Source organism: Grosmannia clavigera, assembly GCF_000143105.1.
Source record: "Grosmannia clavigera kw1407 unplaced genomic scaffold GCSC_132, whole genome shotgun sequence".
Classification (NCBI taxonomy): Eukaryota; Fungi; Ascomycota; class Sordariomycetes; order Ophiostomatales; family Ophiostomataceae; genus Leptographium; species Leptographium clavigerum.
The window spans coordinates 469,761-604,207 of NW_014040810.1; the positions used below are offsets into that span (position 1 = coordinate 469,761).

The following is a 134,447-nucleotide window of genomic DNA, read 5'->3' on the forward strand; positions in this document are numbered from 1 at the left end:
CTTCCGCCCCACTTGGCCGTACGGGCCTGTGATTGGTTAGAAGGCACAAAAGCGGGAACTAGCACTAGTATCAATACGGATACCTAGAAGGGTCGCGATGTATCTATTTCTTCCTTAGTACTCTGTACACAACACTCTTTCACCCACACTAGACCCTATTATGACCGCCACGTAGCCACCTTTAACCTTCACACTATATGATGATAAAAGTCCTAGGGACGTATCTAGCCCTAATACGGAGTACGTATGTGCGATACTCCGTAGTGTAGCTTAACTCTAGTAGAGCGGGGTGCGACTATTAATCAATTCTTAGAAGATTACACCACCACCACTACGGAGTGCACCGTGGTTCTATGCGGGTATGTAGCACTTGCCAAGCTCCCTTATCGAGGGGATTTCCCCAGCAAGGTCGAAGACCTAATACAGGTACATGCGAGCACATTTCGGGGAACGGAATGTATGTCTCCTCATCCCCCAAACACGCGTGTTTCTCAGACAGTTGATCCTGGATACGGGTACCTGCACACAGTCAGCATTATTAGACCGTAGGCGGACATGCCTACCTGTACTCGTATAGATACTCCCCCGCCCCTTCCTTTTAAAGAAAGAATACAGTTCATCAATGGTTGCCATTTCTGTTCCTGTCCCCCGCTACAGCCTCAAATTGACCAAAGTCATCAATCATGAGCTGCCTCAGCGATGCCTCTATCGGGCCAGCGGTTCGTGGCTGTCGCAATGATTTTGATTTCACATTGACCTTTGAGGATGCATTCTTTACTCTTTCACCATCCTTGGTGTTCATCGGTCTCTGCTTCCATCGTCTTATCAAACTCTGGCGCTGCCACAGGATTGTTGGCGGCGTTCGATTCTTAGCGGTCAAACTGGTATTGCTCTGTAGCCCGTCTTATGTTTCACCTGCATCGAGCATGCGTCAATAGAGCCACCCGTTCATCTCTAACATTGACAAATAGTTGCTTGCCACAATCTACGCGGTACTTAGTCTTGCTCTCGTTGTCATCATATCCATACAGACATCGCACGCGCTTGTCCAAGGCCGCCTCTCTCTTGTTGCAGCGTCTCTCGGCTTCATTGCCGCCTTGACTCTGGTGTTGCTGTCGTACCAGGAACATGCGCGGTCACCCAGACCATCCATCCTCATCGTGACCTACCTCGCCATTACCTGCCTTTTCGACGTGGCCAAGACACGAACCTTGTGGCTGCTGTTCGACGGGCCATCACCTCTAGCAGCCATCTCAACAGTAATGGTGGCCCTGAAAGTGGTCATGATACTTGTCAAATCGCAGAATAAGACGAAATGGCTTACTTGGAGCGACTCGAAAGAGCATAGTCCCGAGGAGACGAGTGGAATTTTTGGCCTCGTTGTCTTTTACTGGCTCTACAGACTGTTCATGAATGGCCATCGAACCATTTTGTGTAGCGAAACACTCTTCCCGCTGGACCAGGCTGTCTCGGCATCCGTGCTCGCACCTAAGCTCGCCAAAAAACTTCGGACATCGTCGTGGAGGGGGCGCAAATGGGGATTGGCCAAAGTGCTGTTTTCCACGCTGGCCCCGCAGCTGTTGCCACCTATTATTCCTCGATTGGCTTTGCTCGCTGCCAGCATGTGTCAGTCGTTTCTTATCGAGGCTCTCCTTGACTTCCTGCAAGAAGACTCAGAAAAGAGCCACGGATACGGGCTCATCGGTGCTACGATTTTGACGTACGGTCTCCTTGCTTTGTCAACGGCTTTGTATGGATACTTCCAGGAGCGCTTCGTCATCATGACGCGCGGATGCCTGATCACCGCCATATATGATCAGACAGTCCAGCTCGAGCTCGCCTCGTCAGCCGAATCTGGAGTTCTCACTCTAATGAGCACCGATATCAGCCGTATAATGACGGGTTTTCTAGACATCCACGAGTATTGGGCCAGTTCCATCCAGGTTGGCCTGTCGTGTTGGCTGCTACAGAAGAAGCTGGGGACAGCCTTTGTCGCACCCCTCGTCGTGGTCGTGCTGAGTTTCCTGGCCATGTTCTTCTTAGGCAAGGTCGTCGGTCGTTGCCAGAGGGCTTGGATGGAAGCCGTTGGCATCCGCGTGGGCACCATGGCCACTGCAATCTCCCAGATGAAGCTGATCAAAATGTCGGGAATGGATGCCCCCATCAAGAAGAGAATCCAGCAGCTGCGCATTGCAGAGATCCGAGTCGGTGAGCGTTGGCGCATGCTGGCCGTCACGGGAGCCGCTATCTCGCAGGTCCCGTTGCTGATATCCCCTGTCTTGGCATTCGCCACTGCCATGAAGACGTTGAACACTACGTCTATCTTCGTTTCAATATCTTACCTTACTCTCCTTGCGGCCCCACTGTTGGTGCTCTTCCAGAAGGTGCCCCAGCTTCTCAGCGCATTCACATCCCTTCAGCGCATCCAGGAATTCTTGGAGCGCGACACCAGAAAGGACTATCGCATCTCGCATAGCCACAGCATGTTTGCAGACATGGGAATGGAGGCGCACAACGGTTTTGATATGAACTTATTGGAAGGAAGTGGAACCAGAGATTCCTGCATCAGTATTTGTGACGGGGAATTTGGATGGTCTCAAGACACCCCGGTTCTCAAAGACGTCAACATTTCCATCCCGGCCTCTTGCCTTACCGCTGTCCTTGGACCTGTTGGAAGTGGGAAAACGACTTTTTGCAGATACATCCTCGGCGAGTTACCTTTTGCCCGTGGCTTTGTCCATCTTTCGACTCGTAGAAATATCGGCTATTGCGACCAGCAACCATTCTTGACAAATGCCCCGGTCCGAGACAACATAGTGGCGTATGGCGTCTTTGATCAAGACCGATACGATGGCGTCGTTATTGCGACCATGCTTGACCGGGACATCGCTTCCTTTCCCCAAGGCGATCTTACGGTTATTGGAAGTGGCGGCATTGCTCTAAGCGGCGGACAGCGGCAGCGCGTGTCCATGGCAAGGGCACTCTACATGGCGGACACGGATTTGCTCGTATTTGACGACGTTCTAAGTGGTCTGGATGCCCTAACAGAGAGTCGCGTATTGCAACGCGTTTTTGGACCAGACGGCCTGCTGAGGAAACGTCGCGCGACGGCGATTCTATGCACACACAATCCAAGGCATATCGAATTCGTCGACCGTGTCATCAGACTTCATGAGGGCGGTCGTGTCACGGAGGAGGGCTTGCCGGCCTCGAAAAAGATGGCCACGATGCCTACGGCAGACTCGCAGTCCGACACTACCATCCCATCCGGAGCCGAGCTATTGGCGACAATTCCCACGCAAACGGAGACAGAGAGTCAAGACGTGGCTCGCAAGAGGCGCGATCTCAAGGTCTACGGCTACTACTTTAGCACCGCTGGGAAAATCACCCTGGTTTCTTTCGTCTTTACATCGGCGTGCTATAGTTTCTTCTTGAACTTTCCGCGCATATGGCTCACCTTCTGGTCAGATGATGCGGCTAGGAAGGATGGCGGGCTTCGTCAGATGCACTCTCGAGGATACTACATTGGCATTTATGGACTGCTGCAGCTCATGTGCCTCATGTCATTCTCCGCTGCTGCAGCGCTTGTTCTGGGACCGATGATCCGACAGAGCGGGTCGATACTCCATCGGCGAGCGCTCGATACAGTAGTGAATGCGTCGCTGCAACTCTTTGTAAAGACGGATCTCGGCGTCATCACCAATCTGTTCTCCCAGGACATCACTCTGATTGACGGAGAACTCCCTTTGGCATTTCTCAATCTTGTTTTGGATATATTCAGCGTCATCTTCATGGGCGCAGTTATCATAGCGTCGACCCCATGGCTGGGTTTGACGTACCCTGCCATAGTAGGCATTCTCTACGCCATCCAGCACTTCTACCTCTTCACTTCGCGGCAGCTGCGCCTGCTGGATCTCGAGGCTAAGAGCCCGCTATACTCTCACTTTGTTGACACGCTGAAGGGTATCTCAACGATACGCGCCTCCGGCTGGACGGACAAGAGTATCGAGAAAAACCTTGCCCTTCTCGACCGATCTCAGAAACCGGCATACCTGCTTGCTATGGTGCAGAGGTGGCTCTACCTAATGCTCAACACGGTCGTGATGCTCATTGCGATAGTCTTGGCCTCCATGATGACGCAGCTCCGCCCAAGCTCCACCTTGTCGGGTGCCTCTCTCGTCACGCTCATGAGTCTCAGTCAGTCCCTGGGTGACATCGTGCGCTTCTACGCCTCTCTGGAGACTTCCATTGGAGCCGTTACTCGTCTGAGGAACTTCTCTATGCAGACACCATTGGAAAAGTCTGACGGTTTTCAGCCAGACCACAACTGGCCATCCAACGGCAGCATAGAAGTTTCAAAGGCGTGGGCATCCTATGGGTGAGAAATAAGCCCATTGTCAATAATCGGTTAATAAAATACTAATAATCGAAATATTTGTAGCAACAACTTTGATTTTGCTCTCCGTGGAGTTGACATGACTATCCGCAAGGGCGAGAGGGTTGCGCTTTGCGGTCGCACAGGAAGGCAAGCATAAGGCTTTCTTACCGAGCTGAGTCTTGATACCTGCTAACCTAAGACATGAACATACAGTGGAAAATCTTCCCTGATTCTCCTCCTTTTGGGGTTCATCGACCCTGTGGAGCACGAGGGGGTACAGGGCAGCGTTAGTATAGATGGCGTATCTCTGTCCTCCATCGATCGCCAGCGACTCCGCGAACAGCTAATCACTCTCCCGCAGGATACGGTGTTCCTACCAACGGGAAGCACCGTGATGGAGAACCTCGATCCCGGGGGTGTAGCAACTCCGGAGCAGTGCCGTGAGGCCCTGGAGGACCTTGATCTGTGGCAGCCCGTTCAGCTCCGAGGAGGCCTTGGTAGCCTGTTCGACGAGAGTCTCTTCAGCCATGGACAGAGGCAGCTCTTCAGTCTCGCCCGTGTGGTCCTCAAGAGGAGATTGATGGTAGCGGGAGGAGGCGGTGCGGTGCTCCTCCTGGATGAGTTCTCTAGCTCGGTCGATGCCGTTAGCGAGCAGCGGATGATGGTGGCTGTCGATAAACATTTCTCAGGCTGCACAGTCGTCATGGTGGCCCATAGGCTGAAGACGGTGACCGAGTTTAGCGACCGGGTCTTCGTCATAGACCGGGGACAGGTAGTCGAGTCTGGTGACCCGCGGGTATTGGGAAGGATGGAGGGAACGTGGTTTGCTTCGCTGCTCAAAGCCTCGGAATAAGCGTAATTGGTATGTGAATAAACAAATCATGTATTGGGTGTGCTGCATATACCAGGTGTCGAGGTCCCTTGAAGCCTCTTCTTACAGTTCCAGAGCATTTCTTTCCAAGTATGTCCACCATTCCATTCTATTCTCATTAGAAATAATGATGATCTAGGTTTCGTCCAAGTGCAAGAGTCGGTACGCCGTATAACATCGACTACAAATCTTATGCTAAAAGCTGCTAGTACTAGCCTAAGGCTTGGTTTAGTCGTTTCGATCCAAGTTGGGATTGCAAGCGCTGTTTTGGGTATACTTCGCTGTTTAGAAATGTCGACAATTTAAACTACAATAGAAGAAATACGTTTGTTAATAGTGTCATTTGGAAGAGCTGATTTATGTCCTTATTAATATTGGATTATCAAACAATTTGGAGGATAGCAGCAACTCTACAATGCAATTGAGTAGGCATCAGCACCTTACTTCTCGCTATAAGAGATAATAAGAGCAGATCAAATTCTTGGTTTGGTCCCAAGCAACATCTCGCCTCAAGTCTATCTTAATCCGCTAATTCATATAAGACTAGTATTTCCATTGGCTTGATGCTGGAGGCCTAACATGTCATGAATGCCCGTTGTATGGCGTCGTATAGCCGATAACAGGAACAAAAAATAGGCACATACGGATTAGAAGGTTCTGTATATCTCCCTCGCTGGTCCCACTGTTCGGCATATCACCGAAGACTTTGGAATGTGCTTTTGCTGCCGAAAAAGTTTCGTTATACGAGAAACGCGGGAGGTTCATTTTTTTATTGACAATCCGGCTGTTATTGTTCATCTCTTCAAGACAGCCGTGGTTCGCGCAAGTCCTCTATTCGCGCTACCGTCCCGTTTTGTGTAGCTTTAGCAGATGGACACGCACCATTCTTCCTTGCATCAAAACGTCACAAGAAATCTCGCGCATCTCTGTAGGCCATGTCGCCTATGACATGCCTCCCGTTCTTTCACGACTGTTATAGTGTGTAAGACCGGAAAGACACCCGTTTAATTGCCAAGCTGAACGATATGTACACTGCGTCATTGCGGATATACGGCGGCCAGGACAGAGTAGCCTCCCGAGCTGTGCTTTAGGCTATTCTTAGCAGCCCGTCGCCACCTCTTTGGGCTAATAGAGCGACCCAACAAGGCGAGCTAACCAAGTGGATACTGCCGCAAAAACCACTATTGACCGGCCTAGGAAGACGGTTCCCGGCATCAGCTTCGTCTGTAATGAGACATTCTAGGTTCTCTCGGTGTCGCCCGCGTTTACAAATCAGCAGATAAGTCTCCCTCTGCAGCTGACAGTGGAATTAGCGGGCCCCATGTGCCAATCTACGTCTTGTGCCGTGATACCGAATTCGGTACGAAAATTGCATGGCCAATCATCTTGGACCCAATGTTTGGTCCCAAGCTCACGTCTCGAAGGGAGAGGCCAGTGTATATATAAAGGCCCAGGGAAGGAGGAATGAACAGCCAGATACTTTCAGAGACTCTCAGCACCGCAGCTTCACAGTACTGCAAATATGTCTCAAGTCCAGTATATCACCACGACTACCACGCACAAGGCCACCAGACTCTTAACTGGCGAGCCACACGTCTTTCGTCGCACTGCCGAGGAGAGCGGCGAAGATGTTGCATCCAAGCTCTACGCCCTTCATTCAAAGCTGCCCAGCAAGTTTGGTCAGTTCGGCGGCCAGTATGCACCAGAGTCTCTGATGGACGCCCTGACAGGGCTAGAGGCCGGCTTTCTTCAGGCCGTCATTGACGAAGGCTTCTGGAGGGAGTTCCGCTCGCAATACTCCTTCATGGGCCGCCCAGGACATTTGCAACTGGCAGGACGCCTGACAAGACACGTTGGTGGTGCCAACATCTGGTTAAAACGCGAAGATCTGAATCACACCGGCAGCCATACGATCAACAATGCCATGGGACAGGTGCTGTTGGCCAGACGTCTGGGGAAAACCAGGATAATCACGGATACCGGAGGTGGCCAGCATGGGATTGCCACAGCTTCCGTGTGTGCTAGGTTCGGCATGGACTGTACCGTGTACATGGGATCTGTTAGTCTGCCCCACTCTCCCAAGGAAAAAGAAAACAGTCGGGAAATTTAACACTCTTGAACCTGAACAGGACGACTACAATCGCCATCCCTCAGCCGTACGACAAATGACCCTGCTCGGCGCAAAAGTAGTTTCGGTTAATACCGGTTCAAAAACAGTGCGGGAGGCCGTAAACGAGGCCCTGCGTGCCTTTGTCTCAGATCTCGAGACAACACATTACATCATGGGCTCTGCCATTGGCCCTCATCCATTTCCAACAATAGCACGGACATTTCAGATGGTCATTGGCAACGAAACAAAAGAACAATTTTCGCGCCTACGAAACAAGCTGCCAGACGCTGTGGTCGCCAGCATTGGAGGCGGCTCGAATGCGGTGGGGATGTTCTCCCCGTTTGAGCAAAACACACGTGTGCGGCTACTGGGCGTCGAGGCCGCTGGCGACGGCATGGCAACGCCACGCCATGGGGCCACACTTGCAGCAGGGTCTGTGGGCGTGTACCACGGTGCACGGACATATGTGCTGCAGGACAGAAACGGCCAGATCCAGGATGCTCACTCGGCCTCATCTGGCCTTCGGTATCCTGGTGTCAATCCTGAGCTGGCAAATTGGAAAGAGAGCGGCCGTATGGATCTGGTCACAGCCACAGACAACCAGGCACTCGAAACATTCCGCCTGTTGAGCAGACTGGAGGGAATCATTCCAGCCATGGAGTCAGCCCATGCGGTTTACGGTGCTATGTGGCTAGCCAAAAAGCTGAAGCCAGGCAGGGATGTTGTCGTATGCCTGAGTGGACGTGGAGACGACAGATGCGAGCCATAATCCGGACGGAAGGCTAGCAGAAGGGTGGGGAAAAGAGGGATAATGGGCTATACAAGAGTGTCAGTAATCGGGAGGACGGTGGTGTTGCGGGCTCGTCTGGTACGAGGTTCTGGAGTATCTGGCGTAAAGGTTCGGTGCTGTTGGCAGTTTGCATTACCATTTTGGTCTACTGCCTCGTACATATACCTAACAAATTGAACACAAGCCTAGTATTTATTGGCCAATATCGGATCCTCGTGTATGGAACCCTCTTTCGTGGCTCATTCTGGTACGTAAAATACGTCCAAAATATATGCAGCCAATGCCCAAGCAAGCACTCGAAACTCTTGCACATGCCTCCTCATGGAATGACTCAAAAATCAGGGGCACAGTAACTGTTGGTTGTTCGGGTGTCTTAGGTAGCCATCCGTATTCTGTAAGTGACTCTTGTAGTAGAGGAGGTTGCAACTGGCTTGGCTTCTAGCACAGCCTGACACGTACAGTACGAGTACATTCCCCCCACTCGGTATCCATACCAGATAATCGTACGTAGTACTTAGCGAGAATGATGTCTCGGCTTTCTGGCGACTGGTGATCATGACCCAGATGGGCGGGACGAATATTTCTTTTAGTTGGCCACCGATCCACACTGTCTGGAGGACTGGCCTCGTAATCCTCTATGTCCCTGTGGGCCTAGACTTCTAATTGCCAAAGGCCCAGGCACTACTCCGTACTCCGTACATCGTTCGGAGTAATGAAACATTGTGTTAGTATAATGAACCATTCCAACAATTGAACACAGGGCTTGTTCGGAATATTTCGTCTTCGACTAGCCCCAACTAAGACAGGCCAGGACGGCCATCCTTTCGAGCCAAAAACCACAGGAGCTGAACTAATTATGGAGCCGGTCCGCTTTTCCCTCATCACAGACAGCCCAGCTGCCAGTTCATTCCAGTGGGAGAGCGCGCCACGATGGTGGACCAAGCCGAAAGAGAAACATTTGAAGCGCGGAGCAGCAAAAAGATCGCCCGGCAGACCAAGTATTTCACGACGCGAGAGGTTGCCCTGCCCATGTTGGTTCTCCGGCGAATATCAGACCCAGGTCCTTCTGTCGACCCACAGCGCTTCAGTAGGCATCAGCACCTTGACCTGTCGAGCTGGCTGCAAAACCCACAAAAAGCCCCACAAAAAGCACGATCAGAGTTCAAACCGGGCCCCTCGGCTCGGCTTACCACCGTCATTGTTCTCAGGCACCAATGTTTTTATTTTCTCATATTGTATCTTTCCTGGCAGCTTGCTTGATTTTCCCTTTTCGTCTGACAGGCTGCGCAATGACATATGTCCGAGGTGAAATATTGATGCTGTCGTCATCTCAGATTAGGGAAGAGCCTCGCATGCGTAGCCTATCCACAAATTGCCGAAGTCAAGTTACTATTGGCATTCGCAACAGCTTACGACGTAGCCTCGTGTTCTCGGTCAGATATTATAACGGCCGCTCCGCTTCGGAGTGACACGGCAGGCTTCCACTGACCATCGCTAAACTGTGTACAGAGTATTTCAGAAGCTAATCGGGTAGGAATTATAGCTGCAAACTGCCGATCTATACCGAGTCTAGTCTGTAGCCGCTAACGCGTGCGCGAACGTAGGACACATCCTATCGCACGGAGGGTCTACTTACAAAGGAGGCAGCCCGGTAGGAAGTATCGATTTATGCCTCTTCGAGAACAAAGCTGACGTGTTTTATTTTCGAAGTTGGCAGCGAGCCGCACGCTAAACAGGCCTGTGGGCCTTGGACAGAGAAAGACCTCTGAACTACCGAATTGTTCAGGGAGCCTTCAAGGCAGAAGTTTGCGTGAAATTGTAAGAAATTTTCCTTGCCTCGTACCATAAAAAATGTAAACATATTGGACGCGACCGTGTGTGAATGACATACAAAATATCCTAAAAAGCAGATGATCTTGAGTCATGATTGGAAATACCCAAGATCACTTTTGTCCGGCGAATAACGTGCGCAAACAATCAAGTAACGGCCACGACAGCTTCCTCAAACAGCTTTGGAAGCTTCCACTTCTCATCCCCTCTTCCTCCACAAGAACCGTTTGAAAACCCCAAGACATTTGAGAGATGGGGCGGCTGAGGATAGCTCAGGCAGAATGGGCTGAAAATCAGCTATCAGCTTTCATTGGGCGTCGAACAATCGCCAAAGCTGTAAATTACGAACAGGCTCATTGTTTTCGTGCCGAACAGATGCAAGCCCGCTCATGCCGCGTTGAGTGTTTGCAGGTGCCATCCCACTCAACATTCCGACTACATAGTACTCCGTAAGGATTCTAAAGAAGGGAACTACTCCAGCCAGGGCTTGGTGCTGCATACGTAGATGGTTGCTTTGGACAGTTTTTAGCAGATACGGAGTACTCTACATAAAATCCAGTCAGCGGGACTACGGAGTACTAAACCAGCCCTTAGCGGAAGCTAGCAAGGGCCCGCTCCCCGGATCCTTAGTGGGTCGCATAGTAGATGTTGCGGGTCTTGTCATCTTGCTATCATGAATTTCTTGCCAGCATTGTTTCCGATTTGCCGCACTCTTTCACTGTTATGATTTAGCCGTTCATACAGAGGTCGCTACCAAAAGTCCTTTCTGACCGCCTTAGACCCACAAATCTAAATAATGCCGGCAGAATTATTTGTTTACTTTTCCGTGCCGCTGCTGCCGTCGCGCCTTTTGTTTTTTCTTTACATCTAATTCATTATGCCTTCATACGATATTGCTACCCGGGCGCAGGCCCTTAGCTTAAAGCTATTCGGTGCTACGAATAATCAAATCGAAGCCTCTACTGGTATTTCTGCACGGCAGGTACATCTACTTCTTGATAAAGCTATTAGCCGTGGCTTTAATATTAATGCACGCCCGCCGGTTATACTCGATATCCATGTTGCAGACGGTAACCGAACCGGCCGCCCTCGAAAGCAAGAACTAGTTAAAGAAGAGGTTCTTACAAAGGTTCGCACCGACCGCTAGGGACGAGAAAAAACAACTGCTTATTTAGCACATGAAATTGGTAGCGTTTTAGCAATGACAGTTTGGCGCACTCTTTGAAACGCTAGGATAAAGAAGACAAAACTAACACGAAAGCCTAGATTAAGAGAGTTAATAAAACAAGAGCGGTTAGCTTAGTGCTTGCGCCATAAACACTAGACATTGGATGATTAGAAAAAAGTAATCTGGTCTGATAAAACGTCTGTTCTTCTTTGCTATCGACGAGGGAGCTACAAAGTTTAGAGAGCTCTAGACGAAAGGTTCTTACGATCTTATATCTAAGAAAGGTGGAAGGGATACTCTAAATTTATGTTCTAGGGATGCTTTGCATACGATAACAAAGGACCGTTCTATATTTGGCATCCTAAGACTGCAAAAGAGCGTGCAAAGTTAGAAAAAGAGTTAGCGTTATAGAATTAGCAAATAGAACCACAACTTCGTAAAGCATGGGAGCTTAAGACTAGTGTTCGTCGTGTTAGGCTACGAAATCTACTAGGACGAAAGCCGCAATGGAAGTTTACAAAGCAAACAGGCAAAGCTACTTGTAAGAGCGGTAATGGTATTAACTAGTACCGCTACCAAAAGCATATTATTATCCTAAAGCTAATACCTTTTGCCCGCAAGTGCGGTGCAGACTTCTTAGTTCAAGAAGACCGAGCTCCAGCCCATGCACATGCTTCGCAAGCAGTTGTATACAACCGTGCAGACGTTCAAAGGCTGATTTGGTGCCCGAATTCACCAGATTTGAATATGATCGAGCCATGCTGGATGCACTTAAAAAGGCAGACTACTAAGTTTGGCGCGCCTTTATCAAAGGCACAAGCAGAGGCAGACTGGCAGCGTGCGTGGGCAGACTTAAAACAAGACCGTATTCGGGAGTCGATTGAGAGGATACCGTGGCATATTCAGCAGGTAATCGCTTTAGGTGGTAGTAATGAATATAGGGAGGGACGAAAGGATGCACCAAAAAGGAGACGGAATGTAATTTGAAAATAGATTTCCTAATTAGGCTTAGTGCTAACAGTGGGCCCAAAGGCGGTCAGAAAGGACTTTTGGTAGCGACCTCTGTACTGCAGGGATGATTTCCTACTGGAAAAAAAAAAAGGTTTAAAAGCTTGGGCAATTATATAGTGCTACTGCAGTGTTACAAAAAAACGCGTAAGTTTTTAGCAGTCAATGTTTCAATTGATGTTCCTTTTACATATACGACCTAGCAAAAGTAGAGAACACAAGTAACATCAAGCAAATCATGGGTTGTCAAAGCTTCGAACTAAAGAGCATGACAAGGCTAAAAAAGTAGTAAGCTTTAAACCCCAGTTTCGTTATCTAGTGGCTTTCGCCCGTATACAACTCGGCCGGCCATGTAGCAGTGAATGTTTGGGTTGTGTAACAATTTGCGTAAGTAGGCTTCGTAAACCACAACCTCTTCTTTGGTCCAGCCAAGATTGCTCGTTACGAACATAAGGAAGCCACTAATGTCATTGAGAAGGGAGGTCATACATAGAAGACCGATTTCCCGTTGTTTAGGATCCTTGGGCCAAGGACCGAATGGATACTATAATGTCCAACGTGTCAGTAAGATATAAGGTAAGTATAGAATAACGAGATTAGGACGATACCTTAAATTCCTTCACGTGTAGATCAACAAAGCCAGCGGCTTTCAAACACTTCGCTTGTATGTCGTCTTCATATATGCGGAACGACCGGCCACTCTGCTCGCCACCCTTCCAAAAAATAGGGCCCCACTGGGCCATAGCTGAGTTTGGGGGAATAGAATCATCATCAGAGACAAAGTTTGCAGAGGCTTCAGAACTCTCAATCCATCCACCAGGCTTCAGAGACTTGTATGCCTCTTTAGCCACTCCAGTCCAGTCTTTGATAGTTCCTTCAAGGTAGCGCATATGCACATAGTCAAAGGTCCCGTCTGAATATGACCATGGGCTTGTGTAGTCTTCGATTTCACTGTATTATAGTTGTAAGCTGTGTAAAAGGTGATAACATGTGTTTTTCGTGTTGAGGGGTTGGAAAGAAGGTGCTTACAATTTTAGATTGGGCGGTACCCACGTCGACTGGATAGGCGATATGTCGGTGCCAATTACGGTGCAATCAGGATGTGCGTCGGCAAAGTCGCTATGGCAGTGTCAATATGTAGAAATAGCATTTTGCTTTCGTTAAACACATACATCGCCCAAAAGCCTAGACGGACAATTGTCAGCCCGAGTATCTTCAAATGCCTTAAAAAGTCTAAAACGCACCAGTTCCCGTTCCTATATCCAGGACATTCTATGAAACATTAGTGAATTTAGATAAGTGATAAAACGTCTTAGTAGGTACCTTAGGATCCTTAAGTGGTGCTAAAAAGAGTTTGTCGTCAAGTGAAAGTGTGAACGCGTGATGGCTACAACATTGTAAGAACATGTGACGACTAAGCTTGACATGGCTCTTACAAAAGGTCAAGCGAAATGCTCTGCTGTTCGTCATTTGCAGCCCAGTATTGTGCATTGCCGCGCTCACTATGGTAAGTGCGCCCGTGAAGAGTCCGGTATTGAATAATAGAGGATGCCAAAGACTCGGTAGACGACTGAATATTCGAGTTGTAAGCAGAGTCGGCATCATCGTCATCATCACTAAGACCGGGATCCTTGTAAGTTAGGTTTTTTGTATTTTTGGAGGTTTTATTTGGGTTGTGCGTATAAATTGAGTTAAAGAGAGGGCCATACCAGTCCTAGTGTATTGACCACCGCTTCGGACGCTCCTGTTGGCGACTCTGTCGCCAAGGTGGGAGGCGTGATCCCGGACATGGTAAAATAATCGTGGCAAGGCGCAATTAAACTATACTGGAAAAAAGGAAGAGAGGAACCCCGGCCTTCTACGGAGTATATAATGCGTCTCCCCACGGAAGGTGACAGGTTAAATATTAATGACGATAAGCCTACCAGTTCCATATTGATTAGGCGGCTGACGGATGCACGGAATAGGTAGCTGCCCATTCCGGTGCCCAAGTCCGTCGGATATTTGTGATCGTACGATGTAGTACTCCGTATAGGTAGTCCCATAGCGGCTTCGAGCACGCACCATCTAGCAGTGGGTACCCCCGACGTGCTTGTGCCAGGGGCGGATGGGTTTACTGCGGAGTAAGTGTATGTTTATGGGTCCTACGGAGTACTCCGTAGGCTAATATTCTGTACTCCGTACAAAGGGGGACTATCGTATCATTCGATGCTACTGGCTTCAAGCCACCCACGAAGCTTGTCGTTGGGATCACACACGGCGATCTAAACTCGAGATGCGCAAATGAACAGAGATTTAGACAGCGGGTATTGTTTTATAATTCGTTTATCTTAAACGTATACGGCCAGCTGTTCACGGGTAGTGGCTAGACCAGTTGCTTCTAGAGAAAGCTGCATTGTCTTGTCGGCCGAGTGGCCCACATAAGCTAGGCTACATACATACGACCTAGGTCCCGGGCTTCCACTTTAGTCTTAGATAGCGTTGTATTCTAAATACAACGATCCTCGCCCGCCCTCAGAGAGTCTTGCCGTAGCGTCTGCATAGGTCAGAGACTTTAGCGAGATAGCAGAGGCCCTCATACTGCATTTGCAAGTCAGCACTATCGTACCAACCGAGTGCACTGTCTTTTTTTTTCTTACTTCTCATTTCATTTTTTATCTATGGCTATATGGAACAGAACGGGTCTAAAGTCCGCAAAAGCCTCGTTCAAGGCAGGTGGCGGGGGACGGTACATAGTAAAGCCAGTACGCTAGCCAGCTGCACGCTGTTGGCCGTTGGCTGTGGGCAACAGCGTCACAGATATGGAGTACTATGTATAACGGGACGCTCTAGCGCCAACTACGGGTCCAATAGAGCAGCACAAAGTTGTAGACTCCAGACGAACAGGCGTACTCCGTACGGAGTACTGGTGCAGGAAAACCATATCGGGGCTCCAACAGCATACGGAGTATAACAGCGCAAATAGCCTTCTCAAAGTAATCCAAACCGATTCGCTTTTAATTCACCAAGCGACAAAGCCTAGGTCTGCAAACATTAGTAGGATAAATGTAGAACTACAGCGGTGTGCTGCCTGATACATACTTTAGACATATATGCACGTCTTTCATGCAACAGTATTCCATATAGCGATTTTATGTTGCAGAAGTGCGCAACCAACAGCCATTAATGACGAAAGAGCTTCGTATCTTGCACTCTTGCACAAAAGTACGTTTGTCCGAAACAGCGAACGAATAACCATCTAGCTATCTATCTTTCTAGCCGCTTCTTGGCAGCAGATGTGCAGCGTAGCCAACGAAATCATGGTCGGAAAAGGTGAAACAAGGGTCTAGAGCTGCAGAAAAACACCATTATGCATAAGCACATGACAAACGAAGGCCACCTGACCGCGCGATTGACACGTCACTAATTTCAAGCCCATCATGTGCATATTTACCATATAGCTAGACCAGGGTAGCATTTTGTATTGACTGTTTGTCGGAAGGCTAACTTTGCAAATATACCAATTGTTCGATACCGATACTTTGGCTTTATATTCAGCTTGAGCTTCATTTTTCATGTTTTGCATCTGCAACATCCCTCCACGGCAGCCAAAATGCTTCTCGACGGATCTCAGTCTGCTGCTTTGAATGGCCTCTGCTCGGGGGATCGTATTGATCTGATGGACACAATCGATAGTCTTCGGTCACAGGGGATCAACCACCTTGTATCGCTGCCACAGATCATTGTGTGTGGTGATCAGTCGTCTGGCAAGAGCTCGGTTCTGGAAGCAATCTCTGGTGTGCCTTTTCCTGTTAAGGGCAACTTGTGCACCCGCTTCCCCACAGAGCTTGTCTTGCGCAGAAGCCCTGACGTCGGCGCCACCATCTCCATCATCCCGGATCACTCTCGGAGCGCTTCGGAGAAGGCGGGCCTGGCCGGCTTCCACGAAGAGCTCAAGGACCTGGTCGGCTTTCCAGATCTGCTCGAAGACGCTAAATCTTCCATGGGAATCTCGACACATGGAAAGTCCTTCTCTAAAGACATCCTTCGAGTAGAGATATCGGGGCCTGATCGTCCTCACTTGACGATTGTAGACCTTCCCGGACTCATCCATTCGCAGACAAAGAACCAAAGCGCCTCTGATATAGAGCTGGTGCAGGATGTTGTCCAGTCGTACATGAAGCAGCCTCGGAGCATCATCCTCGCCGTCGTTTCAGCCAAAAACGACTTTGCCAATCAAATTGTTCTGAAACTGGCTCGTGCAGCCGACCCTCAAGGTGACCGTACCATGGGAGTCATCACAAAGCCTGACACCTTACACGCAGGATCGACAAGCGAAACTCTCTATGTGTCCTTGGCCCAAAATCAGGAGGTTGAGTTCCGGCTCGGATGGCACGTTTTGCGAAACATGGACTCGGACTCGGAAAAAGGAAAAGGCACACTAACTCAGCGTGACGCGTTGGAGAATGGGTTCTTCCGCGTTGGAGTCTGGGCGGAGCTTCCTAGCACCATTCTGGGGATCGAACAACTGCGCCGCCGTCTGAGTAAGGTTTTGCTGTCACACATCGGCTCAGAGCTACCCAGCCTGGTAAAGGAGATCGAAACCAAGCGCAGCGCCTCATACGAAAGTCTTGAAAAACTAGGCCAGCCCCGAATCACCCTGTCGGAGCAGCAGCTATATTTGCTGGGAGTCAGCGAATCGTTTCAAAAACTTGTTACAAGTGCCGTCAACGCAAATTGCAACGACCGCTTCTTCCAAAATGTGGACACGGACCACGGCTACCAGCAACGAATTCGCGCAGTCGTGCAGAATCTGAATACAACTTTCGCCAATGATCTCCTCGAGAAAGGCCGGCTTCATATCATCAACGATGGACTGGCCGAGACGCCTTCTTCCAAGGACGCTGCCCAGATCAGTCGAAGCGATTATGTAGATCGTATAGAGGCGAAGATGCGCAGGTCGAAGGGGCGAGAGCTGCCCGGCCTCTTTGATCCCATGATTGTTGCGGATCTCTTCCGTGAGGAGGCAGGCCCTTGGGAACAGCTCACGCGAGTTCATGTTCGCCGCGTTTGGAGGGCATGTAAAACGTTTCTCAAAACCGTTGTAGAACACGTTGCGGATACTGAGACATGCAATGCGCTCATGCAAAAGATTGTCGACCCTCAGATGGCTAATGTCATGGCTGTCCTCGAAGCCAAGACAGGCGAAATTCTGAAGTCGCATCAAACAATCCATCCTATCACTTACGACAACTGCTTTGCTGAAGCCGCTCGGATGATTCGAGAGGACAGGAAAAAGGCTGAATGTGCCTCGGCAGTAAAGAAGTACTTCGGCGTCTCGACTCTTGATCCGAGAAACGTGCATGTTGATCTTTCAAAGCTTGTTGATGCGATTGTGGAAGGTATTACCGAGCTGAATACGAACCGCCAGACGGCCTCGGAAGCTCTGGATTACATGGAGTCATACTACAAGGTGCGGAGGACTTGTTCCCAAACTGCAAGCTGAGCTGACGAGGGATCAAATTTAGGTTGCTTTGAACCGATTCATCGATGACGTTGCAGTTGAGGCCATCGAAGTCTGCCTGGTGTCATCCCTGGCTAATGTGCTGTCTCCAACTGGGGTGTACAAGATGAGCCCCGATCTTGTGGCTATGATTGCGGGCGAGTCAGAGGACATCCAGGCTCGAAGAGACCAACTTGTCCGGCAGCTTGATGTCCTGAGCAAAGGTGCTGAGATATGCAAGGGATATGTGGGTACGAATTTCAGTGGTAGGTTGGACAAGCACCTGAAGGATCAGCACGACAGCTGTTTGATGAAGAGTCCATCGCTAACGAGGACAATATCAAAGATGGCGGTTCATCCTCTTTCTCAGATTTCGAGTCCCATCCCGACGCCTCTGAATACGATACAGATCCAGGGCAAGTGCCAACACCGGAGCCTCTTTCCGAGGCCAAGCCGGCGTTTTTTTCCACTTGGGACCAGATTCGAAAAGAATCGAAAACATACAAAAGGGGCTGGTAATCTTGACCATTTGGCGTAGAATTTGGATGTTGATTGAAAGGAAACCTGCCAATCAAATGTCTTTAAACAGGAATTCGAAGAAAATTGCAAACTGTACGGAGTACATCTAACACAATCAAGGTGCAGATGTCAAATTATAGGTGCCCAGTGAGCGTGTTTGTATTGTTATAGTTAGGTATCTTACTTCCAAGGTATGCCGACGTGCGTCAAAACACGTACTAATTAGCCCTATGCGCCACATGACGAATTATGTGTGCCCCGTAAGCAGAGATGTATTGTTATGGTTAGGTACTTCTAGGATATGCAGACGTGCGTCAAAACACGTACTAAATAGCCCCCTGCGCCACACAGTACATGTATTCTTTCACCACACTGCATAATCGTGCACGCCCCTCCCATTCTGGTCTGGCTCATTCGACACCACACAGCACATGTATTCTTCCATCACACGGCATAATCGTGCATGCCCCTCCCATTTTGGTCTGGTCCATTCGACAGCACAGTCTGCATACAGTATATAGACAGTGCTGTGATGAAAATATCCACAACCTTTCTCCGTACACATCTTGGACGCCAGCAATTCCTAGACGTCGCCGCCCAGCATGCCGATCACATATGCTGCAGCACTCGCATATGAAGAGCCCCCCATCCGCGTGGTCCTCGTACAGACGTTCTTCCTGCTGCTGCTTAATGTCCTCAACTGGGCGCTTGATGCACTGCTCTACAGTGGCCTCGTTGGCCAGATCCTCATCGGTATGGCCTGGGGAACTCCGGGCGCCGGCATCCTCTCGCTCAACACAGAGCACGCCGTGGTGCAGATTGGCTACTTGGGATTGATCCTACTGGTCTACGAAGGTGGGCTCGTCTGGAAAGACTTAGCTGAAACCACCCCACTCCCCCAAGAAAATGCACAAGTTTGCCCTGCTGACTCCTATCTAGGCGGCCTATCGACAGCGTTCCCCTCTCTTCGTGCAAACATTGCCCTGTCGGCGAGCGTTGCGGCTACTGGTATCGCGGCCCCCATCGGGCTCTCGTTTGTGCTGCTGCGTCTCGTCACCAGCAATGGCACATCCTCTTCCTCGCTGGCGGCTTTTGCTGCAGGTGCGGCACTCTGTTCGACCAGCCTTGGCACCGCATTCACGGTCCTGCGCACGAGCGGTCTCGCAGCCACGCGGCTGGGCGTCGTGCTTGCCGGTGCGGCCATGCTGGATGACGTCGTCGGCCTCGTCATGGTGCAGGTAATTGCCAGTTTAGGTCCCCGTTCAGCGGGCGCAACCGACGTCTCAGCGGCCACTGTTGTCCGTCCTGTGCTGGTCTCGGTGGCCTTTGCTGTCGTTGCCGTACTTCTCTGCCGCTTCGTGGTGCAGCCAGCCACGGCAGCCCTTAACAGCTGGCGATCAGCACATGAGGACGCCCGCATCAGCTGGCTATTTCGACAGAGTGCAACGGCCCTCGTCTTGCACACAGCACTCCTCGTAGCCATGGTAGCCGGGGCCAGCTATGCCAGGACGTCGAATTTGTTTGCCGCATACGTTGCTGGCGCTATTATCAGTTGGTGGGACTCGGAAGTGCTGCACTGCAGCGACGATGCCGTGTCTGACGATCATGGATCGGTGCGTGATGGTGATGCTTCAGGCAACACCAGAGGCAATGCACCCTTGACTTCCGGCTGTGACATCTTCGACCACTACTACCGCCCTGCGGCCAAATGGGTGCTGCAGCCCTTCTTTTTTGCTTCCATTGGCTTCTCCATCCCTGTGACGAAGATGTTTGTGGGCGAGATCGTGTGGAAGGGCATCGTGTATGCCGTTCTGATGTGCATCGGCAAGCTCGTCTGTGGGCTGTGGCTCGTTCGATTCCCGGATGTCGGAATTTGGATACGCAGCATGGTGAAGAACCGGCAACTGAAAGCATCAGAGGCCAGACAAGACACAACCGAAGTGGAGCTGCACGAACGCAAGCCTCCAGCTTCATCGAGGGCCGACACAGGCACACTGCCGTCTCCCGAGGAGAAGTCCAAAGAGAGAAACACGCTGCTCAACCCCCCAAAGCCTCTGTCCCTTTATCCAGCAGCGATCTTAGGCGTGGCCATGGTGCCCCGGGGCGAGATCGGCTTTCTGATCGCGGCCGTTGCTCAGAGTCACGGCGTCTTTGGCCAGGAGATGGACTCGGGCACGTCGGACGTGTTTCTCCTTGTCACATGGGCCATTGTCCTCTGTACCCTTCTCGGGCCGCCTTGTGTGGGACTGCTCGTCCGTCGAGTGAGGAGGCTAGAGGGGCAGGCAGCAGGCCGAGACGTTCTGGGGGTCTGGGGGATTCGTTCAGATTCGCATTAGGAACGTGTCTTTAGCCATGGAGTAAGAGGTAAAGCACAGAACCCCACCATAACATCTGTACAGCGTACTTGTATGCCGGAACCGGACGCATATCACGTCATGTAAGCCGACTTTCAGCAGGCTACCGCACGTTGCACGAGTAGGAGGAATGTGTGGTTGTTTGGTGTCAGTGCCTGTCCCAGCTACCTCGCCTTTCATTTGCCATTACGGAGTACTCCATGTTGACTGGGCGCGATGGCTGCTGCTCTCTCTGCTACGCTCCACCTCTGTCTGCCAACGATGATGCCTGAGAACAGGTGGCACAGGTGTTGGTGTGTCACTGTCGCGTGGTCCTCAGAAGCTTCGTGGATCCAAAGCGACACTGGACGAGTTGGCGGGCCGCAAGCCGAGAGCTGCAACAAAGCTGCCCAATACTTGAGGGAGGTCCGGTAGTGGGTTCTGGCTTGTGGGACTTCTCTGTCTGGCTGTTGAGGCGGTCATGCTATTGTTGCGAGTGTTTCTCGTCGGTCTCCGGGGAACTGCGGCCGTGTCCAGCGTTGAGAGAGACGACTCCTTCAGCGGAATCTACTCTCGTTTCCGCTACAGAAGGATGGCATGTAGCTCCGCTTTCCGGCTATCCTATCGGTAACTTTGTGTTCTCGTAATGAATGTGTGTATGAGGTCGTGGACCTGCTTGACTGTCTCCAGCTTGGCCTGTGCTATCCATTTCTCGCCACGCCTGTATCTGGCATAGGTGTTGTACTCGTAGGTCAGGCATTCGAACTAGGTAGTCAGGCGGTCTTGTTGCTTAGAACGTCGTCGAACTCGATTTGGACTGGTGCCTCGTAGGAAAATAGGTTCGAAAGGAATCTCATGGCCCACTCAGTGTACTCGAACACGCTCCCGTCGAAGTCTTGTCTCCTGGCCTGCTACTCGCGATTGTGACCATCGTAGCAACTGCGCTTGAGCCCGTCCCAGTCGCCAGAATGGCCAGGGTACTCTCCAGGGTGTCTCGAAATCTTCTCAGGCAGGCCAGCTGCATACCACGGCTGCCCTCCATCGACAACGAGCTGGTGGTGACACGTTTCCTGCCTCAGCTTCGCCAGATATTACGTTGTAGAGGAAGGCAGAGGTCAGAGAGTAGCTTCGCTCTTGTCTGGCTATCGCATTTTCGTGGTCATCGTAGGTGTGGTTGGAGGAGTTTTGTATTCGAGCCGAAATTGTCGAGATGGGTGCGAATGCGGCAAACGGCTTGTGCCTACAGACCGATTTCTAATTGCAGATTAGATTAAATCATATAAAAGCAGACCGAAGGCTGGACTATGTACCCCAGTTGCTGTAGGAAGCCCGTGGGCAGAGTTTTAGGAGCAAGGACGTCGTCCAGCTTGCGTTTGGCGTTTAGCAACGGACACTCAATGCCCAGCATACGTGCAGGAGCTAACGGATAGGTGTCAATCTGGACTCTGCTGTCATAGGCGATAATGCGGAGTGTGTATAGCCCTGGTTCGGGCATTGCGTGAGGGTGTGCAACGTGCCGGGGCGAGAAGCTTACCGGAAGCTGACTGGTCGACTTGTGGACGCATGTTGTCTTGTTGTGCTCAGAATTGAGGCGCTGGACTGTTGTGCCCCATGGACGCTAAATACAGAAGGGCACGGGCCAACGGCCCCGCGCAGGCGTTGCAAGATATCTTCACGCTTATTTGTGGGTAATGGATTCGTTGCATCGTTTGCAACGGTTGTGGCTTAAGAGGGTTATGGCTAGCGAAAGTGTCATGCTGTCGTCGTGAAGGAAGTCTCTACGCCGTTCTCACTGTCTACGAACTTCAAATGTGTTTTGCAGCCTCTCAGTACGTTGTTTGACCTTGACGATACTGGCCCGAATTGGATTGCCCCTCTCAGGATGAAAAATTGCGATGCGAAGGTTTGAATGGGAGAAAGCGTGCCGCTGTGGAGGACTACGTTGGGAAAGATAAGGCTAACTCTGCAAGGGGCCACGCGAGGCTAACACGAGAAAGCGTGGACCGAGCGGTCGTCCAGCAGCTGCCTCATTTCTGATGAGCAAGGCGGCTGATCCTGAAGGACCTCAGGGCTCTGAGTTCTCGCCTCACGACCGTCGTGGCAGTTGGCGGAAAGAGCAAGGAGTACGCACCAGCCTTGTGCTCCAGCCTCATAATGTACAGAGCTTCATCCCTGGTGCTAGATCCTTGTCTGGTGCTTGAATATGTGCCCTTGGGCAGCCCAGTCACTGAGATGATATCGGTGCCCGGATGTTCTTTCCGAGGCCGTGTGATGCGGCTATGGAAAGCTGCCGGCTTGGACTGCTCATCCCATGCAAACGCATTACTCGGCGAGGCATCGCAGATGAAACAGCCCATCGATCAGATCACCTCAGTTCGACCACTCTTGTCGCTGGGTCGACGGCCGACGCAGCACAAGGCAGGCGTCCGACAAAGCGCAGCCCCATTTTCTGATCTGAATTGCCCATGGGGGGATTAGACGGACATGATGCACCTTTTCGGACCTGGCTCGCCTGCGAGCTGGAGTGCACAGACGCAGAAGAAGGCGCGACCTGAACGACACAATCGGGCAGGCCTCGAGGTCATGGGGCGTGCTAGAGAGCGCGGAATCGATGGAATGGGAGCGGAACAGCATAAATAACAGCACACCGGTGTCAGAACGAGACCTGGCTGCAGGCCGTGGCGTCGAGAGAGAGCCGTAGACGGCCAGCGGGGTGGAGCTGGCTGCAACGCTGCGGCAGTGGTGTGGCACACTTTTTGGCTGCCCCCCCGGGTCGACATCTCACAAGAATACAGACGTGATTCGCCCAGAGCTGGCTTTTGTCCCACGTTCGCCCATGGCGCGTTGCATGCAGGTCATTTAGGAGGGGAGGTTGACGTGTAAACTTTGGACTTACCATTGGATTATGTCACCCACCATATTGTTGTCCCCCGCCCGTGGCTTGAAATGGCAGGTATGGGCGGGCGTTCCTTCTTCTCAGCTGAACATTTGTTCTTTCCTCCCACTCCCCCTTCCGTTTTTGCTATTAATTCTCGTCTTGCTCCTTTCTTCTCCCTCTCTTTCGAGAATGTATTTCACCATCATCTTCATCCCCATGCCATCCCAATAACGTTCCCAATTGAAACGCCTCATCTGCCTATCACCTTATTGTCGTGTCTTTCACGCCCAACATCATGGAGTATTCTCTGACGGCAATTCCCAACGAGCTGCTGCACCAAGTGGTCAGCCATCTGGACACGAGCTCCCTCTACAGTTTGATGCTCTGCCGTCACCTGTACTACCACATGTTGCTGCGCGAACTCTACCGTGAGGGTATTTGGCAGGCGCAGCAGATGAGCGGCATCAATGAGTCGACGTTGGCAGCGGCTGGCGGTCCACGCAACCCCAACAACATGTACCCGCTGCATTGGATCTGCCGGAGAGGCTACACAGGCATGTTGGCCATGGTGCTGACGTCACCGTGGGCCAATCCCCGAGGCGGTCGTCGCATCAGCAGCAATAACGACCGGCACGGCACCGGCTGGCTGGATTTGGACGCGCGTGACCACATGTCTTGCTCGCCCGTGTGGCACGCCGTGGCTGAAGGCCACACAATCGTGGTGGCACAACTGCTGGCGGCCGGTGGTTTCCCGTTGACGCCTCAATACCACGGCCGCACGGTACTTTCGCTCGCTGCGGGCATGGGACATCTTGTGATCGTGCGGATGTTGATGGCGGCCTTTGAAAACGACGAGAAGCTGCAGCCGACGGCCGAGATGGTGGCAGAGCGCGACGTGCCCGACTGCGACGGATATGCGCCGCTGACGCACGCATGCCGTAGAGGACACTTTGATATTGTGCGGCTACTGTTAGCGGACGAAGACGAAGATGACGAGGATGACTTTGAGATAGAGACGGAAGACGACGAGCAAGAAAGACCGGAAGGAGCGGACGGGCGGGTGGACCGTTATGGCTACACGGTGGACGATGACCTTTGGGCGGATAATTCGTACGTCGGCTGCTCGCCGCTGATGCAGGCGGTGATCTACGGCCATGCGGACGTGGTGGCACTTCTGCTGCGCCACGGGGTTGCAGACGCAGACCTGCCGACGTATGAGCTGCGCACACCGCTTTCGATTGCAGCCGAGAACGGCGACGTGATCGTGGCCTCGCTGCTACTGTCGACCAACACTGCCAAGGCCGACGAGGAGGAGGATGGTGGATTTGGTGGCGACTTTGGTGAGGGTTCTTCCGGTGGTTCGTCAGGCCAAGCCGAGGGTGCAGTCGGTCAGTTGGGCAGCAATGGGCAGGAGGGCAGTGAAGATGACGAAATGGACGATTACGACAGCGACTATGCGGACAACGACGACAATATTGTAGTGGACGTCAACCGCACTGACAATCTGGGGCGCACGGCGCTGATGTACGCGATCCAGGCCGGATCGGAGGCGGTGGTGCAACTGCTGCTGGTGCAGCCGGATATTGACGTGATTCGCCATGACCGGACAGGCCGCACGGCCCTCATGTGGGCGGAGGCAGAGGAGAAGAAGCAGCTGGAGGAGGAGGCGGAGAGGGAGAGGAGAATGGGAAAGGGGAAGGGGCGAGAAGAGCCAATGTACGGGCAGATGCATGTGTATGCGCATATGCACTCGCATCTGCACTCGCACCTGCACTCGCAACTTCACATGCATCTGCATGCACATACGCGCTCAACGATCCGGGCGCTCGTCGAGGCGGCAGCAAAGCTACAGACCGAAACCAACCGACGACTTCACGACGAGATGACCGAGCGCGAATGGCCTCTTCGCGGGGCGAAGCCCGGAGAATTTGCAGGACTTTCACCTTTTTCTCCCCGAAACGCCGATACGAACACACACTAAAAAATCGTTTGGCCTTTGGTCTTACCATGGTGGTACAATAATACATTGATGTTCTGATGCTCTTGCCTCTTCTGCTCTGCTGTCCTCTGACTACCAGGCCAACTCTGACTTGGAGGCGGCGCAACCGCCGGCAGCCTCGAGGCCGGCGCAGAAGCGCTCCTCTTCGTCGAGCTTGTCCGTCTTCATCTCGCCGGCGATCTTGGGTGTGGCCGGCCAGATCGGGCGGCCGTCCTGCTTCTCCTCCTTGGCGCGATGGGCCATTACCTGTGTCCGGACGGTATCCTGGAAGTAGAGGGGCCCCTTTTCCTTTTGCGGGTGAAACTCGCCATTGACATAGACTCCGGCGTTGATGTTGGCCTGAGCATTGTCGCAGAGGGTCTTGTCCTCACCGAGGACCTGATGGTAGAAGTCGAGGATGGCCTGGAACTCGGCGTCCGTGGCCTTTTCATGGCGGAACACGTCGTTCTCTATGCGCGTGGTGGTGGCAGATGTGGGAACCATGCGCTGGATGTAGAAGAAGTTATCGCTGGGAGAGTTAGTGTGGGTGAGAGGGCATGAGAGTAAGCGAACGTGCGTATGTGTATATGCGTATATGCGTATGTGCAAGAACGCATATTCACATATATGCAGGCAAACACAAAGATGACTCACGTGACTGTGATAGAGGTCAATGGGTAGAGGTAGACGATGGAGCGGCGGAAGTTGCCATCGGACTCGGCCTTGTTGACGATGGTGTGCTGAAAAGCGCCAGCTTTGGGCTCGACGGTATACTTTGTAAGGTCGGAGACGCCGGCGATGAGCGGGTGGGATGTCGGACAGTGGTAGCACTCGTTGTAGTTCTCGACCACGCCCTTCCAGTTGGCGTCGAGGTCGATGTCCCAGCGATGATCGAAGTGGTAGCCGGAGAAGCCGTAGGTGTCTGCCATGGTGGAGTCGACGCCAGCAAAGTCGTCGGACCAGGGCACGGAGGGCGTGCCGGCCTCGAGGTTGACCCAGACGAAGCCGGCGCGGTCAACGTGGACGTGGACAGGCAGGAGGCCGTGCTGGGCGCGGTCGAAGCCATCGACAGTGTCGAAGCGAGGGGCCTTGGCGAGGCCACCCTGGTAGGAGTAGGACCAGCCGTGGTACTTGCAGCTGAGTACGGCGGCGTTGCCGCAGGCCTTTTCGACGATTGGGTAGGCGCGGTGGCGGCAGATGTTGTGGAAGCCGTTGATGCGGCCGGTGCGATCAAGCACAAGGAAGAAGGAGAAGCCGGCGACGGTAAAGGACTCGTAGTCGCCAGCCTTGGTGAAGCGCAGCGTGTGCGTCATGAGGAGCCAGCGCTGCGAGAAGACGGCGCGGCGCTCGAGCTCGTACATGGCCGGGCTGCGATACCAGGACGAGGCGAGGCCACGGCTGGGCAGTGGCTTGGCCGGAGAAGCATCCTGAGAGAGGCCTAGGAAGCGAAACATGATGGTTGTGGTTGGTAGCGTGAGGCTTTCTTTCCCTTTACTTCTCTTCTTCGCTTTCTCCGTCTTCCTCATCGTATGTCTGTCCCTCTTCAACTTACATCTGCCGTATCATCATCCTCACTATCTTCTGCCGAGCCTACCCGCTGACCTGTTCGGTAATACGATTTGCTGATGAAAAACCGACTAGACTCCCCACTTCTCGTCGCGCCCACGATAAGGCTTGTCTTTAGTGCTTTCGGCACAGCTTGCCGGCCTCCATCGTACGTTTTGCGCTGCCAAGCTCCCCCATTCTTCATGGATGGGCGGCTGCGATATAGGAGCTGCCTCGGACAGCTGGCCGGACTGTTGAGAAAGCGCTAGAGCGGCAGCCTTGTACAGATGCAGGTACTATAGAATACAAGCCGTTGCGTTCGAGTAGTGCATCATACGACAGAGTCGGGAATCACTGCACACATTCTAACAGCTGCCATCCACCATGGCCGCCCAGATCGCTCTGATCGACTTTTCTGGCTTCTACTCGGACGACGCCGCAAAGAAGAAGGCGGTAGTGGACCAGATCCGGACGAGCTGTCTGCACAATGGCTTCTTCCAGATCGTGGGCCACAGCGTGCCGCTGGACCAGCAAAAGGCAGTGATGGACGCGGTGAAGCGGTTCTTTGCGCTGCCGCAGGCCGACAAGGATGCGGTCAGCAAGAACAACAACACGTGGAACCGTGGCTACGAGATGCTGCGGTCGCAGATCTTGGAGGAGGGCACGGAGCCGGAGCTGAAGGAGGGCTTCTACATTGGCGACGAGATCGCTGAGACGCATCCGTACTTTGTGCAGCGACGGCTGAACAGCGGCCCGAACCAGTGGCCGGCAGCTCTGGGCGCCGATCTGGCCAGCTTTCAGTCGGCCTCGATGAACTACTACCAGTCGGCACTGGGGCTGGCGGCCGATCTGCTGCGTGCACTGGCGCTCTCGATGGACCTGCCGGAGGACTACTTTGGCCAGTTCATGCAGGGCGCCGTGGCCACGATGCGCTACCTGCACTATCCGTCGCAGCCGGCGGACGCGGACGAGAAGCTGGCGCGCGGCATCGGCGCCCACACCGACTTCGGCGCCATCACGCTGCTGCTCCAGGACACCGTGGATGGACTGCAGGTTCTAGACGCCGGTTCGCACACTTGGATTGACGTCGAGCCGACGCCGGGCGCGCTGGTCGTCAATCTGGGCAACCTGATGCAGCGCTGGACAAACGAGCGGTACCGCAGCAACATCCACCGCGTCATCAACAAGTCCGGAAAGGAGCGCTACAGCATCCCGGTCTTCATCTCGGGCAATCCCGACTACGTTGTCGACTGCATCCCGACCTGTCTGGCGCCCGGCGATGCCGTCAAGTTCCCGCCCATCACCGTCGAGGCCGCCGTCAGCGCGTCGTATGCCGAGTCCTACGGCCGGGCGCAGCTGTTCAAGGCCAAGCTGGCAGGGTCTGCGTGAGGGGGTAGTAGGGGGGCCGGAGGGGGGGAGAAGAGGATGCACCCCAGCACAGCTCATGTATTGTAGAACTGACAAGAAAAAGAAGTGCAACATTGCAATCAAATCCAGTGAAACCTGCAGCGATCGACATCCCCACTTCCACTTCTGCTTATCAACGCACCATCGGTGTAGAGACGCAGGATGAGAATAAAGCTGGCTGTCCCGCGTGAGAACGTGTGAAGAAGAGTAGCATCCATACCGCCATGGAGAAGCACGCCATCACTACGGACACGACTTTGGCTGCCGAAATCAGCCAAGTCATCCTTTCGCCCGCCCTCGAACGGGCATACGGTAGGAAAGCCAGCCGCACCCGCTGTGACGTTTGCTGATTATCCAGTCCGCAAGATGGATCTCTGGCTGCTTCCCTTTTTGAGTGCCATGTACTTTTTCAACTCCATCGACCGGGTATGTTGATGCACACACACGCACCCAAACACACCCGCTAACCGTCAGAGCAATCTGGCCAACGCCCAGACCGATGGCATGGGCAAGGACTTGCACCTTGTCGGCGAGCAGTACTCGCTGCTCGTGCTGCTGTTCTACATCCCCAACGGCCTGTTCGACCTGCCCCTGAACCTGCTGACTAAGCATTTTTCCGGCCGCACGGTGTTGCCGGTGCTGATGACCGGCTGGGGTGCCATGTCGCTGATCCAGGTGGGCTGTCGCAGCTTTGCGAGCATGCTGGTGGTGCGGTTGATTCTGAGGTAGGTGGTATCGGAACGAGCGTGGAAGAGAAACCGTGCTGATGTTCGACGGCAGCGTCTTTGAGGCCGGCTTTTTCGCCGGGACGGTCTTTTACCTCACGCTCTTCTGCACACGTGGCGAGCTGGGCTTCCGGATTGCGCTTTACTTTGGCAGTGCCTTGCTGGCAGGAGCTTTCTCTGGTGTGTTGGCCTTTGGCGTCTTCCAGATTGACGATCCTCACGTCAAGGGTTGGCAGTGGCTCTTTATTATTGAGGGTGAGTCTTGTCTCTGACCTATATCAGTTTTCATTGGTGTTTCTGCTTTTCCTCCATCCGTCACCTCCCTCCTCTGGTCTAACCTCACCAGGCGGAATGACTGTACTCTTTGGCCTCGCCGCCTTTCTGTGGCTGCCAGCAAGCCCGCAGACAGCCTGGTTTCTGAGTGCAGACGAGAGGGCAGTCGCATCGCAGCGCTCTCTCCGTGACGGCTCCTCGGCCGTGGGCGAGCGCCTGGACTTGCAGGCCTGTCTGGCGACGTGGCGCGAGTGGCAGTTTGCGCTCTGGTGCGTCATCAGCTTCACGTACCCGGTGGCCTTTGCGACGACAGCCAACTTCCTGCCGCTCGTTCTGCGCCGCCTCGGCTACAGCACGGTCAAGACGAACCTGCTGACAGTGCCGCCGAACGTGGCCGGCTTCGTCGTGTTGCTGGCCGTGACGTACAGCTCGGATCGTCGTCGTGAGCGCACGTTTCACATCATCGGCAGCCTGCTGCTCAGCCTGGCCGGGCTCATCATCCTGGTGGCCATCGACGCCGAGGCGCATCGAGCTGTGGCCTACTTTTCCTGCTTTCTTCTCTGCTCGGGGGCCTATATCCCCAGCTGCCTTGTGCACAGCTGGCACAACAACAACAACCTGCGGGAGTCGTCGCGGGCGGCGACGACGGGCCTCCTCGTCGGGCTTGGCAACATCGCCGGCATACTCTCGGCGGCCACGTTCCGCACCCAGTACGCGCCCCGGTATGCGCCGACACTCATCGCGACAGCCTGCTGCAATGTCGTTTGCATCGTCTTCACGCTTTGGCTAGGGCTCTGGATGAGGGCAGAGAACGGCCGGCGGGATCAGGCGCAGGGTGTGCGGCTATCGGCCGAGCAGGTGGACACGCAAGAGCTAGAGGGAGTGAAGGATGTGAGGTTTCGATACTTTGTGTAGGTGATTGTTATGGTCAGAATTGGCAGAATAGGCAGAATGGGCTCGATATAGACTTGTGCAGTGATAGAAAGATTTGTACTATTTAGGGCAAGCGTGTATGCATTCATTCATTTAGTTACTGTTTGTTGCAACAACACTTGTTGGACATTCGTATCATACTACTCGTTTGTCACGCCTCGTCCTCACTCCTAGTCACTCCACGGCACGTTGTCATTTGTCATTTATTACTAATCTACCACTTAGTTACGCCTCCGTCGACGCGAATGTCGGTTCCAGTACAGTACCTGTTTGTTAGCAGAGTTCGATTGGATACACACACACAGAGTACTCACATGCTCGCATCGCTCGCAAGGAAGACGGCGGCGCCCTTGATGTCATCTGGCTCGGCGACGCGATGGTTCATGATCTCATCCTTCCAGCTCTCGAGCAGGTCGGGAAACGGGGCGGTCATCTCGGTGCGGACGTAGCCGGGGCTGACGGAGTTGACACGGATGCCGTACTGGTGCAGCTCGGCGGCGATGGGCGGGACCATGGCGCGGACGCCGCCCTTGGTGGCGCAGTAGGCAGACGACCACTGGGAGCGGATGGCCATGTAGGAGGCGATGCTGGCGACGAGAACGATGCTGCCGCACTTGGTGCCGTTGGCGATCATCTGCTTAGCGGCCAGCTGGGCGGTGAAGTAGACGCCCTTGACGTTGACGCCGAGCAGGCGCTCGAAGTTGGCGGGCGTGGTGTCGAGGAACTGGACGTGCTGGTTGACGCCGGCACAGGCGACCAGGATGTCGAGACGGCCGTCGAAGTCGGCCTTGAGCTGGGCGAAGCCGGCCTCGAGAGCCTCGTACGAGGTAACGTCGACCTTGTAGGCCTTGGTCTGAACGCCATACTTGGTGGCGATCTCGGCAAAGCCGGCGACAGGGTCGAGCACGTCAAAGACGGCCACATCGGCGCCGGCTTCGGCGAGACCCTGGGCAAAGGCCAGACCACAGCCACGAGCACCACCGGTCACGAGGGCCATGCGGCCTTTGAGCGAGAACTGGGGTGTCAGCGGGCGTCGAGATGGAGGTGGGAGGCTAACTCACCTTGGACATGATGGTGGTGTTGGTTGTCTGCTGGGGGAATCTTCACAGTTCTCCCGACTTCTCGTCAGTAGTGTATTTGAGCTGCGTGCGGGTATAAGAACAGCGATGCGGCTTAGCGGCGGACTTGGCATCGCTCGGCCGTCGGGCGTCAAGGATGGAGAAGTGGGAGTGGTTATCGCTCCCACTTCAGCAGTAGGCCGGTGCCCAGCCCCAGCAATCCACAGTAGTCCACAGTAGCACAGTGGCCCGCACGTTATGCAGCTGTTCTGTCCGACAGCTCGTATGACATGGCCAATTAGCGGGAGAGGATCGGTGATATGTATCAGGCAGCTGCTGGGAGAGATGACCGGCTGAGACGACATCGGCAAGTCTGAGCAGCAAGATGGCAACCGAATATCGAGTGCAGGAGCAAGTGCAGCGTGATGCATCGAGCAAATTGAAGGTGTGTCGTCTCTTCTCTGCGCTCCTCTCGTCTAGTCTCGTCGCCCGCTAATTTCCAGGTCATCGTCGTCGGTGCCGGCCTTGGTGGCCTCGGCGCGGCCATTGCCGTGCTGCTGGCCGGCCACGATGTCACCGTGCTCGAGAGCACGTCACAAATTGGCGAGATTGGCGCCGGTATCCAGGTCCTGCCCAACTCAGCCCGCGTGCTGTTTGCCTGGGGCCTGCAGGACCGACTGGACCCGTTTGCCACCCGGCCGCAGACCTGCAACTTCTTCGGCTGGAAGGGCAACCGGTTGGCCTCCATGGACTACCATGCGTATGGCAAGGCCTCCCATGGTGTCTTCTGGGATTTTCATCGTGCCAACCTGCATCGCGTGCTGCTGGATCGGGCCGTCGAGCTGGGTGCCGTGGTCCAGACGAGCGCGCGAGCCGTCAACGTGACCGTCCTCGAGAGCGACGGCCAGTCGTCGGCGACCGTCCATCTGGCCAATGGCCGCACTGTCTCGGGCGACCTCGTCGTCGGCGCTGACGGAATCAACTCGCAGCTGCGTGAGGTCCTCGTCGGCCACGAAGACCCGCCCACGCCGACGGGCGATCTTGCCTACCGGCTGCTGCTCGACACGGCCGCCATGATGGATGACCCGGAACTGCGCGAGATGGTGCAGAACCCACAGGTCAACTACTGGGTCGGACCCGAGACCCACGCCGTCAACTACGTCCTCCGAGGTGGCAAGCAGCTCAACATGGTCCTCCTCGTGCCAGACAACCTGCCGCCCGGTCAGCTTGCCTCCACTGGCACTGGAACCGCTCAGGAGATGCGCGACCTCTACGCCGGCTGGGACCCACGCATCGAGAAGCTCCTCGGTCTCTGTGCCGAGGCCGAAGTGCTCAAATGGCGCCTCTGCATCCGTCCTGGCCTCGAGCCTACTTGGTCCCATCCGGCCGCCAGCTTCACCCTCACCGGCGACGCCGTTCACGCGACCCTGCCCTATCTAGCCAGCGGCGCAGGCATGGCCCTCGAGGACGCTGGCGTGCTCGGTCTCTGTCTCGCCCGCCTCACTGACAAGTCGGCCGCATCCAAGCGCCATGCCCTCGCCGTCTACGAGGCCTGTCGGCGTGCCCGCACCGAAAAGGTCGTCCAGCGCGGCACCTACAACCAGCACATGTACCATATGCCCGACGGCCCCGACCAGGTCGCCCGGGATGCCAAGATGGCCCACTACGATGAGGTCGACCGCCAGTGGCTTGCCCAGGAAAAGCCCGTCCTGCCCGTGTCCGACGAGACCGGCGACGATCCATTCCCGTGGCGCTACCACGGCGTTGCGCGCTGGCTGCTGACTTACGACATGTGGAAGGACGTCGAGGACCATTGGGATGCGGTGCCAAAGGACATCAAGGCAAACATATAGGGTAGCTTGTCCAATACATGATCAGAATGATTCCACTTTACGCGCCGGGGTTGTCTTATCGCCCAATTACAGCATCTCACGATGCGCTCGGGTGGGGTGTGGCTGAGCTGCTCGTTTCAAGAGGAGGACTTCGTCCAGAGAGGAAAACAATCTGCTCTTGAAAGATCGTGTACGATTGCATTACATAATTGATCACATTACTGCGAAACTAATAAGCTTCAATCATGAGACTGCTCAACGCCCGCACCCTGAAGATGGAATATTTTCTGTCCGAGGACGACTTCCCACCGTTCGCAATCTTGTCCCACACCTGGGGCAAAGAGGAGGTCAAATTCGCCGAGATACTCTTGCCTGGGACAGGAGAGGGATGGACGAAAATAAATTATACCTGCCAGCAGGCGATTCGGGATAAGATCGACTGGGTCTGGATTGACACGTGCTGCATCGACAAGAGCGACAGCGCCGAGCTCTCCGAGTCAATCAACTCCATGTTCCGCTGGTATCAGATATCTACCGTCTGCTATGCCTATTTAGCCGACGTGTCGGTCACAGCCCGCCAAAGAAATGAGCCTGTATTCGAATCAGACATTAGCAGGAGCCGCTGGTTCACTCGTGGCTGGACTCTTCAGGAGCTGGTTGCGCCTAAGATTGTTCGATTTTACTCTAAGAACTGGGAGTACATTGGTTCCAAGACAGACTTTTGCAGCCTGCTCTCGTCCATTACACGTATCGCCGAGAAGTACCTCACCGGACACGATATTTTCACAGCCAGCATCGCCCAGAGAATGTCCTGGGCTTCACGTCGCCAAACCACTCGCAAAGAAGATATCGCCTACTGTCTCTTCGGTATCTTCGACATCAACATGCCCTCGGTCTACGGAGAAGGTACCAAGGCCTTCCGGAGGCTCCAGCTTGCCATTATTCAGGCTTACCCCGAGGACCACACCATATACGCCTGGGGGGCCGTTGTTGAAAAGGTCTCTTGGCTGTATCCGGAGGACAAGGCCTGGGCTGACACGCCTCCGAAATGGGAAGATGCCGAAGAACGGGAGGAGCTCGGACTGTTGGCGAGCTCCCCCAAGGACTTTGTTGAGTCTGGTCTGTTTGTTCCAACCCCGTTTGGCTCCGATTTTTATATGTTAAATCAGTACGATGCCAAGCTTCCTGCTCAGATTGGCAACACGACCATCCGCCTGGACCTGCCAGTGTATCCTGGTGTTAGGCTGTGTCTCCGCAGACAGCATGCGCTACAGATGGCACAACTTCGCTATGTTTGGTATGCAGCACTGTTCTGCGGTCTCGAAGGTGACTTTATGAGCACCGTGGCCATTCCTCTGGAAGGCAATGATCTGGACTCAACAGTTCGCACTCGCGAGATAGTTCGCTGTACAGACCCCGCGACTAGAGAGATGTTGGATAAGTGGAAAACAACCATAAATATTGGAATATCACCGTCATCTCGGCTGCATTTTAACGACATTGTATTTCGCCGCGAAATATTTAACTTGCAAAGTGTCGAACGCTCGCCTGTTTACCGTTTTCCCAATAATAGAAGAGGACACATGTGGAAAATTCAGCACAGTATCAGCACTGACAACACCTCTCCGGACATATGCGAACTGCCGATAACCCTTAAAGGCCAAGATAAAGCCTTCTCTCTATTCCTGCGTCGCACTCAAAATGAAGTGGAATATGCTTCTTCACTCAGTGTTAGCGTTGTTCTCTTTAGGAATCGAAAAGATACAGAAGTGAGTGCGGTTGGTTGCAAGTGGCTGTTGGATGACAAATCTACGTTAAAGACTACATTCACCCATAAGTTCGCGTGTCCGGCAGACGAATGGGTTTTGGATGTGAAGCCTTTACCGCGGATATTCTTACGCGTTGAGAAAGTTCAGCACTACAGTGGTTTGGTTTATGTTTTGGATTTGACTGTAGCATAATAGGATCAACTCTATTTTCTTTTGTTAGTCTATGATGGGCAATATTCGGTATTACGTCTGATTTGGATGGGACTAGCATCGACGAGACTCGTAAACAGATTCAACAGAAAATATTGAATGTAACGTTGATTTTGTTTATTTGGCGTAACCAGCATACCGTGTCTATCAAGCCCATGATCGTCTGGTGCACTACTCCATGCTTTCTTCTACTTCTTCCCACACCTATGCCTTGTATTCCGGGTAGTCGTTGTAGCCCTTCTCCAGCGGGTCAGCGCCGTAGAAGGTGGAGCGGTCGTAGGCGTTAAGCGGCAGGCCCTCGCTCAGACGCTTGACCAGGTCGGGGTTAGAGATGAACTGGCGGCCAAAGCCGACCAGCTCGGCATCGCCGCCCTCGACGATGCTGGCGGCGGTGTCGCGGGTGACGGTACCGCAGGCGAGGAAGGGGATACCGGCAGCCTTAAGGATTGTGCGGAAGGGCGTCAAGGAGTTCTTCTCGGCAGCTGCGGCGGCCTTGCCGTCAGAAGAAGTGTAAGCAGCGAGGGCCTCGAGCTTCTGCTGCTCGCTGAGCACCTCGTCGAAGCGGGGTTCGATCCTGGGATATTAGACTTGAACAAGAGACGAAGAACAGAGCAGGCTGACTCACATGTGAACATAGGCTGGCCGCTGGTCGGCTGGCAGGGCGGCCAGAGCCTTGCAGAGGTAGGTCCAATGGGCGTTGGGGTCGCTGTCGTGGGTGTCCTGGAAGTAGTTGAAGGGCGAGAGGCGGATGCCAACGCGGTCGGCACCGATGGCTGCCGAGACAGCAGCGAGCACCTCAAGCAGGAAGCGGCAGCGGTTCTCGACGGAGCCGCCGTAGGCGTCGGTGCGCTTGTTGATGTTGTCGTGCAAGAACTGCTCAAGCAGGTAGCCGTTGGCGCCGTGGATCTCGATGCCGTCGAAGCCAGCTTGATCGACAGCCCGCTTGGCCGCAGCCGCCCACTCAGCCGTGAGTCCGTGGATCTCGTCGACGGTCATGGCACGCGGCGGGTCGTCTGCGCAGGAGGAACCGTCCAGATAGTTGCCAGCCATAGGCAGCTCGCCCGAGGACCAGCCGCGTTCGCCGCCACGGAGCACCGACCCGGAGGCCCGGCCAGTGTGCCACAGCTGGGCCACAATCAGGCCGCCCTTGGCGTGCACTGCATCGGTCACAGCGTGCCAGCCGGCCAGCTGGGCCGGTGCATAAACACCAGGCACGCGAGGGTAGGCGCTCGCATTGGTGCAGATGTCGGTGGCCTCGGAGATCTGCAGGCCGCCGTCGGATGCACGCTGGCCGTAGTATGTGACCATGCGCGGACCCGTCACATTGACGCCATCGACGACATCACAGCGCATGCGCGTGCAGGGCGCCTGCACGATGCGATGCTTCACGGCCAACCGGCCGACAGCGAGGGGTGTGAAGAGAGCCGACTTGCTCAGCGGCACGAGGGCGCCATTAGCGGAGGACATGGTGAGGAGAGGAGGGGTGGGGAAGAGAGTAGAAAGTGAAGAACAGGACGTAGATGGTAGAGGGTAAAGGTAGAACAGCTGGACAAAGGCAGAAGTGATTAGATATCACATAAGTAATTGCAAACGGCATCAAGCTGTCCAAAAGCGGAAACCAGCACACACAATATATACACTACCCCACGGCTGTGGTAGAATGGTTTCGGTACAATGTTGATGCGCGTTGCATTGGCAGTGGACGTGCTGCTCTGCTGCACTTTCGCCGCTGTGGATTCGTCTCATTTGCCGATTGTGCTTTATCTCTCCAGAGCTCTGCTGTGGGCCTGATGGCGAGCGGGCCTGTCCCATCCTTGCCGGAAGTGGGAGGGAGAGCTAATGGCAGGGGACAAGGGGAACAGAGTCGCAATCAGCGTGGAACGTGTTTGCCGTATTTTGTGGAGCACAGTGTGCCGAAAGAAATACAGACTAATATGCAGTAACGTACAGAGTATACACGGGCTACTGTACTCCGTACGGAGTACGGATAAGAAGAGACAGTGCAACCACAGTACAGCTACTGTCAGGTTCTATTTCCGCGGCACTTTGAATTACAACCGTGTTTCCTCCAGCGGCCACGATGACTAATCCAACACCACCCAATCCAGCCTCCTCAAATCGACGCATGGCCGTGCGTCTCGTACGGCAGCCCCAAGCAGAAGAAACCGGCAACAATCCAGAGGGCGGCGCTAACATAAATTGGCACGCTTGAATAGCCGTTGTACGTCGAGATGAGCGAGGCACAAAGACCGCCAAAACGCAGCAGTGTGGCCGCGATACCGGTGCCAGTGCCACGAACAGGTCCAGGGAACGACTCGGGAGCATAGGTGTACATGATTGCATATTCTGGTGGTGTTAGTGTTCGGTAACAAAGGTAGAAGAAGCATACGGGAACCCACCAAAGTTGCCCAGAATGCCAGTGGCACACTGGAAGCCAATGTCGGCAGCCTCGGTCTTGGCGACAGTGTAGACAAACAGGAAGACGCCGGTGAGGACAGCCGAGAAAGCCATCATCCAGCGGCGACCAAAGCGCGTCTCGACAGCGTAGCCAGCCGCGATGGGACCGACAATAGTGACGGCTGAGACGATGCAGTAGGTGCGGTATGTGTGGCTGATGGAGCCGTTGACGTGGTACGACTTCTTGGTCTCGAGGTAGGACGTGATAAAGGCAAAGTAAAGCGGGTAGGCGATGCCGATAGTGAGCCAGAGCAGAAAAGTAACAAACGAGTGTTGGGCCATCTTGCGACCGGCAAATAGGGACTTGTAGCTTTGGCTGTTGTAGTCCTTGAGGCTCTCCTTGAGGATCTGACGATAGGTGAGGGCCTTGGGGGCGATGGGGGCTACAGCCTCGGTCTTCTCGTCCGTGACCTGGGCGCCTCCGTGGATCTGGAGGTCGACGGCCTGCAGCATGTCGAGTGTGAGGGTCTCGGGCACGCCGTTGTAGCGGGCAATGTAGTTGACCGACTCCACAGCCTCAGCGTCGCGGCCCTTGGAGATGAGGTAGCGCGGTGACTCGGGGATCTTGAAGATGAAGATGCGGATGAGGCCGAAGCAGATGGCGATCCCGCCAAGCGTGATCATCATGTAGCGCCAGCCCATGTTGGTGTGGCGAGGACAAGGCGCGTCGGCCGAGTCGCAGGCGAAGTTGGCCAGGAAGACCCAAGCGAGCAGTGAGACGATCAGCTGGCCGAGGTTCCACCAGGCGGACAGGCTGACGAGCAGCCACTGGTACGTCTGGGGTACGAACTCGAGGAAGATGATGGAGTCGACGGGGACGTTGCCGCCGGCAGCCGTACCGATGACGGCCCAGAGCGAGCAGAAGGCGACAAAGTTCTGCGATCCTGCAACGGCGCAGGCAAAGATGCCGCCCAGCAGGGTGGTCAGGTTAAAGGCCGGCTTGCGGCCAATCATGTCGGCCGTTGTGCCCCAGAAGGACGCGCCCAGGATGAGGCCAAGGTAGTAGGCGACGGAGCTGAAACTGAGGTGAACGATGCCGGTGAACTCGTTGGCTACGGGCGGCCGGGCGGCACTGATGCCCTGCGACCAGAAGTTGTCGACCATCCAGCCGAAGCCATTGACAACAAAGAGGTACCACTGGAACTTGCCCATGCCGATAAGGGCCATGTGCTCGGCCACGAGCTCCGACTTGAGCCTGTATGACTGACTGACAGCGTCGTGGTAGAACGACTCGATGGCCGGGTCTTCAACCGGGTCGATAGTACCGCGGGTCAGCGACTGCGGCGTCGACGGCCGCTGGACGGCAGTCGACTTGGCCATGGACGGGTCAGACATTTTGGGGGAGGAGCAGGAAGGTGGATGGATGGTGAGCAACAGGAGCTAACGCGCACAAGAGGATGTGCTCGGGGAAGAATGGACGTGCAGAGCTGCAGGAACAAGAGTCAACAGACAAAAACACGAAACAGGATCGACAATATCCTAAGTAGTCAGACGTCCATACAAGCCAACTCCATGAGGACTAACCTCCTGACCGTCTGCCCATGACTGCCAGCAGTTCCATAGTACTGCGTGCATCCTCGCCAAGCCCGGAAGGCTGGGAACCGTCTTTGCTAGTCGTGATAATGGTAAGCTGATCACACCTTGCCACTGATTGCTGCCATAGCTCGTTGCACTAACATGCCTCTCATAGATACGAGCTCTTATCTCATCCCCATTGCTCTGCTATCAGACATGAGACCTCCCACTTGCGGCGATCCACAGATACGATACACGTTTCCGGGGATGATTAGTCATCACTTGTTTCCGGGATACTCGGTTCATCTCATTTGTTCACACCTGATGTACATGTACACAATCTCTTCAGTTACAAAGTATTCGTTTGGTTTTAGAGTTCTATGCCTGCAGGAAACCACCGTAGTATGCATCCAGCCAACGGGCAGCCTCCCCGCCGGTCTCTTCCGAGGCCTTCCAGCGGCGAATGGAGCCGACGTAGCCGTCAGGCCGGACGTTCATAACAGCGACCTCGTCGGCGGCCAGGCTGCCGAGCCACTTGCCAGTGCAGGACTTGCCCTGCGTGTCCATGGCGGCGACGTCGTCGAGGTAGACGGTCCAGGGCGACTGGGAAAACAGAGAGGGCAGCTGTGCAAGTTCGAACGAGCCCTTGTCGGCAGCCGTCATCAGAGCAAAGGTAAAGAGCTCACTGACAGCGGTATAACGCTCCGGACGGACGAACACGTCCTTCTTGCGGGCCGGTCGGGGCTGTTTGGCGTACGAGGCCTTGGCAGCGGCCGAGAGTCGGGCCAAGACGGAGCCATCGGCACAGACAGCACGACTGAGGGCGCCGACAAAAGCAGCCTGGGCAGGAGCAACGACGTCGGGCACAAAGACGTAGACGCGGAACTGGCCGAGGATGGGGATGTCAAGCTGGACATCGACGGGGTTTGCGTCGATGTAGCGGGTCGCCTTGGCGGGCGGAAGGGTGCAGCCAGGTTGGGCGAGGCCGCCATCGCCGGACTTGTGCACCGTCGTTGTTGGGGTCTCGCGCACCGGCTCGTTGATGGCGTTGAGCCCGTAGTCGACACCGACGCCGGCGATGAAGCGGATGTTGGTGCGGAAGTTATTCGCGAGCGCAGCAGCATCACCCGCAGCGATCTGGTTCGCGTGCTCGTAGTCAAACTCGATCAGATCCACGGCGATCTTCTTGCGCTCGGCCTCGTAGCTGGCCAGCAGCGCCGGCGTGGCTAGGCCGCGCACAGCCAGGTTGAGCTTCCAGGCCAGGTTCCAGCTGTCGTGCACGCTCGTGTTCATGCCTTGCGCTGCCTTGGGCGAGTGCGTGTGGCTGGCGTCGCCGCCGATGAAGACATGCAGCGCCGGGTCAGCAAAGCGTGCAGCCACGCGCTGGGCCACGGTGTAATGGCCGAACCACTCGACCGTGCGCCAGTCGAGCCGGAAGGGTGCCAGCACGCGACGGGCCTGTGCCATGACGCGGTCCTGGGCGGAGGCCTCGGTGGATTGGGCCGTCTTCTCTGTCGTGGCCTCGCCCTCATCCTTCATCTCGATGTAGAATCGCGTCATGTTGCGCTCGCGCGGGATCATCAGCACCGTTCCGTGGGCCTCGGAAAACACGACCGTCTTGCTCCAGATGTCGGGGAAGTCTGTGTCCAGCTCGCCGTCCAGCACGCCCCAGGTCGACCGGTGCGGCGTGCCTTGCGCATATGTGTCGGGGATCTGCGCCCGGACACGTGACCGCGCCCCGTCGCAGCCCACCACATAGTCGGCCGCCACGACTGGCAGCTCCGGTGCGTCGACTGTGTCTGATGGCCGGCTGTGCACCTTGAGCAGCCGCTCGCCTCCATCGCCACCACTGCCTCCCCCTTCGACCGCCTCAAACGACTCAAATACGTGTGACCGCTGCACTGCGCCACCGCAGTCCTCCAGATCGTCCAGCAGCAGCCCTTCGATCATGCCCTGGTGGCATAACAGAATGTACGGCTGCAGCACATCCAACACGTCTGCCGGGTAGTGTACCTCACGCGAGACCCGGTGCAATGCTGCCGCGTCGTCGCCCCGCCAGATGCAGATGTCGTGCACGCGCACGCCGTCGCGCAGCAGTTCGTCACCCAGTCCCATCATCTGGAACGTCTCGATCGTCTTGGGCTGGATCCCGTCCGCCCGTCCGACTGCCGTCCGGTCTGGCCGCTCGTCCAGCACCGTCGTCTTGATGCCCAGTCGCGAGAGGACAGCCCTTTTGCGTGTCAGCCTGTGTGTTCTCCAGAAAACGGGCGTCTTCATCTCACTCACGCCAGCATCAGCCCTGCCGGTCCCGCTCCCACCACACACACGTCGTAGTTCTCATCGCCAGTCTTCGTCTCGGTCGTCATGGTGGACTGTCGGGCTGTAGTATTGGGCTGCAGTGTCGAGGTGTCTTGGCCGGCTGTATCAGGTCCAGGTGTCGAGCTGTCGGGTAGCCAGTGCGGGCTGGAAGCTGTGTCGAGCCAAGCTATCGAAGCTATGTATCACGTCGAATCGCCGTCTCCGCAATCGTTCGCGCCGGCCTCACAGTCCTGTCCCACTCCAAGAAACGGGCGACATATGACAATCGTACGAACCGGCCGTCGCCCATATGGTACGTCTGCCCGGCAGCTCAAGTTGCGCGACCACGCCGTCACAGCTAGCCTGCCGCCGCGTTGTCCCACTACACCACTCCAGCTCTGCCAAGGCCTCTCCCACTCCTGCCATGACCCGCTGTTTGGGGCGCGGATTGCTAATCGCCCGCTTTGGCCCGCTTCGCCCGCTTTGACAGTCCCGCTTGAGTCCCCGCTTATGCACACCTCGTATAGATGCATATCGAACACCACAGATTCGCGATCCTCGCATGCGGAAGCGTAATATCAAACGGGAACAAACGGCATTATCACGGCGAAATAACGTCAGAATGAGCGAACAGCAGCCTTGGGAGGAGGTTGTCGCCCGCAAACAGAAGCAGCGGGCCGAAGCCCTGACCCCATTTGCTGCATTCCCTACTTGCGATGCCATCACAGACGAGGACGATGTGGCAACACTCGCCGCCAGCATTGTGTCTGGCAAGCTGACGTCCGAAGCCGTCACGAGGGCATACATTGCGAGAGCATATGCGGCACACGAGAAGACAAATTGGTATGTCGTTGGTGTATCTTCGCGCTCTATCGGCCGTGCTGACCAGCCAGTCTGACCGAGGTCTTCTTTGCAGACGCCCTCAAGCAAGCTGTCGAGCTGGACCGACATCTGACTGCTCATGGAAAGCCCGTAGGACCGCTGCACGGCGTCCCCGTCACACTCAAGGACCAGTTTGACGTCCAAGGCTACGATTCGACTATTGGCTACGTCGGCCGCGCGTTTGCCCCCGCCGAAGCAGACAGCGTCCTCGTTGCCATTCTGAAGTCACTGGGGGCTGTCATCCTGGCCAAAACTAACCTGCCACAGAGTATCATGGTTCGTCGGGGGCCGAGAAGACCAGACGACTGAGCAGACATCCTGCTGACAGCCGCAGTGGTGCGAGACCGAGAATGCCATGTTTGGCCTCACCGTCAACCCCGTCGACAAGACCTACACGCCCGGTGGCTCTACGGGTGGCGAGTCCGCCCTTCTGGCATCGCACGGATCTATTCTAGGCTGGGGCACCGACATTGGGGGCAGCATCCGCATTCCGTCCCACATGCTAGGTCTGTACGGCCTAAAGCCGAGTGTGCGTACTGTTTGCTCTTCTGACTTGCACAATTGGCCTTCTTCGTCATGCTAACGTCACAGAGTGCTCGTCTCCCATATCGTGGCGTGCCTGTTTCGACCGACGGCCAGGAACACGTGCCTTCGTCCGTTGGCCCGCTGGCCCGCAGCCTCGACAGCATCCGCCTGGCCATGGAGTTCGTCATCGGCCAGCGGCCGTGGGACAAGGACGCCCGCTGTGCGCCGCTTCCCTGGCGCACCTCCATGTATGACGACGTTCTGAACCGGCCGCTCGTCTTTGGCGTCCTACGCTACGACGGCGTCGTCCGTCCTCATCCGCCCATCGCCCGCGTGCTCGACGAGACGGTCGAAAAGCTCCGTGCAGCCGGCCATGTCATTGTCGAATGGGATGCCTCGTTGCATGCAGAACTGATTGCAGTTATGGTGAGTGGGGGGGGGGGGAAATGAGAGAAAGAGGGAAAAAAGGAGAGCAATGAAAAAAAGAAAGAAAGAAAGAAAGGAGAAAACAACATAACTAACCCCACAGGATGCATTTTACAGCGCTGACGGCGGCGAGGATGTCCGTCGCGACGTCGCCCTCGGCGGTGAGCCTTTTATCCCGCACGTCGCCCGCCTCGTCGACCGTGGGCCCGCCATCTCCGTCTACGCCTACTGGCAGCTCAACCGCCGCAAGATGGCCCTGCAGCAGGCGTACCTCGACCGCTGGGTGGCCACGGCCTGCGACGCCGTCCTGATGCCGCCTATGCCGCATACTGCTGTTCCGCACCGCTCCTGCGGCTGGGTAGGCTACACAAAGGTCTGGAACGTGCTCGACTACCCGGCCCTCGTCTTACCCGCCGGCACAGCTGCGCCCAAGGACCTCGATGCGCCCTGGGATGGCGATAGCCGGCCGCTGCTGTCCGGTCATCCCATGGATGCGGCTAACCGCGCCATCTGGGCCGAGCATGGCGCCCGCATGGCCGCCCTGCGCCTGCCCGTCGACGTGCAGGTTGTGTGCCGCAAGCTGGAGGAGGAAAAGGTATTGGGCATCGGCAGGGTGGTGGACGAGGTGTTACGGCGGATGTAGAAAGGAGATAGACAGGGTGCTGACATATTGCAATCATAGAAATTTAATTCAATGATAGATGTTGAAAATTATGCACGTTCTTGTAGAAAACTTATTGAAATAAGGACTTTGAAGTTAATTTCCTGTTTCTAACTGAATCTGATCGACACAGTACATAAACTAAATGTGTATCAAGATGCAGTCTTTTATTACATCGGTTGCATGAAGTATATTTTACTCGGTGTTATTTTCAGTCTGAATGTGAATTGTTGAGTTTGGTTACTTGCGAAGTGGTGTACCTACAATTAAAGAGAGCGTCATGTCACATACCGTAACACAACTACGCCCTCTATATCCTTCACCCACTTACCATCATCTCCCTATACTATACACTGCTCTCGTAGCACATACCTCTCATCACTTTTCAACAGACCTAACGCATCTATTACCATCGATCTGGGATGGCTTCTGTGGGTCCGCCTTTTATCAATTCTACCGGCGCAGCATCCGTCAAACCCGTCTTTGTGGATCTCGTGGGACTGCCAAATTACAGGAAGATTGACCCCATATTCCTTGGCGGCGCACCAACAATATAGTAAGTGCCTCCCCACCACAGTAAAGGAAATATCTGTGGGACAGCCTGTATCTTAATGTGACCTTCAAAAGGAGTAATATTACGGCAGAACCAAGATTTCCAACACATTTATTAACGTTAATGGACAAAGACATGCACGATCTATTTTATGACACTGCCATGACCAAAGAGACTTGCGTTCCCCCAGTCAGGATTCCTCTCTACAATACAAAGCCATGTCCAATGCTCTTTTGGAACACGGAACACACCGAAAACCCCTAACCCCAGACTGTGATTGTGGACTAGTTGTCCTCAGTAGCCTCAACAGCCGGCACGACGTACCGCTTGCCCCACCGCATGTTGCGCTTGGCATTGCCGAAGCCCCGGAAGCCGTTTCCGGCAGCAGCCTTGGCACCATTGGCGCCGTTAGCACCGAAGCCGTTGGCACCGTTGCCGCCGAAGCCACCAAAGCCCTTGAAGCCGTTGCCGTTGCCCTTCGCCGCGTTGGTTGCCTTTGCGCCAGAGCCCTTAGTCTTGGTCGCCTTGGCGGTGGAAGTGGCAGCAGCAGAATCAGCCGTAGCAGTGCTGTCGTCGGCCAGCGCCTTAACGGCAGCCAGGCCCTGCTCGGCCTCAGAGGCGCCGGCGTTGGCGTTAGCCGCAAGAGCGGACGCTAGGTCGGCCTTGTTCACCGCGACCTGAGCCGCGATGCCGGCAGCCGTCTGCTCTGTCTCGATGTTGTCTGGGGTGTTGGCCTTGGCAGTGGTGTCAGTCTGCTTGACTGCGAAGCAGCCGCCAAAGGGACCGGCAGCGGCGCTGTTGAAGCAGCGGACCGTGCACACGTTTCCGGTCGAGGCTGTTGTTGTATATTAGCATTGGGTGAATGGATGCGGCTGTGTGCCCTTTCTGAGTTCTGTGTCTGAGTCTTACCTCCGATGCAAGCCATGTCCGACGGCATGGTCACGGCGAGCGAGATAGAGCCGTTGCTGTCCGTCTCCGCGACAGTGAGGTTGGTCTGGCCCGTCGCACCATTGCCGTTGCTGGTCAGGTCGAGGTCGCAGGTGTAGGGGCCTGCACCGCTCGCACTGCCCTTGGCGATCTTGACCGTGACAGTGCTGCCTTTCGTCACGGACGTGACCGTGTTGTTTGCCAGCTGCTCCTCCGTGTTTTCGCCAATGTCAATGTTGCCGCCCAGAAGTGTCCGGCCACACTCGTTGACCACGTTGGAGACGATCTCTTTGCTGTTAATGATGTTCGCATCCGTTCCGCCCGTCTTGACTTGCAGGCCCAGACTGGCAGGGGAACCCTTGGCTCCCTGTGCACTCTGGATCACGCCCTGGCCGTAGGCCAAGGGGACTGCCGCCAGGACGGTGAAGGTGAAGATGGAGCGTGCGAAAACCATATTGTCCAAAAAGAGAAAAAAAGATTGTTGGAGAAAAACAGACGTGAAATGATAAAAGGATTTGAAGTGAACGTGTCCAGCACAAATGAAGGGAAGGATTATACAGAATGGAGGAATGCAAGAGGAATCGAATTTAGACCGGCTACAGAACAAGAACAAGAAAAGAGCAGACGGGGACAGGAAAGACGGCTTTATACCTCTTGATCGGATGGGACGGCCGCCCCTGAATCGGCATTGTCCAGACTCGGCGTTTCCTGAGATCATCTGCAACGGATCTTGTCGCGTCGGTGGATGCGCTGTGGATCTCCGGAGGTCTGACGCTGTCAAATACAGGAGCACCGAAGCTTTGGAGTGGGGCCTTTGGGATCGGTAGCTCGTTTCGAGCAACCCCGTCCAGGGGTCTTCTTCTGTTTTGGCTGAAGATTTGTAACCCTCCAGTGTATGCTTACGCTTGCCGGTCAATTTCATGCTTGAAACTATCCATGTTTAGGTTGACAACCTCTAGCCCGCGAATACGAAAATACGAAGCCAGACAAGGGAAGACCCCATTCTTCGCCGCGTCTGGTGGAGCTAGGGGTGGCCTGCAAGGATACGCAACACCCAAATAGTTAATCTATACGGAGTAAATACTATATGCACTAAGTAGAAAAACCAAGCTTGAAGCCTACTTGTACAAACATTACGGAGTACTCCGTACAGTACGGAGTACGGAAAAGGTAGGCGCATGAACCTATCACGGATGCAACACCAAAAATATAACATCGTCACGTGCCAGAGGCGGCTCATGCTGACTAACTTCCGATCCGACTGTCTGTTTTTAGCGCCCGTTAGTGGCCGAGTCAAGAAAATAAGCAAAAAAAACAGCCACCGGATCGCTGCCGCTTCACCAACTGTCCGCGGATAGGGAGTGTCCTGAGCTGAGTCGTACAAACGACGACATCAAATATGGATGGCAACCAGAAGGCAGATTCTGCCAGACCACCGACCATGTCGAAGCACGGTTGATCTATACCAGCCGGCACCGCCTTGTACAGCCGGCTTTTGTACGATTGTGCTTCGTCAAAAAACGCACGACATCTGCGCGTTTCTCTCGACGCTACAATGTATCGACTTAGTCACGATCATTTGGAAGTGCTTTAACTCTGAAAGATCGCAGGATGACCATCAGATTGCGCGGTGTCTGGCTAGGTTGTCTCTAATTCTGTTGCGCGATCACTCGCCCTTTCGACGTGTTCAAGTCGACACGGCGACCAAGTGCCTTTCACTGGCGGTAAGTCTTTACGTTGTACGCTAATTCTGTTGTCGATCGGCTTACCGAAACCCTTGCTGACGTTGTGTCTAGGGTGCCTGCTATCCTTAACATTGGACGACTCCATCGGCTCCAAGCCTTACCCACCGACGAAGAAACGCATCTGCTCGAATACCTGCTACATGCTTCCACCGTTGTCTTCGAACCTGTACCTGTCCATGGATTCTCTACGACGTACAAGTCCGACTTGAACACGATAAATCCCTAAACATATACCGTACCTCACTGGAATCCGTGGGTCCTCGACGTCTTACTGAAATGCACTTTGACGCTCGTTTATGACTTTCCAGTAGCAACACTTTGCAGAAAAGGACTTGTTGCACTAGATAGGAATGTCACTGGCATAACAGGGCCTACGGGCCCGAGGCGCCCTCGAACGCTCGGGTTGGGCGGGTGGCTGACTTGCTCTTTTTTGTCTAGACTATTGCGCTGAAACGTGTCGTAATGACCTCGTAATGACAAGGGACTACTCCGTAGGGGTAGGTTGAGTCTGGACCGTCTATGAATGAGATACACAAGGGGTTGACAATATCGCGTCGACCAATTGGTGCGCACCTCAACTGTAGCCAATGCGGTCATACAATGGACGAAGGCAGCTAATAGCCTTTTGTTTGTATTGACTGTTAGGCCGAGAGCACGGAAATTGTAAAGCGTCGTCGTTTTTGGAGTAGACATCGTCTGTTTCCTAGCTTCCAACACAACTGCCGACGATGCTCCATACTCCGTATGGAGTATGGAGCACTCCTTAAAACTTGAATCTGGTTTCAGTGTCAGTTCTATTATCCAGTAATCACTAAGAAGCAACCTGCCGGTCCACTCAAGCGACAGGGCGTATTATTCACTGCTTCCCACCGAAAGACAGAAACAGCAGGGCGCAAGTAAGGATTTACTAAATGCGAACTATCGTCTAATACAGAGCAGTGCCCAAACATTACCGACAAAACCCGTACATCTCTAGTTGAATTCAATTACAGACAGCAACAAACCCAACATGACTTCGGAAAGCAGACAGCCACTGGTGGCCTCAGCATTAGCCACTATGGCGTAGCGGAATAGCAATTGCGGAAAACAAACCCTGCGCCCCACCCTTTCCTTTGAACCTCTTCATTGGCAGCTTAAATGCACATCCGCCCGATCAGGCTTACTATGATTCTAAGCCCAAATGCGAACCTTTTCCCCGTCGAGTTTTGTGCTTACGTTGTTCATTCGACAATGTCTGCATTGGTATCTGTCAACATGGCTGGACACACCAGACTACGCGGTCTCTGTCTGTGTTAAATTCGAAGCAGCAGATGGCGCAGAGTCCGGGGCTGCCTTTGGAGCAGCTGGCGGATGCCTCAACGACAAGGCACGACATCACCGACAGACCGTTGCTTCCAACCGCCTTACCCATACACAAAATCATCCGTCAGTCCTCATCGCCCCGTTTGCATTCATCTACGCACGAAATATCTGCACCAGGTCGAGATCAAGCTACGACCACCCAAGGAACGCCTGTTGTGAAAGAATATAGCATTGCTGTCTCAAAGAACAGTGCAATGGGAATATCTGCTGCGGGGTCTTCATTTGTCCACGTGGGTGATAACAACATCTACGTGGTAGTTGAACATGACAGAGCTTCTGGCAAGTTGATGCGTGAAGCGCCGGTCGTTGTTCCGTTTGGCTGCAGCTCCAAAGAGTTTGTCGGGCGAGAAAATATCCTTGCAAAGCTTGTCGTGATGATTACCCCTCCAGAGAGAAACGGATACTCCCAGCGGACCGCCATCGTTGGCTTGGGAGGGATCGGGAAAACGCGGATCGCACTAGAAGCTGCCAATCGCGTTCATGCAAAGGTTTCAGACTGTGCTATCTTCTGGGTGCCGGCCATGGATATCAATAGCTTTGAGGACGCTTGCCACAGTATTTGCCGAAAGCTGGAGGTTCACCGACTTGAACATGACGGTGTTGACGTGAAGGAGCTGTTCAGGGCGGCCTTGGAAAGTCGAAGTGCCGGCAAGTGGCTTCTTGTCGTTGATGGTGCCGACGATATGGATTTGATGTTCGGAAAACAAGGCTCCTCCAACACAAACACGCACTTAAACAGCTACCTTCCTTCTAATAGCGGCTCTATTTTATTTACGTCACGAAACCATGGATTAGCGACAAGACTGGCTCGAAAGGTCATCCAAATCAATGCAATGGATGCACATGAGTCCCTCGAACTATTTACACAGTCCGTGAACAAAAACCTGGCTTCCGACCGAAAAGCAAATGAGCTGCTCGGCCTCCTCGAAAGATTGCCTCTCGCCATACAGCAAGCATCAGCGTATATGAATGAGCACCATATTACACTGAGAAATATCTGCACATGTTTAAGTCGAGTGACAAGAGCAGGATCCAGCTTCTGAGCAGCCACTTTGAAGACGATACCCGGTATGCCAAAACAAAATGGTCAGCCAACCCCGTTGCCACCACATACGGGAAGTCGTTTTTGGAAATTGAACGCCGCGACAATCTAGCTGCCGAGAATCTTCGATTTATGTCTTTTTTTCAACAAGGTTGCCCCCAGTGGCTGCTACCGCGCGACACCGAAGTACACATGGCCGAAGCAATAGGCATCTTGAAGGGCTACGGGTTCATAACTATAGACGAGCAACGCGGACTTTTTAACGTGCACAACCTTGTGCGAATCGCCGTTCATCAGTGGCAGGCCGACCAGACAGCTACGAAAACGAATTGGGCCTTGAGAGCCATAGAACAGCTCAACAAGGCTTTCCAAAATAAGGCCTACACGAGTAGAGCTGATCGGGATATGTATCCGCCGCATGCCTTGGTGATACTAGAATCTCTACCAGAGTTGGATGATCACCCCGCCATGGCGAACCTTCGGTATAATGTTGGGAAATGCTACTTTTGCCAAGGCGACTACAAGAAAGCGGAGCTCATGTATAGAGAGCTGTTAGTGCACAAACGTGGAACAAACAATCTTGACAAAAACAATGCTAGAATGGGCATCGCACATTCCCTATCTGGTCAGGGAGAGCACGCCGAGGCCGAGAAATGTTACAGGGATATACTCAAAGGCATAGAAAAGGAGCTACAACCGGATAACCCGAAAGTTATATCCTTACAAATCAACATTGCATCCGAGCTTACAAAGCGGAAAGAACTCGACCAAGCTGAAAAATTGTACCGGAAAATAATACAGGCAACCGAGATGCGTGCGTTCGATGCTAAGGATTCTACCAAGGTCTGCTTACAATTATGCCTGGCAAACTTGATGTACAGCCAGAACAGGCTCTCAGAAGCAGAGGAGGCGTATGATGAGTTCTGTCCCTTATTCGAGGAGACGGCAGGTCCTGAACATCCCCACGCGCTTAAATTCCGGTACAATCAGGCTAAGTCAAAGCAGAAAATGGGAAAGATTGAAGAGGCTGAACGTTTGTGCAAAAACACACTCGATCTACAAAACCTTATAATGGGCCCTACGCATCCCTCCACAGTCAAAACTCGAGTGCTCCATCGCAAAATTATTAGCGGTGGGATGCGGAGGCCGAGTAAGGGTACAGTGTAGTTTAGTGCAGGCTAAAAGCTACAAAATGCACCGCAAAATAAAATTCAGCGGCACTTGGAAAGCGTGCAGTGAAGATTGAAGCGGGGGTGGTGTATGTCGCTCCGTTTTTGTCTGTGCCTTTCTTTTTGCAGTTTGGGAAGTTATCGATCTGTTCGAAGTGTTTGCGCCTAAGTAGCAGAATTGATATGCAATATGATCTACTGGTCTGAAACGTGTTTAGCACAGCATAGTAATCACTTTGTATATTCCAAACTAGATAGTGTACTACAAAACATTGGCACGAGCACTTGGTTGATTGCGAGGCTTGTCGAAATTTTATCCTGACATGAGCCCGGTAATTATTGAAACAGAAAGCCAGACAATTGTGAGAATTTCAAGGGAAGGGGGGCAGAAACTGTGGCCAGTTAGCTCCTAGACTCGCTTGTATTGCTTTGTGTGAATACGTACTCCTCTGAACTTAGATCGATAAATCCACTCCAAAAAAGCCACTGTGCAGCGTAAAGCAGAAGCATGCCGATTGCCGTAGGTGCATACAAACTCAAGAATACACTATAGGAGCCTAGGTGGTTTCGCTTTTGGGCAGGCATAGTTCCATACGGAGGTCCACCCTGTAAGTTAGTGGTTTTTCCGCGGGAACTGTGCACAGTGAAAAACTTCACTTGGCTGCCAGACGACCCTGCGCAGACCCCATTCGGTGCCTGTACAGGGGGCATTTTCTTTCGCCTTCCAGTGTCGTACGTTGTGGTGGGGGCCGCATTCTTGAAGGTTGGCGTTTCTTCTTCAGTGAGCATACCTTCAGCTGCCAAGTTCAACCATGCGAAGCTTTCGCCCAATTGGACCGTCAGTTCCTCCACGATGTTAGACGGTTCTTGAGACCTTTCCTCCAATAGTGGTTTCAAAACCTTGCCGAATTTGATCATCCTGTTGATTTCAAGTGCCGCACTCATCAACTGGGCAAAAAGCACAAAACTGGCAATGAGCCACAACATTGCTCCAGCATACATGGATTGTACCGCACCCTCCATTCCAGTGCCTTTCAATCGTCCGTTGTAGAATTCATGTTCTAAGCCGTAGTTGATTGTCATGAGCATATAATATGCTGAAAAAACTTGGGTGATCGTTTCTCCTAGCAAAGCAGACATGACTGCAGAGACGCTTATCTCTTTGAAGGGTTGTATTCCGATCTGCAGAAGAGGTAGCCAACCAGGCCTAGGCATTGAGCACCAGAGGAGTATCAGATCACTTTTCGGGACGTGTTCGTAACCAGGCGTACTCAGCACCACATATGCATTGAGCCAATTCGCAAAAAGCTGAAGAGCAGCGATGAATATGCCCTTAAAGATCCAGCACGACGAGATTGGGCGCGAGATAAATCCACGTGCGGATTTATAGAATCCAGTTTTCCAGCCGACCAATGCGGAAACGGGAGCGGCCATGTTGACAAGAATGAGGCTTCTGAGCTTCCAAGTTTTCGAAGTGCATTGCCCCATCGGTTGACCCACCGGTTTGATCGTCCATTGCCATGGAATCATGTCCTGGCGCATTGGCGCAGCTAATTCGGGCCAATTGTCTGGGAGTCCGTTCCAGTCTCCGAAGTTACCACAAAGACCGTGTAGCCAGTTCACATAATCTATTCGAGTCTCGTAGTAATGGCATGAGCCTTTGCATGAATCGTAGGAGAGGCCACGACAGAAGCAGCTGCTGTCGATTGTGCTCTTGACGTCACAGAATCCATCTGAGTCTAGCTCACAGGCGTCGATAGCACATTCATGAATACGCTCTGTCACCTGCGTTGACATATCGGCGAGACAATTAGGCCAGCGCCACTGGGGCGTGGGAATGTATACTGTTCCCGTTATTCTGAGCAGGTTCGACCATTTATCGGGGACTGATGATGGTCCGCAGACGGCTTTCATCCACGTTCGTTCCACCGTAAAGTCTATGTGTCGTGGGTCTGAACAGGGCTCCTCTTCTAGATTCATTTTGAAGAAATTACAGAAGCATTCATTGTCGAAGCTGTATCCATAGATGATCGCATAATCGTCAGGGACATACGCCATAAGATCAAAGCCGGCAGTTTCGAAGCCTAGAGCAGTCATGGAATTCCGAGCTTCGTTATATTCCCACATACGAGCATCATTCCCAATAACTTCAGTCACCCTCGTGAAGACGCATGAATCTATGACATGCTGGAATGGTTCCGTGGAAGGCGTATTCGAATGAGAGCTCGTCAGACATATTGGCGCTCTGTGGATCGTGTTCAACGAGGTATAACCTCCAGCCAGGGCATCCGGGGATAGGCTGTCCAGCCCACTCGCATCGCCAACATCAACCAGCCAGGTTCGACCAGTAATGCGACGAGTCCAGAAATATAGCTGCGCTTTGGCGATTACCGATCTGCCACAGTATGGCAGATACTCTCTGATCAGATTGGTAGAGAACTCGGCGCTAAGACAACTAAGTTCGGTCAACCATTGGGAGTGAGTGCAAATGAACCAAAAATGCGAGGTACATCGCTTTTGGGTGCATTTGGTCATGGCATTAAACTAGTTGGTTTGATCCTGCTGGGCGATGCACTGTGGCATTGGATTCAGGTCTTCAGGATTGACCCAACCATTCCGATTTTCTTGCGGGATGATGGTAATGTCCCCATCAGCTTGCACGCTACGGTCGTGGAGGACGGTCGCTACAGTCCGGTCAACGTCAAAGCTAGCAGAATCGTGGGCGCACGAACAAGTACCTGCTGAAGCAGCTGGGCTAAGCCCAGCCGACAGTAATAGAACGATTCCACTGGCTACTTTCATTGCGTTATTGACGCCAGAGCTGTGGAGGTTGTGGTGCCGATTAGTTGGGAAGTGAATCGAATTGGTGATGAACGGCAGTCTAGGAAACTGACGTAGTCTCGGGATTTCGTTTTCGACAATCATTTTCGTGGGCTGTCAATCACCAGTCGGCGAACGGAATTTCCTACGTTCCTTGTATTGTGTTGATTGGAACAACATGAAAGGCACCACGTGACGTTCGACATGTCGACGAATGGGCGACTGCAAATGGCTGAAGTATGGAGGGGTTCACTATTATGTGCAAACGATTAGGACTGCATAATTTAGGTCTGGGGAGATTGCTAGTGTCCTCTAAGAAGTCTACTGTTGCAAACTGATTTCTCCACGAAAGTTGTAAAAAATAAGTATAAATAGAGTACTCCGTAGGACTGCGAATTACAAACGAATATGAGTAGAAGGTCTTTGGGCTGTGAGGCAGTCTAAGAACACGGAGTGGGACGCATACCTGCTGGATCGTAGCAGCATATACGGCTTATTCCATACGTCGTAAGCAATCCTATTCGTACTGCTATTTTTTCCTATCTATACGGAGTACTCCGGACTGTATTCTTCAAAAAAGGGTACATAGCTCTTTCACTGCCCTGCCCTGGGTTAAGCATCTTGGTATATTACAGACCAGATATACATCCCTACCACCGACAGCAGTAAGACGTACAATAGCGTTTTTTACACGTATATTGGTAATAGCACTTTCTCTTCATTTTATTACCTATAATATTCGCAAACGTTATGTTGGTAGTTAAAAAGCTGCAGACGTTTCTTCACGTTAATAAAGCTAACAATTGCTCTTAGTCTCTGCTTAGAATGCAAGCTTAAGGAGCAAGGTATTGCAGAAAGGTGCCTGGCAAAATCATAGCGGACTTCTTGAAAAAGTTTAGCGTAAACTCTGACTAATGCGTGCTCATGACTAATATGACGTAGACACTAGATTTACTCCGTACGGAGTACTCCGTATAAGTAGGAACAACAACAGTACGAATAAAAATTCCCTAGTTTATTTGTCCTCTGCGTGTTTGCACTTTGCCTTGCTGCCCGAACGGCATAAATAGGAGGACAGCTCATTAATTTGTAGGAAACGAAACTTTAGTACACTGTATCTCTCTATTTACCAACACATATTTTCTATGTCTTGTGTAGATCGAACTTATACAACCACATTCGCACACTTCTTCCTGGCTTCGAAATACATTTTGTTTCACTGGGTTTCAACCGCGGATTGACGGCCCGTCGATTCTACCTACGGGTAAGCACCTCTCCCAGGCTTGTTTTGAAAAAAGGTTTCGGGAAGCTTAAACTGAGAAACGAGCTTCTTGAGATGGTTGACCGTGTCTTGCACAATGTCGTAGCTGAAATTGTAATCGAAGAAGTCTTCTGGGCATGCTGTTTTTGTTAACAGGCGCTTAATGTGTGTCATGGGTAGATGCTTACTTGGGACCTTGTCTGCTGGCATGAAGGCAGATGCATCCTTGCGGATGAGCTCTGGCTCATCCTGGCCGGCATTACTGAAAATCTGGATGAGACTAGCTCTGTTCCGTCTGATCTTCTCGTACAGCTTCAGTCTCTCGGCCGTGTTCTCCTTGGTGGCACCAACGAGGACCATTCCGAGAACGACTCCGTCCTCGATGCCTTGGGCACCACCTTGTCCCTGATCTGCAAGGTGTTAGTTTGAGAAAGTACTCGGAGACATGTTGCACATACGAGGAAGCATAGGATGGGCAGCATCGCCAGCCAGTGCCAAGGTTCCATTTGTCCAGGTCGGAATGGGCGGTCGAAACAATAATGCCCACTGCTTCACTTCTGTTGCTTTGCTGCGGGTCGTTAGAAGCAGTTGACAGCCTGGCAGCAGAAAACCCCCGCTTTTATCTTACCTGATAACAGCAAAGAGATCTGGATGAACGTCGGAGTACTTCTCGAGAAGTTTTCCCTTGTCGACGGAAGCCTGCCAGTCTGCGTTATTGTCAGTACTGCAGCTGCAGACTAAGATTATCTAGCTTGCTTACCTTCTTTCTTCATCAGGTCGAGATTATTCTGATGAAATATGGCGACGAAGTTGTGCACCTCATTGCTAGCTACGTCAGGTCGTGGTCGCCTTGTCGGAAGGTAGGAACAAAACTTACTTCCGACAGGGATATGAGACAATCCTCTTCAGATCGCCAGTGAAGAATTTCATGCGACCATCATCGTCCTGGTTGTAGAACTGGGTCGCAGGATCGGCCTCGAGATCGGCAGCGGGGATGAGGAAGCGGTAGCAGAAGTTGTAGAGGTCCTTGGACGGCTCAGGCGGGTTTGCTCGTCCCAAGACCGCTTCGACGGCGCTGGTGTGAATTCCATCAGCAGCAACAACGACGTCGGCATCGATGGTCTTTCCATCCGCGAGCATCACTGAGGGTGCATCTGCGTTCTAGTTCCACCGCATTAGCTGCGAAACATGTGTGCTTGTAGAGTTGTGGAAGCATACATATTTCACCACCTCGGACTTGAGAAAGACGCAGGCAGGAGTGCCCTGGCCATCGGGCGAGGTGGCGAGCCGCTTGAGCTCTTCATGCAGATCGACACGATGGGCCAGGAACCAGGGAGCACCACACTGTAGCGGGATCTGGGCCTCGGTCGTTCCCACGTGGAATCTCTGCAGTGTCTTTGCGAAGGCGCGGAAGCTGGACTTTGTGGTGACGAACTTGGCACCGACAGGATCCAGTCCCCATGCTAAGAGGGCGCGGGAAGCGTTGGGCGGAACGTGGATGGCGGCACCGACTTCGTTATTGAGCGACGATCGCTCGTAGACCCGGACGACGTGGCCGGCACGACGCAGAGAGATGGCAGCCGAGAAGCCAGCAATGCCGCCGCCGATAATTGCAACATTCAGAGCCATAATTAGAGCAGCAAATAAATCAAGGCAGAGACTTGTCAGCTTATCATTGCACAATAGAGAGCTGTCAATCTGTCACTGCGGAGGAGCACGTCTGCAGCTACGTCGTATGTCTGGGGGGAGGGTTACGCAGACGGGATATGCAGATGGTATCCATGCAGGCAGAGCCCCAAATGGCCTAGCCCATCCTTCGAGGCGGTCCAGGGTGTTCCCGCTCAGTGTTGCAGTGCATAGGGGGGTGTACAGGGATTGTGTTCTTAAGGTGCCCATACGGGGTAGCGTCAGGGAGATTCCGAAAGTACTTCGTAAGATACTAGGATTTACGTCGTATGCAACGACACTAGAACGTGCCAATGACTAGCCGCAACCGCCTGTACGATACACGGCCATACGCAAGCACTCCGTAGCTGTACTTTGGTATGAAGCTGTCGTGCCGCCCCCTCTGAGCCGTTGCAGGCTAGCAATGTGACAATGTTGCAGATTCGGCCGGCGATACTTGCAGGGATTGCAGTGGTCCCTAATATCATGCCAGTGCAAGCAGTCTGGTTTTGATATCTTGCCGCTGTCTATTTTCTCCCTTTTCGTGGCGTCCGTATTCCTCGCCGTGTCCGTTTTACTTGCTTTCTGCTTTCCTGTGGTTGTGCCTGTGCCTTCTGCATCCATCAGTGTCTCTTTTCTGTTTTCCCTCTATTTTTTTCTGTCTTTCTCCCCCAAAACCGCCATCATGAAAGTCAAAGACACTCAGCCTGAATCGGTCGTGCCTGAGAAGGTGAAGGATGAGACTTCGGTGGCCAGCTCCCTCCCCCCGGCCGAGGACGAGCCGATCCCCCATTTGCACGCAAAAACGTTTTTGACCGTCTTTGCCGTTTGCACTGTCTATTTTGCCCAGCTTGTGAACGTGGTCGGAGCCGGAGCAGTAAGGCCCAGTACCAGAGCTGATCGACACGAAAGTAGCCAACTGCCAGCATTCACTAACCCCCCCAGCAAGCACAGAAGATCGTCGAGGTCGTCGGTGGCAACACCAACAGCGTCTGGCTGACATCGACAATTGCCATCCTGACGGCGGTGCTGTCGCCCATCGTCTCGCAGGCGGCAGACTACTGGGGCCGCCGCTGGTTCCTGATCGTGCTGACGCTCTGTGGTGTCGTTGGCTCCATCGTGGTCGCCCGGGCCGACAGCATCGGCATGGCCATTGCCGGTTTCACCGTCTCCGGCCTTTCTTATGGCGCCCAACCGCTGCTGCATGCCGTCGCGTCCGAGGTACTACAGCGTCGCCACCGGCCATGGGCCCAGGGCTTGACCAACCTGTCAGCAGCCCTCGGCGGTGTCGTTGCTCTGCTTGTCGGCGGCGCCATGACGCGCAACAGCAATGCCGCCGGCTTCCGGAACTTCTGGTACATGGCTACGGCTATCTTTTTTGTCGCCACCGTTCTTGTTGCCCTGCTCTACAACCCGCCCAGGACGGCCAACCAGACCGATCTTACGCTCGGCCAAAAGCTCGGCCGCCTCGACTGGGTCGGCTACAGCCTTCTCTGCAGCGGCCTCGTACTCTTCTGCATGGGCCTCTCCTGGTCACAGAACCCGTATCCGTGGTCCAATCCCCACACGTCTGCCACCTTTGCCGTCGGACTCGCCCTTTTCCTCGTCCTCGTCGCCTATGAGACCTGGTTCAAGACCGACGGCATGCTGCACCACGGCCTTTTTGGCCATCGCAACTTCGCCATCGCTCTACTTTGCGTCTTCGTCGAAGGCCTCGTCTTTTTCGCTGCTAACAATTATTTCGCCTACGAGGCCGGCGTCATCTACGAGACTGATACCCTACATGTCGGCCTCCGCTACACCGTCAACATGCTCGTCTACGGTGCCAGCGCCATTTTTGCCGGATTCTACTGCTCCTCCACCAAAAATGTCCGCTGGCCGGCTGCCTGTGCCTTCACCTCCATGGTCATTTTCTTCATCCTCATGGCTACCGCTACCCCCTCGGCTGCCAGCTCTCGCAACGTCTGGGGATACCCCGTCTTTCTCGGTATCGGCCTGGGCATCGCTCTCTGTGCCCTCGTCACCATTGCACAGCTGTCGACGCCGCGTGAACTCATCGCCATCACCAGTGGCCTCATGATTGGCACTCGCTCTCTGGGCGGCTCTGTTGGCCTTGCTATCTGTAAGCACGGCTTTCTTGTTTGGGCTTTTGACAGAACTAATACTGTTGCCAGATAACGCTATCCTTTCAGGGCACCTGAACTCTCGTCTGGGCCCGAATATCGCTGCAGCTGTGCTGCCTCTTGGCCTGCCCGAGTCATCGCTCGCCGCGTTCATTACCAATCTCTCTAACCAGAACACTGCTGGCCTGCTCACCGTTCCCGGTGTGTCAACTGAAATCATCCTGGCGGCCGTTAGTGCCCTAAAGGAAACCTACAGCGTCGCATTTCGTTGGGTCTGGACGGCTGCCGGTGCCTTTACTGTTATTGCCGCTATTGGTAAGGAACCCTGTGTTTCGATGATAAAACAAGACTAATCGTCACAGGCGCCACCTTTTTGATTGATCCCAAAAAGGAGTTCAATAATCACATCGACGCCCCGGCCGAAAACGCAGAGGAGCTCTACAACTGAGCCGAGGACCAGTCAAGATTGCCATAGCAGATCTGCGCTCGTACGGAATAGATTTGTGTTAGGTTCCCTTCCAACTCCCTACATTTTATGCAGTAATAATATACTTCAGATTTGTACTCTGCAGCACCCGTAATATTTTGGTTGTCACATTTACCCGTACATAGTATGTCATCTCGTACGAGTTCTCACTACAAGGTGGAGTTGCTGCGAGCCAAGAGTACAACCAAAATTAAATCAGCTTACAGAATGAGTTAGTTTCAGATTACGGCCCAGACCCTCGCTGGGGTTCAACGTAGCAACGGAGCTCATATTATGCTTACTCCAAGTGCGGGCACCTCAATGGTCAGCGCTGCAGCGAATTATTCCTCACCTTTGCAGGGGTTCTCTGCTGTATATAACTCCGGTTGTTTTGCCCCAAGGACACCGAGTTCCGACGACCCCTGTGCAATAATCTTACTATGTACGGTACTTTCTGAGAATGGCGACTTTCCCGCTTCTCCTAGGTTAGTCTTGCGTGGCTGATGCGCGGAAAACATGTACGGTAACTTCGTAGAGGCTAGACAGCGGGGCTACAGAAAGCAGGGGTTAGTGTCTTATATAGAATCAACTGATTGGAAACGGGCAGACACTTTTGGACGGAATGCGCACATGTACCTGTACATGTGCTCGGTAGAGACGGAGGCACGGAGTACTGCGACAGCTTGTGTCAAAAAGCAGGGACAGCTGTGACAAAACATGGCGCAGGTGATGAAGATGGAAAATCACGGACGAGGGGGCAGATCTCGGCTCTCGACTTTTCCATGGTTATTAAAGACTGGATGCATGGCGTGGTCTGTCTTGTCCAGAATCAAAATCTGTTTCCTCCCGAATAGCAGTTGGGCGTCGCGAGCGACCGCCCTAAATACTGTGTGCCATCATGTTCGGGCCCCCCAAAGTTCAGCCTGTGCTGGTCCTGAGCAACTTTTTCGTCGCGCTCAGCTTCGTTACTGTTTCCACACGAGTGTACACGAGGCATATTGTCGTCCATGCTGCAGGCATCGAAGATTATCTGATATGCATATCTCTGGTATGTTGCATCTCGTTCCTAGCGAGCACCTAAGGGTCCGGCTATGCTTGCAGATGTTTGATCCTACTTGGGAAGATCTTGACGCCTATCGTCACGCTTGTAAATTTGACAAATCACTGACCATACCTTAACGCAACAGCTCGCAGCCATTGGCTTTTTGATCGTGGAGATGTTTCGTAAGCTACCCTGCATTGTCCGATCGATTGCCTGCAGGAACAGTTCGTCTGGCTGACAGTGGCACTGGAACCAGAGATCAAGTATGGACTGGGGCAACACCTCGTCGACATCCCACCAGAAAACCGAGTCAAGTTCTTTAGGGTATGCGCTGCATCGGCAAATTAAAAAACGGCCGACTTCAGAATTACATATTACGAAACTGACAAAAATACCTCACAGTGTCTTTGGGCCACAATTCCGGTGTACAACTTCTCCCTGACGTTTTGCAAGCTGTCTATTATCTTCCAGTACAAACATGTGTTTGTTGAACCTACAGTCCAAAAAATTTGCCGATACTTTCTTTCTTTCCTGGTTGTCTACGGACTCTGGACTGTTCTGGGCTCCGTTTTCATGTGCGTGCCCGTCTCCTTCTTCTGGGGAGTGGGCCATGGCTCGTGTATGAACAGATTGGCGTTCTGGTTCTCCAATGCAGCCCTCAACATCACCACTGATATTGCTATTATCTCCATTCCAATGCCACTTATTAGGAAGCTCCAAATTCCCGCTCGCCAAAAACTCGTCCTCATGGTCGTCTTCGCATTCGGTGCCTTGTACGTGCACCCAAATCTTCGCTACCAACAAAAATGATTCCTGCTAACACCAAGCTTACCAGTGTCTGCATTACGTCCATTATTCGATTACGTTCCCTCCTCGCCATTTCGACTTCGACCGACACTCCCCGTACGTTCTACCCCTTCCCCGCGGGTTTTTTCTTTGAGCGTCGACCGATACTGATTTAATTGTGCAGATGATGGAGTCGCTATTGCTCTTTGGAGTGTAAGTAGTGTCTTGTAATATCGTTTTGGTTTTCAGTACTTGCTAACCCGCTTTGCAGAACATAGAAATCAACATGGCCATTATTTGCAGTTCAATGCCCGCCCTGAAGCCTTTAGTATCTTCCATTTTCCCGAAGCTGCTGGGAATGTCCTCCGCAAACAACCGTTCAAACGGGTATAGCGAACGTTTCGACAGTCACCCCATGCGATCTTTCGCTCAAAGTAAGAACGCTGGCATATCCTCCGCAAGCCGAAGTCGGGATATATACGTCGAACAAACATTTGAAGTTAGAGATGAAGGCGAAATGGGTGATGTGGGTGATGGGGTCGATGGCAAGACTAGCCGAGAGGGAAGTGAGCGAAATTTGGTTACTTCAACTGCGGTCCAGTCGAAAGGACTACCCTTCAACTGATGTTATCCAGCTTAGACAGTTATCCTCGTGATATACTGCATTGAAAGTGGAAGATAGTAGCCTTAGGGCCTAGAACTGTCCTTTTCAGTGACACTACACGCTTTGATGACCCAGTTTAGAAAGTAGTCTGGGGCTACATGAACAAGCTCAAATATAGTGCGAGCCATATTGCAAGGGAACGACCATGCCGTACACGCCCATTTAGATATTTCTTGTTTTTATCTCACCGGTGAGATATCTACAATGTGAAAACGATGGACCTTTGTCAAGCATGGGAATCCGCCACACTGTAGACCTTCCGCCCCACTTAGCCATACTGGCCTGTGATTGGCCAGAAGGCACAGAAGCGGGGCCTGGCACTAGTATCAATACGGACCTCCAGAAGGGTCGCGATGTATCTATTTCTTCCTCAGTACAACACACATATTTGCTCACACTACATCCCATTCAGCTTCCTGCTCATCCTAGTGCATATCGCCTTCTTAAACCCTGCGCATAAGCTCTGAGCCTGCACAACCTTACATCAAATTAGAAGAAAAAGGCAGTAACGGCCGACATACACACAACAACCAGTTTGACTTGATAATTGAGGTAACATTACGACAGCCATTATATACTTTAAACACCACCTATGATGCTGTAACCATTATGTAGCCGCTGTGCCATCTCATCCGCTATGGAAGCGGTTTCCAATTCTTCATTTTCTGATGACGTGGTTGTATACGTACGAGATAGACGATAAAAGGGAAGCCGGAGTAGAACGGCAACCCGAATGAATTGCCCGCGGATCCAGTCATGTTGCCCAGGCCGTAAACGCCGCATGATGAGAAAGCCATTAGGACTGGCTAGCATGTTTAAAAGTCGACTCAATGGTCCGAGGATGTGCCATGCTCCTTGTGCAATTACGTGGTGTATGTGATCATTCTGAGACACGATGGCCTCGTCCACATATCCATCCCAGTTGAGCAACCGGACATCACTCCAAGATAGCGAGTGCTGACTGGGAAAGTCAATGGCGGGATCAGAAAAGTCCCGGAGACTTGATGGCCTGGTTCGGTTGCCAAGGTAGAAAGGTACCGTATAGCATATGTCGTCGAAAATGACTTGCAAATCCTCTTGCAGTGTGGTTCGAATAGAGTTTAACCAGAATAGGGTGCCTTCTAAATCAACAGGATCTTCTCGGAGGCGGATTTCTTGTAGATTCAAAAGCACAAGGCATATCTGGGTACAGTTTAGGCGATAGTACCTCCATAGATTCCAGATCGACGCAACTTGACAACACGTGTATATATCGCATGTGTCTTCATAGCTGATACATGATGAGGGAAAGTCCCTCCCTCTCGTCAATCGAAGTGGAAGCCAGTGATTCGGCAGGCTTTGCATCCAATATGAAAGACGTTCGTGGATGTGCATCGCTTGCCGAATCCAATTTAACGGACCTGGCGGGTCAGCCGAAGATGACTGGTGATATTTTCTCAAAAATGACGAACAGTTGGCCTGCAAACGAATAATATCCAGCCCAATTTCGTCCAGCATGGAGCTCGGGTTAGGAGGCACCGCCGTTAAGTTGCTGAGTCGAATGTGTGATAATGCTTGATCAGAGAGAAGCTGGCCTTTGCGCAGAGCCAACGAGACCTCGACATGCAATAGGAACCGGGCTAAATAGGATTTGACAGTTGTGCCTAGTGAATTGGGATCATCAGATGGACCATGAGGCGAAAGCAACGAGATCGCTCCATGCAAATGGTGTCGCAATACCCTCTGCGCAGTATACACGCTGGCGACATTTTCGCGCCAGTGCAGTAGGAGAGTAGCAAGCATAGTCTGTGGCTTTGTGCGTTCCACGGGGTCTTCGATGGCTGTGCGAAGACGAACGAGGCATTGGCTGAGTTCTTTATGGGGAGCAAGGAAGGCAGCCGGCCCATCCGTCCACAGCGTCAAGTGATTGCAAGATATAACAGAGACGGCAGTGGCCAGTGGTGAATCTGCCGGCTCCGTGTTCAGTACCGGGATAATAGCTTCAAAAAATCCGCGAGTGGACTCGAGCCCTCGGCCAACGGTCACACATTCGCGTAAGAAAAACTTGATCGCCACGTCTTTGAATGCCGTCCTCAGGAGCGAGGAGTGCGTATTATCGGTAGGCGTAAGCACGAGCCGCGATCTCCGATCTATCATCGATATTCCAATCCCCCGTTCGTAATCTTGTTCAGGGTCGGTTTCCCGGGGTTGTGAGTGTGTGCTGATCAGTCTATGGCTCTGTTCTTTAAATCGAAGTTTTTTTCGGATTTTTTCATATCCCTCGCACTGTATTCCCATCTTCATGCAGCGTTGACATTGAGGTTTTGTCTCGTCGCACTTGACACGACGTTCTCGGCAATTGCTGCATCGTCCGGAGGGTCCATGATTGACCATGTTTTTAACTTGAAGCTGCGGTTTTAATGCCAACGCCTAGAAATATGCAATAAAATAAAGGCAGTTTTGGCTGCTGCCTTCGCCAATGACGTAAGTATAAGGCAAGATCGGGTTTCGCAAAAACATTGCCCATTTGAGCGTAGTCCAGTGTCTGATATGGCTGATTGTGGAGCACCTCTCCTAAAATAGGCGTTGAAATACTGCTGCCTTGAAGATTGTTTTGGCTTGCGGTGTAAATACTTTCGAGTTTCGGGGTCAATCTTTTTCACACCGTCATTACGTGTAACAGTGGCGGAGATGATCCTCGCAAAAAAAATACCTAAGTTAGAGGGCAACTGAACTTGAACAAGATAAGCTCCAAGGTAATGTTTGGGACAAACAAAGATATATAAGTAGCAACGAGTTTGGCAGAACGGACAGAAAGCATTTTGCACCAGATGTCAAATACAATAATTTAATTCCTATTTCGACAGCATTCTACTAGAATAACAGCAGTATTCCGATTGCTAGCAACCATGAAGATCGATATGTCCGCTTCTTTCCTCAATTCATCGGCGCCATTGCTTCTAATTGCACAGTTTGCGACCGCTTTTGATATTCCAACTCTACCACTGAGCACCGATGCCTCTTTCAACTTCGAATTACTCATTCCTCTGAGTTCCGCCACAACCGGCGGTGGTGACATTGCTGAAGTTCTTTCGGCTGCCAAGAATATCAAGGCTGGCGATTTTGAGTCCTTCAGTCTGACTTTTTGGGAACTTGCCGACCGGACCAAAACCCGTGCTCTGGAAGAGGAGATTGCCTACGATCCCATCAATGTTCGAGACTCCTGGTTCTCTGCCGCCAAATACTTTCGCCGGGCCGATTTTTATCTCCATGGAGACTGGGACGATCCACGTATGAATATTCTGTGGGCGGAACAGACGACGGCGTTTGACAAAGCCATCCACTCGCTACCTGTACCTGGCGAACGGGTGAAAATCCCAGCAGATGGCTTCACCATCGAGGGAATTTGGTATGCTGCCTCCTCTGACACCGCCCAGGCGCAGACTATGGTCCTCACAAATGGGTACGATGCCTCGCAAGAAGACATTTACCACCAATACGTCGCTGCTGCACTAGCTCGCGGATGGAACTGCTTCACGTTTGAAGGTCCAGGGCAGGGCTCCGTTCGTCGGGATCAGAATATTGGGTTTATTCCGGACTGGGAACGTGCTGTGTCGCCCGTCGTGGACTATCTCTTGGTCGAAAAGGCGGCACTAGTTGATCCTAAGCGTCTCGTCCTGCTAGGAAACTCAATGGGTGGATATCTAGCTGCCCGTGCCGCCGCGTTTGAGCACCGGTTCGCGGCCATCGTGCTTGACGGGGGCATATGAGATTACCATGCCGGTCTTATGGCCCAACTTCCTCAAAAACTACAATTGCTCTTCAGCACAGGAAACTAGTCAGCCTTTGACGACAGCATTTTCACGTTGACGACACGGACAAATACCAACACGAAGATCCGATGGGGCGTCGACCAGGGTTTGTGGTCATTCTACACACATTCTCCCTATGAATGGCGGGATATGACACGCGCCTATGTGATGGCAGATATCGTGGGCAACATCCAAGCTCCCGTTTTCATTGCTGATGGCGAATACGAGGCGTTCTTTCCCGGCCAGTCTGAAGCACTTAAGAATGCTCTAGGCAAAAAAGCAACGCTGCATATCTTTAATGGAACGGCAGGCTACCATTGCCAGATCGGTGCTGGGAAGGAGGCGAACAGTGTCATCTTTGGTTGGCTGAACAAGACCCTGGGGAAGAGGTGAAGTACGGGAGTTTGTGACCGGACGTGCTTGCCTATTATGATTGCGAGTTCGGGTAACAGCCTCAGGTGCCACTTGACCCATGTTCACGGCTAAATCGTGGACAGTGACTTTTTAAATTGGGTAATATTTGCGTGTGCAAACGGGTGTCACGGATTAATCGCTATGTTGGAAAAACGAAAGCCAAACCAGCGTCGTCAAATTACCTAGTCTAGACTATCCTTCCTTAAAAAAAAAAAAAAAAAAAAAAAAAGAGAACCGGTATTCTTTCTACAACCTCTCCTGATCGGTGAATTGTCCTTCTCACGCCAGGACCTGTGGTCACAGCAACCTCTATTATTACGTTGCCCACGTATTCTCTATGTTCGATCCGCCGGCAAAGTCCCCAGGTTCTGCCGTCGATCGCACGAGTTCACGTACGGGTCAACATTTGCGTCCTCGTTAAAGTACATTGGAGCCACCTCACTTCAATGCTTCTGTGAAGTGGCCTTGGAAGTTAGATCGAATTGACCTCATTTAGCTGACAGTCTATTGTAGTCTTTCGTTCAGTTCAAGCCCTCAAATGCTAGAGATCCCTCATCTTATTGCCAGTCCCGATACCCGTTTTCATGACAGCATTTTCAAAAAAAAAACCCCCCCAAAAAACCAGTTCCCAACACTACGACCAGAGACAAGTTACGACGAAAAACCCTATATACGCTACTTTGATCAAAGCTGAAACTTATATTAGTACTCTGTACCAGTCATCGACATTTCTTTAACGACATATAATGAACGTCTTGGAACTGGTATTGAAACTCGCTTTATTGTGATAACTAATAAGAACTGCCAAGTTATACAGCATCCACCCAACGTTTTTCCGTCATGCAGCTGGCTTGCCGTACTTCTTCATCACCTCCTCCGGCGTGGCCGGCATCAAAGCGCCCTCAGGCGGCTTGTTTTTACTCTTGAAATGGTCGGCCATCTACATTAGTTAGCACATAAACTTTCACTCTTTCACAGGGGGTGGTACAACTAACCTCGGCCATTGTGACCCACCGGACGCCCTCGTGCTTGTTTATGTGCTCGATGATGCGCTCGTGCATCAACAGGACATGGGGCCGACCAGAGACGTCGGGGTGGATAGTCATGGGGAAGATAAACTCGTCGTACTCGCGGTAGAAGTAGTCAAAGTGGTCCCGCCAGATATCCTCAATGTCACGTGGGTTGACCCAGCCATGGGAGTTGGCAGAATTCTTAATGAACATCATGGGTGGCAGGTCGTCAATGTACCAGGAGCCGGGGATCTCAACGAGGCCGGTCTCCTTGCCCTTAACGAGCGGCTTCATCCACTTTTCGGCCTTCTTTGTGTAGTCGATCTTGGTCCAAGTGTCGCCGGTACGCAGCCAGTAAGCCTGGCAATCGTGGTGGGACATAGAATGGTCATACTCGATACCGTAGCTCAGCAGCAGCTCAGTGCCCTCGGCGCTGGTCTCCCACCAGGGGGCGACGCTGCCGCGCGGCGGCTTGCCGCAGAAATCGGTTAGCATGGTCCAGGTCTTGGCCAGGACGTCGCGCTGTTGCTCAAAGGTCATGTCGGCAGGATTCTCGTGGCTGTAGCCGTGGAGGCCGATCTCGTGGCCGCTGTCGCGCACCATGGCACACTCCTCGGGAAAGGTCTCAAGCGTGTGTCCGGGGATGAACCATGAGGCCTTGATGTTGTATTTGTCAAACAGCTTCAGCAGCCGGCGGGTGCCCTCGGTTCCGGCCCAGATGCCTGCAGAAGGGGTATGTCAGCGTGTGGAAATAGGTCTGGCCAGAGCCCGGCATCGACAAGAACACCTACCTCTGCTAATGTCGCTGGTGCTGTCCTCGCCACCGTACGATCCCAGCCAGCCGGCAACTGCGTCAATGTCGACGCCATAGCTGGTCTGTCAGCCAGGGCGCTTGTTTCTGTTATCGGTAGAAGCCACCTACCAGACGAGTACCTCCTTCTTGGCCATGATGTGCGATGCTAGTGGACAGTATCTGAAAAGTGTTGGATAGCTGTGCACTTTTTTGGTAGTTTTGTTCAGGATGTCTTGTTTGGATGTCTCAACGCAGTTATCGTTTCGTTTCGGCGCAATTATCCGTTGGAGCTCTGGCATCCGCCGTGGTATAGCGGATCCGCCGTGGTATAGCGGATCCGCCGTGGTATAGCGGGGTCTACCGATCGGATTGCCGCCAAGCTGTAATTGCACGAGTCATTTTGTTAAGTCACCAAGCGCCAGGCCTCGGACGTATCAGAAGCCGGCACAGTAGGCCTATCTTGTTATCTGTGGAAGACAACGACCAAGAGTGGGTGAGGGCTAGGCGTACTATAGTACCGCCCGAATCTACTAGTCTACAAGCCAGTCGCTGGTCTGACCCCCACTTCTCGGAAGTCTCGTCAAGCAGCTGCGAAAAGCACAGCGGCCATCCTGTCCCGTAGCTGACAATAACCGCTACTGACGACTGAAAGTGGGCAAAAGCACCAGAAGAGAAGGGGCAGGGTTCGGAAAAAGAAATAATTGCAATCAGGGCAAGAAAAAAAAGGGGAGAAACAAGCAAAGGGGGGGGATCATCTTGAACGTGGTATCGCGACCAGGCCCAAGAATGGAGGGAACACGATCTGGACGACACCTTGGCCGTGCGGCCCCAGTTGAGGACAAGAAGTTTGCCTGCACCCATGCCGGCTGCACGAAGCGGTTCACACGGGCGGAGCATCTGCAGCGACACGCGCTGAATCACACCAGCGGCGACTCGACGTGTCCCCGGTGCAGCGCCCACTTCAAGCGGCCGGACCTGCTGGACCGCCACATGAAACGGCACCAGCAGAAGGACGAAGAGGCAGGTGGAGAAGGCTGCGGCTTCCTCGACACCCGCAAGCGCGCCTGGAAGGCCTCTGACGGATCCGTCGTTGAGCGGCGGCCACACCCGTCAGAGCGAGGCCGCAGCTGCTCGACTGAGCACTCGGACGAATCGTTCAACGGCTCGAGCGGCACGAACGGCACCATCAGAGTAGCTACCGGCGACGCCGGCGACAACCACGGCAGCACCGTCGAGAAAACGTCGTCGTACGGAACGTGCTTTGAGACCACGGTCCCGGCATCGTTGACACAGCCGTCGGCTCGGCAGTATCCCACGTCACCGATCTCGGATCGCGCGTCGGGCGACCTGTCGTTCCAGGATTATAGCGGTTCAGTCAGCCAGGGCCAAGGCTTCCAGCAGCAGCAGCAACAGCTCCAACAACCACAGGCACAACTGCTCCAGCAACTCCAACAACCCCAACCCCAGACCCAGCCGCAACCACTCCATCCAGACCCGGCCAACCTTGACCCCATCTTCTCGTCTCTGCTTCCAACGGCTGACGATCCTTGGCAGCTCCTGTACGAGCAGCCGTTCCAGCCAGACACGGCCAGCTCGTTTAACATGCCCTACACGACGGCGCTGGACTACAACTGGCTCTTTAACGTATCTTCGCCCGTTGACTTTCCCGCTCGGCCGCCGGTTCAGCCAGGCTTTCCCGACCCTATGGCGCTACAGCAGACAGCAGCGACACCAGCAGCACCTGCAGCCCCGTTTGCGCTCACGCCCCGCTCCAACAGCACGGTGACTAGCATGCACCACAACGGCCCCGGCGACAACCAGTCCTGGTCGGGCTCGATGGAGGCGGCTCCCAGCCATGACAGCACCGATGACCAGATGCGATTCGCATCGCCTGAGCTGGGCTTTGCAGACAATACATTGCACACACAGCCACAGCCACAGCCACAGCCACAGCCACAGCCACAGCCACAGCCACAGCCACAGACATCCGGGTCACGTGTTCCTGTCCGTCGAGGAGCCTTCACCCACGGCCAGGTCCAGAACCAGAAGCCGACATATGGACAACAGCAGCAGCAGTTGAGCTTTGATAGCTTTCTGACCCGGGCTCTGACCGACTCGGAACGGCCGCTGTCGATGCTGGAGCCGCGGACGCAGCTGCCGAGTATTGACCGAGTGACGCATGAGAGGCTGCTGGCGGTGATCAGCAGCGCCAAGCCGAACCTACCTGAGTGCAGCAGTGGCCACAGCGGCGCCAGCAGCATCTCAGCACTTCGAGACCACCCGTTACTGTCCCAAACGGCACTGCAGTCGTACCTAGATCTGTTTTTCACCCGCTTTAACGCGGCCTATCCTATCGTGCACCTGGCAACATTCGACCCAGCAACAGCCGAGCCGCTGCTGCTGTTGGCCATCGTGCTGCTGGGGGCCACGTACGCAGCCAAAGATGCCCACCAGGTGGCCGTGTGCATCCACGACGTTATCCGGCCGTGCGTCTTTGCACACGACGGCTTCTCGGCCCGGCCAGAGCTCTGGACGCTGCAGACGATCTTGCTCGTCGAGTGCTTCGGCAAGTCGCGAGCTGGCCAGAAACAGCACGACATGAGCCACCTCTTCCACGGACTGCTGATCAACCTGATTCGCCGCTCCGATTGCCAGTCGGTCCGGCCACCGGGTCCGCCGTCGTCCACACGCCCCGACCACTACCAACAGCAGCAGCAGCATCACGGCCACCACCACGGTCCATCCGAGGGCAGCATTGTCGGACTCGCCTTGGAGCGAGCGTGGCTGAAGTGGGCCGAGGCCGAACAGAAGAAGAGGTATGGCTTACTTTCCAGCCTGTCCTTTGATGTTTCCACCGCTTACCTGCAGGCTCGCGCTTTACTGTTTCATGTGGGACACCCAGCACGCCGTTCTGTTCTGCCAGAGCCTCTGCATGTCCGCCTTTGAGCTGCGCTTGCACTTTCCCTGCAGCCAGTCCGTGTGGGAGGCCCCTGACGCGGCCTCCTGGGCTGCGGCTTGGTGGAGCACTACGCCCGTACCTGCTCCGACGACACAGAACGTACGAAACGAGCAGCCGCAGCAGCCGTTCTACCTGCCGTCCCTACGAGCGTACCTCATCCCAGGAGGTCCGCCGCCACCGGCCGGCCTGAGTGCCCAGTCCCGTCTGCTCGTCCTGCATGGCCTCATGTCTATCTGCTGGGACATGCAGCGACGCGACCAGACCAGCCTCGGGTCCGCTGTGGCATCGTTGCCGGGCACGTCGAATTGGCGCGAGTTGATGGCGACGGCGTACGGCGCCTGGAAGGTCGACTTTGATGCCTACTGCACGGCAGTGGTACAGCAGCAGCCGCAGATGTCGGGGCAGCGCGCAGACGAGTTTGTGGCCGAGATAGGCACGTTTGCCGCGGCAGCCAACGCAGTTTACCACGCAGCCCAGTGTCTGTTACGGATGGACTTCTTGGACGTCCAGATCTACGCCGGCGCCCGTCACATCCTCGGCCGGCCCGTTCAGCAGCGAGACTACCGGCGGTCGGCCCAGGTGGTCAAGCGATGGGCCAGCGCGGCATCCTCGGAGGGGGAGAACGAGGGCAGCAGTGGCAGTAGGGGCAACAGCAACACCACAATTCAGGCACCGATTGGCGTTGCCGATGCGGCCGGAGCGGCCTGGCACGCGGCTCGGATGTTACGCGAGGTGGTTCCGGAGGCCGAGTCTGAGGCCATGGCTGGCATCTTCCACGTGCCGTGGTGCCTCTACCTGGCAACGCTCACCTGCTGGGCTTTTCACCACGCGGCACCACTCGGCAGCCGTGGCCAGTCGCAGCTGCTTCGGGACGGCGGCGCCGAAGAGGCAGTCCCGTCCGTCTTCCACGACGACGACGACGACGACGACGACGAGATCGTCTGGGACGCGCGCGCCGAGATGGAGGCGCTGATCACCAGCATGGCTGCCAGTCCCGACGGGCCCCTGCGGACCCGCCGTCTGCAGGGACGCCGGCGCACCAACGGGCTCGTGTGGGTGATGGCCGATGTGCTGACTAAGGTTCGCTGGGGCATCGTCCATGCGGGCGTATTGGTTTTGCGCGGGCTGGTGCCAACCCGGCTGATCAACCAGTACGAGGCGGAGGAGTAGACGGTGCCTTTTTGGAGGCAATTAACGCCGTAATGATAAAGCGGGCTTCCGGGCCATAATAATGTTTTAATGAAATTGCCTTGTTAACTCGCACCGAAGCAAAAGTAGGGACCACATACATTCTATCTTAGCCGTCACTGTAAAGTGAAAGTTTGGATTGCTGCACTGTAGTAGAATCTTTGAAGACTCTGTAATGTTTCTGTCGGTCCTAGTATCCGGTAAATAGCGACTTATACCATAATACGAACAGTACGCAATGGTATGTCAATTACCTCCAAACCAGACTCATTCGCTCCTTTTACAACTGAAAACGCATCACCCGCTTTCATGTTCATAAACAATTGATATTTAGGACCCAAGTCGACTTATGCTTTAGAGCTAGCTGGTTTGATCATCTTGCTTAAGTCGCCGACGGGAAGAGAGATTGGGAAGTCGATGCTGGCAAGCATCATGGCGAAAAATGTCCACCAGCCAAAAGCAGACGTGACGAATGCTGAAGCGCCAGCGGCCTGTGGACAAAATGTTAGCTGGGTCTCTAAGACAGCCATTTACATTACCGTTGTCATCGGTCATACCTTGAGAAGTTTCGCTGACAGAACCGCGTTGCCAGTGTAGTTCATTGCAAGTACAAAGTAGGCGCCCGTCAGGAAGGAAAATGTAAGAATAAGCGTAAAGAAGATCATAACGAAGCAGATGTTTACCCGCAAGGCACAAATAAGGTAGACGACGCAAAGGAGCCCCATAAACAACATGAAATATCCTGTTATGTCAGTCAGCAATGTTCGCGAGGAGCCGTCAAGCAGCAGACGTTCTCACCAAAGCTTGCATTGAATCCTTTAGTCTCAAGTCCAGTGCTTGTAGGGTCTCCAGCCACGGCATACGTAGAGAATGCGGCGAATGACGGGGTCAATGTCGCGCCAAATGTCAAGAAGAAGGCACCAAAGGAAGAGAAGACGACAGATGAGAATGTGTTGCCGAGAATCCATTCGAGCAGGCCGGTGATTACCTGCAGGAGGCCGCCGAAAAAGTAGTAGGCACCTCTGTGCATGGCGGTTAGTGACAAAGGAAATCCCAAAGCGGGGAGGATTTGCACGACGAAACAAAAGACAACAGAGATCGCTCACATTTCAGCTGCGCCGCTTCCACCAGCGCCTCGCCAGCCCATGAGATCGCAGGAGAGTGGTGTCAAGGCCATTATGAAGCCTACAAGAGCACTGTGGAGTGTTAGCCATAGCTAGATGGGATGATGCGAATATGCAGCATCGTACATTGGTGTCGGATTACCAAAGGTCTTGCGGAGATCGCCCTTGACCTTGGTTTGTGGTGAGACGTAGAGCTTCTCGAACAACTCGGCCGTCATGGCCACGCTGCCGACAGTCCGTATTTTTTGAAGGTGATTTTTCTGGTCGAGCTCATCATTGAGATAGTTGGAGTTGTTGTTGGAAAGCTCCTCAAGACTCGTCTTGTCGGCAGCCATTGTGACTGATTGTTGATAGACTGCTTTCTAGGGTTGTCTTATATTGCTAGATAGTGCTGTTCTCGTTTGATGCTGTGCAAAAAGCGCATCGTACTCCGTAGACAGGCGAGTGGAAAGAAAAGGGATATATCCTGTCAGAGTACAGGGTGGCACTGCTGACATCGTAGTCTGTGTGCAGAGACACCGGGACGAGGATCCTACCTTAATTTGGCAAAAAGCGCGCTCGCTACCCAACTAACACTGACTACGAATAGAGGAAAAACACTCTGTGGAGACTTCACTCTGGGCAGACTGACATCGCTTCCGTGCCCATGTGCCGGTCGACCGGCATGAGTCCGTGCAAGCGCATGACAGCATCATACAGCTCTCCCTCCCACTCCCTCATTTTACTAGTTCTCCTCCCCCTTCGATACAATGTGGACGAAAGATCTCCCTACTGACGGGTCGCACATTCTGTCAGCGCGGGAAGCCGGGCTGGGTACGATTCCGTGAGGTCACTTTGTGGATACGCACTGCATCGTCTCCACAAAGGGGGAGTGTCTCCATTGGCTCGGCCCATCTCCACAGACGTGTCCCTGCACAGACATTGCATAATACGAGCAAACATAGCACGAGAATCGTACTACGGTACGGAATAGAGCAGATGATTTTCTGGGCAAAGAGCTACCCCAGAAACAAGTGGGTCGATGATAGACTAAGTCGGTGTGGGGAAGCTGCGGAGGGTTCAAGTTTCCGTACTGGCGAAAAGGAAATACGGGGGTTACCACTACTCCGTACATACGTCGTAGTAGCACCATTTTTCGTGGTGGGCAATGAGAGAATAGGGGCCCGGCACATGATTTAGACACATGCCGATAGGGAGGATTAGGTCAGGGCGATGTGAGGAGATGTTGATCGGACACCAGCTGAGGCATGATGGCGCTGGCTTGCGTGAAATAGACGCCAAGGCAAACGTGTCTTGCGGCCCAAAGGAACTGATTGCGGGGCAACGGAGGGGGACATGGATGCGACGTCTTCGTCAGCACCTTGCTCCACGTCGTCGAACTAGCATTACGGAGTAGGCAATTGCCTTTTGCTCGTGCGGGGAAATTGAGTGCTCGTGCGGGAAATCGAGTGGCTACGATGTTGTGGACGACGAGAGGCGGTGACTAAGTGGGGAACCATTCCACTTGCGATTGAAGAGAATCGCTTGGAGAATTGAGTTCTGAATTGTACGACGTACGTCGTATGGCCGACGGCTTAGGTCAGGATAGTGCCTCTGTCAAGTGGAGCATCTGCAGACGGTTTATAGGCGAAAGGAACTAGGGTACGGAGTACGATCAGTACTGACCAGGGTCTGACCAGGGGCTTATGGCAGGCCAGTGACTCTTTGACAGTGCACGGTACAAAATCGTACCCTAGTAAGATAACTCACCCTTGTAACCTCCGTACATACGGAGTACTAGCCAGTGAATGAACTGATCCCGCTAGGAATGTATGTGTTGCATGTTCAAAATATGGAAAAATTTCAAATATCGCAACTTAATCACAGCCAGAATACCGTTTTTCTACGCAAATGGTTCGAGGAATTGAAGAAGTACGTTAGCTTAATGCTGAAATTTCATCGCATGCTTGTCTCGACAACACGTTTTCTGAACATCATGCCAGCGTATTTCTACTTTCATGTCTCGTTACTGAATCGGTCCCGACCTAGACTGCATCTCTCAGGGGCTTTTTCAGAGTATTGTCATCGCGCTGCCTGCGATGCGTCCTTCCTTCACGAAGGTAGTCATCTTTTCCACAAACAACTAGGACCTTTTACTAAGTAATGGGTGCCCAATCTGTATCGTTATTCAAGTACCCCCTGGGAGTGTTTTGGGCCTTTCGTATCACGTCCGTATTCTTCATCTCTGTGCCTTTTTCTAGAACGTCGAAGGTACCATACAGAGAAAATTATAGTGCGATCGAAGAGTGAAGGAAGAGGTAAATAGGCTAGTGCCTGAATGTAACTTACCTTGTTGTTTTTTTCGCGGAGCATCTCAGTGAGTAAGACTAGATTGGCGTGCCAACATGTAGGATATACAGTACCAGTACAGCCTGTACATTCTTATAAATGGCAATATTAAGCTGACGGGAATATAAGGCTGACGGGCCCTAGTCGCTAATTCCAAGTAAAGATTTTAGTTTTAGCAAACTGGACGTGTTTTGGCTGCATACTTCCGCTGAATGTTATAATCGCTCTCCTCGGAGATATGTTTTCTCACGTCAAAAGAATTGTGTGCCATATCTGCTGCTATCTAAAAACAATCCAGGACGTTGTGCTTACGAAACTTGTATTAGAGAAAAGAACTGCCGCGGTACTCCGTATTTAGTAAAATAAAGCTTTTACGCGCTATAGACCGCTCTCCATCTTGTGTGCGAGCACCGTTCCCAATATTATGCGCCAATGCGCTCATAGGGCTGCCGAAGGGTCGACTACCTGTTTCAGATCAAAGGGGCCATTGCGAGTTTCGTTCCTCTATCGCTAAAGAGCTGGAATCTTGGAGCATATCTTTAGAGGAAGCCACTATTACCACCAATCCCTAGAGAACGAATTACGTCGTGAAGAGCAGACGCACCGTTCCTTAATCTTGCTCGTATTGTTTTGCGATCAGGTGAGCAGACTTCTTACTAATCTTTTGCTTTTTCTACCATGCGCCATGACATCATGTGACGTTGCTTAGTAAGCACGGATAAACCTGTTTCCATATCCGATTCGAACCTAAAGCGCGTATGCCATCTCTACGTGATCGATGCTCATCACTAACAGCCAAGTCGAGTTCTGTCAGTTGTTTTGATGCAACAAAAAACCAGCCAATGCAGACCGTCACCATGACGGAGCGGAGTGCTCCTGTAAAGAAGTTATCGTACAGCTGGATCGGGGCGATGCTAATCTAACATCATAGTTCACTCCCCTCTTTCTTTTTGCACCGAAACCCTTCTCAAAGCTTACTGTTCCGACAAGCTCAGCCCATCGCTCTATTATGAGTTCGAAAATAGCATCAATATAAAATATTCTCTCCGCCTCGTTTGCTGCAGGTGTCCTTTCGTGCACAGGCAATGCCAAAGAGCATCAAAATAAGATTCCGTGGCCCAAACCACTGTATTTTGGCTACCAACGTACACTATTCTGTTTTTCACTTGTGACACCTCGGCGGACGAAGTAATATCTAAGCAGTCCTTGATTTTACAATAGAGAGATGCACAGAAAGTTGTCCGAATTATCTTCTCTCCAGTCAGAACTTTCAGCCAGTCTTCAAACGAAAAGACAAAGTTGGACCATACCTGCCGAGGGAACCACCTCCCACCCCTTTGGAAACGGAAGGCGTCGCCAGCCCGGTCCAAGCTATACCCTGACCAAAGGAGCCGCTTTATCGACGACAACTCCCAGGTGCTATTTTTTGTTAAAGAGTATATTACCATGCAACGTACATATTACGAGTACGTGCTGTTGGCAGACTGGGTACCGACTAAGCGCGCCTCCTTTGTATACTGTTTGAGCTAAACATGAATGGCACTGTGCCCTACATCACCTTTAAATGGCGAGAGCGGTCAAGGACTCAAATATCGTACGAGGGCTACTACAGATGTAGAATAAGGAACAGACAGCCACATCGTCACACCCATTAGTACTATGTCATAGGCAATCATAACAACTATGTATGATGTGATTGGAAATGACAAAATCACTGCATTCTGAAGCCTGCGCAATAGAAAGGAGAGACACACGAACACTAAAACCCCATTTTTATAGCATTTATGGTATGGTACCACACTGACCGGTCATGCAATACGCAAATATAGATCTCACAAGCCAACAGGCTGCAGGTACCCATTGTACATACATTTATTCCCCGCTTTAGCATTCTATCGTGTCAACCAGTCAATCGGCTCGCCAATTGTAGTATAGAAAAATAGAAGGAGGACTGCAGAAACCAAAACTTGATATCCAAGGTCGAGGGTGGTCTGTAAATGAAGTCAAGGCAGCAGGAGTCAGCTGCCGGGCATACATTTAACCAATCAACTCTTGATTTCATCTTTTTCTTTCTGGAAATTCGCACATTGAAGCTCAACGTTAAGATTGAGATGCCTCTGAAGGACAAAACGCTCTGGGTAGGAAGTTCAAAGACGAGTAGAGCTAGCGGTTGGTAACTATGAAGCTGCAGCTGCAGCTGTGGAACGCATGCCAGACGTCGTCGTCTTCTTTCAGGGAATTTCCTGGCTGTCCGTCATTCCGGAGACTAGCATGGAAGCACTGACTGACATAACAATCTCGTCCAGCCAGCACACACGTACACATACAGTCACATGCCAGTGTTATGAGGGATTATTCTTGCCAATAGTAGCTAACATTAGCCAGCTCTTCAAGCACTCCGTCACTGTGACGCCAAAAGTAAGCACTGCAGATGACAGTCGAATCGTGTACGTGGCACCGTTTAGCTTTCGGTTGCTGATAAGCGCCTCCTTCTCCGTCTGCTGCAGCAACAGCGTCAGCTGTCTGCTGCCACTTTCAATCTACTCTCACACCTCTAGACTACAGGCGCACGTTATTCACAGTGTGACAGCGTCGGTCCGGCGTATGAAGCAGAAATGTCGGAGTCTTTTGCTGCTGTTCTGGTGTAATCATCTACGTACGCAGCTGGTTCTAGTCTTTACATCCCCCTTTGTATTTCTCACTTTGTTCGCCCCCAAACAAAAAAAACGGCATATGCATTCGTCGATCGATGTTTAGTGTCTAAATCGGACCAGAGTACTGTGTCTAGCGCGCAGACCACCAAGATGAAGCATCATGAAGGCCTGCTGCTCTAAAAAGTGGAATGGGGCGGCCACCTGACTGTTCCATGGCATTGCTACGGGAGCACGCCCTAATATGGCCTTGTTTTCCTTCGCCGACAAAGTTGCCTTCCCGATACAGACTTTCCCTCTTATCCTCTCAGATACGTGCAAAACCGTCAATTTTTGCCAGAAACAACGACATGTGATTTTGTATCATTTTCGCTGCAGATTCCAGCTCAAATTCTGTCGGTGGCCCTCGCGAAACAAGTGGTATGACCCTTCCTTGATCATCATAGCCAGGGATCTCGTGCGGCACATCCATTCCTTGAAGACGGCGCAAAGTTTTATGAAAATAGGACATGTAACCATCGCGACGGCGCTGCTGTCGGACATCAATAAACATGTACCATACCCGGCGGTCCATTGTATCAACAGATGGGCATACAGGGATGGTGTCTATCCCACCCCCTGCCACGTCTCTAGAACTCTGCGCGGCCATGTAATAGCGCCGGACAAGACCTGTCATCCTGCTATCAAACATCTGCCTAACGCTGACGGCCGAGTTAAAGCTAGGCGGAAAGGGCCGCCCTGCGATGGCCCGCCTGAGTTCGTTGATCATACTATTAAACGTATGAATCCACAAACATAGCTCGTCTGCCATTCGCTTGTACTGGTTCGGGGTGATGATATCGTCCAGCTCCCAATGCATCGTGTATAAGTCATGGCTTGTTGTTTGAAGTGTGTTGTCGTCGAATTTATGTAATTCCCGCCGGGTGAGGTTGTTTCGGTAGGCGTCTTACTATTTGCAGGGAAAGGGTTGAGCCCAGGACAAGCGAAGTCCGGTCGCATTTATATTTGGATTTTGGCAACGGCTAAGGAAGAGGTCGTCACAATCTCTCCTAGTCATCATACCTCGATCATTCCAACTGCTCTCGTGACAGCCCATAGCTCGCAATGAGGATTATCGTAGACCTGCTTCACTAATATTTAACATGTTTTGTATATGCTTTCGGCCTGACTGTGGGACTGGGGCGCTAGAGACAGGTTTCTACGGCTATCACTCCATCCTTTATAGTGACAGCAGGGCCGCGCATGTACCTTGTCGCACAATGACCTTTGTAGTGTGAGCACAACTGGGAGGTCCCGCTTCGCTATGGCAAGATTTGTCAACACACAGATCAGCGAGGCCGTGGAAGTTTAACGACATGTGTGAGCTGTTTCTGTGAGTTTTCCCAGATTATGTTGCGCAGCTCTTTTTTGTGAAACGGGTGACATTGCGTATGTGTTGTATACATTGATACTACTCCGTACGGAGTACATAGCACTGACTGCAAAGCACAGGCCCCAGAAAATTGCCTCCCTGCACATATCAAAGGGTCTGTATGATTGGACGACTTGATGTCTGCATCTCGCAATACTTGCATCAACTGACTTCTAGGTGTGTGGACCGTTGCATGAAATAAGCTTAAAATTTGAAATGGCTTGCATGTAGTGCAACGCTGTGCGTAACCTTTTACTCATATTTGGATGCCGCTGGAGATGATTTTACGTAAGATACTATGACGCTATAAACGAGGCTGCTGCAGTCTGCCTTCGACTCTCCCCACATAATTGGCCAGATGCTCATAGTTACTGTAGCGACTAATGGCGCTTTGGTACACTTAGCACAGACGGTAAGTTCGTTTAGTCAGACGGCGCTAAGAATCTTACGACGGCTTATCCACGGGCTTATCTCTCCTTAATAATGCCCAGAATTTGCCAGACCATTTCAGCAGTCTCTCTACCTTTGTGCAGTCCGACAGCCGCGTGGCAGCGCTGCGCAGATACATAAGAATCTCCCGAGACGACGCCCGGCCTCTGGGTGCACTGAGCCGCCTAATGTCGGCCAAGAGAGTCCCGTCTTGCGAGCCCTGCCGGCTGGTGAAGCTGGCATGCGATCACCAGCATCCAGTGTGCTCACGCTGTATTAAACGGGGCATTGACAGCAAATGCGAATACCGGAAAAACGCATTCAAACGCATCCGGCCGCAGGAATCGCAACGACCGTCGCCAGAGGCCATGCAGTCCTCGCCCGCAGACCACTTCCAGAGCCGATGTACCGCGGCCCAGTCGACGTCCTCTTCGACGCCGCAGTCGCTGCATCAGTCAGATATCGGGCAGTCAGTCGTGCTGTCCCAGTTGAAGCTGTACCCCAGCCCAGGCTTCCAGGGACCGTCTTCGCTGGCCTCAATGCTCGACAACCTGGGCCGTCGCGGCCTGCCTCCTCCCCCAGGCTCGGAGCACGCCGGCCTCAGCAACGAGGAGGCCAGCCGGATGGACGCGCTCTCGATGAACCGCCTGTCGATGATCGAAGACGGCGTCAGCATCCTAGACATGCTTCTGGCCGTCATGGTCGATGACTTTCTCGACCGCGTCTTCACGGCTTGGAAGGGCTGCGGCCTCGAGTCGCACCTCGGCTCTTTCCTAGTCAGCTCCTTTGTCGACACTATGTCGCAGGAAATCAACCTGCTGCAGAGCTCCCATAGCTGGCGTGCCAATCTGTTTGCGCTGTCGCAGCGCATTTTCGACCGTGGAAGCCAGCCGGTGGAGCTGGACACGTCGACCACGCTCCGAGACTTTGTCAATCACTTCACCGGCCCCAGTCTGCGCTGGGAGACGGTTGGCGTGATCTTGACACTCATTGGGTATGGCACTGCCATCTGTCGACCGCCAGCGCACGTCTTGCTAACCAGCGATTTGACAAAATTACCAGCATCGCCGCCGCCGAAACCAGAGCCCCCAATGCCATCTGCAACAGCGAGCAAGAACGGCAGATCCTCCGCATGAACATGGTGAACTGCGCCAACAAGTGCGCCTCTTTTTGCGAGTCCTTTGACATGTCCAACGATGTTCAAATAATTTTTCTGTATCAGAACTTTCTACTGCAATCCGTCTTTTACGGCGACCAGAGTCCGTGTCCCCGTTTCGCTCCTCTTAAAAGCGTAACTGACCGTTATTTACTCGCTACTTGGCAGGTTTTAAAACCTGGCATGCATTCAACGATGCGGCAAACGCTCTGCTGGCGGCCGGACTCCACCAGAAACCCCAGGATGCACCTAACGTCCCCTTTTTCCTCTTGGAGATGCGCAAGCGCATTTTTGTCCGGTTTTACAGTACCGATATCACCATGGCCACATTTCTCGGCCGGCCACCCCGCATTAGCAAGCGCTTCTGCACGGTAGACCTGCCCTCAGACCTGAACGAAACAGTCTTGTCATTGCGTGGGCCAGCTCTCGAGACCGAGCTGCAAAAACTTAATGCAGACGGGTGGAACACGACGGGGCAAATCCACTCCGGGACGGTGCAGCGGTGGGCCATGACGACCTCCATGATCCGGGAAGATGTTTTGGAGCTACTGCTGGGCCACGGCAAGGCCGACGTGGTCCAAGTGACCAGGTGAGTATCGCTACGTAACTTGACGAGATGCGGAGACACTGACGACGGCAATTGCACAGCGCTTTGCGAGAAAGACTCATGGAAGCTTGGGCGTACTTGCCTAGTCGCATGGTCGTGTCGTCCTTGAATGTCTGGAAAGAAAGAACAGACCGCGAAGAGGCCGAGTGTCTACACTTGATCCGGCTGTACTACCTCCACACGGCCTTCCTGATTGAATGGGCTGCATGGAGCCAAGCCAGCCTGGAGCCAGACGATCTCTTCCGGTCTGCAACCGAGCTCCTGGCTTGGGTCAACCAGGCCCTCGTGCGGCGTGAGAGCCTGCCCAAGCTTGGCTTCATTTCATTGGCATGGAGGGTGAGTTTCTTTGTACTTCATTTCTCCCAGGTTGGCTCTGACTTGAATGCAGGTTGCAACATGTGCTCTGCCGGCAGCCGGCGCTATCAGCCTGTGTCTGGTGCAGCCATCTTCGAGGACCTGGGTTGAACGATTAGACCCTGCTTTACGACGCCACACGATAGAGAATCTCTGTGTTTTAATATCTCATATTGACATCTTGCACGGACCCAGCGACGGCAACTACTTGCTCTTTCACCAGGCCAAACAGGCACTCCAGTCTGTAGTGGACAGGACTCTACAACCATCGCGTCCCGAACTGATCCATTACCCACCCGAGGAGTCACCCTCAATTCATACGGCGCGTGGTTTCGATCATGACCGCTGTGCATTTGACAGTGAATTTTGGTGAGCTGTTCCGGACAGCAGCTAAAGAGGTGCTTGTGTCGTTTGCTAATGGTGTGCTAGGGACACATTGCCTGCAATGTTGAATATGTTTGAAACCCAGGATGGTATGGCACATTAACATGATGAAATTTATCTTGACCCTTTTTTTTTCTTTCCCCCTTTCCGCATCTACAATCACTATCCATTGGATGTTCTGGTTGCATAATGGAGTGACCTGACCGCTTTGCTTATCTTCGGAGTATTGCTAGATATGGAGAATTAACAGTCGGCGTGTTTTTTCGGAGTAAAAATTCATTGGTCAGTCGGCGAGTCGGAGTAATAAGATCAGCAGGTCAAATCCCATCGCCAAAAGCCGTTAGCACAATGTCACTGTGAAATCTATGAACAAAGATTGAGAGGCTAGAGTCGGCAACGCCGCTAACCCTGCTTATGTCAGCAGCCTGGCACTCTGCGGGCAGTTAAGTGGCAAAACTTGCCGTGTTAACAGATAGAGAGTTGAAGATTCAGTAGTGCTGGCCGGGGCTACTTTGCTTAGCAGACCGAGCAAGAACGTAAAAAGGCATGTCTAATAGTGTGGTTTTAATCTGGGCAACAATGCTGACCCCTCGAATGATGCTGACGGCTGCCTCCCCTCCCATACGGCCTCTACCGGTTTCATAGCCTTTTTCATGGTCTCGGAGACGATCTCATTCTGGCGCCACACGCGCAAGATGTTTTCACCCGCAAGCTTCTTCACTTGCTCGTCAGTCGCCCCCCGTCTCAGGAGAGCCTCGATCAGCCGTGGATATTTGGACACGTCCTCAAGACCGTGAACCACATATCCAGTGCCGTCAAAATCACCACCTGTTATAAGCCTGTCAGCCGAGTTGTGCAAACATCATCACAACTAGGATTCGTATGACGTACCAATACCAACATGATCCCAGCCCGCGACCTTGACGACGTGAAGAATGTGGTCCACCACGTCATCCACCGAGGCCTTGTCTGGGTCGTCCGGCTTGATAAACTTTCGGACGAAATAGATCATGGCCACGCCTCCGTTACTTGGGAGCCGTCGTAGAACACTGTCGGGCACGTTGCGGTTGCTTTTTGCAAGTGCGTGGCAACCCGTATGCGAAAGGATGACGGGCGCGCGGGTCACGTCCAGGGCCTCAAGCATGGTTCGGTGAGAGACATGGGCGAGGTCGACCATGATGCCAAGGCGGTTCATCTCCTTGATAGCCTCGACGCCAAACTCGCTCAGGCCGCTGTCCTTTCCCGTTTCCGTCACCGTGGTCGCGGCCGTGGCAAAAGCGTTGTCGCAGTTGTGTGTGAGGGTGATGTACCGAAGGCCGAGACTGTGGAACTGTCGGATTACTGCGAGGGCAGAGCCGACCTGGTGCAGACCCTCTGCGCCAAGCATGGAGGGAATCTTGCCCTGCTTAAATGCCCGCCGAGCACATTTGGAGTTGTCACAAAACTCCAAGTCTGGCACCTCGGCGATCAGCCGTTTTGCGACGTCGATCTGCTCAAGAGTATCTCTCACGGCATGCTGGAAGAACCGTCAGCTCGTTGTGAAGTAGTGGCGAGGGTGAAGACTGAAATACTCACATTTGGATCGTCCATATGAACAATGTCGGGGCACTATTCATGTATGAGCATTGATGCTGCCCAAGAGCAGCAGCAGGCTAGGTACGAATATACTGACGTCGATAAAGGTAGACCAGAACTGCCCCCCTACGCGGCCTTCCCGCATCCGCTTCAGGTCTGTATGTGACCCCAATCCTGTAGTAAAATACGTCAGCGCCAAGCTGCTATCACTTCGTTCTAAGACGGGCAAAGCAGTCCCTACCTGTCTGAAATGAGAACTCCTGGTCATATATTTTATTATCTAGCTGTAAGCGGAACAGGTAGGGCAAGTCGTTGTGTCCATCAATGAGTGGCGTGGTGCTGAGGATGTGTTCTGTCCGTGCCTTGAAGTCGGAAGGGTCAAATGTTTCCGGCGCGCCGTAGCTCCATTTTGCGGCTAAGGCAATGCTCGCTGACACGAAAAGCGCTGCTGTCCGCAGCGATAAGGCCCGCGTCGGCTTTTTTTGCTGCAATCGCACAATCTGTGTGTCCGGTGTGCTTTGTGGCGCATTTACCTGCTTGGCCAAATTCGCTGACGGGCGCTCATTTACGAGAGGCGCTGGCGGATCGTCACTCATCTTGATGCTGGTGGGCGAGCTGATCAAGGCGTGAGTGAAAAGGTAGGCGGGTTTGAGTGGACTAGTAATAGAGAAGGTTGACTCCATGCATGGCAAGACGCTGCGCACCCTCTCTTCCACTCTAGGCAATAAGCAGACAAATTGGGGCCGAGGAGGGGGTTTTTAAACCGAGCAGTCAGGGGATATATGGGCCTGAAAGAAAAATGTCCACTTCAGAGACGGGACCCACCAGCAAAAAAGCTTCCTGCCGTAATAACGTGGATCGTTTCTTCACATGCCGTCATGGCAGCCACGCCACACGAGCCGTTACATTCTCTCTCTTTTCTCTACTTTTTGTTCTTTTATACCTTGTTTGTTTCATCTCGTGACCCTGTCTCCCATTACAGCGGCTATTTTTGTACACTTACTGACCTGAAATCTACAGCTCTATTTGACAAACTTAGGGCATTATTACAACACCTTCAAGAGCAGCGGCCACAAGGTGTAGCCAGGGTCTACTTTGTCTGTCTGCAGGTGGTAGTGCCCCATCACCCCTTTGTACTCGGTTGGGTCCGGAATCAAGCCCTTGGGCACCTCGCCGCTGTCGTCTTGTGGCAGCGTGCGCGGGATCTCCAAAGCATCACATATGGCCGGCACAAGCTGCTTCATAACGGACTTCTGCACTTCCGTGTAGTCCAAGTGCCGCCAGTTCGGATCAGCTGTGTGCGGCTCCTGTGCTCGGACAATCTTCCTGTTTTGCACATTGTAGGTTTTACGAAGTGTGACTGGATTGTTGATCTCAATGCCAACAGAGGTTTCGTTTGTCCACCGAGCATGTCTGCCCAAATCGTTCACCAGATCCATACCCTGGTACAACGTGCCATCAGAGTCTAGGAAAAGCTGCACAGACAGCCCTCGCCACAAAAGGACATGGAAGCAGTCGTGTGATGATGTGCACTCGTCCCTGCAGCACACTGTTAGCCATCTGTCTGCCACCAGTCGACTTCTCTAGCAAGTGCAAGACGAACCAGTGAATGACGAAGCGTTCAATCCCACCAATCGTCGGATTGGCCCGCTTGCCAACTCCGTTGAAGTCTGGGATCGCCTCGATGACCCGCTCAAAGCTGAAGCCTTCTGGGTGAGTCCAATGCACGACCGGAAACGACGTCGGGACCTTTTCGCCCTTGACGATGAGGTAATTTTCGCCCTTGGGTGACTTCCATGTACGCCCTTGGAGGGCCGCGGCCGTCTTGGGACCCAGGATGCCGTCTATGTTGAGGGCATGGTCCCGCTGCCACCGCGCCACGGCCGCAGCAAAGATGGCCGACTCCGGATCCAAACTGGCGAACTGGGCCGGTGGAAAGGCGGCCGAGCTGCTGCGGTGGTAAAAACGATTGCAGGCAATAGCCTTCTCGAGTTGGTCGCCCGACATAATGGTAATGGCAGTTGTCATGGTCACGAGGCTGATGGGGTTTGGGGATAATTTGCCGGTATCTTCGGAGACTGATAGATAAGTAGTACCCATGAATAATAGGCGAGTATTTAAGTTCGCGATGATTGATTCCACTAAAATCTCAAGCTTTCTTGCATACCCCGCGGCCGGAGAGAAACGGACCCCCTGTTCTGTGGATCCACCGCGTGCGTCGTATGCCGGCCGGCCTGGTTCTGCTGATATGCTTGACAGAAATATCCACAGGCTTTCTCCGAAAGGCTCTGTAGTTTTCTCCGACTCGCCGAAATGGTCTCCACCGGGGCTCTAGTTCATGTGGGTATACTTGTGCATACTACTTAGACCCATGTTCATAACTTAAGTCGGTGTCTACTTTTTAGGAATTCTTTACTGCTCATCGTCCGTCCTCGAAAGGCGTTTGTTTCTCTCCAAGCAAGAAAAAACGTGGCAAACTCGTGGCGACACCCCAGATTGTTTCACGATGGATTCCAAGCTTGTCAACAAGTGGTGCCGTATGGTGTACGGAAAGGACCTGAAGGCTGGAAAGCTGGTCCTGAAGATCGACCTTCTTGTCATGACCTACGTGTGTTTGACGCAGTTTGTCAACCTGCTAGGCATGTGCAAATATGGAGTGCAGACAATTGGTCTTGTCTGAACTGTGGCTAACCTTGACCTGGTTACAGATCGGTCCAACTACTCCAATGCCTACGTGAGCGGAAGTAAGCAACCCCAATCCGTCTCACTGCTCGTGTCTTGTTTATCTAACACTCGACAGTGTACGTTCTATCATATACTATACCTCCAGTGGATCTGTGTTTAGTGCTCGGTGACCTAACCCCTTCAATAGGAAGAAGGATCTTCATTTCCATGGCAAGCAGTACAACATGGGAAACACAATTTTCCTAATTGGATACACCGTCGGCCAAATTCCCTCTAACATCGCACTCACGTACATCCGTCCCCGGTATTGGTTCACTGCCATGCAGACCTGCTGGGCCGTCATCTGCCTTGCACAGTACTCTGCCAAGAACGTCAAGACCGTTTTTGCTCTCCGCTTCCTGATGGGTCTTTTCGAGTCCAGCACTTTTGTCGGAACCCACGCTATCCTCGGTTCCTGGTACACGCCCAAGGAGATCGGCAAGCGCTCGGCTATGTTTGTCAGTGCTGCCCAGGTCGGCTCAATGTGAGTTCTAACCCTTCTGTCTATGTGCCTTTTTCACTATTGCTTTTCTAACGTATTAAAAACAGCCTGTCTGGTCTGATCCAAGGCGGTCTCTACAGGGTTGGTCTACATATGAAAAATATCATAGCGATGAACCTAATTAATTCTCTCTACAGCACATGAACGGCAGAAACGGTCTGAAGGGCTGGCAATGGCTTTTCATCATCGATTTCATTGTCAGCATGCCAAGCATCATCTATGGCTTCTTCTTCTTTCCTGATTTCCCGCACAACACGACCTGCTTCTGGTTCTCGGAGGAAGACAAGCAGCTTGCCAAGGCCCGCCTGCCAAATGCCCAGGTCCATGAAGTTCAGTGGCGCAGCACGGCTACATGGAAGCGTATCGCCACAAGTTGGCACACCTATATGTTCCCCGTGTGTCTTCCCAGGACGCAGTAAAAAAAAGCCAGTGCTGACGTTTCGCCAGATTCTCTTCACTCTCTATGGAACCGGTCTCCAAATTACCGGCAATAACGTCATGCCCTTCTTCATGGAGAAGCATGGCGATAAAAAGGTCGAGCATTTGAACTACTACCCAACCGGAATGACCGCAACGGGTATCCTCGCCTTCTGGGTGTACGCCATTATGTCGGATAAGCTTAGGACCCGTGTTCCTGCTTCGATTGCCATTGGATGCACCTTCATCCTTGGAGCCGCACTGCTGTACTCAAAACACATTTCCTATGGCGGAAAGCTGACTGCTTTCTGTGAGTTCCCCCGCAGGACCAAAAATAAATTAACAAGTCTAACCAGCTATTCAGATCTCCTGGGAACTTGCTTGTCTCCTCAGGCATTGTGGTACTCGTGGGCCAATGATCTGACACGTGATCACTTTGAGCTCCGTATATTCCTCAACGGTTCTATGAACACTATTATGGTAAGATGCCCCCCATCCGAAGCAGTTCTTGAGCTGGCTACTTACACAATGGTACTCTAGGAGGCATTCATTGCTTGGTGGCCGCTAGTATTTTACCCAGCCGACTCCAAGAATTTCAACCGCGGCTTTATCTCCACCATGGTCATCGGTGGGCTCATTATCATTGTCGTGCTGATCATCTGGATGCTAGAGCGGAGGCAGCTGTAAGTTTATCCCACTTCGGCTTATCGTGACATTTGGTGCTAATATCTTTCACAGTGCACAGGAAGCGCTCGCTGAAAGGAACGTGCTTGAAGGATTTGGCGGGAAATATGACGAGAAAGAGGCCGTCCGTGATGAGATCACACCTTCCAAGGAAGCGTAAACGTCATACGGATTTCAGAGTATCTGTCACATGCCTTCACCTTGAATACTTTACCAACCGCTGGGCTATCACGTCGATGCATTCATACAGCACTGCATGGAACGTACACGTGGAATGATAATTAGACTTTTCACATGTAGACTGTAACCTTTGTTTACTGGCCTCGCCTCGCATAGACAGTATTCCACACAGGAGCTCAAACGTGCGCGTTAATAATTAGTATTGCATATCATTCAAATTCTATAGACTTGCAACAACGGGCCGGTCCCAATTGTGGAAGATTTCTTCAGCTCTTGCATACCACTAAGTGGTGACTGCAGTAGCCAGCGTAACTTAAAAAGGAAAACCAAGGTTTCATCGATCTCTTCAGTTGTCGTCATTTCGACCAAATTCAATATACTAGATTGCAGGCAATATATTTTCACTGATCTCACTATAAATCTGTATAAATCTGAACTCGTCATTGATACTACACTGGCAGCCTGCAATCATGTTCTACCTTGATGGCCACCAGCCAATAATCCTAGACAATGTTCCGCCAAAGACAGTTTACAACGTCGTTACTTCTCATGGAATTTGTGTGAAATAACACCGTCAAATTTTGGCCCAGAGCCTTAGGCCATGCTTCCGGTAGACACACTGCCTTGCCGAAAAAAAGAAAATGCCACCCACGGCCACTACGGCGACATAGAGACCGGCAAGTGCCGTTGTCCCAAAGGTCGTGAGCAATTGCCCGCCCAAAGGGCTAGCTACAAACAGAGAGAAGCTGACGAAGAAATACATGGTCCCTACATTCAGTGCTAGTTAGCCGAGAAAGAGATGATACAAGGAAATGGCGGGAACAGACCAAAGTATCTCCCGTAGTCCTCCGTCTCGCATATCAACCCCATACAAACCGGTGCTAGTGAGATAAATGAGCCACTCCCAAAGCCCCAGAGTGCGGAGAAAGCGGTCAGAGCGCCTAACGAGCTTGAGCCAAAGGGAACAAAGATTGAAGCAGTAAAGATGGTGGTGACAAGAACCATGAAAACCATGGTATTGAATGGCCCAAAATGGTCGCTAGCCAGCCCTGAAAGGAAACGGCCGGCCGTAGAGGTTGCGTTGGCAACGGCAATTAAGGTGTAGCCGGTATCCGAGTTGAAGCCGGCTACCATTGCATAGGTTGGGAGGAGAGAAAAGATACCGAAGATGGAAAACTCCAGAGCCGAAAGCCCAACTGTCACAAATGCAAAGGTCCAGCTCTTGAGAGCCTTAAAGTTGAGAACGGCTCGCTTGCGGCGCACTGCCAACGGAATACCAGAAGGCGGACTAGGAAGCGGATGCTGCAGACATAGAGCACCTATAATCATGATGGCTGAAAGCAAAAAGGCAATCGACCTGATGGACCAGGCCCATCCAACAGTAGGCAGGAGTTTTCGGAGCATCAGCGGCATGACCACGCCACCAACGCTCGATCCGCAGAGTGCTAGGCCCATGGCCATGCCTCGACGGCGAGTGAACCACTTGCTGATGACGCCGATACCTACCATGGAAACAATGGCAGCCCCGATGCCGCCCCAGATGCCCATCACAAGCATGAATTGCCAATAGGTGTGGCACTCGGCCAGCACAAAGAACACAGGGATGTAGACCAGACAGCCCACGGGGCCAAGATACTGCGGGCCGTACGCATCAAAGAGAGGCCCAACCTGGATACCGAGAAGTAAGGTCAGAGCCGTGAAGGCACCGGTTATCCAGCCGACGTCCCGCGAGCTATACGCCGACAACTGGTGTATTTCCAAGTAGGCCTGGATGGTGCCGATGGTCTGCATGAAGCCTGTCCACCATCAGTCCTGCTGGTCCGGGCTCGATCTCGGTCCCTGAGAGACGCACCATAGCTTGTGAAGAGGAATAAGAAGGAGCCAGCAATGGAGAGCCAAGCCCTGGTGGTGATTTTGGCATTCACAGGGGCGTCCGATCCTGGCGCTAATGGTTCTCTAGCCACGTCGATCGGCTGGCTACTCATCGGAGTGCTGCGGATAGAGCCCGCCTTAGAATTAGGAAGCTCTTGCAGCTGGAATGAGGGCGAGATGTCTACGGCTTCCATTGTAAAAAGATGAAACGTATATGGTTTGCAGGAGTGGTGCAATTGTCTGGTCGGAGAAGAATGAATAGTCACTATTTGTGACACTACCTGTCTCCGTTATCGGTCCCCCTCGGTCTTCCTTCCGGCCTTCGGCTGAGCATCTCCAATTTTCTGTTCAACTTGATGCCCAATACTCCATCCCTTCTTTTAATTGCACAGTACGAACGGGGCTCGCATAAGGCATATCGGCGCGTGCTGAGATGCAACGGGCATTCGATGGATAGCCCGACTAGATTTAATGATCCCTTCAAAGGCTGAAAGAATGTGCTCCGTCACTCGGAGCTTTCATGACTAAAGCAAGCAGCCTAATGCACACCTTTTTCGAATCCGTCCAAACGTGGAACATTAGACAGATCTAGCAATAAGCGGGCTACTAAAGACGATTCTCATGTTAATGGCTTTTTGCATAAGCTTAGCATGGCACGTTTCTGCCACCCTGACTGCCGAAACTAGGCACTCTACTCTGGTCGCCGTATGTACGAAATGCACGAACCCGTGCCACCCCACATCGGCTTCTTCTGTTGAATGGCGGCCCCACCTTTCAGGCGAAGAGTTGCACGGCCTCCCCGATAAGAGGCCACACTGCCTGAGCACTGGCCGCAGAAAGTATCTTTAGACATGGGTACTCCGTACGGAGCAGACTGTGGCTTCTACTCCGTGCACCACTAGTCTGTACGCGCAGTTGTCTGCGCGAATACCAGTGTAAGACCCGTACGTTAATCCTTGTGGGATATTCGTCCGGACCAGTTGCACGTATCGTAGTAAGCTCTAAGGCCTTCAGAAGATCTAGTGATGATATTTCGTTGGGTGGTTGACTGAAGACCAGACTGTGCGCAATGTGCGCGCAGATCAGGGCTTCGTCTTATCTAGTGATTTCGGCGGCCGAGGTCAGGTGACCTCGGGAAATCCACAAGACGTCCTGCTATCTATCCAATGCAACATTGACACAGGTACACAGGGATCTGCTATCTCTCAGCTACGGTCCTGCGTCTTCATCGGCCGAGGCTTGGATGCTTACGGCAGGTGTTGGATACCGTCGTAATAAAACGCATTGACGGGCTGGTGTGCACTGCAACAGCGTGGGTTGCCTATGCGGAAATTGTTAACGATACGCGTGGCGGCCAGACCCAAGCTTGTCTAGCATGGTTGTGCATGTGAAGTAAAAGGAATCGATAGGGCACCAACCGATGAAAACAACGCCTTCTCCATACTTTGGAACACCAGACCCGTCCAGAACTTTCGCCCTCGGCTGTGAGTAGGACTGGGTCGTGGAAGCGAGCACGTTTTATTGTGCTCTGTCAATCTCGCCTGCCTTCGACATGAGTCGCCACCATAGATGAAGCTCTACTGGTTAATGCCTAGTGTATTATTGTCAATAGTGCATCTAGCGCTCTCTTCAGCTCAGGGGTCTCATATACTCCGTTTGCGCGAACTCGGAAATCGTACGACTTTCGCAGTCGTACCACACCTTAGGTCCTAACAGGAACTGGAACCCGAGGCGCAACAGGGGTTTTCCAGGGGTCCTGATTAAGAAGTAAGGTTCCAGTCTAACTGTATAACAACATAGCCCGCAGTGTAGGCGTGATCGATCGTGATAGCGTATCGATCTTCAAAGTCCTTTCGTCGACGGCGGCCCCTCTAGGAGGGGTTGACCGGAGAGTCTCAATGAGCGGCGTTCTCTTCCTATGGAGACCACCGTAGGAGTATGTACTCCTAGTACGTGTACCTACTGGTATTAATATGTAGTTCAAACCCCTCCTGTTACTGCTCACATGCAGACAGGAGGTGTAGGCACTTTGTCTGTTATCTCTCTGCACAACCTATCTCTCTCATCTCCCTGTACTCTCTTTCCCTGTCTTCGCCCATACCTAGGTATGGCCACCAAAGCCGAAAAGTCAAAATACACCCCCAGAGGACGGCCGGTCGACGAAGGTCGACCCGTTCGAATCACCATCATCGGCGCTGGCATCTCCGGCATCTGTCTGTACATCCGCCTCTTACAGCATGTCCCTGCTGCAAAGATTACTATCTATGAGAAGAATCCGTCACTAGGTGGGACTTGGTATGAGAACCGATACCCTGGTGTAGCCTGTGATGTACCGAGTCATGTGTACCAGTACTCGTTTGAGCCCAACAAGAAGTGGACCAAGCTCTTTGCACCAGGATCTGAGATCCTAGACTATATCAAAGGAGTGTCTAGCAAGTATGGGGTCGACCAGAAGGTCAAGTACAGCACCAGAGTCATAGGCACCAGGTGGGATGAAGACCAGGGTGCTTGGGACATAGACATAGAGCAGACGGACAAAGAAGGCCATGTCTCTCAGGACAAGAGAAAGGCAGAGATTATCATCAGCGCTGTCGGCATCCTGAACAACTGGAAATGGCCGGATATACAGGGCCTCAACGATTTCCAAGGGAAGCTCCTCCACTCTGCAGACTGGGACAAGTCGTGGTAAGCTATTTGCCATTTTTCTACGATCATTTTCCGACTTTGTGAGGGCATGAGTCTGATTGGAGAACGTTATCGTTGGAAGGGACTACACAGGGAAAAAGGTGGCACTGATTGGTAGCGGCTCATCGGCTGTCCAGATCCTGCCTCACCTCCAGGAGAAGTGCCCTCAGGTCAGCAATTTTGTTCGTGGTGGCGCATGGATCAGTCGGTCATTTGGCTCGACATTTATTGAGGACATCCTGAGCCTCAGCGACGAGCCGGGCAACTACACCTACACAGACGAGGAGGTGGCCAAATTCGAGCAGGACGACAAGTTCTACTATGCCCTGCGCCGGGAGATGGAGAGTTCCATCAACAAGGACTTTCCCCGGCTGTTCCCGGGTTCGATCGAGGAGACCGAGGCAACGGAGCGGATCAAGATCATAATGCGCTGGAAGCTGTTCCAGAAGATCGGCCTCTACGAGAAGCTTGAGCCGTCTTTCGTGCCTGGCTGCAGACGGCTGACTCCTGGCCCGGGCTATCTGGAAGCCCTGGTGCAGGACAACGTCGATGTGATCACGGCCGGCATCGACCATGTCACCGAGGAAGGCGTGATGGCCAAGGACGGTAAGGAGTACAAGGTCGACGCCATCATCTGTGCGACCGGCTTCGACTGCAGCCACATCCCGCGCTTTTCCATCCAGGGCCGTGACGGCCATCTGCTGGGCGACCGGTGGCGCGGCCGTGCGTCAGCTTACATGTCGCACTCCGTCCCCGGCTTTCCCAACTTCTTCGTGGTTGGCGGCCCGAACTCGGCTACAGGCACTGGCTCCCTGCTCCTGATCCTTGAGTCGGTCATTGGCTACGTCGTCCAAGCGGTCAGCAAGATTAGTCGCGAACACATCAAGTCCATGGAGGTTCGTGAGGACTCGCTGATGTCCTGGGAGGCCATCCTGGACAAGTTCTTCCTCAACACCGTCTACGTGGACAAGTGCCAGAGCTGGTACAAGTATGGCGAAAAGGTTGTCGGGCTATGGCCGGGAAGCAACGTGCATGCCATCCAGACGCTGAAGAGCCCGCGCTGGGAAGACTACACGTATGAGCCCGTGGAGGGAACTGACAAGTTGGACTGGCTCGGCAACGGCTGGACGACGGCGGACCTGAAGCGGGACGGCCTGGGCTACTATGTCGACGATACTGATGTGCCGCCAGTTCCTGCCGAGGAGGTGCTGAAACGCCAGCCATAAAGGCTGTTGACGCACCTCTTAGTAGGTAACAGTGGCTGTTCCCGTTGGTGTGTGCAATTTGGATGTTCGGCGTCCTCGGCTGAGCGCACGGTCTCGACGTATCTCTGTTGTCAGTGAGCGGCAGATGCGCTTGAGCGAGAAGCTCTCCAGATCAGCGTCACGATGTGTAACAATTAGTGTATTTGGTAGCCAATTTTAATGCGTTTCTGAAATTCCAAGTAGTACGAGTACGTCCCCGTACAAGGCTGCCAATTAGCGGCCACACCATTTAAGTAAGTTGGCGAGGAGAGCACTCCCATTGCGAGGAACCATACCTTCAACCAGGACACATTGTTGCGTATTGTTACGGAGTTATAACATGTCTTAAGTTGGCTCAAATGGGGCGGTAGGAAGATAGATAAAGCAGCCCGCGTACGGAATGATTGCCTTAGGTAAAAAGAGTAAAAAACATCAAAGTTACGTTGAAAGGCTGGAAGCTATGTACCATGTAACAAATCCAGCGGCGCTGTGTACTTTTGATTATTACTGCAGTCTCACCATGCCTATGGAGTAGGGTACTAAAAGTATGTTGTTCAGCGGTCGAAGGATCATCTCTTTGGTGTGCTTCAATTTTGCTCTAGAATTATTCAACTTCCAGGCTAGAAGTGTACGAAAGATTATGTAAGGATACACTCCTTGTTACGGTGTTTACGTCGTATTATATATTTTCTACGGAGTTCGCCTTCTAGTCCTTTGCATCGACTGATCCGGGACTCTTTACGGAGTACGGAGTACATGTATTCATCCGCAATATTGTTTTGGTGAAAGAAAGTTGATCCCTCTGCAAAAGTAAGATACAATCGCCCTACCAAACCAGACAGGGTTCTCCTGCATACTTCGTACGGAGTATTTCCAAGTACAAACCCATTATTTTGTCAGCTACCAAATGAAAGCAGTAATTTGACTTTTCCCTGCCCACTACCCCTTTCTTCCATCTACCCCTGCTAGCTACTCCGTGTGTATGTAAAAGAAACACTGTAAGCTTAGGAATTACGCAAAAGAGAACAGAAGCTCCTGTTGCCAGCAATGGTAGGCGGCCACCCGTGCGGGGGGCTGTAAGATATCGTACAAATACTCGTAGTCGTAGGGATATGTACTCCATACGGAGTGCGATATATACGAGTATTCGTATTAATCGCAAAGAGGTGCTCAAGATTGTGTGCGTGACTGGCTGTCGGATTTTGCATGAGTCTGCGTAGTCTGTGTTCTTTCCCCTATTTTGGACAATTTTGACCGTACCCCCTTGAAATTATGCGCACAAACGCACTCCTCGCAGTATCACATTCTAACCAGAGGAGGCATAGCAAAGCAGCGAGCGGACCACAAATAGTGTTAAATTCAAGAGTACGGAGTACTCGTAGCGAGTATGGATCACACTGTACGAGTACACTTTGTCGGGTTAGAATATCTACTTTGCAATATCAGGTACGATACTTCGCACTCGTAGTCCAGACTCCTTACTCTGTACTTCATTGACCGCTCAAAGCTCTGGGCCGTCTCTGTTATATCCATCTTACGAACATGGTGATACATGGGCCTTTTAGATTACGACGAGCGGACGTTTGGAAATCCTCCTCACCAGTGGTTCGGAACCGACATGCCGACAATGGAAACATGGTGACGTGGACTGCAGACCATATCCAAGGGCTATCTTCGAGTTGTTGTCGTCTCTCAGTACGGAGAAATCGTGAATATTGCTTAAGTACTCCGTACGAGTACGGAGTTGGAAGTTTCGCAATGTAGAAATGACGAAGCTCTTGATGACTAAACTGCCACAACTCGAAACTGGCCACGTCTACACTGTGTGCATCTTATCGTACCCGTACGGGATCAATGGATGAACGAGTAAGGATCCGCCATGTTATGTCGTAAGGCTCTTGAACGCGCCCGGGAGTTTTTGGACGTGCCGAAGGAAGGAGTCGACACTGTCTTAAATGTGACGTGGGCCCATATTTTATTTGACAATCCACAACCAGCTCGATCTGCAGATACATAGAATCGTACCAATTCTCGGAGTGTTTACGAGTACCGACCGCCCACCCCCTTTTCCCAGCCTATCTTGTCTGCCGCACTGGTACACAGTGCCGGAACAATTGTCGCAAACATTGCGACAAGGTGGGAACGCGGTGGCAACTAATGTCTTGGCAGTCTTGGCAGAGGTCCATAAAGGTACTTTGAAGAGAGGGATGTGTACTGACCATTCTCTCTTACTCCCGCACGAAAACGCCACCGCCCAGGTATCGCTCTTCTCACTCGTACGAATGCGCTCGTACCGTCGGCCGAAGTTGGTATTCTTACTATGTACTCTGTACCAACAGCAGCAACCAGGCCTGCTTGAGCGTTTAGCTTACGACGTATGAATTGGGGGCCCACAACTTGGTAATAGCGCAACCGAACAACCGCGATTTTGCATTAAGTCGCGTGCCTCTCACTCGGGTGGGCTCTCTCCAAGGACCCTGTGTGGTTGACGGATAGTTTTCTACAGGAAACCCCGAGACCTTACTCCGTTCCCGTACTCCGTCCCAGCGAGAAGCTAAGATAAGATACTTTGCGTCTGTACTCGTACGGAGTACTGTTATTCGTGGATCTCGGCGAACGAGTATTTCTTACCAGCGCCTGTAAATCTCGTCCACGTTCTCCTCTCCTTTTTTTGGGCTATCTCTCTCTTCGACCGATCATTCATTTCGTCGCGCCCGTCGAGCATCTACTTCACAACGGCCGTGCAGCAAGACTGGACAATCTCGCAATGGCGACCACGGAGCAACCCGGCCTGGGAGAGCCTCAGTTTGCCTCCCACGCATCAGCAGAGCCCGTCGTACGTGTCTGCTCAAGCTGCTTTTTTGCGCCGTTCCCCTTCGTCCTTACCTCGTCCCTTCGCATGCTCCTTCTGACACGTGAAAGTACATTGGACTATGGAGTATTAACTTTATTTTTGTGACATAGGGCATCGTGTGTATCATGATAGCATCATGCTACTTTAACCGTCGTCGAGACTATTCCGTTTTCCCCAACAAACAGAGCCAGGGCCTGCTAGGTCGGACAGATGTGGTCGATTTACGAGACGAGCGCGACAAAGACGAGGATGAAGACCAGCTCGAGCTCTCCCCCGTCACCACGGCATCGACAAAGTATGGCCCGAAGAAGCGAAATCTCTGTGGGGTTGTCGTGCAGACGCCGAACTCGTCACGGTACGCCAACTACTGGCACAGTCGATTCATTCAAAAGTACCCGTTCTTGGTCGAGATGTTCTATTGGGCCGTCAACCTCCTCCTCTACGTCTCTATAAAATCCGGCAGCGAGTACATCTTCGCCACGGATGGTGTCTGGAAAACTGCGGAAAACCACGGCATCGCTGTACTCGATCTAGAGCAGAGGGGCATTTTCCGCTTCCTGATTCCCATGCGCGAGATCGACGTCCAACACTTCTTCAGGGCCGGTCACCAAGGTGCTTTGACCGTTCTAAACCGAGCATACTCTCTGATTCATATCCCGGTTACGGTTAGGTACGTTGAATTGCTTTTCTTGATCCTTCCTCTGGCTTCATATTCACTTGCCTGTGATCACATGGCTAATGCGAATCGGTCGTGCACAGTTTCCTTGGTTGGTACTACTACGCCGCGCCGTCTCACGCCCAATTCGCATCTGTTCGCCGCATGATGAGCCTCACGAATTTTTTCAGCTTCGTAACTTTCATGACGTACCCATGTATGCCGCCCCGTCTGCTGCCAGAGAAGTATGGATTTTTCGACACGGTTCGTCGTGAGGATGCCGAGTCCATCTGGGCCACGGGCAAATTTTTTAACCAGCTTGCCGCGTTTCCATCGCTGCATTTCGGTTACTCCTTCTGCATTGGCACGGTTTTGCTATACCATTCAGGCATCCTCCGCAACTGCCTGGCCCCACGGGAGAAACGCCAGTTCAGGCCACGCCAGATTCTCCTCGCCCTCCTGAGCGTGGTGTATCCCGGCTTCGTCCTGCTCATCATCATAGCCACAGCTAATCACTACTGGCTCGATGCAATGGCGGCGACGGGTGTTGTAGCTATGTCTTGGCTGTGCAATCGCGTCTTCCTGATGTTTCTGCCATTGGAGGATATCTTCCTCTGGTGCGTCAAGTTGGAAAAGCCTATTCCCACTACGGGTTACAAAGGCAATGCATTCTGAAGCGACTCTTCCGGGGAGTGTATACTTTTGTAATATTGAGTTCATATAGATGACCAGTTACGGTCGAGTCACTCTGGATGTTTGGTTACGACAGCGATTTGTGTTATCTTAGCATGAGGCATGCTTACTGGGGATTGCGATCACTCCTCTGAGCATATGGGGGCGTTACTAGCTGATTTTCCAACAGTCCAACAGTAGGAGGTCATCGCATTTTAGCGTACCCAGCAGGGCAAATAGGACAAACACTGCAGCAATGAGCTATTGCTTTTATAATTTGTGCCTGTTCATTCCGTGGATGGCCGTGTTTTCTAACCTCTCTGATTTCTATTGGAAGATTGCAATGGCTGAAAGCAGCCTGAATTTCCTCGGTGGCGTCGGGTTGTGTGGCTACGCTTTGTTGCAGGCCGCAGTAGCATGCTGGCAATACAGTAGACCAACGCAGCGCACGCAAGCGTCTGTGCGATGGAGACGATCAGGGCCGCGAGACAGGTGAAGGCGAAAGCGACTAGGAAGATGACAGCCGGCATTGCGGGACTTCGGATGTGAATAAAAGCGTTGTTTATTATGGCGGAAGTGAGGCCGTCAACATTCTTGTTATCGTCGTACAATTGCAAAGCCACTGTTGGCACGTCCAGGACCCAATTGGATACCCGGAACCTTAGGTCGTCAGTGGCATTTAGGCGGCGTCGGTCTCGGGATCCTGGGTGCTTTGGCTGGCTGGAAACCATTCTGAAATAACTCTGGTGGAGATTGCAGTTCCAATAATATGCAAATTATTATGTATCTTACTGTGTCACTAACAAAAGTGGCGGTCAAGGCTTGATTAATATGAGGTCAACGAATCCTATGGCGTCCTATGGCGCTGACATGCATAATAGTATCTTACTATGAAAGAACGCGACTCCCTCCAGGTCAGCCTAGACTGATTACTCGTTTGTACCACGTATGACGTGGGCTGTTACGGATGCTGCGGGCCTCGGCTACAAGGGTCGGTCGCGCCTTTGTTGACAAGAGGCATTTGCTTTAAAGACAGAGATGCCGAGACGACCTTTCGGACATCGGATGCGGCCAATCCCCTTTATCTCCTTTATTCTCCTGCGATACGCGCTCACCCGACATACGCCGACGCGTTGTTTTAGTGTTCCTTGATTATGCATTCATTAGCTTTGTAATAGCGACAGCGCCTCGATGTGCTGACACAATAATTGAGACAGTGACATTTTTGTGGCGAGACCCACGTGACGTGGAGGCCTGAAAAAGCGACAAAAATAAACATTGTCACCAGAGAGGCTCGAACTCTCGACCTCAGGATTATGAGACCTACGCGCTAGCCAACTGCGCCATGGTGACTTGTTTTGTCTTGTATGGTTCAACCTCCGGACTGGAAGCCCATATACCCCACAGCATTGATGTAGCCCCGCGTCTTCTCAGGCATTGCGGCACATAGATGGTTCTCAATCTCGCACCACGAATTTCTCAGTAGACGATAATAGGCAATACATTTATACGACATCAGTATCAAAGTAAATACACAAATAGCAACTCGACATCTTTCAATCGATTCGCAAGCCGGCCTCCTTGAGTAGGGGTAGGACCTTCTCGCCAAAGTGTTCCAAGTCGAGTTTCCAGTCATAAAAGCCAAGCTGCACGCCATCGATACCAATGCGATGTAGGGCCAGCAGCTGGTCACGCACCTGTTGAGGCGATCCGATGATGTCGATATTGCCAAAATGATAGCCCTGCTTGTGCTTGGGATCGAGACGACCCTTCCAGGCATGGGCATCGCTGTCAAAGGGCTTGCCGCTGAACTGGCGGCCAAAGGCGCGGTTCTTGCGACCGTCGTCGATGGCCTCGGCATAGGCTTCGGCCTGGATGGGGGTGTCACGGGAGACGATGAAGGGGTTGATGATGATCTTGATGGTGCGGCCGTGCTTGGCGGCAGCCTCGCGTATGGCGGCAATGTGCGGCGGGAGGGTAGCGAGGGCGCTGTCGATGTGGGCGCCGCCAGGCGAGGTGATGAAGATGAGGTCGGAGTATTGGGCAGCAAATTCGATGCCGGCCGGCGAGCCGGTGGCATTGACGAGGACGGGGCGACCGAAGTGCGGCTTGGGGGTGATCCAAGCGTTGCTGAGGCGCCAGGGCGATACACGGCCGTCGTAAGATATGTTTTCGGACTCGCCCCAGAGGCTGCTGACGACGTCAAAGAGCTCGGCAGCCATGGCGTAGCGCTGATCGTGCTCGATACGCTGCCTGCCGAACATTTCGTGCTCGACGGCGCGGTGGCCGGTGACGATGTTGATGCCCCAGCGGCCCTTGGCGATGTGGTCGAGCGTGGCGCCGTACTTGGCAATGTGCAGCGGGTGCAGCGGACCGTAGAGGACGTGCATGGTGGAGATGAGCAAGATCCGGCTCGTCACAGCGGCCATGGCACCGAGGGCGACAAAGGCGTCCAGTGAGGCCTCGCCGTCGTAGCTACCCTTTGGCAACCACTGGGTGCGGCTAAAGGCCAGATCGAAGCCAAGCTCCTCGGCACGCTTGACAATCTCGACGTTGTAGTCAAAGGTCCAAGTGGTCGACGTCGGCAGTGTGGACGTCTGCAGGTCCTGCAAGTCCAGAAAGACGCCAAGCAGCAGCGGCTGGCGTGCTGCCTTGCTGAGCGGGCTGTCCGGAAAGTCAAACAAGCCCTTGAGCAGCAGCCCGTCTTCGCGCACGGAATGGGCCATGATGGGCTGATGAGAGGTGGCCGTTTGCGAGAGACGATAGTTCTAGGAGGAGACATGCTGCGACGGGTTGCAATGCCAGAGTTTAAGAAGACGGCTGGCAGCCGGACTTGGCCAGACATGCCTGCAGTCGTGATCGCAGGCCTGGATAACGTGGCTTTAGATGTCTGTTATTGGACCTCGCCTATTTTGCGGGGATGGCGTGAGAATGGTTTACGATGTTGAAATAGCCCATTGTTGCGTAGGAAAGGCGTGGCCCAACAGGCTACCTTGTTAGTGTTGCAAACAAGCGAGTTTTCATTGGAAGCAGGACGGTGTGCATGTGGGAGAGGACCACAACTCTGGATCTGAACGTAATACAAATGCCTATGTGTTCGTGCATCTTGGTTGCAACACGGAACAGTCTCTTACAACCTTTCGGCTACTACAAAGCATGGAGAGCACATCATATATCGTCATCAGCTCCACAAGCCTACGATTCTGCGACTGCAAAGCATTCGGTCCAGCTTAGAATGATCAGTGCAATACTGCAGCTTACAGACTATATGACAGGAATTGCATGCATCATTAAATCTATGCAAAGAATACGACGGCACTGGAGGCGCTGTAAGTTTTGCATTCAGCCGGAAGATATTAGCGATAAAACGCGGGGTAATACGCAGTAATAGGCACAGCCACAGCAGCCACAGATTACGAACATATGCGACTGCCCCTTGTCAGGGATGTCATCAATGTTTACGTCGCCATGACGGTCCATTCGGGCAGAAAATCGGGAGCATGGATTCTGGACGGGACTTTGACCCCAAAGCTTTCGCAGGCGAGAAGAGCGGCGTGAAACAGAAATGGAATGAAGACGTGCGAACAGCGGGACCGCCTAACTCTGGCGCATATTGGCCGCCTCGGGCGTTTGTGCTATGGCAAACAGTGGCCAGGAACAGAACGTTTGCGGCGATGGCGGCGTCCATGCTGGTCTGGGCGATCGTCCACGCGGCAACGACTGTCTGGCCAGAAAAACGTCGATCGAGTAGCAGCGTGTGCTGGAGAAACACGACTTGCAGCAACACCATCACCGAGGCGGCCTTTCGCGGTGAATGGGAGGCCAATATGTATGCGCCTGCGTCGCGGACGGTCGAGCCAGTGGCCGTCATTCTATCGACAGACGGTGATGACGGCGATGGCGAGCGCCCTTTCGTTGCTGGCACGTCCTTGGCGCACAACGGGTCGATGCTGGTCTTCGACTTTGGCAAGGAGGTTGGCGGGATCGTGCATCTAGATTTCGTCGTCCTTGGCAACGGCTCTGGAGCCGTAGGCCTTGCCTTTAGCGAAGCCCGCAACTGGATTGGCGAGTGGTCGGACTCGTCGAGCGACGGCCAGAACGGCCGCGACGGCGCGCTGTACGCCAACTTCTCAGGTCCAGGCAGCGTTCGCTACACGATGCCAGACGCAAAGCTGCGTGGCGGTTTCCGCTACCTGTCCGTCTTCCTCATGACCGCTACATCTTCTGCTACGGCCTCGGTGCAGGTGGACTGTGTGCAGGTTGAGATCGCCTTCCAGCCGACGTGGACGGACCTGCGAGCCTACCAGGGCTACTTCCATAGCGACGATGCGCTGCTCAACCGGATTTGGTACAGCTGTGCCTACACGCTGCAGACGAACCTGATTCCGCCCAATACCGGACGCACGTGGCCCCCTCCTCAGGGCGGTGCCGGCTGGTCCAATGACGGTAACCTCGGCAGCACCGGAAATGACATTCTCGTCGACGGGGCGAAGCGAGACCGCGCCGTGTGGACGGGCGATCTAGGTGTCGCTGTTCCGGCAGCTTTCGTCAGCCTCGGCGACCTGGAGGGTACGCGCAACGCCCTGCAGACCATCTACGACCACCAGAACGGCGACGGGGCCTTTCCACAGGCCGGACCCCCGCTGCTCATCCAGGGCAGCGACGCCTACCACCTCTGGACCCTCATCGGCACGTACAACTACATCCTTTACACAGGCGACGCCACCTTCCTTGACCAGAACTGGCCGCTCTACATGCGTGCTGTCGACTACATCTGGGCCAAGGTCACGCCGGCCCATGGCCTGCTCCTCGTCACCGGCTCCAGTGACTGGGCGCGTCAGAACAGCGCCGGCGAGATCAGCGAGGCCCAGATGCTGCTGTATCACGCCCTGCAGACCGGCTGCAGGCTGGCCGGCTGGGCCGGTGATGACACGGGACTGGCAGAAACCTGGACTGTGCGGGCGAAACAGCTCCGACAGGCTACCATAACCCATTTGTACAACCCAGGCCAGGGCGCATTCATGGACAGTATCACCGATGCATCAATCTATCCACAGGACGCAAACGCCCTCGCCGTGCTCTTTGGAGTTGTGACCGCCCAATCGGCCGAGGCCCAGAACATCTCTGCGCTCCTTGCTGGCCGTTGGACTTCCATCGGAGCTCCGTCTCCAGAGCTGCCCGGAAACGTCAGCCCGTTTATCTCGTCGCTTGAGATCCTCGCCCATATTGCTGCCGGCCATCCGGATCGGGCCGTTGACCTCATCCGCATCAGTTGGGGCTGGTATCTGCAGCATCCCAACGGCACCCAGTCCACCGCCATCGAGGGCTACCTCCTGGACGGCTCCTTTGGCTACCGCACCAACGATGGCTACCGTGGCGACCACAGCTATCCCTCCCACAGCCACGGCTGGAGCACTGGACCGGCTACCGCTCTTACTGAAGGCGTGCTTGGCCTGCAGGTAACCGCTCGCCAGGGCCGTTCCTGGATATTCGCGCCCCAGATGGCGGCTGGCCACAGTGGGCGTCTGCATGACGTCCAGGGCGGCTTTGTCACTGGACTAGGCTCGTTTCAGGCCCGGTGGTGGTGGCAGGACAAGGAGAATCCAGGCCCGTACCAGGCGACCGTCCATACGCCTGACGGCACCACGGGCCAGCTTCTGTTGCCAGTCGTACAGAATGGTACCATTCCAACTATTCAGATTGACGGCCAGAACGCATCGCTGGCCTGGTACCGGCAGGGTGTGGATGGGGTGGTCGACCTGGTAGCCACAGATGGCGTCTTGGGCGGAAATCACACGATCAAAGTGTGGTGATCATCAGGAGAGGATGCATATATTGTTAACATGACCATTTGGTTTACCTGGTAGAGCCGGAGCGAGTGCGACGAACAGTTGATAGCATCGTAAGTACACAAATTGAGCGAGTGTCTATTCATTGTGGACTAATTATGTCCGGGGGGGACGACAATGATGGGGGTTCTGCCGTTGGCTGGGTGCTCCAACTTTCCTAGGCCAAGTTCACTGCCGCCTACGAAAGAAATATTGTACCAACAGTCCGCATCAGACAAAAGCATAGTGCCAGAGCTATCGTCTATGTCCCGAGTATGGGAGGACGTCATCACGAAGTTCGAGCTTGTTGAAGGGTGAAAATATGGGGGTTTCGTAGGTCAGGTCGTAGCAGCGCCAACGGCACGCATGCGGCCAGGAGTAACTGATACAATGTGAAAGGGCAAGAATGTAATTCTGCCCAAGCTAGGTATCCTGTTAGCAAAGCTGGATTCACCAAAGAGGGACACCTTACAGGTGCGCTATGCGTTGCCCAGAACATAGCACGGGAATCCTAAACGTCTTAACGGCTGATTGGGGGGCCTACCAACTCAATGGCATCGTAGTCAGGTCAGTACGCATTAATACAAATTTATTCCGCACTTTCCAAATTATCTACACATAAACACAGACAGCCACCTGGCTACAACGGTCTGATATGAGCAAAGTGGAAACATTAGGGCAAAAACGTCTCTTGACGAGCATAAGATACTAACTACAGGTAAAGGTAGTAAGGGGAGAAGACGAGCGAAACAGAACAATCAGGAGGAGGGGTCAAGAAGATCGAAGCCGGCAGTTAAACAGACACGTTAACATCCGTCTTTAGAGTAAATATAGCTAGATTATGCAAGCATAAGGAGTACTAGTGCCTTTGCGGATCGCCCAACCACCACGGCGCCAGACTTGGAATATAAAAAAAAGCGATTGCTCCCCTTAAAGCGATACCAGAGGTTGTTGGCGACAGTTACATATCGCTTAGAAGTCATTGTGTCCTGCGTAAACGAGCGCCTTGTAATAGAACACAAAAGGGGCAACAGTTTCCTACACAAGAAACAAAGTGCGAGAAAGTAATCCAATATAGTATTTACTAGGCTTATTGTAGCGCGGGGGGTCGAATCTACATCTACAATTCCCTCTTGCTTTTTTATGTTGCTTAGCCGTAGGTTGCTATATATAGTGTGAGTGCCACCCAAGCAGCGCTCTCCATGGATTTGTACTTATGAAATGATTTGCATATCCGCCAGGCGCGAAAAGGCTTCTTAGCAGGTAGCTATTGCGTCGATAAATGCATGCAGCTTCTGGCCTCACGGTTCTTTTCGAAGTTTGTACTTCGTATAGTACCGCTTGATGCCATTCTCTGACCAGCCGGTCAAATTGGTTATGTAGCCGAATGCCCTGGGGTCAATCTCAAAGATAGCGTGAGAGAATTGGCGACCACCTTTCGTTTTGGGTCCAATGGCCATCTGAAACATGGAATCTGCCTCCTTTCTGTCAAGCGAGACGACATATCTTTAGAAGAGAACAGAATTTGAGCAAAGGCTCTTCCAGAAGTGGCAAGCCGGCCTTGGCTGCATAGCTGTTACGCCTAGGCGCGAACCACAGTAGATAAGACGTTTGATCCCTGCAATTTGACACCTTCGCGAAAGGTTGCCCCACCGGGCGGAGGCGGACTGTTGGTCATGTTGCCGTCGTCGCTTCGGAGCAGCCGTTGCACTTGAACGGCTTCCAATCGCCTAGCTTCAACGACACCACTATACTATATACGGCCGCTCACAGCCTAGTAAAGCGGGATGGCCGACATGGTGGAGGCCATGGAGTTGGCTGCATTTGTCAAATTATGGGTGCCCAGTGAGCATCTGTGTATTGTTGTGGTTAGGTACTTTTAGCTATGCCGACGTGCATGAAATCCCTTACATAGTATCTTAGTAAATAGCGCCCTGCGCCACACAGTACATGCATTCTTCCATCACACGGCACAATTGTGCACCAACTCCCATTTTGGCCTTGTCCGTTCGACCGCAATACCGTCTTGAATTAAGGTAGGCTTCTTCCAAGTCAGATTGCCAGCTTTGCCCAGGCTGGACAACAGAGGCTTCACCTGCTTCAGTTAGGAGTTCGCCAGACCAGTGGAGAACACTGAACCTTACTTCATCCGGGGTTGTCCTAGGCGCATGGGTGAAACAGTCCCAGGTTCAGGTGGCCTAGGGGCGGTTATGGTTGCTCGAATTTACGGGTCAATGGTCGCCGTTATTGAGACAGCGCGGGTTTTATGTGCAACATAAAAAGTGTTAGGTAGAGTGAAGCGGGCAATCAAGAGTAGGGACGTGCTGGAATGAAAGGGACGAAACGAAGGAGAGGATGGCAACAGCATATCTTCGTGTACCCGAGAATAAACCACGGGGAGCCGCGACGTGCTAAATGCAGGGCGAAAGATCTATTTGCACAAGTACGACTGGCCACACGGTTGTCTGTTTGCCAATTTAATAAAGCGAAGCACTAAACGGGGGATGGTTTCGGCCGACCACACGATTTATAATGTTGGCAATATACTAAGACTTAATGCTGTAGAAATTAGCCGCTGCGCTGTTGATGCAGTTTGCGTCTACTTTCTAGACCATACGAATAGTAGGCGCGTGCTAACACTCACAAATCTGGGGAAATGCACGGAGTATTGCCTTGCCATGAGGCCTCCACAGCAGTAAGCAGCAGGGGTGTTTCGGCCGTCCTCAAAGAAAATCCGACACAGACCCCTCTGAGACTGAGGCGTGCTGAGGCGAAGCCATGTGCTTCGCCTCTGGCTTATTGTTTTTCAGATATCTTACAGCTTAGTCGAAGTGTGTTCGAGGGGGAGAGCCTCCTGCATGAGATCCATCTGTTTCAATCCTCAAAAGAAAACCCCGAACGAGATCAAAACCAGCTGCAACAAACAACCATCGAAATAGATACCTCAGAGAATTTTTTTACTGTCTGACCACCGAGATCAACGAAATGGATCCGCTAAGCCTGACTTGCTCAGTAGTAGCGCTGACACAAGCTGCCAGCTCTGTATGTCGATATGCCCCAATCCTAATTTGAGCCACTCTTGTATACATCTCGTATTAACGACGACAGATTGCATCGTCGCTTTACACGGCTTTTGAAGCGCTGCGCACCGCCGACGAGCGCATTGCATCATTCTGCGACGAAGTACAGAACCTTGCCGGGTTTCTTAACGCGATCAACAAGGCGCTCACAGAATGTGGATCCATGGGCATGGCGACAGTGGGAGAAGACCTCTGGCGACAGAGCGAGCTAACGCTTAAGGACATTGGCACGACACTGCGCGAGATGGAACTTCTGGTAAACCAAATAAAGGAGAATAATACGGATGGTCGGCCTTATGGAATGTCTCTGAAACGACGCGCACATATTGCCATCGACCTGAAAGCCCATGGGACAGCATTGTTGTCGTTCCGTGATAGGATACTGAAGTCAAATTGGGCGCTCCAGACGATTCTAAACACCATCGCAGTGTACGTATGCCTGTTTGTTTGCTTGGGTCCCAGCCGCACGACATTGCTGACCTCCTCCAGTTCTGTGTCTCTCCGAAATAGCGCTTCACAGGAATCGATCCTCATGGCCCTCAACAAGCTGAAGAGATCAGTCGATGACGCTTTCCATGGTACACGACAGACTGACGTTTCAGCGCGAACGCGGACCCGCGATCGATTTGATGTGCAGATGGCCCAGAACCTGCACAAATTGGCCAAGGCTGCCCAGACGTTTCACACGACGGCAAGCGCCACGGCATCTACCATCCACGGCGGAAGTGCCCGTGTTGACCTATGGGACAGTCCTCTTGGTGCAACAGTCATGAGCATTGCGGGAGACCTCTCGCCTTTCCAGCGTGAGCGTATCGAGGGGTACATTGACGGACAGATGCAGCACTGCCTGGAGGAAGAGGCCTATTCCACATTGATCCCTGTGCTCCCCGAGAGCGAATTCGAAGCCGGAGACTACGAAAGATATACCAGCGTGTATAATTGTGACCAACAGGAACATGGATATAACATGATTGACGGAGACGACGATAGTGAGTTGGAAAAACTGTTCGTCGACAACTTGATGGAGCTTGCCGAGAACCACATTCGCGACGGCAAATTCGCAAGTGCCAAAGAGTGTTTACATGAAGCACTACAGCAAAATTTCGACGTTGTAAGCCACTTGAAGCTGCGACGGCTTCACGTTCTTTTGTCCTTCTGCGACATCATGCAGGGCGACTGGAAATTGGTTGAGCCGTTGGTGGTAGAACTTGAAAAATCTTCAGAATACGAGTATCTCGAAGCAGCCGGAAGACTGCTCCATGCTGTTACACTGGGGCACCTTTGTGAATTTTCCTTTGATGACGCAGAGAAGCGTTGTCGGCGAGTATGGAAAATCAGAAAGAGGATCCTGCGGCAGACTGGCCATCTTCGGGATAAATACCACTACGATAACGCTTTGGGGCTATTCGCAATGATCTACGAGATGAAGGGTGACTACCGTCGTGCCGGTATCCTTAGGGGGAAACAGCCGGACTTCGTATATCACCACCCAGCCAGCCAGATCGACTATTTGCTGGAGTACGAAGAGCTGTTAGGTATTGACTTGCCTCGCTTCTTTCCAAAGAGCAACAACCGAAGTAATTTCGGTACTGGGCATCCCGAAATGGTTGACGAAGGAACGTACCATCTGCCTGTTGGAGAACATGCTGCCATGGTTAAAGACATGCACCAATTCGGTTATGATCATAGGCCTGAAGGCCTTGTTCAAAAAGACAGCTCCCACCTGAGACTCAAACAAGGCCAGTGGGAGAAGCTAGAGATTGACACAAGCAAGGAAGTTTATTTCCAAAGGCCAAGCTCACCCATGGTCCTCGATGGTGTCGACGTTGTAGGTGATCTGACAGCATTGAGTCCACAGCGCATGTCATCCCTGCATCGAAAACTGTCCAAGATCTTTCGGTATCGAAAAGCGCAAGATGCGGGTGAAGAGATAGAAATGATTCGCATTCGGGTGAAGAACGACGCACACAGAAGTAGCCAGTCCAACACGTCTACGACGGACTTGACACGATGGCTCAGCAAGCGTAGCCGTCTATTTCGAAAATCGAAAACACTTTTTCGGAAACGCGTTGGAGGCAACATGGTGAACTGGGAGGATTCCGCCTGCTTTGCAAGCCTTTCCTCAGAGTCGAACTCAGACGAAGACGATACAACCTATGGTGCATCGACACCTGTGTGGGAGGACGATTTAGACTGGCAAGAGAAGACAGCTAGCCAACATCATGCCGTTCACCGCGAGTCAAACGAACGTCAGGGAAGAACTGACAGGCATATCAGATGGAAGACCTCGTTTTCTTCCATGCCTGAGCAGCCTGGTGAAGATTTTTCAGACTCTGTAGACAGTGCGGAAAGTGCGTCTGAACATGATGACGTCTTCAGGCCATTTACCGAACCACCAGGAACGGGTGCAGAAAAACAGAAACCGAAATCTCGGAGAGCCAAATCACGACGATCTAGGGCTCAGAGAATGAAAGCAAAGATAGCCGCTTCAATCTCGGCAAAATCTGCAACAAGCACTCCGAGCAATGGCCCTCTTTATGGCGTCTTAAATTCCATTGATGACTCCGGCTACGATTCGGGTTATGGCACAGACTGTGGCGACCAATATGTCCCAAGAAGTGACAGGGCAAGCTTGATGGCATTAGTCTTAAGACATATGGACTACCTGTACGCCATGGATACAAGAAGGCCGGACTGGTTGAACGATATAGAGTTGCTGGTCGACAATTGGCCAGACACGCTAGAGGAACGATACCCGGCCTGGGGAGAGAGGCTGGGGCAGAGACGCCAAGACTATTTGTGTGGTTCGGACGCTTCCGAAGACACTCCAGATGCGGCCGAAAATCCTGTGTCAGTCAGGTCGCGGGACAGAGGCTTGAGAAGAGCATGCTCGTGGGTTTCAGGTTCCGAAGAGCGTTATGGCCCCAAGAACATCGTGTCTCAACCACTAGAAGGTTCTCGACCGCCAGAGGAGTCTCAGATTGACCCCGATTGTGAATTACCAGCAGAATTGCACGGTGATTGCACGTTCGAATTGGCTAGACTACCTTTATGTAAATCGTGGCATGCATGCTCCTCCTAAATTTTCCTCTTGTCCTATTTCCAAAGGTCACTTGTTCGTTTATTTATCTCGTCTTTGTTCATTTTTAGTCCTTTCTAAAAAATAATTGACAGCAAGACTGATCGTGCCTTACGGAGTATTCGCAAACGTATTCGTTGCTAGACTTCTCCCCGTTGCGACGACGGCTTGCGGCTTACAAATCGATTCTGATTAGTTATCCGGGATTAGTGTTGATTGGGACGTGTCTACCCTCAGCTCTAGGAAAAGACGTCATCACCAACTGCGCAAAACTGTTAAAATGCGAAAACTTGAGATCCTATGGATGTATTCAATTCTTAATGGCTGCACTTCTCTATATTGGTGGGGCTGTAGGCGAAAGGATAGCTGCAACAGTCATCACGTTTCCATCATACGTTTCAACGCACCAAGTAATGCTCGAGCTTTGTGATACCGTAACGACTAGACCATCCAGTTGCTTTGCTTAGCTCAATGATGTATGTGCGCGAATAAATGAAGGGAAACAAAACAGGACAGGCTGCATCAACCGATGAACGCAGAGTTTGCTTGGTAAAGTCTTCGTTCTACCCCCATCGGGTAGCGGTTTTGATAATGATTCCAATGCATAATCTTTGAAAATAAATGGGTGGTGAAGGACCGATTTATAATACGATCTAGATCGCAATCTATTGTGAGTTGCTAATGCATATCTTGGTGGCGGAACAGAGCTTGAGATACTTTATCACTAATATGAAAAATAAAAACCCCGGTTTCAGGACTGGAGAAAGCAGAGATCGGAAACGATATATAAATGCTCTCGTTTTCAGATTTAAGTTTGAGTTCATCGACAGCTTTCAATCGTCTTCTCACCAGTAACAGTCTATTAACACACGTTATAAATCCGAATTTTATCCTTTACTTTACTATTCAACATCAAGCAAAATCCGCACGTTTCACAATGTCCGATTCTCTGGCCTTCATCACTGGCACCTCTGGCTTCATTGGTGCACAGGTTCTGGCGCTTGCTCTGGAGGAGGGCTATCGTGCGCGCCTAAGTGTGCGGCGTGAGGCCCAAATTGCCGACATTCGTTCGCGGTACCCAGACCACGCCAGCAAGCTCGAGTTTGTTGTCATCCCTGATCTCACCGACCTTTCCGCGCTCAAAGATGCATTGAAGGGTGTCGAGTACATCATCCACGTGGCGTCGCCGATGCCCAGTCAGACGGCGACCGACCTGAAGAAGGACTACGTCGACCCGGCTGTCAAAAACACGACGAATGTTTTAGACGCCGCGGCTGTGACGCCTACTGTGAAGCGTGTAGTGATCACCGCATCGGCTCTGTCGGTTATTCCGCAGGGTGGTCTCGCCAAGCCAGGAGTTGTGGCAGAGGAGGGAACGAACCGCAACTGGAAGCTCGATGAAGACACTGCCAACGCAGACCCTTCCGGTTTTGACAAGTACTACATCTCAAAGCTTCTTGCGCACCGCGCAACATTGGACTGGGCTGAGGCTCACAAGAGCAGCAGCCTTGAGGTTGCTTCGGTGCTGCCTAGCTTCGTCATCGGAACTGATCTGACGCAAAAGGGACTGACTTTGCAAGGAGTGAACGGATACTTCTGGACCTCGCTCGGGCTGGAGAAGCTGCTAATTCTACCCATGGTGGTAGATGTGCGCGATGTTGCAGCTATTCACGTGCGTGCTCTGAAGATGAAAGCGCTGACACCCGGAGCGGTCACGGAGTTCATCGCTGATGGGCATCACACGACATGGGAAGAGATTCTCGGCTTCCTTAAGAGCAAGTACCCATCGGTAGAGATTAAACTGGTGGCGCCGTTCCCAGAGGCGATTCTGTCAGACACAACTCGGGCTGAACGTGACCTTGGCATTAAGTGGCACGCTGTGAGCGACCTGGTTAGCAGTGTTATGGACCAGCAGCTGGAAAAGCAGGCCAAGGTATAGAGTTTTTAAGGAAGTATAAATTGCCGTAGTCCTGAAGGCTGGAGTGGGGAAAGGGGGCACGAGAACGGGCGCTTATCATCAAAATTGAATCCATGATACTATTCCCACATTACATCTAAATGCGATAACTACATGCATCACGGCCGTATGTACAAATAGCAAACAAACCCAAGAGCAAATAAACTGCGACCAAAGATTTCTCTTGATAGCTAATGTCCATTGCAGGGAGCCCTTCGACATGCGTAGGATTATTAAGCGTTGTCAGGAAGTTGCTATTTTGACGTTCACTGTTTTCAACGACGTATCGTTTGTATGCTGAGAGCCGCGTTCTCCATCTCAGAGGCCATCGACGAAATAGTCGACATTGACATCCTGAATATGTACACTCACGGGAATGCCACATATGTTGTGGCCGCCGCGACGGCAATCGTCAAGCGACTGACAGATGTGCCGCTTAGTGCACCGGATCAGGCGGCAGGCACCTGGCATGGCGCCTCCTGCTTAGTCAACTTGACGGGCGACGCGCAATAATGGTCGAACTCGCAGCGGCCGCCCGCTCGACAGTAGCCCGTGATGTGAAAGCTTTGGCAAAGAGGTCGGTTACAGTCGCGCACAAAAAACTCCTTGTCGTGATTACAAGCAGGTTGCCCGCGCGCATTCGCGAGCGAAGATTTACGTTAATAAGTAAGGCAAGATGCTTGCGGAGGGATTTTATTACGTTGATTACTAAGTGCTATACGGTGTGTGATTGGCTACGCTTAAGGATAGGTTAGTCAGCTGTTAGCCAGTACGCAGTCTGTCTGCCAGTCAATTTCTACTCGAGTCTGCCTCCGGCTCATAAACAAAAGATCCTGTGAAGGTCAAAGGAGGCTATACGGAGTACGTGGCGGTCATATAACGTGATGCACTGTGAGGAGCAGGAGGCTGAATAGGGTCTAGTGTAGGCGAAAGAAGTGTTGTGTACGGAGATCCCTACCAAAAGTTCTTTCTCACCGCTTTGGCAAAATAAGAAGGTGGGTATAGTGCTAGTAATGTATTGCTACTGTATTTACTACAGCAGTGTTAGCGTATTTCTATGTGCTAAGCGCCCTGTAAAAATATTAGTAATTGAGTTATATTAGCGATAATATCCACTAAGCTCTAGCGTATCATCGCTAACAGCTTTCTCCGTATGATTTACACTCTGCACTATGTATTGCCGCAGTTATAGAAAAGCGGTGAGAACGAACTTTTGGTAGGGACCTCCGTACTAAGGAAGAAATAGATATTACATCGCAACCCTTCTGGGGGTCCGTATTAATACTAGTGCCAGGCCCCGCTTTTGTACCAATCACAGGCCCGTAAGTCCAAGTGGGGCGGAAGGGCCACAGTGTGGCGGATTCCAATGCTTGACAGAAACATGCGTTTTGTGGCGCACGGCGCCCAGTCCCACTTATTCAGTACACGCTTACTCCGTACTAGGTCCAAATAATTTACAGCATTATCTTACGCTAAGATGTCTTATTAGTATGATACAAACGTTATGCTTATGGGCAGAAGTGCACACTCTTCAATGGATTATCATGTGAATTGTGTCGAATGAGCTACACAGTATTTGAGGAGACATTGACGGTACGTTATATGGTAGAAAGATACGGAGTACGAATTACATACAAGGAGTATGCTACGTAAAACCGTAGGCCGTACTTCTACTTTAAAATAGTTGCGGACATGAAAATGAACTGACAATTTATCGTATCAACGTGAACTGAAAGGCACTAGGGTCGACATTACAAGTGCTTAGCAGTATTAGCTGTAAAATCGGGTAATTCAACGCCAAACTCCTTGGCTTCGCATTAATGTCAGTTTTTATTTTATGGCATTATTGCTTAATAGGTCAGAAAGTATAAACACAATCCCCCCTTTGCAAATCCGGTCTATCCCAAGTCTATTCTAATGTATGTCGCTGTCCCAGCACATTCGACCACCGCCCAAACCTATTTTACCACTGCCCAAACACATATCGCTCAATATCCTCCATTGTCCGTTGTTGGCGGACTGCACGCTCCTCCAGCAGCAGCAGCCGCAGCCGCTCGGCCTCTGTCTGTCCCATCGGACACTCATCACCAATGTGATCGGCAATCATGTCGAGCAACTCTGCCGGCAAGCCTCGTGCCTTCCAGTCAATCTGCCACCAGCCCGCATCAGCCCACCAAGAATTCTGCTGGGGTGGTACATTGCGCGTTGAGCAAATGCGGTAGTGCGGGTCAACGAGGTGCAGCCGCAGGAATCGGCGGTGCCCCGGCTTTGACGGGTCAGCCAGAGAACAAGCCCCGATGCGGTGCTGCATCACATTGGGAAAGGTGACCGAGCGGCCGTCGGGTGTGGAAACCGTTCCCAGTTCCTGCACGGACCGACCGCTGATCAGTCTGAAGGAGCCCTCCTGCAGGTCCTCGATGGGCACAACGCCATAGATGTCGGCCAGGGGCTCATACATACGACGAAACGGCATGGACAAGCTGCTTCCGTGCACATGCGCCATAGCGTCAAGGTCTGCTTCCACCCGAAACGACAATGCCCCGGATTCGGGCGTGACGTTGGAGCTGGAAAAGTACACCATTGTCGTAGCCACAATGTGCTCGTTGAGCAGACCACTTAACTGCCAGTCGGCCGCATCGCTAAAAGCGTTAGTCTGAAACGCCACAATAAATACAGGCCGCTGTAGTTTAACATACCGAGTAGGCTCTTCAGGCGTAAGTTCTATGCCGCCAATTTCAACTATGACCTGCAGGCCTTTGTCCCCAAACATATCCTGCAATGAGATGCCGTAAAAGTTATGGTTCTCCTTGGGCGGAAGGCTGTGGTACTCGTTCCCCACCAGTTGCATACCATTGACGACTGGGAAGTTGTTCTTGCCCGCCTTCCAGTCCTCGTAGGTAAACGACTCTCCAGGCTCTGGGTGCAGCCAGGGTCTAGCTCTCGCCGACTTCATGCGAACGACTCTGTTTGAACCAATCCGGTCGTCCCGGCTGAGACAATTGCACGCCATAGACGACCTGGGCTTCAGCAGAGGTGCTAGTGGGATGCTCGTTATATCCCTGACTGCCCTGGCCTCGGCACAAGCGTCTTTGTGCGGCTGGATTATTTTTCTCTGTCGAGAGGCCAAGGCTGCTGCTCTTTCTGGAAAATCCGACTTCCATTGTACTCCATAGGTGATTATGCGCTGTGGGTCTCTCCCCTGATCCCGCCGAACCAGGACCGCGTTCCACGGCTCGATAGACGCAGAGATGTACTGCTCAATGATTTTGTATAGCGACTGGTGCCATACTGGATGTAGATTGTTGATGTAAGATGAAACAACAACTTTTGTGTTGCCAGGAGGTGCTTCGGGAAGAAAGGATACTTCACAAGGTAGCCACTGGAAGTTGGGCGAGAACCGAAAGGCCCTAGGCTCCCGGGCAGGTTGCGCTGTATGGGACCCGGATCCATTTCGAAAGGACTGCCAATGCGGATCTTCCACTATGCCTTGGCCGCTAGCCAGAGCGACATCTTCCATCCCAACGCGGCCGCCATGAGATAAGACACGCGATGTTCCATACACGAGTGGATGCAAGTCCGGATCGACAAGGCCGGGCCGCTGTGCTGTTGATGGTCGTGCTGCATTCTTGTTTCCGAAGTTGTATGCTGATGCGGCATCTTGTTGACGCGCTAGATCATCGACCTCCACTTCCAAGCTGCTCAGCAGCTCGGGCGAGATCAGGGCGTCCGACTTGCAGACTCGCGAAGCGGCATTCAGGACATGAACGAGGCCGGTAGAAGCAAACACAGCTGCCTTGTCACGCAGCTCGGCCATGCACCAGTCCCATGTCCGCGGGCTGATTAGCGGCGCGGTCAACGCGTCCGCAGCCCATCGGGCAACGATAACGGGGTTGTTGATGTTGACCTCCCAGCACGGCTCATCGGTGATCTTGTTCATCTGGTGCAGCATCGCAATCTCGCGAGCCGTCAGCTGGGTTTGAGCCCAGTCAAGAAAGCCATGCGAGAAGCGGTCGTTGACTTTACACTGCATCAGCACGTCGTAGCCGAATCCGGGAACGCGTAGGGGACCATTGCCGCTATTGTCGAGGTCCGGATCCTCGGTACGGTAGGCCTCGTGGGTCAATTCGTTCCGGCTTCGCCATCCGCATCGCGCAGTCATGATTGCGCTTCTCACGGTGTCAGACGAGAACCGATACAGCCAGCCGTGCTGTGAGAAAAAGAAAACAGAAAGAAAGAAAGAGACATACGGAGTACAGTCGTTATGTATCCGAGGCCGGCACGCTAACAGGAAAGTGGTATGGAGCAGTAGTTCTAAATTCAGGGCCTCGGCCACTACTTTGTATTCGCCAATGCGCAGCAGTCCAGAAGTCTCACACAAAAAAGGGGGCCTGCAACATCGTGGGTCCCCCGATGTTTCCACCTTGTGGGCTGGTGGATTCCTCGCTGATCAGGCATCCAAGCTCAACCTCAACGCAACATAAAAGCCCTGCACCCACCGGCAGCCCTGGAAAAGAGCGCAGCAGATATGCAGAATGCCCGTCATCAGATCTTGAAGAGGCGTTTGTGCCTAGGAATAGTGCAATTGGTCCTTGGGTGAGATTGCATTCGTCATACTGCCACCATTCTTCCCATGGGGCACCCCTTGTACAATAGTGGACTGGAATCTCGAATTGCCAATCCAGGGGCACCAATTCTTCAGAGCAGCCACAATGCGACTTTGGTTTCAGGGGTGTAATCAAAACACAACAACGGCTTTCCGTCGTGGGGGGTCTCCACTACAATCAGTCAGCATTCGCGTAAAATATGTTAATGTCTGGCATATTTGGGACTCTTCACCGCCAGGTCAGTCAGACTGGTCAAAACAGTGCAGTTGTTGGGACAGGAGTTGTTAGAATATACTTCAAGTTTTGCTAGCAGCTATGTACACGAAAGATAATGTTGGGAAAGGGCGTAGCCTGAAAGGCCACAATAAAATATGCACAGGAAATGTTGCAGTAATGCAGGACAGAGGATTGCGCCGACAGACGCAGCGACCGGCCATGTGGCTTCAACGTTTGGCAGACATGACTGCGACAAGCTTAGGCCTGGACGGTCACGGTGACCGTGGTGGTCACGGGCGTGCAGACAGACGACGATCGGGTCATGGTCAGAGTCGTGGTCACATCGGTCGGGCAAGACGTGGTTGCCGAGCTCACAGCGTTGGCAGCAACGGTCACTGCGGCCGTGGTGGACACAGACGTGGAGGCAGGTGTGGTCGCAGCGGTAGCGGCAACAGCAGCGCTGGTGCTCACGGACGCCTTGGAGCTGGACTGGGCGACGTTGCTGGTGGAGCCAGAGCTGCCGATGGTGAAATCAACGCAGTTCATGTACGTCTGGTCGACCGACCGGGCATCCCACCACCACTGCAGAGCACAGCCGCCAGACGTGGAGCAGACGCTGGGCAGGTCCGACGGGATGGTGACGCTGAAGGAGGTCTCGTTGGCGGTGACGCCCGTTGCCGTGGAGGCGTAGACAGACCACGACGCCAGCGGGCTGCCGATGACGCTGTTCTCGGCCAGGTTGATGACCGACACGTTGGCGACACCGGTGTGCGGCGCCGATATGTCGACGGTGAAGGGGACGACCTCGCCGGCCGTGAAGCTCTGGATGCTGGCCGACGTGGCGTCGCTGAACTGGAAGCCGCGGCACTGCCACAGATGGCAGGCGGTAGCGTTGAAGTCGCTCTGGCTCTTGCCGTTGTTGGCCATGTTCTGGACGTTGCCATTGGGGTCGGACTCCATCTGGATATAGAGCTGCTGGCCGCAGGCATCCTCCATGTTGAGGCCCAGAGGACGAGGTGTTGGCGAGGTGACGCGGCCATGGGCAGAGGCGCCTGCGGCGAAGATGGCGGCGACGGTGATGAGTTGGGAGAACATGTTGAGTCTGAGCAGGTTGATTTGCGATGTGGTGTGCAGGTGTAGAAGGTATTTTTTGGATCAACCAAAAACTGTTCTTTGAATGGAAAGAATGAAAGTGGGCAAGAAGCTAGCTTGCAGGAAACGAATGGAAATCTTCCGGTGTAGATGAAAATGAACGAATGAACGACTGAATGTATGATGCTGAGATGAACCGATGAGAACAGAAAAAAGGCAGGAGATTCCGGCTTTTATGTTCTCGTGTCTTGTCGCCCGACAGTTCAGATGACCGTTCCGAGCAGAGCGGAGTGGATCTCGAATAAATCAAGGGGCACGGCCATCCACCAAGAAGGGGATCACCGGATGGATCGCCCGGTTCCCTTGCGCAGATCCCCTTTGCTAGTACACGGTCCCAATCGTTTCAAGCGATCCGTTGAAACGGACTAGGCCGTTTGGCCAGTCGCACCAGCCGAACACTCGTCCGACGGGTGGTGTTACTTGCAGTACAGCCCGCCTTCAACGGCACGAAAACCACGGATTGCACGGATTGCACGAATTGCACGGCGAGGGCGCCTAACGAGAGTCGAGCCAAGCAGGGGTCGCTGCGACGGAGCAGACACGTGTGGTCGTACGTCGTAGAGACGGGATTTCGTCTGATCATTTGCTATGTATTGGCAAAGTGGACACCAACCCCTGCCGGCTTGGTGGCTAACAATTCACCAGGGACCATCTACGGACTAATGAACAGAACACGTCTAGCGGCAAAAAACCGCTCTTCTGGACTGCTCCTGGCGCCGCAGATCAAGACTATCTGCCGTCGGCTAGAGGCTTGACTGGGGAGCGAAACACGGGCGGTCACGGTTTTACGCCACGCTCACTGCAAGTGATGGAAGAACATTTTTTTGTGGTATCTTACAAACCATCCTTGCAGCACAGCGGGGATTTGTCCGCCTACATACAATGTAGTACTCCACACCAAGAGAAGACAGCAGCTGGGGTACACGGGCTGACCAACGGCTGTACAGGAAGTTGGCCGCTGCAGCCAGGGCCTGGCTGTAGGTACGACGTAAGCTTAGCCGAGCAGCCCCCTGTTGTAGTGCCAAGACCTCGTTTGGATGCATGGTGGCGTCCTTGATTATTATGGGCTATTCATATCGGATCTCTTTTGAAACGGTGTACGCGTAACACAGGAAAAAAAAGGAAGATAAAAAAAGGGAGGACCAATATTCAAGCTAGCTAGTCTCTGGTCCGCATTATAGGTCTATTGCAATTACAATTCCTGTCGTCTAAGCCTCTTCTGAGAGGGTCGTCTTTACTCGTACATTCTTGTCACCGAAACCTGGTTCGGTCTCGCTGTCCCCTTCAGTTGCCTCAAGAGCTAGAGGGCCGTCGAATTTGGCGGCGATCTCCTCGAGCTTCAGTCCCTTGGTCTCAACGAAGGTGGAGTAGATGATGACGAGGTATATGATGTTCCACGCAGCATTGATGAGGTAGAACTTCCAGCCTAGATTTGCCATGGCGTACGACATTGCAAAGGAGAAGGTGAGTCTGTGCACACGTTAGGGAGGCTACCCGACAACAGTTGGAAAGGAACACGAACGTACCCAATGCTGCTATCGAAAAAGCGGAACACAGCAATTCCCACGGACCGCAGTTTGAACTGTGATACCTCGGTAGCATACAGACTGGTCATAGGCGTGATGGAGAACGCGTAGAAACCCTGGAAGAGGAATATGACGGCGATCGTTCCGTAAATTGCAGACTTGTTGCTGCTTTCGCCATACACTTTGATCAGGCCACCGGTGACGAAAAGAGTGATGATCATACCGACGGCACCAGTCATGGTTTGCTTGCGTCGTCCAAGCACGTCGAGCATGAAACTGCCAAAAATAGCAACGACAAAGGACCAGCAGTTGAGGATGACATTGATCTGGGTCTGGGTGACGGTATCCCTAATGCCGGCCTGGTCGAGGATCTTGGTGAGGTAGAAACTGCAAGGTAAGCCGAATGAACGCCTCTTGAGAGCCAACTTCACAGGCTGACTTACGAGATGATAAAGTTGCCCCACGAGTTGATCATACAGCCAAACGCAGCCAGGATGACCAGCCGCTTCCTGTTGCCTTTTGTCGAAAACACCTCACGCCACGGGTTGCGGGGAAACATGGCGGACTCGCGAGCCATGGTGGTGCGGATGTCGACCAGTGAGGCTCTGGCCGTGTCAATGTTCTCGGCAGCGCGACCCTGCATGACGAGGAGCACCTCGAGGGCCTCGTCGTGGCGGTTCCGAGAGATGAGCCAGCGCGGTGACTCGGGCACAAACGGCAGAAGCACAGCGGCCAGAAAGCTGGGGATGCACTGTAACAAAGACGGCAAGCGCCAAGACCAGGTGGACTGGATATTCTGACTGCCGTAGTTGATGATGGCGCTGAGAAGCGAGCCGACGTAGTAGCAGGAGAAGAAGATGCCGAGGACACGTCCACGCGATCGCGGAGGCAGCAGCTCGCCGAGCAGGATGGGGGCCGAGGCGTTGGAGATAGCCGAACCAATGCCAACAATGATGCGGGCGACGACAAACATGGCAATGTTCTGGGCGGCCGCCTGCAGGATGATGCCGATGGTGGTGACGATGACGGCAACGACGATGGCATTTTTGCGGCCGAGGCGGTCTGGCAGCGGCTGCATGAGAAACGTGCCCATAATACCGCCCATCCAGGAGGCCGCATTATTAAGGCCGGTGGTAGCTGTGTTGAGGTGGAAGTACTCCGTGTACGAGGGCAGGATCAAAAGCCCATTCATGACGGAAGAATCGTAGCCGAGGGTCTGGAGGATCAGCAAATTGGTCACGCCTTATCTTGCATTGTCGGGCTTTCACGGGGTCCAGACACGTACTGCAGAATTAACCACGGCCACTGCGACAAGAAGGGTAGTGAGAAGGTTGATGTTGCCAGGGACTAGGTCCGAGACGTACTTGCGCTCGTAGCGCGACATCGTGGGAGTAAACGGAAGCTCTGGCGAGGACAAGGTGTATCGGCAAGAAGAAAGTCAGCCTTGCTTCCCAAGATACAATTCTCCATCCAGACACGATCGCTTTCTGGGCCCCCTGCCTTGGCACTTATACGAATACCATGGTTGCAAAGCTCATCAATTCGCGATAAGAGAGTTAAATTGCCCATTCTCTATTGGCTGTCCGTGGTCTCGACTACCCCAGATTTGACTCGGTCGACCTCGGCCGAGTTACGCAAATACTGGACAACTTCGGGTGAGATTACAGATCGACCAAATATGCCATCGCTTGATTGGCCTGTTGATTTAGCGGCTCTCTGAGAGATGGTGCCGGATAATGGACCTTCTTCGAGTAAAAGGCTCACTCACTCTATTTAAGGGCAAGTCGGCGCGGATGGCAGGTATAGCAGGCCAGGCCCGCACCGCCTGTTTTCCCCCTTGTTGTTTTTTTTTTTTCTTTTCTTTCTTTCTTTCCCCCTTTCGCACTCTCTTTCTCGCTTTTCTTCCCCTCCAACCCGCCACGCCCTCCTTCAACAGCCGTTTCTCATCTCTCAGACATCCCTCACACCACGCAAACATCATGCCGAGTGCCATCACAGAGTGGCCTGCCTGGATCGAGCACACCAAGGCCGATCCGAAGCATGCACAGGATCCGGTGTACCTGTCGGCCAAGCGGGCCGTTTTGGCAGAGTACGGCGCCGAGGCGCTTCAGAAGAGCTGGCTGGCCGTGTGCGCACAGCTCGAGGCCGTAACCGCGGACATTGCCGTCCGCGGCTCGTCAGCAATTCCCGTGCACGAGGCTGCCGACGTCGTCGGTCCTGACGGTCTCTCGGCGGCTGCACAGGCCGAGATTAAGAAGCGCGGCTGCGTGGTGATCCGCCAGGTTCTGCCGCGTTCTGAGGCCGAGCAGCTCTACGCCGACCTGCAGACATACGTGGCCGATAACCGGGACGTCATCCGTGGCTGGCCGGCTGACTCGCCCTCGATGCTGATCCTCTACGACTCGCCGACCCAAAACGCCATCCGTGGCCACCCGAACCAGCTGCAAGTCCAGCGCCAGCTCAACGGCTTCTGGCACGACGACAACAACACCGAAGCCGACCCCACGTCGTCTGAGCCGCTCATCTTCTTTGACGGCGTCCGCGACCGGCCATCGCGCCAGGAGTTTATCGGTCTCGGCCCCCATATCGACGCCGGCAGCCTCAGCCGCTGGGCTGACCCGGCCTACCGCCACTCCTACGCCAACGTCTTCAACGGCTCGCCTGAGCGCCACGACTGCTATGACCTAGGCGTCCGCAAGCAGGCCCAACAGGCCCTGTTTCCCGCCACTGCCCACTCCACCGTCTTCCGCTCCTTCCAGGGATGGACTGCTCTTACGCCCACAGGCCCGCGCGCAGGAACGATGCTGCTCTACCCCGACGTCCAGTCTGCTATCGCCTATGTCCTGCTGCGGCCCTTCTTCCGCCCTCCAGCCGATCCCAGCCAGATCATGGACGCGTCCAAGTGGACCATCGTCGACCCCACCGACCAGGATGGTTGGTTCCCTGGCACTAACAAGAACAACAGCCAGATGCTCAGCCGTTCCAGCCATCCCCATCTCCGTCTCGAGGACTGTCTCGTCCACGTGCCGGCCCTCCAACCCGGCGATACAGTTTGGTGGCACACGGATGTCTGTTCTGCCCTTCCGCACCTCATCTGTCCTCCTCACAATCCTTTGCTAACAACTTTTTCTCACAGGTTTGCCACGCTGTTGAGCCTGAGCACATTGGACCCACCAACGCCTCCGTCGTGTACGTGCCCGCCTGCCCGACCACGGCCATCAATAAAGCGTACGTCAAGCGGCAGCTGGCAGCTACAACAAACGGTCAAGTCCCTCCCGATTATATGCGTGGCAACGACCTCGACGAGACAAAGTTGAAAGGCTACGTTGGTCACGGTGGCCTTAGTGAGGAGGCCAAGGCAGCATTTGGTTACTACCTGTAGGCAACAAGTGGATTGTTTTTGTATTTTAAGCCAATTTGTATATAAAAGTAATAACGTATCTTACAATGCAACGACTTCTCGACCGTATCTGAAGCTGCTGTCAAGACAGAAGGTAACAAACGACCAAGCCAAAAGAGCCGGATGTGAGGTTGTGTAGTGTGTGATGAATAATTCTGTCGAAAACCAGACCAAAATGGGAGGGGGTACTCCGTAAAGGGAAAATACATGTACTGTGTGGCGTAGGGGGCTATTAAGTACGTGTTTTCATGCACGTCGGCATACCTCGGAAGTACGGAGTAAGTGGGACCATGGGGATTTGGGCCACCCCCCCATTTGGGCCACCCAATTTATCCCAATACACAATACTATTTACAAACTTCAACACGTCGTACGTCTACCAAAATCACTCCAATTACCTCCTTTTTTGCTAACAGTATTCATTAGACTGTTATACGCTAGTATACCGAAAAAGAAATTGCTAACGCGCTTAAATCGCTTAATAATGGCGTATCTCTTTAAAAAGCAGCTATTAAATACGGCATACTGCGATTAACGCTTTAGAATCGATTACTTAGCTACTAAAATTACTATAATGATTATTAAGATTAGTAAAGGCTTTTTAAAGTTTAGGAAGAGCACCTAATATATTAGTTTTACGTTTAAGGCTTTATTAGAGTGCCTTTTACCTACTCTTAAGTTAAAGCTATAGCTTAAGCTATCATGCTTAGTAATAAAGACATAAGACTGCTTAGGCAATACTAGCTATATACTTTTTTAAAGCAAAATTCTATAATTTAAGTTTAAAGAAGTAAATCTTTTAATTCTAAGCGTTTAAATAAAGCTATAACTAATATAATTAGTATATTATAACGCTGCGCTAAGAAGGGGACCAACGTAGGCCACGCGCAAGCTGTACGCAGTATGCGCATAGCGTATTAGATGTACATTATAGACTAGAAGCGGTGCTTGTAGCGCAGGCTGCGTGGCGCAGTCTGCGCATAGGCCACAGCACGTGCTAGCGCATAGGCTAAGTAAAAGCAGGGTCGCGCCTGCCCTGCGCACTTAATGCGCTAGAGGTGCGCCTATAATAAAGAGCGCCTTCTGCACTCCTTTATAGTGTAAGAGGTAATAATTAGCTATTAAATATACTGCTACTTCTTTTTATTAAGAAGATACCTTTTTGCCTGCCTAACTTACCTAGCTTACCTAAGTATACCTTTAACAATTCTTAATTCTTTTACTATTAGGCTACCTAAGTTAAAAGGTAAAAGAAGTAATAGTACTTTAAAAGACTATAAAGCAAACGTTGCACGTATATAGTACGTAGGAAGAGAGTAGCTTTAAGGTAATAATTAATAACTCTTTTAACCTTATTATTAAAGAAGTAAAGAACAAAGACTTTAATCTTTTTAAAAAAGGACTATAAGCAACTAGATAATAATAATATAGGCAAAGGCTCTTTAGGGCAGACTATCAAGCTAATTATAGATTAGATAGTAGTAGACTTTATTGCTAAAAATAATTAACTATATAAAGTAAAGCGTTTAAAGCAGCAAATAGTAAACTTATAGTAATAGCTTTTAGATATAAAAGCAACTTAAGTAAAAGGTAAGCGTATTTAAAGTAAAAACGTTAATAAAGATAGCCTTTATAGTTAAGATATTATCTTAAAAAGCAGCATTAAACTACTCTTTAAGATACCTAGTAGCTTTTAAGAGCGCGTTACTTAGCTATAAGCTAAGAAGTATTACTTTTATTTAGCCTTTAATAAGTTAAAAAGCGCTAGTTACTAGATTTATTATATGCTTAAATATATAAAGTAGTTATACTATACTATATAGAAAACGCGCTTATAAAGTATAATAAACGTAGTAGTAGTAAAGGCTTAAAGTAACTAAGATATATTTAAGGCTTAAACCTTAACCTTTATAGCTAATCCTTATAATATAGCTTTTATTATTACTAATAAAATTAGTAAGGCTTACTAAAGACTAAAGTAAACCTTTTAAAACTTTAATAACTACCTTACCTTTTTTAAAAACTAACTACTTATTAAATTAAGAAAGAAATAAGCATAATTACTATTCTTTAAGCTATTCTTAAAAATAAAGAAAGATCTTTTAAAATTAAATAAGATACTATAAACCAAAGCAAAAGTAGTAGCTAAAGTAATAACGTTTTAAAGCTTAAAGAAGCTAAAAGCTTAGTTAAAATAAGATAATAATAGTATATATAGTAAAAAGGTATATAAAAGTTAAAAAGGCTATAAAGGTAGCTATAAAAATAATATTAATTAAGAAAACAATTATAGTAACTACTACTATAATAGTATTAAAGGCAAAGGCTAAGGTAAAAAGAAAGGTAAACTAGCTACTATAGCTACTAAGGGCTACTAAAAGAACCTACCTATATAAATAGTAAGTATATAAAGTGCTTTATTTATAAAAGTAAAGGCTACTTTGCTTAAAACTACTTAAAAAGGTAAAAGACTATATTAATAAATTTAGTTTTAGCTAACCTAAAAAGAATGCTAAAAAAGGTAAAAAACTAAAGATGCTTAAAATAAACTAAGACTTTTAGGCATTATTAAAAACAATTAAGATTAGTAAATTTTTTTTATCTAAGCTTCTTTTTTTAAACTAATAACTATAAAAGTATTCACTATATAAGATACTTATATAAGTCTTAATACTATTAACTATAAATTTATAAAAATATAAAGACTAAAATCTATAAAAATGTTAGTACTAACCTTTAAAGCGTATAATAAAAGCATTATAAGCGTAATAAAAGCGTAAAAAGTGCTCTTATATATAAAAGACTCTTGCTTAATAATACTACTATTAATATTAACCCTTTAAAGTAAGAAAGTTTACTTAAAGCTAGTAAACTACCGCTAGTAATTTAAAGTACGTATAAAGACTATATAACTTATACTATAAAGAATCTTTCTTACTATAACGCATAAAAAGCGCGCATAAGTATATATAATCTTACTAAGCAACCTAAAAGTAAAGGGTTATTTAAAAGGCATAGGCGTACTACCTATGCATTTAGCGTATAAGTATAGCAACGTACTAAATTTATCTAACGCTAAAGTCTTACTACTATATAAAACTATTAACTATATAATTAATCTTTTACCTAGCAGTTAACTACTATATAAGACAATATATTCTTTATTATAAAGAGAATTAAAAGAGCTACGCTAGTACTTAGACAATAACCTAGTAATAAAACAAATTTGCCTATTAAAAAGCTCTATAAGCGCATTTATCCTTTTTATACCTAAGAAGGATAAAAGCTTACTGTAAGGGGCTGGTGTGCAATGCGTGGTCACGAAGGCTTCACTGGTTTGTACTGTTGTGTTAAGACTTCAACTTAACGAACTATAGGAGATTAGTAGGCAAAGGCCTGCCAGCTAATATATACGTGGCTGGAAGATGCGGTGTAGCGCAAACCCAGTGGGGCGTGGCGCAGCTAAGTGGCTGTGCTAGTCCCGTGCAACGTGTCAAGATAGTTCGTTAAGTCCGCCGCTTGGTAAGCGACTGGTTGCCGAACCGGTGCGTAGGGACGCGTGTGTGGAATACCCTTACACTTACGCTTATACGTTAACTATAAAGAGTTAAATAAAGTTATAATAAAAAACTAATACTTACTACCTTTAATCTTTAAGATTATAAACTGCGTAGTAAGAATAAAGGTAATATTAAAAATTAATATTAAAAAGGCATATTATTGCCTAAAGATTAAAGAAGAAGACAAATAAAAGATAGCTTTTTAAACTAGATATAGTCTCTTTAAATACCTAGTCTTACCTTTTAAGTTAACTAACGCTTTAATAACCTTTTAGTACTATATTAGCTAAGCGCTATATAGTCTAGTAAATATAATCTATATTATCTACTTAGATAATATCCTTATATTCTTATATAATAAGAAGAAGTATATAAAGCACTTAAATATAAAGGGGTAGTATACAATGCATAGTTACAAAGGCTTAACCGGTTTGTACTATTATATTAAGACTTTAACTTAACAAACTATAAAAGACTAGTAGGCAAAGGCCTGCTAGCTAATATATACGTAGCTAGAAGATGCAGTGTAGCGCAACCCTAGTAGGGCGTAGTATAGCTAAGTAGCTATGCTAGTCCTATACAACGTATTAAGATAGTTCGTTAAGTCCGTCGCTTAGTAAGCGACTGGTTGCTAAACCGGTGCGCAGGGACGCGTGTGTAGAATACCCTTACAAATATATAAATCTATAAATCTATACTTCTAGTATAATATTTACTTAATTTATCTACCTTTTCATATATCTTACGTTTTTTATCTACTTAATTTATTAATCTTTTCTTTATTAAAAAACAAGTACTAAAAATAAGCTAGCTTAGTAAAAGATAGTAATATAAAAACAATTATTAAAAAGCAAGCCTTTTTATAAGCTTATAGACTAGCTTAAAATAAAGTACTTTTTATAAAAAACATTTAAAGCAAATAGTATACTACTAGTTTATAGCTAATTAATAAGCTTTACTTATTAATAAGCCTCTTTATCTTACTAGATCTTAATAACTAGCTATATATACTAAACAATTCTAATATTACTAGAATTAGTAAAACTATAGCTTTAAAAGATACTACTTTTTAAGCTGCTATAATTGTATAAACTACTCTTAGAAAGAGAAACAATTTACCTAGCTAACTAGCTAAATATTAACAATTATATTCTATATTATCTTTAAGGCAGCTTTTAATCTAAAAGCTGCCTTAAAGCATTTAACGAAAAGGTAGTTAAAAGCACTCTATCTAAGCGAAAAATAAAAGTATTAGAGGCAACGATTAAAAGCCTACAGCCTTAGAAAAGAAAGGCCGTAGTTATAAGCTTAAATTTAAAATTCGCTACAATTAAGGACATACAGAATAGCCAGGCTGCCGCAGGAAGAGAAGTAATTAAAGTAGGCGATAGCTTTGAAGGAGAGCTTTTAGATGATATATAATTTGCATGATTTGGTTAGGTATTTCAATTGCTATAATTGTTTTTGTTTTTGTATTTTTTTTTGATGCTATTAAATTATCACGATTTTTGGGTGGCCCAAATGGGGGGGTGGCCTAAATCCCCATGGTCCCACTTACCTAACCACAACAATACACACACGCTCACTAGGCACCCATAATTTGATAGATTCAAGCGCACAGCTCCCAGACCCTACATATTAGTAAGGGGTTTCATAACCACGCATCTGCGCGCCCAAGCATCTGCGTTGTCGCAACCTCTCGCGTTACTTTATGGCCTTCAGAGGCCAACTTCGGTTACTTTCTGCATACAAACTCTGTGAATCAAGTTCCTTTTCGCCTATTAGCTGAGAGATCCTTTCTAATATTCCGTCCATTGTTCAATTGATCAAGTGCAAGAGAATCCTTCTCTTATCACCAGTCTCTATTTCTATGGAGCTCTTAGGATTTGCATGTAAGATATCTTACTGAGGCAGCTGGTCGGCATGGTTCTAGGGCTCATCTCTAACGCGTACGTATCTTACTCCGTAGTCGCGCCCAATCACCAAAAAAGGGAACAGAGCCCATTGCTACTCCGTGCGAGTATCTCACGAGTACAAATACGATACTTGTATAAAGTACGGAGTACGGAGTGTACAGGTTCCATTGCAGTATACGGAATCTGCACTCGTGTCTTATTATTGGTCCAACCCTTCACTTGCAAAGCCGCAGGCTGAACCGTATGCATTAGCGTAATTGCAACACTGAGCGGGAATCATTGCTGCACTGCCCCCTTTAGGTATTACCGAGGCTATGCGTAATTGCTGACCAGTACGGAGTACTTCGTACGATGTACAATTCCAAATAACAGCCCACTATCTCATAAATGTGACTTAGGATGGAAACTGCATTTATACTTCGTACTCCGCTGCTACGCTCGGCATTTGAAGGATAGGATATAACGAGACAATCAAAACATCGTCACAATCGTCATTCTCTATTACCAGCACCCCAACGATGTCAACAGACGACAAGAACATGCAGATGGGCGAGCTGAGTCAGCTCCATGACTCGTCCATCATCTCACAGCTCATTGACATTGGAACTGAGGAGAATCAACAGAATAATTTCAAGCCTCGTCGTTTTATCGAAAACCTTCAGTGCCTCCAACCGGTAGGCACGAAGCTACGTCGAAAGTCAATTACCGCCCGGGAAAGGAAATACGTCGCCCTATCCTACACCTGTGAACCGTCAAAGTACGAGGACGCAAAGACAGGAAAATATCTGGTGGAGCTATGGGAAGGGCGAGACTACACACTCTCGAAGGTCAGAGACTGTGTTTTGGATCGCGCTCTCGGCTATATGAGATACGTCAACGTCGATCACCTTTGGATTGATGCCCATTGCATCTGTGAGGATTCCTCTGGTCGTGACAAATGTCCTAGTCATTCCGAATGCGTACTGAAGGGCGATGCTATGAAAGCCATGGACCTTGTTTATCAATGCAGCAAGTATCCTGTAGCATTGCTTGGCCGCTGTGTTGAAACCGAAACAGAGCTGCATCTTCTTTCGCGCCTTCTTTCAGAGGAAATCGTCTCCAACGTTGGAACCAATATGGACGAAGCTAAAGATGCACTATGCCTTCTTTCAGAGATCACCGATGATCTATGGTGGAAACGTGCATGGACGTTCCAGGAGAATTACCGTGGCGGTCTCAATATGAAGCTACTCATTCCTCATGCTTACAATCTAAGATCGCTAAAGAGAAAGGAAATATTTTGCGACATGGAAGGCGAGCTGATCGTCTCATCTGTCGAGTTCTTCAAAGAGGCGACTAAGCTGTGTTTGAAGCTAGAAGGGACGCCACATGCCGATCAGGACAAGATCGACAATGTACTCAATGCTGCGAAAAGATATAAATTGGTTTTATCAGAGTCAAGCTCTATGACTCCAAGCGTGGTTGCCGACATTGAAAAACGTGGCAGTGTTCAGCTCTGGGACCGGCTCGCTATCATCGCCAACTGCTGTCAGTACACAATACGCATGGACGAGGCCAAACTCGAGAGAAACGGGCACAGCCTCAGCTTATCTGTGCTCACTATGTGTCTGTTAAACGGCGAGATCCTCAATAACAGTTCGAATATTCCGAGGGCTGATAGACTCACCATGTCAAGCTTCCTGGACAATTCGATGTTTAAAGATTTCATGGCGCCCTGCCGCAACTACAAATTGGCATCTAACAAAAATTGCCGGTTGGTCGATGTACAGATAACAGCAGATGGCATCTTAACTCATGGCTACATCTGGAAGCTGTACCATGTGATCGATACGTCGGAGATTCGCATAAAACAGCGCAGTCAGAAGAATCTGAGCTGGGTCCAAAAAAAGCTTCTGTTGCTTCTGGACTATCTGCGTTCCGAACGACGCTGTTATAACGAGCTACTCAATATGTTGGATGGTTATCTTGAAAAAAAGGGATCCAGAAGAGAAGACTCTTCTTTTTCAGAAGATCATATGGACCGTATGGCTGAAGAGATAGCGAGAGCAATCGACGCGGGTGAAAAGCTGAGGCTAGGTACTCTCTGGGACCCCCAAAACGAGGGACGTAGCCCGTGTCGTGCCATATTCGTGTTTCCTGACAACGACAACAATCAAGCCTCTTCAAAAGACACGGCCTTCGTCTTCACGTCAGCGTGGGAGGCTAGTATCGGCGATGAGAAGCACGATGCCAACGATCTAGATAAGTTTGTTTATCTTGAGGTAAACATTGAACAGCCTAATGGCAAAAAAACCACGCCGCACCTTCGCGTTCGGTGTTGGAGAAATGGGATGTGCTTCTTCCAGCATTGTCGGCCTTCTAAAGTGGTATTTCCTTGGCCACATGCTTTGCAAGAGATGGAATTGTAAGCAAACCAACTTGGGAGAATTTTCAAAATAATCCCCGAAAGCAGGTGATCATATACTGCAATCTTATGTAGTAATACAGTGATCTGTCTTTCAGATAGGACAATAGCCCCCATCGTGGTTCCAAAGTCATTATAATGGTACGTATATCTTCAAGTAGAACATGAGCAGCAATAGGCATAGGTGACTGTTAAGCCTAACGCGGAGCGGTTTCTGCAAGTTTCACAAGAAGGTCGTCTACTGCAACAACCCTTTCAGGATCTGTACGCCCTCCTGCGCGATGACGTTGTGCGACTGGATGGCTTCGAGGTAGGCCATTCCTACGGCAACATCAGAGCGCCACGCGAGCTTCTCCATATCCGTAGTTGACCATTCAAGGCACTCTTCGACGAGGTGCCTAGCAGCATTGAAGACGTAGAACGACAGTGCCCACTGCCGCCGTTTCGTCACCGGCTGGTGCCAGTGATGGCAGATCCAAATGAGCTCCCGGGCTGTGGCGATGCAGAGGCTCCGCGCCCAGCTGTACGGATGGTGCATCGGCGTCGTCCTCGTTGTCGTCTTCGCTGACCACGTGTCCCGTAGCACCTGATTGGCCCGCAGTCGCAGGTGTAGCAGCACGAGCGTGATGTCGAAGCGCTGCCACACAATCCACGGATATGTCGCCTCCAGCTCGTCTGCCTCATATTGTCGGTCCGGCTGCAGGTAGTGCGGCAACGTATCGATAATCTCGGCCAGCTCACAGTCCGCCCGCCGCACCGTATCATCCAGGGTGGCCGCACCAGCCGTCGTACGTAGGGCGGCCTGGAAGCGGTGCCAGACTCTCGAGCACCGCGCCATGAAGGTGTGGTAGTGGACCGGGTGAATGGAACGGCCATCGGACCCAATCGGCCTTGGATTGCCCTCCACCGATGGCAGGTCGACGTCAAAGTCGCCGTCTCTCACTATCGGGATGCGGTACGGCACTTGGAGCCTGGAGACTGTCAGCTGATCAGAAAGCCTCGACGGACCAGAAAGCTGTCCTCGTCCTTACCAGTCACAAATAACCAACGTCCACCACAGCCGCCGGCGGGCCTCCTGACTCATCCCATCAGCAGCAGAAACGCCCGGCTGGTCAAGTCCTAGACGCTGTGCAATACTAAAGGCGCAGGCCCATATGGATTCGTACAGGTGCTTGTCGCCAAAGTTGACAAAGCAGATGCCCAGGATGGCAACAGCTTGCACTGTCCGCATATCCAGCCGGCGCATAAAGTCTGCCTGGTGTAAGCAGAAAAGTGAAGCATCATACCAGTTGCGCAACAGAGTGGTGTAGTCGTAGTTTACTAAATCTGTTAGTATCGGACAGGTCTCTATATGGTCTCACGGCCAGAAACCTTCACTCACGGGCTAAGAGACCTAATTGATTCGCCTCCTCATCATCCATGGTCAGCAATGCAGCCTGGTGATGGCGTTAGTTTCCTGCTCAGATTTCCAGTAACACGGCCACGCGCATCTAGTATGACCTACTGTGATGACACTGAAGTAGATAGCCAGCCATGATGCATCGTACTCGTGTAGCGGTGTGCCGGATTGCAGTGCGAGTAGAAAGCGGTTGTGCTCGTGCTCAAACTGCGGATACTCGATCGCGTAGTGCACCCACGAGTTCCATATCTTGTCGTACTCGACCAGGCCGATGCTGCACTGCGTACTGGGAAGGATGATCGAGTCCCAGCCGATGCGGTTAGAAGTGGGGAGGTGTGGTGCCGCAGATTGGAACAGGGTCTCGTCGAGTGCACGTGACCTCTCAACGGTCAGATGGACTGCGTTGTAATCCAACTGTTGTGACGGCACCGGAAGAATGTGCGGCTGTGGTTGCGGTGGCACCTGTTGCTGCCTCAGCAGTGCAATCTCGACAAGCAGCTGCTCGTATGTCGGCTGTTGATCGGAGTCCTGGGCTCTGTCTCACCGTCAGACCGAAGTTGGCTTCTTTCCCAACATACAGAATCAACTTACACGGTCACGTTGCCTCTGACGATGACCGTCTCGCGGACGCAAAGCTCTGCCTCACCCCGTCGGATGCAGGTCGAACATGGCACCGCCTTATCGCATCGGACCTTGCGACTAGAACATGGCCGACAGCTTCGAGGCGCGCGCTGGGTTGTTCTCAGAGACTGGGTGGTAGCATCTTCCAGATTAGTCGACATCGAGGCTGCAATCGCCTGTATGCGCACTATGGATGTGGGACGGGATTGATGAAAGACCAGAAGGGGTTCCAGTATTGAAGACTGACCCGAACTCGACCGAGATAGGATTGGCCATTGGGGAGAGTTTTGGACATTGTGGATTTCCGGAGGTCACCTGACCTCCGCCGCCCGAATCATTAGATAAGACGGAGCCCTGATCTGCGCGCACACCGCGCACTCCAGTCAACCTACCTACGAAATGTCATCGCTAGATCTTCTGAAGGCCTTAGAGAGACTGCGCGTACAGACTAGTGGTGCACGGAGTAGAAGCCACAATACCCCGTAGATAAGACGTCTTAGTGAAAGCTTCGAGTGAAATATCCCATTGTCTGAACAAAATCAGTATTCGAAGAGTGCATATTGTGGTCATTTCAGCGGGGACAAGCCAGAAAAAGCCCCGGGAGCGGGGCAAGCAGCTATTAATGCTATCCGGCTTGATAGACAAATGAGAAAGCGTATAGCTGAGGCGCAGGGTTCTTGAAGGTGGTATAGCACTGTGATTGACAATGCTCCCTCAATTTTGTTTTTTTGTCGCAGCCATGTTTAGGTCGGGTCGTAGGCGAGGAAATGCACTGTGGTACATGTTCGATTCGCCGATTGCCGCAAATGGAAGGTAAAACAATCAACAACTTTTGCATATTGTAGTTGCGCAATATAAAAATAAAGACATGCATCAACATGTTATCTTATGGGCTTGAATTTTCTAGCTATAGAAAAAAAAATATCAAGGACGAAAAAGTAATGCAATCCAAGTTGGAATCCAGATGATGGAGTTGATGTATCTACCCAGACTTGCGATAATATGTCTATTGCGATGTAGTTGGCAATTTAAATGCGGATCCTTTGTTTTTGTGATCGGTTAATTCATCGCCGAAGGAAATGAAGCTTCGTGCTAGGGACATCTGAACCACAGCAGGCGCTTCAATGACAGTCCTGATGGATTCAGCGGTGGCAGAGATCAAAGCAGCCGTGACGGCCGCGATCTTATTGGCTGGAAAGTATTTAACACCATAAACGAAAACGGATATACAGCATCTCAGCCATTTTTCAGCCATTTTTTTGGACGTAGAATTTAACGTCTCAAATGACGCGGCGACTCTGACTGCCGCAGCCTGTTCTTCATCCGTGAGGCCACCGATTATGTGTTTCGGAAGCACAGAGGCAGCTATATTACAGGCACTTGTAATGGCTGTTATGAAAGCTCTGCCTGCAATTTCCCTATCTTCTTGAAGGACAGCTATTGTGGTTCGTATAGCTATAGATATGCAGTCTGCTATGTAGGTGACCGTCTTCGGGATCTTGTCTTTCGGCACAGCATAGGCAGCGGCATAGATGGCAGTGGTGATGGCCGCTATT

General features: G+C 51.8%; 43 protein-coding genes across 43 annotated transcripts; 23 read left to right on the top strand and 20 right to left on the bottom strand.

The window, feature by feature from the left end:
• Positions 1 to 683: 683 nt before the first annotated feature.
• CMQ_5209 (ABC multidrug transporter) lies at positions 684 to 5,231 on the top strand (the record flags this gene model as incomplete). The annotated part of the gene is made up of 4 exons (XM_014318954.1): positions 684 to 719; positions 972 to 4,378; positions 4,592 to 4,664; positions 4,740 to 5,231. 4 exons carry the CDS (start codon positions 684 to 686, stop codon positions 5,229 to 5,231), a joined length of 4,008 nt encoding a protein of 1,335 aa, XP_014174429.1.
• A 1,540-nt stretch (positions 5,232 to 6,771) lies between these two features.
• On the top strand, positions 6,772 to 8,128 carry CMQ_5163 (tryptophan synthase; the record flags this gene model as incomplete). Its single annotated transcript, XM_014318908.1, has 2 exons — positions 6,772 to 7,308; positions 7,379 to 8,128. 2 exons carry the CDS (start codon positions 6,772 to 6,774, stop codon positions 8,126 to 8,128), a joined length of 1,287 nt encoding a protein of 428 aa, XP_014174383.1.
• Positions 8,129 to 12,751: 4,623 nt separating this feature from the next.
• CMQ_5162 (methyltransferase type 12) lies at positions 12,752 to 13,945 on the bottom strand (the record flags this gene model as incomplete). Its single annotated transcript, XM_014318907.1, has 4 exons — positions 12,752 to 13,106; positions 13,185 to 13,274; positions 13,592 to 13,785; positions 13,865 to 13,945. 4 exons carry the CDS (start codon positions 13,943 to 13,945, stop codon positions 12,752 to 12,754), a joined length of 720 nt encoding a protein of 239 aa, XP_014174382.1.
• Positions 13,946 to 15,747: 1,802 nt separating this feature from the next.
• On the top strand, positions 15,748 to 18,156 carry CMQ_5374 (dynamin family protein; the record flags this gene model as incomplete). The annotated part of the gene is made up of 3 exons (XM_014319119.1): positions 15,748 to 17,607; positions 17,663 to 17,903; positions 17,984 to 18,156. The coding sequence occupies 3 exons, from the start codon at positions 15,748 to 15,750 to the stop codon at positions 18,154 to 18,156; spliced, it is 2,274 nt and encodes a 757-aa protein (XP_014174594.1).
• A 602-nt stretch (positions 18,157 to 18,758) lies between these two features.
• CMQ_5268 (cation/H+ exchanger) lies at positions 18,759 to 20,492 on the top strand (the record flags this gene model as incomplete). Its single annotated transcript, XM_014319013.1, has 1 exon — positions 18,759 to 20,492. One exon carries the CDS (start codon positions 18,759 to 18,761, stop codon positions 20,490 to 20,492), a length of 1,734 nt encoding a protein of 577 aa, XP_014174488.1.
• Positions 20,493 to 21,262: 770 nt separating this feature from the next.
• CMQ_5383 (uncharacterized protein) lies at positions 21,263 to 21,984 on the bottom strand (the record flags this gene model as incomplete). The annotated part of the gene is made up of 3 exons (XM_014319128.1): positions 21,263 to 21,397; positions 21,516 to 21,729; positions 21,800 to 21,984. 3 exons carry the CDS (start codon positions 21,982 to 21,984, stop codon positions 21,263 to 21,265), a joined length of 534 nt encoding a protein of 177 aa, XP_014174603.1.
• A 532-nt stretch (positions 21,985 to 22,516) lies between these two features.
• On the bottom strand, positions 22,517 to 22,846 carry CMQ_5178 (uncharacterized protein; the record flags this gene model as incomplete). The annotated part of the gene is made up of 1 exon (XM_014318923.1): positions 22,517 to 22,846. The coding sequence occupies one exon, from the start codon at positions 22,844 to 22,846 to the stop codon at positions 22,517 to 22,519; it is 330 nt and encodes a 109-aa protein (XP_014174398.1).
• An 816-nt stretch (positions 22,847 to 23,662) lies between these two features.
• Positions 23,663 to 25,348, top strand: CMQ_5181 (ankyrin repeat-containing protein; the record flags this gene model as incomplete). Its single annotated transcript, XM_014318926.1, has 1 exon — positions 23,663 to 25,348. One exon carries the CDS (start codon positions 23,663 to 23,665, stop codon positions 25,346 to 25,348), a length of 1,686 nt encoding a protein of 561 aa, XP_014174401.1.
• Positions 25,349 to 25,438: 90 nt separating this feature from the next.
• On the bottom strand, positions 25,439 to 26,799 carry CMQ_5123 (rieske family domain containing protein; the record flags this gene model as incomplete). Its single annotated transcript, XM_014318868.1, has 2 exons — positions 25,439 to 25,874; positions 26,000 to 26,799. The coding sequence occupies 2 exons, from the start codon at positions 26,797 to 26,799 to the stop codon at positions 25,439 to 25,441; spliced, it is 1,236 nt and encodes a 411-aa protein (XP_014174343.1).
• A 475-nt stretch (positions 26,800 to 27,274) lies between these two features.
• CMQ_5261 (2og-Fe oxygenase family protein) lies at positions 27,275 to 28,279 on the top strand (the record flags this gene model as incomplete). Its single annotated transcript, XM_014319006.1, has 1 exon — positions 27,275 to 28,279. The coding sequence occupies one exon, from the start codon at positions 27,275 to 27,277 to the stop codon at positions 28,277 to 28,279; it is 1,005 nt and encodes a 334-aa protein (XP_014174481.1).
• Positions 28,280 to 28,521: 242 nt separating this feature from the next.
• Positions 28,522 to 31,300, top strand: CMQ_5141 (high-affinity nicotinic acid transporter; the record flags this gene model as incomplete). Its single annotated transcript, XM_014318886.1, has 6 exons — positions 28,522 to 28,609; positions 28,656 to 28,723; positions 28,772 to 29,022; positions 29,078 to 29,277; positions 29,369 to 30,186; positions 30,509 to 31,300. The coding sequence occupies 6 exons, from the start codon at positions 28,522 to 28,524 to the stop codon at positions 31,298 to 31,300; spliced, it is 2,217 nt and encodes a 738-aa protein (XP_014174361.1).
• Positions 30,380 to 31,298, bottom strand: CMQ_5281 (short chain dehydrogenase reductase; the record flags this gene model as incomplete). The annotated part of the gene is made up of 3 exons (XM_014319026.1): positions 30,380 to 30,398; positions 30,543 to 31,243; positions 31,290 to 31,298. The coding sequence occupies 3 exons, from the start codon at positions 31,296 to 31,298 to the stop codon at positions 30,380 to 30,382; spliced, it is 729 nt and encodes a 242-aa protein (XP_014174501.1).
• Positions 31,301 to 31,671: 371 nt separating the features above from the next.
• On the top strand, positions 31,672 to 33,139 carry CMQ_5258 (FAD-binding domain containing protein; the record flags this gene model as incomplete). Its single annotated transcript, XM_014319003.1, has 2 exons — positions 31,672 to 31,731; positions 31,790 to 33,139. 2 exons carry the CDS (start codon positions 31,672 to 31,674, stop codon positions 33,137 to 33,139), a joined length of 1,410 nt encoding a protein of 469 aa, XP_014174478.1.
• A 224-nt stretch (positions 33,140 to 33,363) lies between these two features.
• Positions 33,364 to 34,544, top strand: CMQ_5373 (ankyrin repeat-containing protein; the record flags this gene model as incomplete). The annotated part of the gene is made up of 3 exons (XM_014319118.1): positions 33,364 to 33,465; positions 33,832 to 34,415; positions 34,502 to 34,544. 3 exons carry the CDS (start codon positions 33,364 to 33,366, stop codon positions 34,542 to 34,544), a joined length of 729 nt encoding a protein of 242 aa, XP_014174593.1.
• A 757-nt stretch (positions 34,545 to 35,301) lies between these two features.
• On the bottom strand, positions 35,302 to 36,564 carry CMQ_5190 (NADH:flavin oxidoreductase NADH oxidase; the record flags this gene model as incomplete). Its single annotated transcript, XM_014318935.1, has 2 exons — positions 35,302 to 35,671; positions 35,723 to 36,564. The coding sequence occupies 2 exons, from the start codon at positions 36,562 to 36,564 to the stop codon at positions 35,302 to 35,304; spliced, it is 1,212 nt and encodes a 403-aa protein (XP_014174410.1).
• A 646-nt stretch (positions 36,565 to 37,210) lies between these two features.
• Positions 37,211 to 38,889, bottom strand: CMQ_5305 (sugar transporter; the record flags this gene model as incomplete). Its single annotated transcript, XM_014319050.1, has 2 exons — positions 37,211 to 37,443; positions 37,497 to 38,889. 2 exons carry the CDS (start codon positions 38,887 to 38,889, stop codon positions 37,211 to 37,213), a joined length of 1,626 nt encoding a protein of 541 aa, XP_014174525.1.
• A 558-nt stretch (positions 38,890 to 39,447) lies between these two features.
• CMQ_5113 (pentachlorophenol 4-monooxygenase) lies at positions 39,448 to 41,435 on the bottom strand (the record flags this gene model as incomplete). The annotated part of the gene is made up of 2 exons (XM_014318858.1): positions 39,448 to 41,299; positions 41,356 to 41,435. The coding sequence occupies 2 exons, from the start codon at positions 41,433 to 41,435 to the stop codon at positions 39,448 to 39,450; spliced, it is 1,932 nt and encodes a 643-aa protein (XP_014174333.1).
• Positions 41,436 to 41,989: 554 nt separating this feature from the next.
• CMQ_5160 (acetamidase) lies at positions 41,990 to 43,843 on the top strand (the record flags this gene model as incomplete). The annotated part of the gene is made up of 5 exons (XM_014318905.1): positions 41,990 to 42,210; positions 42,261 to 42,525; positions 42,578 to 42,778; positions 42,841 to 43,200; positions 43,304 to 43,843. 5 exons carry the CDS (start codon positions 41,990 to 41,992, stop codon positions 43,841 to 43,843), a joined length of 1,587 nt encoding a protein of 528 aa, XP_014174380.1.
• An 855-nt stretch (positions 43,844 to 44,698) lies between these two features.
• On the bottom strand, positions 44,699 to 45,795 carry CMQ_5173 (gas1-like protein; the record flags this gene model as incomplete). The annotated part of the gene is made up of 2 exons (XM_014318918.1): positions 44,699 to 45,249; positions 45,324 to 45,795. The coding sequence occupies 2 exons, from the start codon at positions 45,793 to 45,795 to the stop codon at positions 44,699 to 44,701; spliced, it is 1,023 nt and encodes a 340-aa protein (XP_014174393.1).
• An 8,942-nt stretch (positions 45,796 to 54,737) lies between these two features.
• CMQ_5350 (salicylate hydroxylase) lies at positions 54,738 to 56,369 on the bottom strand (the record flags this gene model as incomplete). Its single annotated transcript, XM_014319095.1, has 7 exons — positions 54,738 to 54,880; positions 54,929 to 55,150; positions 55,199 to 55,308; positions 55,369 to 55,447; positions 55,501 to 55,565; positions 55,618 to 55,901; positions 55,959 to 56,369. 7 exons carry the CDS (start codon positions 56,367 to 56,369, stop codon positions 54,738 to 54,740), a joined length of 1,314 nt encoding a protein of 437 aa, XP_014174570.1.
• Positions 56,370 to 57,090: 721 nt separating this feature from the next.
• Positions 57,091 to 58,976, top strand: CMQ_5142 (siderophore iron transporter; the record flags this gene model as incomplete). The annotated part of the gene is made up of 4 exons (XM_014318887.1): positions 57,091 to 57,282; positions 57,351 to 58,527; positions 58,598 to 58,843; positions 58,891 to 58,976. The coding sequence occupies 4 exons, from the start codon at positions 57,091 to 57,093 to the stop codon at positions 58,974 to 58,976; spliced, it is 1,701 nt and encodes a 566-aa protein (XP_014174362.1).
• Positions 58,977 to 59,892: 916 nt separating this feature from the next.
• CMQ_5216 (uncharacterized protein) lies at positions 59,893 to 61,447 on the top strand (the record flags this gene model as incomplete). The annotated part of the gene is made up of 4 exons (XM_014318961.1): positions 59,893 to 60,042; positions 60,256 to 60,360; positions 60,439 to 60,809; positions 61,126 to 61,447. 4 exons carry the CDS (start codon positions 59,893 to 59,895, stop codon positions 61,445 to 61,447), a joined length of 948 nt encoding a protein of 315 aa, XP_014174436.1.
• Positions 61,448 to 64,374: 2,927 nt separating this feature from the next.
• CMQ_5315 (dipeptidyl aminopeptidase) lies at positions 64,375 to 65,235 on the top strand (the record flags this gene model as incomplete). Its single annotated transcript, XM_014319060.1, has 1 exon — positions 64,375 to 65,235. The coding sequence occupies one exon, from the start codon at positions 64,375 to 64,377 to the stop codon at positions 65,233 to 65,235; it is 861 nt and encodes a 286-aa protein (XP_014174535.1).
• A 1,294-nt stretch (positions 65,236 to 66,529) lies between these two features.
• Positions 66,530 to 67,649, bottom strand: CMQ_5115 (polysaccharide deacetylase family protein; the record flags this gene model as incomplete). Its single annotated transcript, XM_014318860.1, has 4 exons — positions 66,530 to 66,631; positions 66,687 to 67,423; positions 67,493 to 67,572; positions 67,624 to 67,649. The coding sequence occupies 4 exons, from the start codon at positions 67,647 to 67,649 to the stop codon at positions 66,530 to 66,532; spliced, it is 945 nt and encodes a 314-aa protein (XP_014174335.1).
• Positions 67,650 to 68,280: 631 nt separating this feature from the next.
• Positions 68,281 to 71,623, top strand: CMQ_5378 (krueppel c2h2-type zinc finger protein; the record flags this gene model as incomplete). Its single annotated transcript, XM_014319123.1, has 3 exons — positions 68,281 to 70,310; positions 70,363 to 71,349; positions 71,434 to 71,623. The coding sequence occupies 3 exons, from the start codon at positions 68,281 to 68,283 to the stop codon at positions 71,621 to 71,623; spliced, it is 3,207 nt and encodes a 1,068-aa protein (XP_014174598.1).
• Positions 71,624 to 71,988: 365 nt separating this feature from the next.
• On the bottom strand, positions 71,989 to 73,100 carry CMQ_5198 (gpr1-like plasma membrane protein; the record flags this gene model as incomplete). The annotated part of the gene is made up of 5 exons (XM_014318943.1): positions 71,989 to 72,132; positions 72,199 to 72,383; positions 72,440 to 72,663; positions 72,748 to 72,837; positions 72,892 to 73,100. The coding sequence occupies 5 exons, from the start codon at positions 73,098 to 73,100 to the stop codon at positions 71,989 to 71,991; spliced, it is 852 nt and encodes a 283-aa protein (XP_014174418.1).
• A 6,672-nt stretch (positions 73,101 to 79,772) lies between these two features.
• On the top strand, positions 79,773 to 81,812 carry CMQ_5108 (c6 zinc finger domain containing protein; the record flags this gene model as incomplete). Its single annotated transcript, XM_014318853.1, has 5 exons — positions 79,773 to 80,578; positions 80,647 to 80,843; positions 80,909 to 81,329; positions 81,389 to 81,683; positions 81,774 to 81,812. The coding sequence occupies 5 exons, from the start codon at positions 79,773 to 79,775 to the stop codon at positions 81,810 to 81,812; spliced, it is 1,758 nt and encodes a 585-aa protein (XP_014174328.1).
• An 823-nt stretch (positions 81,813 to 82,635) lies between these two features.
• On the bottom strand, positions 82,636 to 84,256 carry CMQ_5277 (dipeptidyl aminopeptidase; the record flags this gene model as incomplete). Its single annotated transcript, XM_014319022.1, has 5 exons — positions 82,636 to 82,913; positions 82,977 to 83,601; positions 83,661 to 83,693; positions 83,758 to 83,834; positions 83,902 to 84,256. The coding sequence occupies 5 exons, from the start codon at positions 84,254 to 84,256 to the stop codon at positions 82,636 to 82,638; spliced, it is 1,368 nt and encodes a 455-aa protein (XP_014174497.1).
• Positions 84,257 to 84,706: 450 nt separating this feature from the next.
• Positions 84,707 to 85,688, bottom strand: CMQ_5250 (negative regulator of beta-lactamase expression protein; the record flags this gene model as incomplete). The annotated part of the gene is made up of 2 exons (XM_014318995.1): positions 84,707 to 85,199; positions 85,264 to 85,688. The coding sequence occupies 2 exons, from the start codon at positions 85,686 to 85,688 to the stop codon at positions 84,707 to 84,709; spliced, it is 918 nt and encodes a 305-aa protein (XP_014174470.1).
• Positions 85,689 to 86,166: 478 nt separating this feature from the next.
• CMQ_5329 (pantothenate transporter liz1) lies at positions 86,167 to 88,147 on the top strand (the record flags this gene model as incomplete). The annotated part of the gene is made up of 9 exons (XM_014319074.1): positions 86,167 to 86,268; positions 86,369 to 86,394; positions 86,533 to 86,868; positions 86,934 to 86,967; positions 87,024 to 87,281; positions 87,334 to 87,613; positions 87,668 to 87,783; positions 87,844 to 87,986; positions 88,042 to 88,147. 9 exons carry the CDS (start codon positions 86,167 to 86,169, stop codon positions 88,145 to 88,147), a joined length of 1,401 nt encoding a protein of 466 aa, XP_014174549.1.
• Positions 88,148 to 88,947: 800 nt separating this feature from the next.
• CMQ_5346 (major facilitator superfamily transporter monocarboxylate) lies at positions 88,948 to 90,233 on the bottom strand (the record flags this gene model as incomplete). The annotated part of the gene is made up of 2 exons (XM_014319091.1): positions 88,948 to 89,963; positions 90,020 to 90,233. The coding sequence occupies 2 exons, from the start codon at positions 90,231 to 90,233 to the stop codon at positions 88,948 to 88,950; spliced, it is 1,230 nt and encodes a 409-aa protein (XP_014174566.1).
• Positions 90,234 to 92,146: 1,913 nt separating this feature from the next.
• CMQ_5369 (flavin-binding monooxygenase) lies at positions 92,147 to 93,950 on the top strand (the record flags this gene model as incomplete). The annotated part of the gene is made up of 2 exons (XM_014319114.1): positions 92,147 to 92,724; positions 92,807 to 93,950. 2 exons carry the CDS (start codon positions 92,147 to 92,149, stop codon positions 93,948 to 93,950), a joined length of 1,722 nt encoding a protein of 573 aa, XP_014174589.1.
• Positions 93,951 to 96,735: 2,785 nt separating this feature from the next.
• On the top strand, positions 96,736 to 98,152 carry CMQ_5327 (uncharacterized protein; the record flags this gene model as incomplete). The annotated part of the gene is made up of 3 exons (XM_014319072.1): positions 96,736 to 96,804; positions 97,008 to 97,492; positions 97,582 to 98,152. 3 exons carry the CDS (start codon positions 96,736 to 96,738, stop codon positions 98,150 to 98,152), a joined length of 1,125 nt encoding a protein of 374 aa, XP_014174547.1.
• Positions 98,153 to 99,705: 1,553 nt separating this feature from the next.
• CMQ_5112 (luciferase-like monooxygenase) lies at positions 99,706 to 100,875 on the bottom strand (the record flags this gene model as incomplete). The annotated part of the gene is made up of 1 exon (XM_014318857.1): positions 99,706 to 100,875. The coding sequence occupies one exon, from the start codon at positions 100,873 to 100,875 to the stop codon at positions 99,706 to 99,708; it is 1,170 nt and encodes a 389-aa protein (XP_014174332.1).
• A 774-nt stretch (positions 100,876 to 101,649) lies between these two features.
• CMQ_5259 (alpha-l-rhamnosidase) lies at positions 101,650 to 103,962 on the top strand (the record flags this gene model as incomplete). Its single annotated transcript, XM_014319004.1, has 1 exon — positions 101,650 to 103,962. The coding sequence occupies one exon, from the start codon at positions 101,650 to 101,652 to the stop codon at positions 103,960 to 103,962; it is 2,313 nt and encodes a 770-aa protein (XP_014174479.1).
• Positions 103,963 to 106,962: 3,000 nt separating this feature from the next.
• Positions 106,963 to 108,248, top strand: CMQ_5117 (uncharacterized protein; the record flags this gene model as incomplete). The annotated part of the gene is made up of 4 exons (XM_014318862.1): positions 106,963 to 107,019; positions 107,086 to 107,486; positions 107,547 to 108,121; positions 108,229 to 108,248. The coding sequence occupies 4 exons, from the start codon at positions 106,963 to 106,965 to the stop codon at positions 108,246 to 108,248; spliced, it is 1,053 nt and encodes a 350-aa protein (XP_014174337.1).
• Positions 108,249 to 111,073: 2,825 nt separating this feature from the next.
• CMQ_5345 (NAD dependent epimerase dehydratase family protein) lies at positions 111,074 to 112,075 on the top strand (the record flags this gene model as incomplete). Its single annotated transcript, XM_014319090.1, has 1 exon — positions 111,074 to 112,075. The coding sequence occupies one exon, from the start codon at positions 111,074 to 111,076 to the stop codon at positions 112,073 to 112,075; it is 1,002 nt and encodes a 333-aa protein (XP_014174565.1).
• A 312-nt stretch (positions 112,076 to 112,387) lies between these two features.
• CMQ_5357 (uncharacterized protein) lies at positions 112,388 to 112,606 on the top strand (the record flags this gene model as incomplete). The annotated part of the gene is made up of 1 exon (XM_014319102.1): positions 112,388 to 112,606. The coding sequence occupies one exon, from the start codon at positions 112,388 to 112,390 to the stop codon at positions 112,604 to 112,606; it is 219 nt and encodes a 72-aa protein (XP_014174577.1).
• Positions 112,607 to 114,056: 1,450 nt separating this feature from the next.
• Positions 114,057 to 116,252, bottom strand: CMQ_5175 (uncharacterized protein; the record flags this gene model as incomplete). The annotated part of the gene is made up of 1 exon (XM_014318920.1): positions 114,057 to 116,252. The coding sequence occupies one exon, from the start codon at positions 116,250 to 116,252 to the stop codon at positions 114,057 to 114,059; it is 2,196 nt and encodes a 731-aa protein (XP_014174395.1).
• A 919-nt stretch (positions 116,253 to 117,171) lies between these two features.
• Positions 117,172 to 118,008, bottom strand: CMQ_5308 (chitin-binding protein; the record flags this gene model as incomplete). Its single annotated transcript, XM_014319053.1, has 1 exon — positions 117,172 to 118,008. The coding sequence occupies one exon, from the start codon at positions 118,006 to 118,008 to the stop codon at positions 117,172 to 117,174; it is 837 nt and encodes a 278-aa protein (XP_014174528.1).
• Positions 118,009 to 119,273: 1,265 nt separating this feature from the next.
• Positions 119,274 to 120,975, bottom strand: CMQ_5295 (hexose transporter; the record flags this gene model as incomplete). The annotated part of the gene is made up of 4 exons (XM_014319040.1): positions 119,274 to 119,535; positions 119,592 to 119,978; positions 120,035 to 120,807; positions 120,877 to 120,975. 4 exons carry the CDS (start codon positions 120,973 to 120,975, stop codon positions 119,274 to 119,276), a joined length of 1,521 nt encoding a protein of 506 aa, XP_014174515.1.
• Positions 120,976 to 121,570: 595 nt separating this feature from the next.
• CMQ_5195 (duf1479 domain containing protein) lies at positions 121,571 to 122,973 on the top strand (the record flags this gene model as incomplete). Its single annotated transcript, XM_014318940.1, has 2 exons — positions 121,571 to 122,659; positions 122,728 to 122,973. The coding sequence occupies 2 exons, from the start codon at positions 121,571 to 121,573 to the stop codon at positions 122,971 to 122,973; spliced, it is 1,335 nt and encodes a 444-aa protein (XP_014174415.1).
• An 8,136-nt stretch (positions 122,974 to 131,109) lies between these two features.
• CMQ_5204 (c6 zinc finger domain containing protein) lies at positions 131,110 to 133,167 on the bottom strand (the record flags this gene model as incomplete). The annotated part of the gene is made up of 6 exons (XM_014318949.1): positions 131,110 to 131,842; positions 131,903 to 132,191; positions 132,253 to 132,307; positions 132,376 to 132,805; positions 132,862 to 132,969; positions 133,139 to 133,167. The coding sequence occupies 6 exons, from the start codon at positions 133,165 to 133,167 to the stop codon at positions 131,110 to 131,112; spliced, it is 1,644 nt and encodes a 547-aa protein (XP_014174424.1).
• Between the last annotated feature and the right edge of the window lie 1,280 nt (positions 133,168 to 134,447).